This window comes from Humulus lupulus, chromosome 8 (assembly GCF_963169125.1).
Source record: "Humulus lupulus chromosome 8, drHumLupu1.1, whole genome shotgun sequence".
Taxonomy (NCBI): Eukaryota; Viridiplantae; Streptophyta; class Magnoliopsida; order Rosales; family Cannabaceae; genus Humulus; species Humulus lupulus.
The window spans coordinates 3,542,385-3,664,280 of NC_084800.1; the positions used below are offsets into that span (position 1 = coordinate 3,542,385).

Consider the following 121,896-nt stretch of genomic DNA (forward strand, 5'->3'; position numbering starts at 1 on the left):
GATATATCGCCTGTACCAAATTTCCCAAATGGTCACCAATTCTGACTACTCAAACAAATATTTATCAACATTCTCGAACAAATCAGAATTATTACGACACACTGCACAAATTCACCAAACAGATTAAATAGAAACTTTCTCTTGAGAAAAACAACCAAATCAATCTGAAAATGTTATAAATAAGCGTATATTTTGTACGCTTATCACAGGTGCTAGGCGAATATCAAGCACGAGGGACCAAGATGGCTACTTACTTGGCCAAAGTGAAAGTCGAGCTGTCCGCATTTGAACGAGGCTCAATCAAGCAGATACCTCGAGAGCAGAACGCTAACGCAGACGCCCTCGCCAAGCTCGCTAATAGCCCGTGGAAAATTAGTACCGGTAGGGGAAACGGAAGCTTTGGGGTTAGTACCGGTAGAGTTCTTGGAGAAACCAAGTATAGAAAAGGTCAGGGCGGAGGTCGAGATGATCAACGCCAGACTGACCTGGATGACCCCCATCCTCGAGTATCTCACTGAAGGAAAGTTACCCGAGGGGCATAATGACGCACGGCGGATACTGTACCAGGCTCCAAGGTATACGATGGTAGACGGGGTGCTATACCGGCGTGGGCACTCCCTACCCCTCCTACGATGTGTTTTGCCAGGTGAAGCAAAGACCATCTTGCAAGAAGTGCACGAGGGTTTTTGCGGGGACCACACTGGGGGGCAAAGCTTGGCCCACTCTGTCGAAGGACTCAATCTCGTACATCAAGAAATGTGACAAGTGTCAGCGATTCGCCATTGTTGCCCGAGCTCCCCCAGTTGAGCTGAAGATGATCTCGCCCCCGTGGCCATTCGCGGACTGGGGAATCGACCTGGTTGGCGCCCTCCCTACTGGAAAGGGCGGGGTCCGCTATGCTGTGGTGGCTATAGACTACTTCACAAAGTGGGCTGAAGCAGAGCCTTTGGCAACAATCACTTCCAAGAAAGTCCTCGACTTCATGGTCAAAAGCATTATCTGCCGGTTCGGGCTGCCAAAGAAAATCGTATCCGACAATGGGACTCAGTTCGACAGTGACCTCTTCACCGAATTCTGTGAAAGGTACGGCATTGAAAAAAGTTTCTCCTCTGTGGCCTACCCCCAGGCTAATGGGTAGGTCGAAGCTGTCAATAAGACGCTAAATGCGAGCCTTAAGAAGAGGCTGGACGAAGCCAAGGGGGTCTGGCCAGAACAGCTCCTCCAGGTACTGTGGGCATATCGGACCTCACATCGGACTCCTACGGGTCATACTCCTTTCTCCTTGGCTTTTGGGAGTGAGGCAGTGCTTCTTGTCGAGATAAAGGTTTCTTCGCATAGAGTCCAGGCGTATGACCAAGACCGCAGCCACGAACTACTATGCGCGTCCCTCGACCTAATTGATGAAAAACAAAAAGATTCGCAGTTCCAGCTCGCGCATTACCAACAAAAAATCACTCGTTACTTCAACTCAAAGGTAAAAAACACGCCTTTAGCATTGGCGACCTGATCTTCAGAAGAGTCTTCTTAGCCGGTAAGGATCCCAAAGATGGAGTATTGGGACCAAACTGGGAAGGGCCATATCAAATAACCGAGGTCATAAAGGAAGGAACCTACAAGTTAGCTCGGCTTAATGGAGAAGCGGTCCCACAAACTTGGAACGCCATCCATTTGAAGAAATATTATCAGTAACACCCTTGTAAGGCTTATTCAGAAAGGCCATTTTTTGTTTATCAAGCAGTGAGAATTAAATCTTTTTTCATTATTGTGTCTAGTTGCGAATGTAATCTCAAGTAACCACGAAAGACCCTTTCCTAATTACTTGGGGGGCATATGGTGCCTGGATATAACCAGGTCGCCTTAAAGGCTTAGAAGTTGATTCAAATTGATTGATCGATGTTTTTCTTAAAAAACACGAGATATTGATAAAGGATTAACGCGAACTAAGTCATATCCTGGATATAACCAGGTCCTAAAACTTAGAAGTTGATTCAAATTGGTTGATCGGTGTTTTTCTTAAAAAACACAAGATATTAATCAAGGATTAACACGAACTAAGTTTTCAAATTAACGTCCTGGATATAACCAGGTCCTAAAACTTAGAAGTTGATTGAAATTGGTTTATCGGTGTTTTTCTTAAAAAGCACAAGATATTAATCAAGAATTAACACGAAGTAAGTTTTCAAATTAACGTCCTGAATATAACCAGGTCCTAAAACTTAGAAGTTGATTCAAATTGATTGATCGTTGTTTTTCTTAAAAAGCACGAGATATTAATAAAAAATTAACGCGAACTAAGTTTTTAAAAACAATGTCCGGGATGCAACCAGGACTTATCTTAGAAGTTGGCTCAAAATTGATTATGTTTTTTCCTAGAAAAGCATAAAATATCAATCGCAACACCAACAAAAACTAAAACTATTGCCAAAACGCATAAAGGTAAAATGATGCAAATCAATTAAAAGCAAAAAGTTGGTAAAACCAATTGTCTCGAGGTTAGAAAACCTCATACAAAGTTACAAAAAAAAATGTTTACAAAGGGTAAAAGGAAAAGAAGTCTTAGGCCCCGCCAGGCTGCTCCGATGAGGTCACCACCTCGCCCTCCTGCTCAGCGGCTGCGGAGTTCTCCCCGGTCTCGTGCTGAAGGCGAGCTTTGAATTTCTCCAAGAAGCTCTCCCACACATCCGCCCCCATGAAGGAGAATTCATCATCTGGGTTATAGACCCAGCAATGGTACAGCATAGCCTCCATGTAGGAGTTGGAGGCTGCCCTCTCCGTCGCCAGGGCGGCTTTGGCCTCCTCGGCCTCAGCTTTCGCGGCATCCAATGCGGCCCGAGCAGCCCTGGCCTCCTCGAGCTCAGTCCTCGCAACAGCTAGCGCGGCCTCGGTAGCCTCGGCCTCCTGCAGCTTAGGCCGGGACGCGTCCAGCTCGGCCTGCACGGTTGCCAGGGCATCCTTAGCCTCCTGCGCCTGTTTCTTGGCAGTCTCAAGGGCGGCCAGGACAGTCTGGTGTTCCCCCCTCATGTCATCGAGCCTGGCCCGAGATCAGGATATGCTCCGTTGGAGAGCCAGGGCACCCTACAAAAAGCCAAAAGATGATAAGGCAACTTCCTTAGATAAAAAATAATAAACATATGATGCATAGCGAGCAAGGAATACCAAAGGCGAGGTCAACTTACCGTGAGAGCCATCCCCAGTGAAGACTCCATCACATTCTCCGGGCTCCTTATCTCGATCGCCCTTAGGTCCCTCTCGGTGGCATTGTAGTAATGGTCTACGGTGTAGCTCGCCGTCTCGTAGACTGTTCCCTGAAAGATGTCGGGGATCTTCTCTAGAGCCTGGGGATTCACCGGGACACGCACCTCGGGAGTTGTGGCCGCCAGGGTCACTGGGGGCACCTCCCTATCTCGAGGTGGGTCAGGAACTCGCGGAGGAGGAGGAGGCATCCTCATAGCAGGAGGAGGCGGAGGCAGTTTCTCCGGAGCTGCCGAAGCCTGGTTTTTCCCCTTTGCAGGAGACTTAGAGGTGCTCCCAATGGCTTTCTTTGCCAGCCAGAGTTTTTTCACCATGGACCCAGAGGCCCCAGAAGAAGGGTTCCCTCCAGGGAACATGGCTCGCAGGTCGTTGCCCCCGGACTGAGACATCTCCTCTGGGAAAGCAAAGGCAAAGTATTAATATACAAGTAGAATCATTTATGCAAGACAACAAAAGTTAAAGGGAAGCCAGATCTCAAGTATATTGAAGGGGATCCTACCCTCCGAGCTAGAGGAGGAGTCTATGGTCACGACCATCGGCCCCAGAGCTGCAGCGGGGGAGTCTAGTTTAATGACCTCGCGAGCTGGAAGAGGCTCTGGGTTTGAATCTAGCTCAGGACAGGACTCTTCTACATATTGCCTAAGGCTCGGAGCTACTGTACCCTCCCGAAGGGAGGACCACGACCGAAGATTGGTCCCATACTCCTAAAAAAAGACCGACCTAAAAGCTATGGTGTTATCTACGACTACAGTGCCCCTAGGGCAGCTACTTTCGTAATCCAACACGAGCTGGTCGACACACTGGAGTAAGGTTATATCGCGGTCTGGGTCACTCCGATGACGTTGAACGGGCTGGTTGGGACTGAACCTAGCTAACCGAGGGTATGCGGTGGCCTTATCTAAGTCCCTAAACATGTAAGGATTACCTTGCCCAGAGGGGCCGACTGCTGCTCTGGACCGGGCCCTCTCCTCATCCGTTTGTTGGGCGACCTCCAGAGCCCGTTTCTGCCACATGAGGGGCACCTCGTCCTCTTCCTCTTCTCCCGCGGCCTCCTCCTCGGGGATGGGTGCTATCTCGCGAGCTGGGGGGAGGCCCCGCGGTCTCCTCAAGGCCAAAGTCTGGCCTGGGGAGATTAGTTTGCATGCCAGCATCGTCTCATCCGACACGAGCTGGCTGTAGTCCTTTTCGCTGGGGGGCAGCCTCGCCAATGTCTCGTATTGACCCCCGAGGGTCACAGATTTTTCCGTCCTCGCGAAAATGGCTGCATGATTCTCTCCAAGTCAGAAACTAATAAAGAAAGATAACCAATAATCATCTCACGAGCTAAGAGCAAAGGGTACTTATGAGGGCGGTTGAAGTAGTGATGTTCGCAATTGCGGAACCCCATCGACATGAAGAACTGGTCTTTGAAGTCGTTGGGGTGGCTGGGCAGCTCGATGACCGCAGCCGTGTTTGGAAAATGGGTCAAGTAGTAGAACCCGTCACCTTGCCCCCTCTGCTCCGGGCTGGCCTTGAGGCAGAAGAAGTATAGGATGTCCGCTGGAGTGGGGACCTCCCATTCCTGTCTCAGGAATAAGTACCTCAACCCCGCTAACAAATGGTACGAGTTAGGAGGGAGCTGGAAAAGGGCCAACCTCACGTAATTGAGGAAGTCGGCAAAATACTGGTCAAGCGGGAGGAAGGCCCCGGCCTTGAAGTGCTCGTCACTCCAGGTCGCGTATTCTTCATCGAGTGGCGTGCAGCTTCGCTCGTCTTCTAGGGGAGGTCGGGCGATTAGAGCGCCCCTCCCAATCTCGATGTTGTGGGAAAGGAATATCTTATTCACTTTCCCCTGATCGGTGATCTTCGAGACGATCCTCTCAGCCTCGAAGAAAGCGTCGGGTCTCACCTCGAGCTCCTGCTCCACGACCGGCCCGAAAACAGGGATGGGAGAGTCCGTCACCACCTCATTTCCTTTGGATTGTTGAGAAGACGAGTTGCCAGCTATCTTCTTAGGGGCATTCTTCTTGGGTCCCATCGGGTCGCCTAGCGAACAAAAGAAGAAATTTTAGAAAAGGCGACCTAAGTATAAGAAAGAATCTAACGCGAAGAGTTTCCTTTGCACGGGCTGAGGTAATCTCAGCCTGTGGAGAGTGAGACCACGCAGTTCTATGAACACGCGCCTGTGCTCCCAACGGATCCCCGATTACTCGGAATCCGTATGTCAGGAGGGTCAGGATAAAAGTTTTCCTTGGAAGGAAAGTTTCAGTAGGCAAACAGTGCAAAACCGCCTGTGAAGCGTGCCCCCTAAGCTACCCGGTTTTGCACCCAAAAGGCTAGATATTTCAAGCAGGCATACCGAAATTCCTACCCAGAAAATTTCCCCAGAAAGCGTACCCTATGAGCCATGTTCCTAAATGGTTTTTTCTACAATCGATGCCCTAAAATAAAAACCTACGCCTATCATACCCACAAAAAACCAACAGAATGTTGCATGCAGCTACAGGAACAATTCACCTAAGCTACAGTGAAGAGAAAACTTAAAGCATGCATAAGCAGAAAACTTACAAAGTGTTTTGTTGTGGGAGGGATGAAGGGGTCGTCTGGGTTGGAGCCTCGTCGGAATAGCTGGTGCCAAAGCCTCAAAGGAGCTCTCACGCCTGAACTTCTGGAACGCTGGGAACAGTAACCGGAAGAAAAAGAAGGCTTTTTGAGGCTGAGAAGGAAGAAGAAGATGGGAAAATTAGAAAATTTTCAAATGAACGGGTGGCCCATGCGTAAGGTGGCCACCCCTTTTATATACGTAAAAAGGCCAAGTGAGGAGGGCCGTTGAATTGCCCTGATGTGGGATACGAGGCTCTCTACTCGAGAGGCGAAGCGACGACCGAGTATAGGTTAGGCCATTTAATGCGGTTCTCGGAAGACGTACCGTCACCAACCACGATGCTCCACGTAGTCGACGCCTGCGTAATGGGCGGAATGTGAAGAGTCCATAAGGAAGCCTAAAAGCCCCCATTGTGGCCCCAGATGACGTCATATGCCACGAGCAGAGGCTTGGGGGGAAAATGTACGCCCTAATTTTCCATGGGCTATTAGCGAGCTGAGATATGGCATAATTATATCAGCCACGTGGATGCCACGAGGCCGGAGCTGCTGCTATCAGGTCCTACCTCTTTAGCTCGAGGTAGCCGAAAGTTTATTAAGATTACCAAGGAGCCGAATCGGAGGTATGACCGCAGGTTGAGAAGGCACCCAGCTCGAGGCACGAGCTTGAGTTGGAAGCCATGACCCTTTATAAAGTCAACCACGCAATGTAAACGTGCATATATCAGACATCACGTGTCTGATATATCCTTGAATTCTCGGACACGCAGCATAAACGTGCGTGTCGAGGCACCCACGACTGGGTCGGGCCGTGCGGCCCATTATCCCCCTTACCTATTGATTAAACCACACTTCATTTGTCAGGTTTTAGGAATTAATCATGAATGTCACAAAAGTGACATGATGGGAAAGGAGGTCACGGGATGACCCCCCCCCCCCCTTGCCAACCCCCCAGGTGTCCTCTCCTATAAATATGGAGACCCTGGGAGTTGCAAGGGGTTGGATTCAATTATGTAAAGAAATACCCTGTAAAGAATACAAAAAATATAGCAATAACAGTGGCAGGTGGAGTAGAATGATTTTAACCTTTGAACCACCTAAAAAAAGTATTCGTATCGTGAGTTCATTTTAAGATCATTCATCTGTTTCGGTTCATTATTTAGCACTAATCTCATTCTCTTATTTTCTTAATTACTTGTTGGCGAAGAACCGCGTCAACAGATTCAAATATTATAAATTATTATTATTATAATAATATTTAATACAATTAAGACTAGATATTTAATACTTATATTAATATAAATTTAAATATTATTATAACAATATATAATACATAATCTTAATTTTTATTTAAAATATTATCATATACGTTTAAAAAATTATATTATTATATAGAATAATATTATATTATTTAAAATTTATATGACAATAATACAAATTTAATAAATATAATTAAAAAAATCTATAAATAAAATTAAGCCAACAACATTGCATGTTGCTTTGTATCTAGCAAAAACATAGTGTTTTAACTATCATTTGCTATGTCCTTATATTTTGTTTTGTGTTTTCGTGTAGGACTTGGTCTTAGGCACAATTCACATTAATATTGATTTTCAATGTAGAATTTAATTAGAACTGTGTTTAGAGCGTGTTTAGACCGGTTCAAATATAATATAAATTGATGGAGAATAACTTCAATGAATAATATAGATTACAGAGCAAGTCTTTTGGACCTTTTCCTGTCTTGTGACTTTATGTAAAGTTACTTTCCTAGAACACGCCTCACCCCCAACTTTGTAGTAAGATACAATTGGTCCAGCAGTATAATTCTTATCCATTACAATAATTAATTTGAAAATTATATATGGTTCGAAAGAAAATTTACTAGAAAAACAGAATATATAATCTATTGCTGAAAAATTGTGCAGAAATCTAAATATCCTACTAAAGTATAATTTTTTCAATAATATATTCTTATTATTTTTAATTTCTCTCTGTTAAATTTTTGTTTTCGTTATTAATTTGCTTAATTGACTCACTCTAAATAGATACTAGCTTCAGGACTGCATGTTACACTTGGTTATTTTGAGATATTAACATTTTGATTTGAAAAATGCTTATCATTTCACTTGAAATAATATCACGAGCCAAAGGTAACACTAAAAATTAAAATCATTAGTTATTTGCTGAGTTAGACTAAGTGCTCATCACAAAACAAACATTTACAAAACCCAATCAAATTGGACAACTATAACTCTTGTTGCCGTCTCTTTATTTCTTTCCATTTTTTGGACAACTATAATAATGTTTGGCATCTACCTAAAACACTTAATTTTGTTTTTAAAATTTAAAAATTGTTTTCTGAAAATAATTGAAAGTGTTTTAACATTGTTTTTAAAAAATAATTTTTCAAAACAAAATTACAAAATACAGAAAATTTTAAGAACAACAAAAAATTGCTTTTAGTTGTTCTTAATTTTTTTGTCAATTTTTTTCTCACATAACATTTTTAATTATTATTATCTTACGTCACTTTCTCTATTATTAATATATCTCCTCATTTTCTCTAACATCACTTTCTCTCTAATTACTTTTTATCTCTTTATTTTCTCTCTTATTACTTATTATCTCATTATTTTCTATCTCATCACTTCTTATATCATTATTTTCTCTCTCCTCATTTTTTCTATCTAGTCATTTTCTCTCTTATTTTTTTTCTTGCATCAGTTTCTCTCTTCTCAATTTTTCTTCCTCAAAATTTATCTCCTTACCTTCTCTCTTCTTATTTTTCATTACTTTTTCTTTCACATTATTTTATCTCATTATTTATTACAAACTTTTAAAAAAAAATTCTCTTTCTAAATATATTTATTAATTTTTTATTTAAGATTTTTATTAAAAAAAATAAAACTAAAAAATTATTTTTAAAAAACATTAACCAAACACTTATTATTTTTTTAAAACCACAAAAATTATTTTATGTTCTCATTTCTGAAAACATAATTCCTGAAAACAAAAAACAATTAAAAATGAGCCTATAATTCTTTGTTGAGTAAATGGTTCTAAATTTAACCACACGTGGTCATGCGGAGCTTCCACTTTTATATTTTAGAAAATGGTGGTGTTTTAATCACCAATGCTAGTATTTTTCTTAACTATTATTGCATAGCTTTTTTTTTTTTTTGGAATATATGTTCGTGCTAATGTTCCTTTAAATTTTTGGAAAAAGCCCATCTCAAATGTCATGATCAAAAACAAATAACAATAACAATGCAGGGTCAATCCAACAAATACGTCAATAATTAATTTTTAATTCACAACATAACTTTGTCCGGAAGTCATATAAGTCAACGTAATTGCATATATAGTTGTTTTTAAAATTTGTCTCTGCTTTCTGACAAGAATTTTACTAGCAAATTCCTTATAACATGACAAAGTAAACCGTCCAATCTGTAGTAGAGAGGTATGGCTAAGAAAATAGCTAGCTAGGCTCATGTAAGTTCCCGTGAGAAACTAATCAAATTTGAAGATAGAAAAAAAAAAGGTCACATGTCTGTGTATCTTTCGGCTGTCTTTATAGGAGTCAACTCGAGTGGATGCCAATTAATAATAACTCTAATGCATACACTACATACGTATGGTTGCAATGCAAATCTTCCCTTCAAATCGCCAAATTATATAATCACTACTACAAATATAAGTTTTCTTAGAAGAAAAAAAAACGCAGTGAAAAGTTTGAAGATTGATCGATCGTGATCATAATTAAACAAAAGCTTAACAATTCATTTCAGCAATAAACAAAATACTTGGATTACAGAGTGGAGAAGAGCTAAGCGATATGCAGGGATGACATCAATATAGGTAATGCCTTAGATATAGCTAATTCAACTGATCACTCACTCACTCACTCACTACTTAGCTAGAGAAGAGAGAAAGAGAGGAAGAAGATTAATTATTAAACTCATCAGAATCAAAAGCCTCTTCCAACATATGTTTAGAGGAATCCATCAAAGCAGGACTTAATCTAAACATGAGAGTGCAGAACTCCATCTCATTGAGAGCTTGGTCACCATCCATATCGCCTTCTCTGACCATACACCTGATCTCGTCGTCGCTCATGCCTTGCAAGCCAAGCAACGCCGCGTTCTTCTTCAAGCTCTCGAAGGTGATCAAACCCTTCTCCTGGTCCATCAGCAAGTGGAATCCATTGCACAGCTCCTTCATGAAACCCTCCTGCCCTAACTTGTCCACCATCGCCGGAAAGAAGTCTTCGAACACAACGCTACCACCATTTCGCGAGCAGGCCATGCTGATCAAACAAAAATTACTAGCTAGCTAGCTACGTACCAACTGATGATGAGGAAATAATGGTTGTTTAATTCAAGTTTCTACTTTTCTCGAGCACTACTACTACTACTTGTTCCACAAGATTGACACACATATATATAGTGGATGGGGGAGAGGTTTGTTTGTTACGTGCCTTTGATATGATTGCAAAGCTTTAATTATTTGATGAGGCCATTATTTTTAGGCCATACTAAGAGATAGTATTCTACTTTCCTCGAAGTTGCATAAGAAGGTCCCAGCAATATTTGGCAACAGTAGCTGAACCTGCGCGGCAATTTAATTATTACGAAATCTGTTCATATATATCTATATATAGCCATTTCAGCCTTTGTCTTTTGAGGATATTTTATTTTATTTCAGATATAGTTTTGCATTATTGGTACTAGACGTGAAAGTAAGTGGCAAAAGTTAAAGCAGATTTAGATGACCAATGTAGCCCAATATGTCATGTGTTGTGTGCCATGGAAATTAGACCTAAGTAACTAAAATTTGCGGCAGAATATCACTAATAAGTAAGTTTATATAAGGCACGTAGTGGACCCAACTGGACCAACTACACTTTACTGAGTACTTTGTTCCAAAAAAAGTATACTAAAAATGGCTGTAAAACACCAAAGATTATAGGCAATGTGTTTTGTTAGTAAATTAGTAATAAGAAATAAATGGTTTTATATGGGTAAAAAGAAAATTTATTATGTATTGAGGCAGAGCTAACAGACATAAGAATTTTCGTTGGCATAAGAGAAATATATAAAATATCAATACGATGGAACGATCAATTAAACCTATTTTGTCATATCTTGAGGCCATAAGCTGGAAAATCCATCTAGGATGCTTTATTTTTGAAATATATATTTTTAAATATAGAAGGAAAGAAAGAGGAGGTTTCCCCTACTCAAAAACAAACTGAAGTATGTTAAAAAAGAACAAAAGAAAGTAGTCATGTCTTGGTGACGAGCTTTATAAAAGTACAAAATCTGCAGCCTTTATGTTGCTATTCAAAAATAATCACATCATATATTTTATGGATTAAATACTATTTTTAATAACAAAAAAAAAAGATTTGTGATTAAAATGTCATACTTAATTATAAGTTGCTACTAATTTAGTTTTAGTCATAATTTATTATTTTTAGTGGTAAAGTTTGTTGTGATTAAAAATATATTTAGTGACAATAAATTATGATTTTTGTGACTAATATTTTTAGCCATGAACTTTTTAGTGATAACATAAATAAAAAAGAAATTCTTTAGTCACAAACTTTTTGTTTTTAGTCACAAAATTTATTGCGACTAAAATTAAATTTTTTTGTAGTATTGTATGTTGTTATCTAAGAACTTCGTTTTACTAGAAGCTCAGGCCGAAAAATCTCTAAACCAAATAAAACCAATAAACAACTTATGGACCCTTTTTTGTATTTGTCTTATAAGTTATAACATATATGTTAGCGCACCACTATTATTAGGTTTAGGTATATAATTTCCTATTTAGTTGACATAAACTAAAATTTGGAAAAGAGAACAAATTAATATTTTTTAAAACACACTAAAAAATTTCCTTAGATCAAACTTAACATATAAATTCATGCCGATTATGATAACTCAGCAATGATTCCCTGTTTCATAACTCAGCCAAAAAAAAAAAAACTTTAAATATCAGACAAAATAATGATCATATTGTATAGCTTTTTAATCAACAAAATAAAAATTTAGAATTAATAAAAAAGGGAATAAATTTAAGATATTATTTTGCTATGGTATTAACTACGTTTGGTTGGTAGGAAGGAAACAAATTAGGATCCAAGGGAAAAATAAGAGGGAAAGAAAAATTTTAAGATGAAAAAGAAAGTGTGTTTTTATCATAATTGTTATTTACAATTACATTTCTACCCTTTCGATTGTTATTTTAAAATTAAATACTTAATTAGTATATTAGTAATTAAGCTTTTTAGAGCATCAGCGACACTGGTGCAAACAGCGTTGCCTTATATTCATGTGGATTCCAAAATCAACATAATACTAAATATTCAACTTTATTTTTTGGCAACGTTGTCCACTGTTAGCAACATTACTTTGTTTTTTTTTTTTTTTTTGTTAAGTTTGTACTAATTAAATAAAATATAATATTTGACATTTCTCTCATGATTAACAACATTGTCTGCCCTAGAAATGCTGTTATTAGTTTGAGAACAAAAATTCCACTCATAATTTTTAAGTAGGACCCACCTTTTTTTTCCACACAATTTTTCTTTCTATCATCTTTTCTCTCCTACCAAACATACATTTTTTTCTTCTTCTTCAAATTTTTCTTTCCTCCTCTTATTATATTTGGTCATTTGCGCTAGCTATTTGAATAAAATACTTTGGATCGATCATCTCTTTGGGCTAATGCCGTACGGTAGAAGCCTGGAATAAAGAAATGGGCATTCATTGACCGAATTTAGTAATTTGTACACATAACATAGCAGATTGGAATAATTAATTATGAATTATGTGAGAACAAAAGACCTTCTTCGATCCCAAAATGGTTGGTTGTCTCACAACTTTTGTGGCCACTTAGTACGTAAAGACCTATGCTTACGATGTTTCCATGAAGGTAGCTGTGTGTGTTTCCACAAAAGTGTCGATTAAGTACTTCCATTTCCAAATTTCAATACCATTCTTTTTACTTATAATATACATTTTGCTCAACTAATACAAACCCTAGTGTGGAGTGTGGTCCACTCAAAGTTTTAACATATAATATATGCATATATGTACCTATGTAAAATTTGGCTTACTCCACTCCATTCGTCATGAATTTTGTTTAATCATTTTCTAGATTTTACTAGTTTTTGTTTTTGGGGATTTTTTCCGCTGCAGCCCCTATTTTTTTTTATATATTTTGTAACACTTAGGTCCCAAAAGTTAATTTTGTATAAGTTAGATCCCCAATATATTCAAATCATATCATTTTGGTCCCTATCTAAATGATATTTTTATTTTTTTTTTCTTTCTTTTAAAATACATAAAAATATACAAAATAAATGGTGAATCATTTTTAAAATATTTGGACATTTAATTTATGACAATAACAAACATGACATGAGAAAAAAATATTTTCATGGCATTTTTAAAAATATTTAATATTTTTATAAATTAAATTAATGTTTCATTAAAAAAATATTTGTACCTACATTGCTCTTTTATAATTAATATTAATAATTATCTTATCTCGATTATCTTAATATTATCAATTTTTATTATGTTTATGCTTGTTTATTTCATATATATATATATTTTTAAAAACTTGATAGTGTACATAAAGTTATTTATGTGTGTATATATATACTAGATACAAACAAAGTGCAATACATATTTGTTTAGTTTTATTTATAAAATTTATTAATTATATTTATTAAATTTTTATCATTGTAATATAAATTTCAAATAAATAAACAATATTATATATAAAAGAATGACATAAACATATTAAATAAAAAATTAAACCTTATGATTTTTTTCAAATATATATAATATAATAACTTTTTTAAACATAAATGATAATTTTTAAAGTATTAAATATTATTATAGTAATAATATTTTAATTCATATTAATATACTTAGTAAAAAATTAAGATTATATATTATTATCATAATAATATTTTATAACATTTGAATTTGAATTAATATAATTATTATATATGTATTCTTATATTAAATATTATTATAATAATAATATTTGAACTTATATTAATATAATTGATAATACATATATTTAAGTTAGTTTTAATGGTATATTCTGTTTAATATTTAGAATATTTCGTTAAAGTTAACAAAACAAATCGTTAAAACTAAAAAAAATTGTTATCCACACACCTTTTATATAGAAGATATATATGATTAGTTATACGTTGCATTATAGAAAAAATTTACAAAATAAAAATAAATATGTACGTGATAAATATTGATAATCTCGTAATAATTCAGTTATTAATATTAAAAAATACAAGTAAGGATTTTTTTAATAAAAAATTATTTTAATTTGTAAAACTATTAAATATTTTTTTAAATGTCATAAAAATATATTTTTTTCAATGTCATGTTTGGTATTGTCATAAATTAAGTGGTACAATTTTTTGAATATTGATTCATCATTTTTTATATTTTATTTATGTATTTTGAAAGAAAAAAGAAATAAAAATACCTAAATGATACGATTTGAAAAGGTTTGAGACCTGACTAATTCAAATTCAACTTTCGGGTCATAAATGTTACAAAGTATAAAGAATAAGAAAAAAAAAGAAGTGATTTTGTTTTTACCTAAATGATAATACCATTCATATTGGTTTAGGTAAGGAAAAGAGAATGAAGTTGTATGAACCAATCACTACTACAAAATTGGGCTTTCTCGACACCAATCACGACAGTCAAATTGCTTAGCGGGATTCTACGCCAACAGTTAAAAACTATAGGCATAGAGACCAACGCCGACAGCTAATAACTGTCACCGTTGCTTTTGACTGTCGCTATTGACCCCAACGCCGACAATTAATTCGAGACTAATGCTGACAGTTAAAATGTGTCGCTATTGACCCCAACGCCGACAGTTAATTCGAGACCAGTGCCGACAGTTAAAATGTGTCGCTATTGATCCCAACGCCGACAGTTAATTTGAAACCAATGTCGTTAGTTAAAATGTGTCGCTATTGACCCCAACGCCGACAGTAAAAAATTATCGTTATTGACCTCAATGCCGACAGTTAATAAAAGCCCAATACCGACAGTTATAAAATGTCGTCGTAATTCAAATAAAAAACCGAAAAATATAATTAATGAATAATTTAATTTTAAAAATAAACTAAAATTTTTAAAATATATATTTATGAAAATTATATATTTATTAAAAACTTTTAAAACTATTTTTTTTGTTTCTAAATTTTTTATATTATTAACTTTTGTATTTATAATAATTTTTATATTAAAATTAAAATTTAATTTTATAATGAGATAATAGATGGATTTATGCCTCAAATTATGTATTATTTCTTGGAATGATTAATAAGTTACATTAAAATTTAGAAATGGAGAATAAATTAAATTTAAAAAGTTTTACTTTTGTTAAATTGTATTATTAATTATTGTGAAATAAATAATAAGAAATCTTTAAATTTGATAAATGAGATTTATAAAGAATTAAAGATTTATATTTTAAATCATGAGAATTAAAATAAAAGAAATTTTGATCATCCCATTGGTATATTATTATTGGAAATAAATATCAAGATGCTTTTAATTTAAATAGAAAATAAATTATGTTAATTAAAAAAGAATTTATATATTAAAAATCAGATTGTTTTTTGTAATTAAATAAATAAGAAAAGTTTAAAATAAAAAGAAAAATCTGAAACTTAAACTTTCCCTTTGCCTATTTTCCCTCTACTCCCCGTTCCCATTCTGTAACGACCCAAAATCACTAATATGGCTTAAGGGCCTTGATTAGTGTCCCGGGAGGGCATAATTGGCTTATGTGTGAATTTATTGATTTAATGCATGATTATGTGATAAACATGCTTGTATGATTATATAAATATAAATGTGATTAAATGTTATACCTGTGAGAACCACATTATTATGTGGGTAAATCTCCAGAGCACGACTCGAGGAGATCCTAGGGCTAGATAGCAGGGAAAAGTCATAACGGGGCTTAACATGTGACTTTGGATAAGTCAAGGGTATTTTAGGTATCGGGTAGTTATTTAGACTATCGGGTTATGAAAATAAATATACGAAGATATATTTGAGGTTAGGAAGTCTAAGCGGGAATATTGGGGGATTTTACCGTTTTTCCCTCGGGGACGTTTCCGGCACCCCGAGCCTTGGGATTAGCTTAATAGCCTAAGGATAGACTTGGGAAGACTTTAGAAAACACTAAACAGAAATTAAACCGACTATTTCTTGATCTTCTCTCTCTTTTCTCTCTCAAGGAAGAAAAACCATGAAATTTTAAGGGAAATCAGCTGAAGCTTGGGGAAATTGAAGGGATGAATTAGAGGTTTAGCTCAAGAACCAATCAAGAACTAAAACAGAGCTAAGGTAAGTGTAATGCCCCGGATTCCTAATATGGTTTAATGGCTGGTTTAGTAGGTCGGGAGGGCCATAACTGTTTAATTATGTCATTAAATGTATTTATGCATGTTTATGAGAATTATATTATAATATGATGTTAAATGCATGCATGTGGGTCCACATTTGTTTACAGAGGTGTTTTGGTAATTTGGCCGTTGAGGGTATAATTGTATACCTGTTTGCATGTTAATGATATATTGTGAGACCACATTATAATGTGGATTGGTTCGAGTATTTCAGCATGAGACGATCCTTAAACATGATTTATCGGTTTGGTTATAACAAGTTTAAGCTCGGGGCTCGGGGTGAGTCTCGGGGGTGATTTTAATGATTAGAGCGTTACTGGTGATTTTAGGGTAATGAGATACGAATTATTGGCATTCGAGAATATTGAGATTAGCGGGAATTGAGAAGCGTTAATTATGATTAACGGGATAGGTGGAAAGTACCAATTTTACCCTTGAAATGGCTTTAGGGGATTTAAATGACTTAAGGGTATTTTAGTCATTTGGAAGGATTTATATTATCCTTTAGTTGGCTGTAGAAGGTTATAGGTTAAAACAGAACAAAAACAGGGGTTCTCTTCTCCAACCCGTACACCATCTTTCTTCATCTCTCCTTTGAAGTTTTTGAGCTCTAAGTGGGGTTTCAAGCTAGGAAATCCAAGGGCTGGGTTTGTGGACTTGGTTCAACCATTGAAGGAGGTTCAACCACGAATTTGAGGTGAGTTTAGCCATAGGTTTCTGGTTTGCACTCTGTTTTCCTTTAGTTTTTCAGCTTATGAATTCTTGTTGGAAGTTTGGATTTAGGGAGGTTTTGATTGAAGTTTGGCTTGGGTTTTGATGAGGGTGAGTTGTAGATGGAGTTTATGGGTTAGATTGGGTGTTAGCTTGGTGTTTTGGATTGGTTTGAAGGGCTGGTTTCATGGGAGAATGGAGGGGAGGTCGAGCTGGTGCGTGCTGATTTATGGGCTGATTTGCGAAATGAGCCGGGCCTGGCTATGGTGTGCCGCGGCCTAAGTGGGCTTCAGAGGTGGAAATGCCTCTATCAGGAGGGTGAGCCGCGGCATGGCTCTGGTGAGCCGCGGCCCATCAGGGCAATTTTGGCCAGAAACATGTTTTTAGCTTGGGGATTCAAACCTTAGGCGTCGGGGTTGGACCTAGTACCCGGTTGAGTGGTGTTTGATGTCTCGGAGGCTGGGTTTTGGTTTGGGAACCCTCAGTTGTCATTTTTATTGATGAATCCTATATTTTGGTTATGACCAGGTGACCGTCAAGGAATTTAAAGGTTGATCGTTCTCAGGGGTCGGTCATATAATAATTCTCACTCGAACCAGAGGTAAGAAAACAGTGTATGAATATAGTTGCACCCTGTATTGGTATATGACATGCATGGTTTGTTATTGAAGCATGTTGGTTGATATATGTGGACGTGGATTGCATATTAAATGCTAGCGAATGTTGATTACTTGTTTATGGCCCTGATTAGTCCCAGGTCGAGATACATGCATTGAATAGCTCTATGGCATTAATGTTGGACCGACTCTAAGGTCGAAGAACTTATAAGTGCTTGTCTGGTCTAAGACCAGATGATCATAGCCAAGGTATATGACCCCGGTGACTGTTTGTCACATGGCTAGGGGACGCTGTCCATAGTTACAACTCTAGAGTCGGGAGGAAGGTTATGTTGGTGACCCATCACCATGCACCTGTCCTGATTAAACTTATGAAAGAATTACTTATCAGTTAAGCCCTGGTGACCCTATCGACACATGGCTAGAGGAAGTTGTACCCATCTTTTGTGACTTTGGCTATTGTCACCTATCTGTAATGGACTGATAGTCCTGAATGGTTATTATGATCATTGTTGATATTATGTCATGCTTTATTGTGTTTTCTTGCTGGGCCTTGGCTCATGGGTGCTATGTGGTGCAGGTAAAGGGAGAGAAGCTCACCCAACCCTGAGTGGAGAGCTTGGGCGATGTTGTGTACATATTGGGCCGCTTGACCACCACGGTCAGGGAGTTCTCAGAGGGACTAGGGGTTTACCCTATTTTTGCTGCTTAGGCCGGCGGGGATTGTAAATTTGAAACAGTAGCGACCATCTTGTATTTTGAACAGCTTGTAAACATTTTGAAAGGCTCATGAGCAGTTTATTTACTTAATGAAATGTGTCCTTTCCTTTTTACTGGTTTTTCACCTTAACCTGATAATTACACTTAGATCACGTTTTTAACCAAAGGACTCGGGTAGCGAGTCAAATTTCCGGTTCACTGTTCACCGTAACTGTTATGGGGTAACCAGGGCGTTACAGTAAGCAATGATTTTTCATTTCTGTGGTTAGAAATTTCGAGTAATGGCTGAGTTTTAAATATTTATGGTTTTGGCATTTAAGGTTGAATTTGAGGCTGGAATCTTTGAAGTTAGGTCAGGGAACTCTTGGAGAAGTGGTTCTGCAGCTGAGGTAAGCTTTAATCCAAGGTTTAATGGTTGAATTCTAGTATCTCCATGGCTGGTTTTGAGTTCTTCAGTTAGGAAGTTTCAGTGTTTGAAATGGGTTTTCTATGGGTTTTTAGTCTAGTTTTCAGCTAGGTTGTGTTGTTGGGATCTTGTGGGAAGTTTTGGATAATTGAGTTGTGGATTTGGGGTGATTTTGAGTGAGTTTGCATGAGGTTTGGGAGTTAAAAATGGTGGTTTTGGCTGGGTTCGAAGGGGTCGGGCCGCGGCATAGTTCTTGGTGAGCCGCAACCCTCCGAAGCTGATGGATGCTGAGAAAGGAGGGCTGGTCGCGGCATGGCCTAAGTAATGCCACGGCCCTTACCTGTTTTTAGGCATTGAGTGGTCTCTGATTGGGGCCATGCCGTTGTAATGCCCCAAATTTCCTAATAAGGTTTAGGACCTTGATTAGGAGGCCGGGAGGGCCATAATTGATTTATTATAGTATTTAATGATTATATGCATGTTTACGTGAATTATATTATTATATGATGGTGAATGCATGCATATGGGCTCATATGTTAATTATGAGGGTAATTTGGCCACTGTGGGCGTAATTGTATATTTTGGGTGCATGGTGGTTGTAATGTCCCAAATTTCCTAATAAGGTTTAGGACCTTGATTAGGAGGCCGGGAGGGCCATAAATGATTTATTATGATATTTAATGATTATATGCATGTTTATATGAATTATATTATTATATGATGGTGAATGCATGCATATGGGCTCATATTTATAATGCAAGGGCATTTTGGTAATTTGGCCACAGTGGACGTAAATGTATATTTTGGGTGCATGGTTGAGATTAATTAATATAGCCACATTATAGGGTGGATTGGTTCGAGCTTTTCGACATGAGATGATCATAAGATGTAAGTGTTCGGTCTAGTCATAACGGGTATAAGTTCGGGGCTCGGGGTGAGTCTCGGGGTCACTTTGATGATTAGAACATTACCGGGAATTAAAGGGTAATGGGATGTGATTTATTGGTATTTGAGAATGTTGGAGTTAGCGGGAATTGGAGAGCGTTAATTATAATTAACGGTATAGGTTGGAAATGACGGATTTACCCTTGGGAGTGTTTAGAAGCTTTTAAATTGGCCTAGGGGCATTATGGTCTTTTGACCTTATGGATTTATATCATCCCATGAAGTTTAGAAGGCTGTAGAAACAGAGCCAAAACAGAGACATCAACCGCCTCTCTCTCCACACCCGTACACCATTTCTCTTCTTTCTCCTTTTGGAATTTTTGAGAGCCAATTGAAGAACAAGCTAGAAAAAATCAAGGTTTGGGCTTAGGGACTTGATTCAGCCATTGAAGGGGTTTGAAAACCGAGCTTGAGGTAAGGAATTAAGTCTGAGTTTTGAGCTATACCCTGTTTCTTTCTATTAAGTTTCAGCTTGTGATTTTGATGTGTTAGTTAGGAATTGATGGGAGTTTAATTGATGTTTAACTTGGGTTTTGATATGGGTGAGTTATGGGTGATGTTTGGAGGTTTAAATGGGTGTTTGGAAGAGGTTTTGAGTTGGTTTGAGGGGCTGGTTCCAGGGGAAAAACGCAGGGGAGTTTGCTGGTGCGTTGCTGGTTTTTGGGCTGAACAGGGTAATGTGCCGCGGCCTGTGATGGCTTAAAAGGTGAAAATGGCTCTGTCAGGAGGGTGAGCCGCGGCATGGCTCTGGTGAGCCGCGGCCCATCAAGGCAGATTTGGCCAAAAATGGATTTTTGGCCTAGGGATGCTTACCATAGGCCTCGGGGTTGATCCTAGTACCCGGTTAAGTGTGAATTGATGTCCCGGAGGCTAGATATTGGTTTGGGAACCTATGTTGGTCATTTTTATTAATGGAATCCTATGTGTTTGGTTATGACTAGGTGACCGCTAAAGGACTAAAAGCTGATCGTTCTCAAAGGTCGTTTCTTTTATTAATTCTCGCTCGAACCCAAGGTAAGAAAACTGCACCCTGTGTATATGTGACATGCATGGCAATTATGGGTGCAAGTTGGTTGATTATTGAGCATGACATGCATGGCTATTATGATGCATGTTGGTTGGCTATTGAGTATGACATGCATGGCTATGATTGATGCATGTTGGATGTCTAAATGTAAACATTGTTAGCATAATGAATGTTTGGCAAGTTTTCCCATTTGCATATGATTATGTTATACCCAGATTTCGAGCCATAGCAAATATGACCTCGAAAGCTGAGTTCGCATTAAATGGTCTCGTGAGGGTTAGGGTATGCTCTACGATTGTAAATCGGAGCCTGCAAAGAATGTACTGACCTCGAAATGAACTCGATCTCGAAAGATAGCTCTGAGAGCCCCTCATCTTCAGGAACAACTTCGGAGCAGGGATCTCGAGCTCGATAGGCTATCTCGAAAGCAATGTTAGCTCGGGAAATGTCAGTGGCTCGCACAATGACGTGAAACCTTAGATGCTGAAGCCTTGGAGATACGCTATGATCACTTTGAATATCTACAAGTATTGTAGATATAGGATGTAATCCTCATTTATTGATGTAAATCCCCAAGAATCGTGGGATATTATTTAGTCAGTTATGCGTTTCCTGATCTTTGGGGAATTTTTCCTTTTATATCTGATTGTTGGCATTTAAAGCCATTTATTTTTATTCACAAAAGAGTAACTACCCAAAATATGTGGGATAGTATTCTGCATCCTTCTCTATAAATAGAGAAGTCATGCACCATTGAAAATGACCGAATTTCTGATTCTTGAGAGAAAACTCTGGAGAATTCATGCTAAAGAATTGTTCAGAGATAATCTCGAGATTAATAACAGAGACTCGTGGACTAGGCAGATTTAACTGCTGAACCACGTAAAAACCGTGTGTCTGATTCGTTTGTTTGTGTTAGCTATTGTCTTTAATTGTTTACGTGCTCTCTTCTTTTATCTATTGACGAAAAACGGCGTCAACAGTTTGGTGCTTTCATTGAGAGCCTCAAGCATCCGTCCCAGAGAGATTCATGGCTGCAAACAATCAGAACACTCCTGAAGAAAATTACCCAAGGCGTCCTGGAAAACAACCGATGGAGAACCCGGACGCTGAAGAAAGGAGTGGGTCCTCCGATTCCCAGGGACCACCTCCACAACCAAGGGATGAGGACATGTATTATAACCCTGAGCGTTATGTCCCTATTGTAGAATTGGAGAATCGGCAGCTGAAACATCTGCTGGCAGATGCCAACAAACGCAACGAGGAGTTGACTAGGATAGCCGCGGAAGCGCAGGTGGCTCAACCCCCGCTTCCGCGCGAAGACCAAGTCCCTCCTCCAAGGGACGTGCACGTTCCTCCCCGGAGGCCCCGTGGGCGTCCACGAAAAAATGCTACCACAAGGAGGCCAGCGCAACCTCCAGCACCAACAGAGCCATCTGCTCCTTCTAGGCCTCAGAGGAGTACCCGAGCTCGGGTCCCGCCTAATCCACCTGTGGAAGTGCCTGCAGGAACTGAGAACAACCGAGCTCCTGCCGAGGCTCGGAATCAGGTTCCTGGTAGTGCACCAAACGCAACTGGCCCATCTCGGGCAAATTCTGGACCCTCCAGGCCGAGGCAAGGACGGCAACCACCGTCACCTATACGGTTTCCTCCGTCTCCCATAAGATATCCTTCACCTCCCCGCAGGAACGCTCAACCTGATCGAGATCAGGATCAAGGGCGTATAGGGGAAAGACAAGGAAACAGGGAGACGTTCCAGGGGCGGAAAGGCGCGCCATCCGAGAGAACTCAGACGTCCCAATCTCGCACTGCAGAGACGAGGCGACGTAGAAAGGATCCACCACGAAATGACCGATCGATGAGTTTCACCAGTGATGAGTCCGGAGAAACTAGGTCTGTCAGTAAACACGACCGGGGTCGTAAAAATACTGGAAATCACAAGAGCCATCCCGACCTGCGCAATCACCTGAATCAGAGCAGGGGAAAGGGAGATCAGACAAACCCGGATCTTAGGAATCATCTGAATGGGCGTAGAGATCCCTCACGGAGACGCGAGCCTGGGATCGCGATTAATGACTATCAATTCCAAACACCGCCTAAGGACCCAGTACAAGAAAGGATCGATCAGCTCGAAAAAGCCTTTAGGCTTTTGAAGAATGAACGAGGGAACGGTCGATATGAGGACTCTGATGAGGAGCTCGAGCCATTTGCTCCCAATATTTCTAACACTCAGTTCCCCCAAGGGTTCCGGATTCCTCACGTCCCAGCGTTTGAAGGAAAAACCGACCCATGCAGCCATCTGAGTACATTCAACACTATCATGAGAGCTAGTAACGTGGGTTACGAGCTCAGATGTATGTTGTTTCCGACATCATTGGCCGGGCCTGCCAAGAGTTGGTTCGAGAAGTACAAGAGACATTCTATAACTTCGTGGGATCAATTGTCTAGAGACTTCAAGAAGCAGTTCCGAGCTATGGTGGGAGTCAGACCCGAAGCATCCACTTTGACTAACGTCCGACAACAACCGGGCGAAACACTAAAGAGCTACCTGACAAGATTTAATCTAGAGGTCGCCCGAGCTCGAGACGTGGATGACAGTGGGCATTTGATGGCCATTCGAGCTGGTGTTTTGCCCGGGAGTGCCCTTTGGGATGACATGCAAGGGAAACCGGTGAGGTCGATAACCGAGTTTAACAGACGGGCGCAGAGATTTGTCAATGTAGAGGAGGCGAGGTCAACACTCAAGGCGACCTCGCAGACCGAAACTACAACGATAAACATTAACTCCGCCTCAACCTCGGTTGACCCAGCAGCTACACAGCCTACCTCGGAGAATCCCTCCAAGAGGAAAAAGAGCGAGGGAAATACTCCCGAGGTTGATGGAGGAAAGAAGAAAATAGGAGAAAGGTATTTCTCCGTATATAAAGTGCACACCGAGCTCAACGAGTCTCGGGAAAACATATACCTGGCTAATGAAAACCAGGTCCCCTTCAGGCATCCGGACCCTATGAGGAATCAAAAATCCAAGAGGGATTCCAGCAAATACTGTCGATTTCATAGGGACACTGGCCATACAACTGATGAGTGCCGACAGCTGAAGGACGAGATCGAAGGGTTGATCTCGAGAGGTTATTTCCGGCAGTACGTCAAAAACCAGAATACTGGACAGGCCACTGCTAGCCAGAGAGTAGCCGCGCTTCCGGCAGCACAGAATAATAACTCCCGATCTCGGGATGAGGACAGGCCTCCGCCGATAGATGGAGAGGACGTAATAACCATCTCGGGAGGTCCTCATCTCGCAGGAGGGGGCAGAAATGCTCAAAAACGATATGTGAATGAGCTGAAGACAGGGGACGGGTCTCCATATGAACCCGAACCAAGGGCACCAAAAATCCAAAGGGTTGAGACTCAGCCTATAACCTTCACCGAGGAGGATGCCTCCCACGTCCAGTTCCCTCATCATGATCCACTCGTCATCACCCTACAGCTTGCCAACAAAAGAGTGCGCCGAGTTCTCATAGACAATGGGATCTCAGTTAACATTCTTTATAAAGCAACCCTAGAAAAAATGGGACTCTCCCTTCGCGACCTGAAGGCTCGTGCAACCACTTTGTACGGCTTTTCTGGAGAAGGAACCGCCTGTATGGGGTCCATTGAACTCCCTGTGACCTTGGGAGACTATCCAGTCTCGGTAACCAAGATGATGGAGTTCGTGGTGGTAGAGTTACCATCTGCCTACAATGTACTGCTCGGGAGACCCGCCCTGGTCGGGCTGGGGGCAGTTTCATCTGTAAGACATCTAGCCCTAAATTTCCCAACTCCAAGCGGGGTCGGAACATTGAAAGGAGATCAATTGGCAGGAAGGGAGTGCTACAGCATTTCCTTAAGAGGAAGGAAACAAACAAGCGCGCAAGCACTCGTCGTCATACAGAATAAAGATGGGACAGTTTTAAAAATTGATGAGGAGATCGATCCAAGGATTGAGGAGAAGGTCGACCTCCAACCTTTGGAAGAGCTCGAAGAGGTTCAGCTCGAGGAGGCTGATCCCTCAAAGAAAGTGAAGGTCGGGAAACACCTCCAAGACGAATCAAAATAGCAATTAATTTGCTTTCTGAAGAAGAACCAGGATGTCTTCGCGTGGTCCCACTCTGACATGCTGGGAATAAGCCCTAATGTAGCGAGCCACGCATTGAATATAGACAAAAGCTTTCCCCCGAAGCAGCAAAAGCGAAGGCAGCTGGATGAAGACAGAAAGAAAGCACTAAAGGAGGAGGTGGACAGGCTGAAAGCAAATAATTTTATAAGGGACGCTTTTTACCCTGATTGGGTGGCCAATCCAGTGTTGGTCCCGAAACCCAATGGGACATGGAGGACGTGCATTGACTACTCGGACCTCAACAAGGCCTGCCCGAAAGACTGTTTTCCCCTGCCGAGAATTGATCAGCTCGTGGATGCCACGGCGGGGCATGGTCTGATGTCGTTCATGGATGCCTATTCTGGATATAACCAGATTCCCATGCATGCCCCCGACCAAGAGCATACGAGCTTCATTACAGATAAAGGGCTCTACTGCTACAATGTCATGCCATTCGGACTCAAGAATGCCGGAGCCACGTACCAGCGGCTCGTAAACATGATGTTCTCAGAGCAAATAGGGAACAACATGGAAGTTTATGTTGACGACATGCTTGTAAAGTCTCAACTTAACAAGAACCATGTTGATGACCTCGAAGAGTGCTTTGGCGTGCTCAGAAAGTACAACATGAAGTTGAATCCTCAGGAGTGCACTTTTGGGGTGTCTTCAGGAAAATTTCTGGGTTTCATTGTCAATTCTCGTGGAATCGAGGCTAATCCCGACAAGATAAAGGCCCTCATTGATATGCCTTCGCCTCGGAAGCATAAAGATGTTCAAAGCCTGACTGGCAGGATGGCAGCTCTGAGCAGGTTCATCTCGAAGTCAACAGACCGCGGTCTCCCATTCTTCAACTTATTGAAAGGAAGTAAGAAGTTCGAATGGACAGATGAGTGCGAGCTAGCCTTTCAGGAGCTCAAAAAGCACCTAGCCGAACCGCCCATCCTATCAAAGCCTGAGACGGGAGAAGTACTGTTCCTGTACCTCTCAACTACCGAACACGCGATAAGCGCGGTGCTCGTCCGAGAGGAAGAGAGAATACAGAAACCCGTCTACTACATCAGTAAAAGATTACTGGGGGCAGAGTCAAGGTATCCACTAATGGAGAAGCTCGCCCTCAGTCTGATCCACTCATCTCGAAAGCTCCGCCCTTACTTTCAGGCACATCCTATCCATGTATTAACAGATCAACCACTAAGACAAGTCTTGTCTAAACCAGAGGCGTCTGGTCAACTCCTAAAGTGGGCTGTTGAACTCGGACAATTCGAGATCACCTACCATCCGAGGACGACCATCAAGGCACAAGCGTTGGCAGATTTCATAGTGGAGTGCACCGGCATCGCTGATGACGAGGTAATAACCACGGCCCACGAGCTGTGGAAACTTTACGTCGACGGGTCGTCAAATGAAAATGGAGCGGGGGCAGGAGTTATTTTGATCACTCCTGCAGGGAGAAAATTTCACTCTGCATTAAGGTTCGGCTTTAAAGCATCTAATAATGAAGCTGAGTACGAGGCTTTACTGGCGGGACTACGAATAGCAAAGGAACTCAAGGCCAGAGCTATACATTGCTACAGCGACTCTCAGCTCGTAGTTAATCAAATCTTGGGAGAGTACCAGGCTCGTGGCACAAAAATGGCAGCTTATCTGGAGAAGGCAAAGTGCGCATTGGAGTTTTTTGAGTTTTATGCAATCGAACAGGTTCCCCGAGAACAAAACTCAAACGCAGATGCCTTAGCTCGCCTCGCCACCTCCGCCGAAAATGAGGAGCTGAATGTTGTACCCGTAGAGCACTTGTCAGCACCCAGCATTACTGAGCCAGACAAGGAAGATATGTGCATGATCGAGACAGAACCGACCTGGATGAGCCCGATCGTTGAATACCTCGAAAATGGAATTCTTCCAAAAGATCGAAGTCAGGCTCGGAAACTAATGTATCAACTTCCTCGTTACACCATCCTGGATGGAAGACTATACAGAAGAGGGTATTCCATGCCATTGCTCAGATGCGTGACTCCTCCCGAGGCAAAGAAGATTATTGAAGAAATTCATGAAGGGTTCTGCGGAGATCATACCGGGGGGCACAGCCTATCCAAGAAGATTATACGCCAAGGATATTTCTGGCCAACCATTAAAATGGATTCTTTCGAGTTCGTGAAAAAGTGCGACAAGTGCCAGAGATTTGCCACGATACCCCGAGCTCCACCTTCCGAGCTAACCATGTTGACGTCCCCATGGCCTTTTGCGGTATGGGGCATCGACCTCATAGGCTCACTCCCAACTGGCAAAGGAGGAGTAAAGTATGCTGTGGTCGCGGTTGATTACTTCACAAAATGGACAGAGGCTGAACCACTAGCGACCATAACTTCAAAGAAGATCCTAGATTTCGTGGTAAAGAACATCGTATGCCGATATGGAGTGCCAAGAAAGATTGTGTCTGACAACGGAACCCAGTTTGACTGCGACTTATTTACCAACTTTTGTAACAAAAACGGTATAATCAAGAGCTTTTCGTCAGTGGCTCACCCTCAGGCGAACGGTCAGGTCGAAGCCGTTAATAAAACTCTCAAGAGTTCCTTGAAGAAAAAGTTGGAAGAAGCGAAGGGACGATGGCCTGAGGAATTACCCCAAGTCCTTTTGGGATATAGAACTACAGCTCGGACATCAACTGGACATACCCCATTTTCTCTAGCATACGGCTGCGAGGCAATGTTGCCCATTGAGGTCGAAATTCCAACGATTCGAACTCAGATTTACGACCAAAGTTCCAATCATACTCAGCTCAAAGAAACCCTAGACTTGATCGAAGAAAAAAGGGAGGAGGCTCAGCTGAGAAATGCTGCTTACCAGCAACGAACAACAAGATATTTCAATAAAAAGGTTCGAAGTCGAAAGTTCGGAGTAGGAGATCTGGTATTGAGACGCGTATTCTTAGCAACCCGAGATTCAGCAGCAGGAGTACTCGGGCCAAACTGGGAAGGACCATACCAGATAGAATCAGTCATCCGCCCTGGCGTATACAAACTTGCGAGATTAGATGGGAGCCTCATACCACGAGCATGGAATGGCGAACACCTTAGACCATATTATCAATAGTATAGGAAGCGTCGCCCGTAACCATGATTTTCTGTACTTAGTTTGTTTTTGAATTTCAAATAAAGGGTCTACTTTGTTTCACATGTAATTTATTTTTATTTTTGCAATCTCTCTTAATTTAATAACCTATGGTCACACTCATAGGATATTAAGGGGGCATCATTGGTATACATACCTCCAGCTTAAAAATTAAAAAAATAAAAAAAAATAAAAAAAACAAAAAAGTATTTGGATATAACCAAATACGCGAGCTTAGATAGTTCGGACTTAACTGAGTGAGCTTAGATAGTTCGGACTTAACCGAGTTATCAAAAACATTAAGTATTTGGAAATAACCAAGTACACGGGCTTAGATAGTTCGGACATTACCGAACTACCAAAAACCAAAAACCAAAAACGTTTGGAGTTAACCAGATGTGCAAGCATAACAGGTTTGGAACAAACCAGCCAAATTATCGATCAATGATAAATGGGAGCCTAAACCCATCACAAAATATGTTGAGATCGAGGCTGGAACATCTTAAAATAGTTTCGAACTCATAACCTCGGAGCTAAGATACTAAGGATGAGGAAAAGTGACTAAAAGATTAACCAAATCATTCATATTACATGCCATATAAGTACTTTTCAGTTCATGGTTGAAGTAATGTCCGACCTTGATAAATAACGAGGTTGGAAACGGATAATTCGAATAAACTATGCATGAATGCATCGAATTTCGAGCCTAAATCCAAACTATGTTTGTATGCATAAATAAACATAACCGGTCCATCAATTATAAAAATATGCAAAATATTTCGAGCCAAGAAATGTAAGCATATAAAAGAATAATAAAGGGAATTGTGTCAGCCCTGTGGGCATAAGTTAAAATAATTACAGAAATAATGGGACGCAGCCCCGAAAACTGATCTCCCCGAGGTTAGATTCAAAGAAGAGGAGTCTCCTTGGCCTTCTCAGCATCAGTGGCACCGGACCCCTCAGGACGAATAGCATGACTATCCTCCTGAGCTCCCTCCAAAACGGTACTCGGAGCAGCTTTATCCTTCTCGAGCTGCTCAGCCTCTTCCTTCTCGAGCCGAGCATTCCATCGTTCGAGGAAGGACGCCTCGAGGGGACCCAAAAAACTGGTGTCCAGTTCTTCGTTATAGGCCCACATCCGGTACATGGCTGAATCGACCGCCGTTTCCTTCTTTTCTTTGAACTCGGCAGTAAGGCGGGTTTTGATATCCTCCATGAGGTCGAGGGTGACGGCCTTGTCTTCCTCGAGCTTCTTATTGGTCTCCCGAAGCTGGATGTTATCTCTCTTTTGCTCCTCGAGTTCATTTTTCAGCTTCCCAAGCTCCTTGGCCATTTCCTCACGCTCCTTAACCACTGCCTCGAGCTTAATGTTCGCCGCCTTCAGGTCATCATTCGCTCTAAGGTGGAGGTCCCTCTCCTCTTGGGCAAGGGTCCTGCTCGAATGGACCTCGTTATTCAGCTCGTAATTGAGTTGGGCAGTGAAAGCAAGAGCCTGAAAAAAGGAAGAAACCATCATTAGCCTCGAGACAGTATGAATGTAAGCAAAGGGAATATAGGATACTTACCGCGGCAGTGTGCTCGATACTCTTCTCGTACAGGACAGTGCGGTCCTGAGTGCTAGTTAGACACTGCCACTGAGGAGCCTCGAAATTGCCGTAGCTCTGGCCAATCCGGGACATTACATCCGAGATCAGCGTAGACCCGTGAGGACCGGCGGCATTATCCACCACATACGAATCCATATGGGTGGAAATGGTTAGCTTCTGAGCTCGGGAAGCAGAAGGTCTTTTGACGAGCTGGGTAGAAGGCATTTGACCCGCCACAGGAGGTTGGGATTCGACCACGGCAGCGATACCAGTCTGCGAGGCCGGCGCCACCACAGAGATGACGGCCTGCGAGGGTGTTATCGTCGTGGGGGCGTTAGTCTGGCCAGTCGAAGCAGCAGCAGAGCTCGAAGCCGGTGGGGGAGGAGGAGGCGTTTTCCTAGATCTCTTGGAGCTTTTCCCAGGCTGACTGGTTGTCAGTCCCCTTGCCCTGGGGCGCTTGCTCCTCTTGGCACCCGCATTGTCGATGAGGGCGTCGAGGTCGGAGTCCATGTTGCCTGCACAAGTCATCACAGTGAGTCAGTAAAAGAAATACAAGTTACTTCAACAATATATAGAGTGGTGAAAGAAAAAACCTAACTGGAACTTTCCCCCGAGCTTGAGCTTGGGGACCATGAAATTCCCCCGTCTTCAGAAGAGGCGGGGGGAGGGCCTTCCCTATAAGTTGGTGATAACCTCGAAAGGTCCCTATAATCATTGGTCCCATACTGCACAGCTATCCCATTCCACATCTCGTCCGTGGTATACATAGTGTCGTATTTCCCGGGCCCACTATCAAACCTATGGACACAGTCATCTACCCAACTCCATATGTAGAAGTGGTATCTATCCTGTGGGCACGAGACTAGTCTATTGGGCCTGTGTTTTAATAAAGTGGGAGACCACATTCGCGAAGTGGGAAGGGTTTTACCTCCATCGGAGTCCGAACCCGAGGCTTCATCATTTGCCTCGTTCCCTGACCGCGGACTTCTCGAGCGAATTGGGAGAGATGCTTTCCTTTCCCTCCTCGGAGGAAGGATGCCTGTGGGCAGAGGCACTTCCTCCCAGCGTTCATATTTGTTACTGGACCAGTCAGAGGTTGACTGGCCCTGTCCCAACAAGCCACAAGCTCGAAGCTTGTCCTCATGTAGCAGAAATGAGAGAGACCTCCTGCCATAAGGGAGTCGGAGCAGGCTCTCTCTATGCTCCTTCATTGTCTCGTCGGGGGTGGGACGCTGAAAGTTAGCTGAAAGGCGAGATACACTTCAACTAAACATGGATTCAAGGGCTAAAGATTTGAGCTCAAAAATAGAAAGTAACGAGAATACTTACGAATTCGCCTAAACGAACGATGTCGAGACGGGAACAGACCGTCTGTCCAGAAAAAGGCCCTCTTGAAGTCAGGGGGATGGTTCGGAAGGTCTTCAAAGATTTTTGTCTCTTTGGGGTAGCTCGAAAGATAGTAGAAACCATCTCCTCCCCGAGCTCGGGAGGGATTACTTTTCAAGCAAAAGAGATATAAAATCTCTTGGGGTGAAGGTCCTGTCCACCCCTGCTCATGAAACAAGGACCTCAGGGCAGACAGCACCCTGTATGAATTGGTATTGAGTTGGAATGGAGCCAACCCAACGAAATCGATAAAGTCCCTGAAAAAGGACTTCAGGGGCAGCAAAGCTCCTGCCTTTAGGTGTTCCTGGCTCCAGGCCGCGTATTTCACACTGGAATCGCGGCCCCCAGGAGTGAAGCAGCTCCGTTCATGCCTTGTCGGAGCTCGACACTTCAGTGTGTCTAGCGAGCTAAGGCCATGAATGGCCAGGATGTCAGTTATCTGGTCGGAGGTGGTAACCGAGCTCTGGTAGAATTCGGCTTCAAACATCTCCCTCCTAGGTTGCGAAGACGAAGGCTCCGCCATTAGGGAAAACTGGAGTTCCCCCGGGTGGTATGCTACCGTGACTTTTAACGCGGGGTCGAGGGGAACTGGCCTAGGTCCGGGGTTCGGCTCCGGATAGATGGCTTCTCGGAGAACCCTTCTCTTCTTTTCGATGACCTCGTCTATCTGGCGACGATAGTGGGCTCGAATGTCTTCTTGCTCCCGTGCGATCTCGTATTCTTTCATCCGACGCTGGTTCCGGGCAAAGATCGATTCCGGGCTCGGAGATTTGGGCTCGTAAGGAATTGCTCGTAGTGACCCCCACCGTCTTTCCGGATTCTGTGACATCTAACGAGAAAGAAAAAATGGTGAGGGCCATGCATGCAAGGATCACGAGCTCGACAGAATGAGCTCGGAGATTTAAGGACAAGAAACTAAGAATTTAGACCCTCACTAAGGGGTCAGAGCGCGTGTTCCACAGGGAAGAAAAAGAACGTGGATGATTTTTTGAAAATCCCGAAGTTCAAGGGAAAGAAAGGTGGCGGTTAGCCAGGAAAGGGCTTTTTCGGGTTTCGTGTAATTGTCAAGAATACGGGTTTTTACCCGAAAACTTGGTGTACAAGAAACATAGCCTAAAAATTTTCAAAACCCAGAAAGTTGAATCAAAACCCAGAAAGTTGAAACCACATTCAAACGTTGAATCTGGATATAAACCAGAGACGAACTTCCAGAGTGAAAATCCAGAAAGCCTAAAAACCTATCGGTTCAAACCCTCCTATCGCATCATGCTAAGAACACATACTAACATACACAGCAAACACAGTATAAAAAGAACAACAAAAATGGCGTACTTACACAGTGATGGGGAGTGCAGCGAAATCGTCGAGTGGAGAAGAGGTTGCAGGAAAGAACTCACTGACTCGTACAAACCAGGATTCTTTTGTTTCTTCGGCCTAGAAAACATGCAATGAGCATAAACTGTGGTAAGAAGTTTAGGGAGTGTTTTTCTTTTTTCTGGTCTGAGATGAGCAAATGTGAAGAAGACGAAGAGGGGGTCTTGTATAAATAGGTGGGAAAACCGAATTAATCAGGAGCGTTGATTAAAATCCTCAACAGATCGAATGGAGGGGAGTCGATGATAAGATGGCGCCGAAAAGCTGTCAGACGAACGATCGTGGGCATGATCCCAAGGTACTCAAGTACCTAAAGTGAGCAATACCCATCTGGCACGTGTCCGTTTAGAAGCTTTTAAATTGGCCTAGGGGCATTATGTTCTTTTGACCTTATGGATTTATATCATCCCATGAAGTTTAGAAGGCTGTAGAAACAGAGCCAAAACAGAGACATCAACCGCCTCTCTCTCCACACCCGTACACCATTTCTCTTCTTTCTCCTTTTGGAATTTTTGAGAGCCAATTGAAGAACAAGCTAGAAAAAATCAAGGTTTGGGCTTAGGGACTTGATTCAGCCATTGAAGGGGTTTGAAAACCGAGCTTGAGGTAAGGAATTAAGTCTGAGTTTTGAGCTATACCCTGTTTCTTTCTATTAAGTTTCAGCTTGTGATTTTGATGTGTTAGTTAGGAATTGATGGGAGTTTAATTGATGTTTAACTTGGGTTTTGATATGGGTGAGTTATGGGTGATGTTTGGAGGTTTAAATGGGTGTTTGGAAGAGGTTTTGAGTTGGTTTGAGGGGCTGGTTCCAGGGGAAAAACGCAGGGGAGTTTGCTGGTGCGTTGCTGGTTTTTGGGCTGAACAGGGTAATGTGCCGCGGCCTGTGATGGCTTAAAAGGTGAAAATGGCTCTGTCAGGAGGGTGAGCCGCGGCATGGCTCTGGTGAGCCGCGGCCCATCAAGGCAGATTTGGCCAAAAATGGATTTTTGGCCTAGGGATGCTTACCATAGGCCTCGGGGTTGATCCTAGTACCCGGTTAAGTGTGAATTGATGTCCCGGAGGCTAGATATTGGTTTGGGAACCTATGTTGGTCATTTTTATTAATGGAATCCTATGTGTTTGGTTATGACTAGGTGACCGCTAAAGGACTAAAAGCTGATCGTTCTCAAAGGTCGTTTCTTTTATTAATTCTCGCTCGAACCCAAGGTAAGAAAACTGCACCCTGTGTATATGTGACATGCATGGCAATTATGGGTGCAAGTTGGTTGATTATTGAGCATGACATGCATGGCTATTATGATGCATGTTGGTTGGCTATTGAGTATGACATGCATGGCTATGATTGATGCATGTTGGATGTCTAAATGTAAACATTGTTAGCATAATGAATGTTTGGCAAGTTTTCCCATTTGCATATGATTATGTTATACCCAGATTTCGAGCCATAGCAAATATGACCTCGAAAGCTGAGTTCGCATTAAATGGTCTCGTGAGGGTTAGGGTATGCTCTACGATTGTAAATCGGAGCCTGCAAAGAATGTACTGACCTCGAAATGAACTCGATCTCGAAAGATAGCTCTGAGAGCCCCTCATCTTCAGGAACAACTTCGGAGCAGGGATCTCGAGCTCGATAGGCTATCTCGAAAGCAATGTTAGCTCGGGAAATGTCAGTGGCTCGCACAATGACGTGAAACCTTAGATGCTGAAGCCTTGGAGATACGCTATGATCACTTTGAATATCTACAAGTATTGTAGATATAGGATGTAATCCTCATTTATTGATGTAAATCCCCAAGAATCGTGGGATATTATTTAGTCAGTTATGCGTTTCCTGATCTTTGGGGAATTTTTCCTTTTATATCTGATTGTTGGCATTTAAAGCCATTTATTTTTATTCACAAAAGAGTAACTACCCAAAATATGTGGGATAGTATTCTGCATCCTTCTCTATAAATAGAGAAGTCATGCACCATTGAAAAGGACCGAATTTCTGATTCTTGAGAGAAAACTCTGGAGAATTCACGCTAAAGAATTGTTCAGAGATAATCTCGAGATTAATAACAGAGACTCGTGGACTAGGCAGATTTAACTGCTGAACCACGTAAAAACCGTGTGTCTGATTCGTTTGTTTGTGTTAGCTATTGTCTTTAATTGTTTACGTGCTCTCTTCTTTTATCTGTTGACGAAAAACGGCGTCAACAGTCAGTTATGCGTTTCCTGATCTTTGGGGAATTTTTCCTTTTATATCTGATTGTTGGCATTTAAAGCCATTTATTTTTATTCACAAAAGAGTAACTACCCAAAATATGTGGGATAGTATTCTGCATCCTTCTCTATAAATAGAGAAGTCATGCACCATTGAAAAGGACCGAATTTCTGATTCTTGAGAGAAAACTCTGGAGAATTCATGCTAAAGAATTGTTCAGAGATAATCTCGAGATTAATAACAGAGACTCGTGGACTAGGCAGATTTAACTGCTGAACCACGTAAAAACCGTGTGTCTGATTCGTTTGTTTGTGTTAGCTATTGTCTTTAATTGTTTACGTGCTCTCTTCTTTTATCTGTTGACGAAAAACGGCGTCAACAGATTATTATTGAGGCGTGCTGGATGATTAAGTGTGATGCATGTGATGCACGAGAAACATGTGGTTAGGGCATGCCATGAGTGATGAATATGGGATTGGCCAGAGCTTGAGTCTATGAGTTTGTGCATGATCATGATTATGCTAGAAATTGTTTAGTAAGCATGTTGAATGCCCTATTCTTGGATAACTGGCATATGATACATATTGATAGCATTGCTTACTTGTGTATGGTACTGACTAATTAGTCAGATCGACAAAAGTGTTAGTATCAGCTGTGAAGCTGTGACTTATTTGTCAGGTTCGGCAGTGATACTGGACACAGGTCAGGTAGCGCTGGCTTATTTGTCAGAACGGCCTTAGCGTGAATCACGCAAGCCAACAGAGATTAGATCTAATCGACTACTAGCATTGAATGACTCAAGGAGCATTAATGCCTGACCGACCCTGAGGGTCGATGAATAAAGAGAGCTTGGAGGCTAGTGGCTTACTTAACAGCCACTCTCCCGCTAGAATCATGTGATGTTCACCCATTGGTTTGAAAGCTTTATGATCAGTGTGATTATAATGATAATCATTTGATAATGTTTATGAAAAGTGTTATGTTTTCTTGCTGGGCTTCGGCTCACGGGTGCTATGTGGTGCAGGTAAAGGCAAGAGGAAGCTGGACCATCCTTGAGTTGGAGAGCTTAGGTGATGACGTGTACATATGCAGCTGCTCGTCCGTCACGGCCGAGGTTTAAAGTGGAACTAGGGTTGAACCCTGTTTTGCCGCTTAGAACGGCATGTTGTAAATATTTTATGTAATAAACTCTGAAATTTGTATTTTCGGGATCCCAATGTATATATTAAACGTTCTAGTGAAACGTTACATCTTATCCAAAAGGTTTAATCCCTAAACCGCTAATCATACTTAGTTCACGATTTTGGCCAAATGACTCGGTTAGCGAGTTTAGCACTGTTTACAAGGCACACCGTAACGGTCCCTGGAGTTTGGGGCGTTACAATTGTGATTAATTAATATAGCCACATTATAAGGTGGATTGGTTCGAGCTAATTGACATGAGACGATCATGAGATGTAAGAGTTCGGTCTAGTCATAACGGGTTTAAGTTCGGGGCTTGGGGTGAGTCTCGGGGTGAATTTAATGATTAGAGCATTACCGAGAATTAAAGGGTAATGGGACATGATTTATTGGTATTTAGGAATATTGAGAATAGCGGGAATTGGAGAGCGTTAATTATAATTAACGAGATAGGCGGGAAATGACGGTTTTACCCTTGGAAGCTTTTAAAGGGGTTTATTTGGCTTAAGGGCATTATGGTCTTTTGACCCTAAGGATTTATATCAGCTTTAAGGTTTTAGAAAGCTGTGGAAATACAAAATAAAACAGAGCCAACCTCATCCTCTCTTCCTCTCTCTCCCGTACAAGCTTCTCCCTTCACTTTTCTTTGAATTTTGAGAGCCCAAATCAAGGAGTTGAGCTAGGAGATCAAAGGTGGGAGTTAGGGAACTTGATTCATACATTGGAGGGGATTCAAAACCGTGTTTGAGGTGAGTTCCAGATATGAATTTAATGGTGATACTCTATTTTTTTCTTTAGATTTTCAGTTTTGATTTCTTGTTGGATGTTTGGATTTAAAGGGGTTTTGATTGATGGTTGGATTGGGTTTTGATGAGGGTAAGTTATGGGTGATGTTTGGAGGTTTAAATGAGTATTTGGAAGAGGTTTTGAGTTGATTTGAAGGGTTGGTTCCAAGGGAAAACGTAGGGGAGAGTTGGCTGGTGCGTGCTGGTTTCTTGGCTGGTTTGCGAAATGAGCCGCGGCTTGTTTATGGTGTGTCGCGGCCTATGTTGGCTTTAAAGGTGAAAATGGCTCTGTCAGGAGGATGAGCCGCGGCCCATCAGGGCAGATTTGACCAAAATTGTGTTTTTAGCCTAGGGATGCTTACCATAGGCCTCGGGGTTGAACCTAGTACCCGGTTAAGTGGGGATTGATGTCCCAGAGGCTAGATATGGGTTTGGGAACTTATGTTGACCATTTTTATTTATGATACCTTATATTTGGTTATGACTAGGTGACCGGTAAAGGACTAAAAATTGATCGTTCTCAAGGGTCGTTCTTTTAATTGTTCTAGCTAGACTTTGAGGTAAGAAAACTGCACCCTGTGTATATGTGACATGCATGGCTATTATTGATGCATGTTGGTTGATTATTGAATATGGCATGCATGGCTATTATGATGCATGTTGGTTGATTATTGAGTATGACATGCATGGCTATTCTTGATGCATGTTGGCTGATTATTATGTATGACATGCATGGCTGTAATTGGTGCATGTTGGATTGCTGGATATTTTGCATGTGATAATTATTGAGGCATGCTGGATGATTAAGTATGATGCATGTGATGCACGGGAAACATATGATTAGAGCATGCCATGAATGATGAGTATGATATTGGTCAGAGCTTGAGTCTTTGGGTTTGTGCATGATCATGATTATGCTAGCAACTGTTTAGTAAGCATGATGAATGCCCTATTCTTGGATAACTGGCATATGATACATATTGATAACATTGCTTACTTGTGCATGGTACCGACTAATTAGTCAGATTTGGCAAAGGGGCTAGTATCAACTGTGAAGCTGTGACTCATTAGTCAGGTTCAGCAGTGGTACTAGGCACTGGTCACGTTGCACTGACTCATCAGTCAGAATTGGCAAAGGTGTTAGTATCAGCTGTGAAGCTGTGACTTATTATTTAGGTTCGGCAGTGATACTGGACACTGGTCACATAGCGCTGACTCATTAGTCAGAACGGCCATAGCGTGGATCACGCAAGCCAACAGAGATTAGATCTAATCGACCATCAACATTGAATGACTCAAAGAGCATTAATGCCAGACCGACCGTGAGGGTCGATGAATGAAATAAGAGCTTGGAGGCTAGTGGCTTACCTAGCAGCCACTCTTCACTTGAATCATGTGATGTTCACTCATTGGTTTGAAAGCTTTACGCTAAGTGTGATTATAATGCTTATGTATAGTGTTATGTTTTCTTGCTGGGCTTCGGCTCACGGGTGCTATGTGGTGCAGGTAAAGGCAAGAGGAAGCTGGACCATCCTTGAGTTGAAGAGCTTAGGTGATGATGTGTACATATGCAGCTGCTCATCCGCCACGGCCGAGGTTTAAAGTGGAACTAGGGTTGAACCCTGTTTTGCCGCTTAGAACGGCCTGTTGTAAATATTTTTCTGTAATAGACTCTGAAACTTTATTTTCGGGATCCCAATGTATATACTAAACGTTCTAGTGAAACGTTACGTCTTAACCAAAATGTTTAATCCCTAAACCGCTAATCGCACTTAGTTCACGTTTTTGGCCAAATGACTCGGTTAGCGAGTTTAGCACTGTTTACAAGGCACACAGTAACGGTCCCAGGAGTTGGGGCGTTACAGTCGTGGCATGGTTGGCTAATGCTGCGGCCCTTAAGGGATTTTGGGATTTTGAGATTCTAGGCTTGGGAATTTAACCTAGGGTGCTCGGGATTGAATCTTTTACCATGTTTGGTGAAATTCAATGTTCCGGAGACTAGAACTTTCTCTAGAAGCTCATTTAAGATTGTTGATGGTATCCTTTATCTTGGTTGTGACTAGGTGCTAAGCTAGGGCTCGGGGATCGGATCGCGCTCAAGGAGCATCGCTCGTAACTAGTTAACTTGGAAGCCAAAGGTAAGAAAACTGCACCTGGTTGAATATATGTGATGGGACTAAGAGTTCCTTATTGAGTATGCTTGAATAGATGGTATTATGCCATGCAAGCTAATTAGTGAACCAACGGCTTAAGGGTGTCAAGGGTTACACTAGCGCACAGGGTGCGGCTTGGCCACTAGTAGCCAAGGACAGCTTAATATGCACTGAGCTCGGTTTAAGCGGGCCGGAGTCAGTGGGGTAAACAGGGGGTGCGGCCTAAGTTGTCGGCCCTGATTATTATGAGATATGAATGTTATAAGTGTTTGTTTGCATCCATGATTCTGAGTTTATGTTGAGTGGTCAATGTGGATTATGTGATGAGAGTACATGCTTAGTGTGTTTGCTATCTGTTATTACTGTTTATGTTGCACATGTTTTCTTGCTGGGCCTTGGCTCACGGGTGCTACGTGGTGTAGGTAAAGGCAAGGGCAAGCTTGATCAACCTTGATTGGAGAGCTCTGCGAGCGGAATGTACATGGCCAGCTGTTCAGCCACCACAGTTGAGGTTTAGGCAGGGACGCGAGACCCAAAAATTGTCTATTTTGCCTTAGTATGGCTAATATTTGTTTATGTACTTTTGGAAGTCTGTAAACCTACCTTTAACTCTGTTTCTTTTGGGATCCCGTGTATATAACAGTTTAGTTTTATAAAATGAAACTTTTGAGACCAAAACCTTTTTAACCCTAGCTCATACATGTTTACTGACACGTTTTTAAATTAATGACTTGATTAGCAAGTCTTGCACCTTTATAAGTACACAGTGTAGCGGTCTTGGCTATCCAGGGCGTTACACATTCTCTCATTATTCATTATTAAAAAAAAATTGTGAAAGCCAAGGCCCATTTCACAAACCCTACCATATATCTTCTCTATCTCATTCTACCAGAAGCAGCCACATAAAGCCAAGGCTCTTCTCTCATTTTTTTTTTGAAGTTCATCTATCACTGAGACGTTGGCAGAAGTCTGGTGGGGCTCGATCGGCACAGGCGGGGCTTGATCGGCGCAGCTACAGAGGGACAAGACTTAGGGACTCAGGGTTGTACTCGGGGTTACCTCTACTTGCTTCCTCCCGACGCCGAGGTTTTTGCTGCTGCTACCGACTGCTTGCTTCCTGAGGTTTGGTTTTGATTGCGTATCTATGGCTTCCTCAATCGATATTATTGGTTTTGGATTAGTATTAATAAACGTTTGGTTGAAAAATATGCTAGTTTGGTTGTATGCAAATGGTGTCAAACCTAGCCAAAATGTAATATGTTGTCTCCTTCAACTAACAATACTTTAATCTTTCTTCGGATTTGTCTTAGATAAATCAGAGTAATATGTGTATATAAGGTTTTGTTGAGAAAAAAAAAAGGAAAAGGAGGTAAGGGATATTTTCTTATTGTTCAAATTGAATATACAAAAATTAACCCCACTTGTTCTGTCATTTTTTTATTTGTAGGGAACTCAAATAGCAGAATGAAGGTTTGTCTCTAAGGAAGGACATTGGAATTCTTTATATGATAAGTTGATATATTATAAGAACTACCTGAATCACTTGACAAAAGAGGTATACAATTTATTAACTCTTTATATACTTGTGCTTTTAGTCATTTCCTTAATTCCTTGTGCGGATGGCTACAATGCGTGCGAACCAGCAATTGTACTATCCTCTAGCCGCTCAAGATGACTTTTGCACCGACAATCAATGTGGCGACAGGCTTCGTCGGGGGCTCCGAGCTTCATGTAAACAGGCTTCGCAGCGACGACTTTGATTGGGGCAAGGTATATTTGTTTTTTTCTTGAGTTTTCTAGGATGTTTTATTTAGTGCAAACAATTTGAGAAATATAAGGGTCATGTGGATTGTAAATGGACTTTCTATCTTTTTAATTTTCAATAGGCATGTAAATGGGGCAGGTCTGCCTCGCCCCGCCCCGCAAACACTTTGCCCCTCCCCGCCCATCCCCATTTAACTTAAAGAAATATTAAATTCTAATTTTAGAATTCTCCCTAAGCTTAAATTTTTTTTTATTGGAATCATTATTTTTTACACTTCATATCAACTACATTCTCAAATATTTTATTTTGTTTTTTATTTTAAAATTTACCAAAATAAATACAAGAATAAGGATGAATTATATAAAACATATTTTTCAATATTTACAATTCTTTTATAGAGTAGTTGTGGAATAAAAAATTATATAAATCTTACACCTAAAGTCTATTTAGAATTAATGATATTCTAAACCACATATAAAATGTCAATTTTACATATTATGCATGTATATAAGTAGGATGAGAGAATTTAATTAAAGTATAGAAAAAAAAATTTGGAGCAGGCCCCGCCTCGCTTGAATTCATACTCCACTTCGCCCCGAATTCCGCCCCATTTTTATCGGGGCAAAAATTCCCCGTCGAGGCCTTGCCCCACCTCATCGCCCCATTTTGCCATGCTTAATTTTCAAGATTGGTAGAAAATATAGATTAATTTAAAAATAATGGTTTTAACGAGGAACACAAGAAAAAAAAACAATGTAATATTTCAAAATATTATAACTAAGTCCATCTATATGCAAATATTGTGTTATATTTGGTACAAAAGCTCAATAAGTAACATATTTAGCATAATTTTTATAATTGTGCTCCAATGCACAATTATAAAAGTTGGTTCAAAAATGAATGACTCATTAATACTCATTTAATATTTATTTAAAATATGAGGAAAAAAAATAATATTATTTCTTATTTTATTATTATCTCACCAATTTTTTTAAAAATGAAGTAGAAAATCTACATTTACATTTAATGCTATACTAAAAATAATAAAAATGATATATATAAAATTATATAAAAAAACAATTAATTAAGGGTTTATACCTTTTTGGACCCTGTGTTTTTTTCCATTACCTGTTTGGACCCTGTGTTTTGACAAATTACTTTTTGGACCCTATGTTTTGTAAAATGGTTAAAATAGAACCCTAAACCTGATTTTGGTCAATGTTTTTTCAACTAAAATCACAAATAATTTACCAAACTAACAATTCAAAACAAAAATAAAATCATTTTGCTTAAAAACTGTGTTGTTATATTCAATTTTTTCTTCATCAAAATTGAGTTTAGGGTTCTATTTTAACTATTTTACAAAATATAGGGTCCAAAAAGTAATTTGTCAAAACACAGGGTCTAAACAGGTAATGGGAAAAAACAGAGGGTCTGAAAAGGTATAAACCTATTAATTAATGATGATCTAAATATACATAATGTTATATGTGCCAAATTTGACACAATTTTTGACATACTATTTGAGCAAATTTTTTTTTTAAATGTGCTAAATTTTAGTATTTTATTACCAATTTGGCACTCTAATGCTTTAATAAACTATTAATAAAGTTACTCTAAGCTCCGAATAGTTATGGATAAATTTATCGATCATTCCCAATTTGATTACCGAGAGATCGATCGTGAAATAGATATAGTGAAAATTACATATTATATGGGAATTTTAATAGATTGTGCAAAAATATGGCTTTTTTTGAAGAAAAGTTAATCTATGGTTTTTTTTGTTTTAATTTCACTTTTATGGGTTTAGTTTCCCATATTTTTGTATAAAAGTTTGTTTATGCCATATTTTCACTCTTAATCAAGTTTTATGGATTTGAAAGGGTGTGTTTGTAATTTGATTATTTTTTTAGCTTATTTGATTATTATTTTTTATATTAATTTTATATAACTATTTTTATATTAAATTTTTCCATGGTTGTTTTGCAAATTTTTTTTGTTTTGTAATATGAATTGTGTTTATTATTATTTTTATTTATTGTAAACATTTTTTTTCCTTTTTTTTTAGGTTGTACGTTTTTTTTAAAACCTGGGTAAGGTAACCAGTTACTTAATTAATTTTTCAAAGTTATGTAAAAAAAATCCTACAGCTAGCTTAAATAACATTTATCTAGAGGGGTAACCAGTTACTTGTTTGTGTTTTTTCACATTTATGTAAAAAATAATCTTAGAGGTTAAATAACATGTATCAGGAGGGGTAACCAGTTACAGTGCGATTAGTAACTTACTGCCATAAGAGGGGTAACCAGTTACAGTGCGATTAGTAACTTACTGCCATAAGAGGGGTAACCAGTTATCATAAGAGGTTGACGAGTCACTCATATTAGAAATGAAAAAAATAAACATCACATTTGAAGGAAAAAAGAAAAAGAGTAAGTATGATTTAGTAACCTAGGTAACCAGTTACCATATAGAACTCATAAATATACACACATCAGAATGTGAAGGTAACCAGTTACCTCCTAAAATATACAAACAACGTGAAGGTAACCAGTTACCACAGATCTCAAGACAAAAAAAATCAGATATGACCACGAACCAACCTCCTCCCTCGCCTCCGACCACCACCAGAAACCCCCATCCCCTACGCGCAAAACCCTACACACAAAAAACGTGTTAGCATCTGTTGACGCGGTTCTTCGCCAACAGGAAATTAAGAAAATAAGAGGAATGGATTAGTGCTTATGTTGAACCGAAATAGATGAATGATCTTTTGGAAATGGGCTGGTGACACAATTACGTTTTTAGGTGGTTCAAATGTTAAAATCCTTCTACTCCACTAGTCAATATTATTGCTATATGCTTGGTATTCTTTACAGGGTATTTCTTACACAATTGAATACAACCCTTTGTAACTCCTAGGGTCTCCATATTTATAGGAGAAGGCACCTGAGATTTGGTAAGGAGGTCATCCCGTGACCTTCTTACCTATCATGTCAACTCTGTGACATTCATGATTAATTCCTAAAACCTGACACATAAGTGTGGTCTAATCAATAGGTAAGGGGATAATGGGCCGCACGACCCAACCCAGTCGTGGGTATCTGAATACGCACGTTCATGCTGCGTGTCCGAGAAGTCAAGGATATATCAGACACGTGATGTCTGATATATGCACGTTTACCTTGCGTGGTTGACTTTATAAAAGGTCGCAGCCTCCAACCCTAGCTCTCGCCACGAGCTGGATGCTTCCCTCGATATGTGGCTGTCAAAGTCCAAACTCAGTCTAATCTTGGCGAACCCTTAGGCTATCTCGAGCTGAGGAGGTAGGAACCTTCTACGACAGCTCCGGTCTTGGGGATGTCCACGTGGTAGACATGATTAGGCCGTATCTCAGCTCGCTAACAGCCCGTGGGAAAACCAGGGCGTACAGCATCCTTTAAATTTGTAACTTTATTCTGGCCTGTCCTTGCATTTATATGTCATTACTTTGTAAAACTAAGCAACATACCATATGCATAAAAAGCATCACATTCACATGATTATCATATTACGCTCCATAATTTTTTATTTAAGAGTGAAAAAATAGTATTTGCATACATACCCTTACCGCTCGCCAATGATCCAAACATTCCCGGTGCACGTACTTTGATGTGCCCTTGCACTTACAAGGAGCTATAAAGTCCCTACCTGAGAAATAAATACAAACACTAATTACAGCCTAAATAGCTTTACTCCACCTATCATCCCTAAAAGAAAGATAGAAAAAAGGACTAAATCCTTTTCTCCACCCTAGGAGCCTCAATTCAACTATTACATAAAAAACAATTTTTTGTTCAAAAGTCACATGAACTGGTTCAGCTTAGTTGTTTCCACAGCCAAAGCAGACCCAATAAATTGGCTTAGTTGACTAATTCTTCATCAGCACTATCCAAACAAACCAGCAGCACCAATTAAAATTGTATACTGCACTTTCCCTTAAATCTTCATCAGCTATTCTTTCAAGAACACCAAAATGAGAAAGGGAGAGACTTAAAACAAATTGAATAGAAGAAGAGGACAAAGAAAGAATATTTGGCAGCAAAAAGAAAAATCACTGTCTGTTTCAAGACAAATTCGGCACTGGATTTGTTCGCCAGGGCCTGCCTCGAGGTCAATCTTGTTGGGATCAGTGATCGGAGAAGGTGGGATGAGAGGCGAGTCGTCGAAGTGGTCCGCCATAAAAGTGCGATGAAGGAGAAGATTAAAAGTAACAGAGAATTGAAAGAAATGGGCTCTCTTTGCCTGAGAACGGTGAAGTGGAATGGGATTCTGAAAGCGTCAACGTATTTCAATTTCTTTTTTCGTACCAAACGCCATATTGTTAAAGAGAAGATGGACTTGGCTGAAGGAGTTTTGGATATGTTAATTACTATAGTACCATTCTTTTTGCTCATTTGTTTTGATTAATTTTGATATCCAATATGGGATTAATTTTCCCATAAATTAAGTTTTTCTTAATTAAATTTTCCCATACAAATTAAAGAAAGTTTAACTCTCATATTTTTGCACATTGATGGCTAAAAAGCCATATTTTTTAAAAATCCCCATAAATATATGTAAATTACTCTTTTGAATATATAGTTTTAAAAATATTATAATATTCAAGCACTTTTTTTTAAAAATGTCATCTTTCATGCTTTCTCTAGTTAGTAAATTTTTAATAAGTATATTTGTGCTTCCTTTTTGTTTTTTTGTTTTTGAAGGTGGAATAGGAAATTCTCATAGGTTCCATCGATGTTAACCATATTTTCATTTAAAAAAAAAAAAAAAAAAGAAGGAGAAAATAGGGGTATAATTTTAGGCCAGGTCCACAATAAAATTTGGGCATATGGGTCAATACTTGGTAGCTACAAATCCATTTTTGAGTATTATGGATTGGGATGTGTAGGCTAGGCTGCACTCAATATTCCACACACACACACACATATTTATATAATATTATATCTAAGCTTTGAGTAGTTAAGATGTCAAATATATGAGAATCAACAGCCATTTTCGAATTATATTATTAACTATTTCAAGCCCCACGTTCAAGAAATCTTAACATTAATCACAATTTTTGCATTTTTTTTATTCTACTTCTGTGTATTATAATAATAATAATAATAATAATAATAATAATAATAATAATAATAATAATAATAATACAATCACCTATCTAATCTCAAGCATCATTCATTCACTCTAAAAAAAAATCAGGCATTTTGTTTCTTTATCACAAAGTATATCTACTTGTTTATTGATATAAATATATAATATGCCTTATTAGTCTTTCCATTTTATTATCTTGTTTTATTTTACATTATATATAAATATATTCTATTAGCGTATTAATTGCCATTAAATCAGAATCAAATAATGTGTGTTTTCATAAGTTTAAGACCTCTTTTTTTAAACAATATTCTTTCCTTCTTTTTTTTTTGGAAAAAATCATGGGAAAAGATTTGCAATTTTATTGCTTTTTCGAATTAAGCTTTGTTTAATAAAAATTTGAAATGCTAAGATTTCCTTCCACCACATTCCATTCAGGCCATAACTACAATTAGGTTAAAAAAAAAACTTATGATCACACTTACTCACACATAGATATTTATATATTTGTCAAGAATTTATGATAGCTCTTAAAAGTAAATCTAATTTAAGTATATCTAAGATAAGCATATAAAATGTGTGGATATTATTAATTAGCCTAATTAAAATATGTGGTTTGTATTTCATATGAGCTAGCATAAATACTCATGTCTTTGAGCCTAAAGGCATCGATAATGTAAAATAAATAAGATAAAAAGTCTTATATATATAAAAGTTTGTAGCTTTGTGATTGAGAGTTTTATATAATATTCTCTATTAAATAGAGTCTTATGTCGTGTTTTTAATTTTGTGTGAATTTCTCTTTGAGATATAAAATTTAGGATTATATATTCTAAATTTTATTCAACAATTGGTATTAGAGCCATGGTGTTTGTTAAACAAGTTTGTTCTATGACTCTCGTACCAATTGTTGAAGAAAATTTAGAATATATAATCCTAAATTTTATATCTCAAAGAAGAAATTCACACAAAATTAGAGACACGATACAAGACTCTATTTAATAGAGAATATTATATAAAACTCTCAATCACACACAAGGGCTACAAACTTTTTTTTTATATATATATATATAAGACCTTTTGTCTTATTTATTTTACGGATGTTTTTTAAGGCTCAAAGACATGTGTATTTATCCAAGCCCATATAAAATACAAACCACATATTTCAATTAGTCTAATTAATAATGTCCACACATTTTATATGCTTGTCTTAAATATACTTAAATTAGATTTACTTTTAAGAGTTATCAGTTATTCTTAACATATATATATATATATATATATATATATATGTATAAACATTCATTTCCACCCTATTAGATTTTTTTTTTCTACTTTTCCCACAATCTAGTTTGACATAAACTATTATTTGTTTAATAGTTTCATAATTCTATGGGTATTGATTTCCCAACAAAGTGTTTCTTTTACACATGCATTATCCATTCATTTATTTTATTTTTACGAAAAATCATTTAAACCAAAAATCAATATAGTATTGCGAGTAAAAAACTGAAAGAAATATCAATGCTAAAACTCACATAAAACATAAAACAAATACAAGATACTATGTGTTTTTTTACCATTCAAAAGAAATTTAAATAAAACTAAATAAATAGATACAAACTAGCCAACTTCACTTGAACTTTAATATTTTCTTGTTTAGATCATGCTCCAATTTTTCATGAATCCACATTTTATTTGTCAAGATGAATATCACTATAAATGACTCAATAATGAGTAATGATATTAACCTTATTAGTTTTATTATTATAAGAGTATGCTAGCTTACTCCTAAATATCGATATTAGTAGAATTGCACGAAGACATGAATACATTGCAAGAGCAACTATCTCAACTGAGGTACATATTGTGACACTTCATGTTGATGAAAATTTATTATCAAATATGTTATTTTAACAAATTAATTTCATATTCTTATCAAAAATTATAAAATAATACAAATTTATTTCTGAATACATCTCTAAAATATTTAACGTATAACTTATTTGTTAATTAGTTTATTTTTTTTAATAAATTTTTTATACATATTTTAATTTAAATTCTACAAATTAAAAAAAAATGTTACTTGGTTAGAAGAGATTTCACCACGTAACGACTTGTGACTTAAAGATTCAAATCAATAAATATTTGTTCATTTGTCAAATAAAATTATTTATGTTTATATTTTTTCTTATTTTGAGTTAACAAATAATATTTAAAAATTGTGATTAAGTTTTATATTTTTATAAAGTACTGTTTTTTTAATTAAGAGTGTCAAATATATATTTTTATTTTTTTAATGATATATTATTAATGTGGAAACAAAAAACTTATGAATGAGTGTAATTATAATTTTGTTTAGAATGTGTGTGGATTTAAAAAAATATACTTAGAAACGAGTATGAAGAAAATTATGGGACTTACTCGTGAGAAAGAAAGAGCAATATTACTTTTTAGTGTTGATAGAAGTGAAAGGAGGAGTGGTTTAAGTAAATTGATAATTATAAAATAAGATATTATGGCAAAATGACTTGCTTTTTAAAGTTATTTTACATTATAATTTAGTTTTAATAATTTTTTGTAAAATGAATTTTCATAATTTAATCAATTAGTCGAAAATTTAGATAGGTGAGCAAAAATTTCAAACAGCTGGTTGAAAATTTTAAATAACTAATCAAAAAATTTAGACAACTAATTAAATTTTAGATAAAAATTATTTTTGTAAAACATTATCAGAATCAGAATAAGATAGAATAAAAAATCACTTTAAAAAAAATCATTTTCACAGATTTCTTATTAAAATATGACAACCTGATCTATGTGTTTACTAACTGACTAATCTTGAAAAAAAAAAAGAATAAAAATAGCATAGCCATAAAGGCTCTCTTGTCATAGCTGGTATGGTACGTACAGGCAGCCGCCTCAAAAGTCGGAGGAGATAAATAACAGAAATATGTCTGCAACTTCGTTAAGATCAATAATATTATAATTTATAATATACCAACTACGACAATTTAGGCAGTTCGAAAGAACATCAACCACTACAATACAATTTATATATGAAATTATTATTATGGCGCATCTAGCTATTATTTTTAGTAGTATTTTATGTTAGAGATTTCAAAAAGAACCCCAGTAGGACTTTTTTATATTTCGGTTCCGTAAATAATTGTTGGCGTGATTTTTTTATGATTGTGTATATTGTAGTTATTTAGAGTATTCTGTAAATTTTTTAGAAAATACTGAATAATTTACAATACCGAAAACTAGGTTCAAATATGTTATTTTCCACGCACATAAAAAAATTAGTCACGCGTGCAAAAATCTGTTTTTAAACTAGTTTTTGGCACAGTTAATTATTCCGAATTTTCTGAAAATTTGCAAGATTCTCTAAATAACTACAATATACACGGTCATAAAAAAATGCACTGAAAACTATTCACAGATTGAGAACACAAAAAAATCTCACAGGTCGGGCTCTTTTTGAAGCCCCTACCATATAAATTTCTTTATTTTTATTATATTTGCATACTTATTCAAAACCATTTTTAATACAAAATTAATATCTACTTATTAGATTCTCCCACGCACACTCCCATGGCCGGGCCACTTAACACTAATCATTTTCTTTTAATACAAAAGTAAAATAATGGATAATCACAACTTATTACTTACTCTTATCAACTTAATTAACTTCTTTTGCATTTTTCCTCTTTACTGTTCACTCTCCAAATTTTGTATTTATATAGATAAAAAATAGTATTTGTATAATATAAATAATCTTAGATGTAACTTCCTTGTAAAATAACCACTAATTAGGTTATAGTTATTAGGATGAGAAATATCAGAGAATAATACATCAACATATATATAGTTGTATATTAGCTAAGATATATATAAGAAAGGATAAGAAGAAGAATATTCACTTTTTTTTTTTAAGAGAAAATCACCAAAACTCCCCTTATTTGGTGGTAAGAGAGATAAGGGGAAAAAAGAAATAATACTATAAATTTTAATAAATTATTAATTAGAGAATGACATTTTATCATTTTGAATTTTGATGACAATTTTCTCCTATTTTTTTCTTCAAAAGATAAGTCTTACATACAATCACTCCTTTTCAAAAATCCATTATTAAGTCTCAAATCTATCTCATTCCTTCAAGTTCTATCTTTTACCAAACACACTTTTTTGTGTTATTATTGAATTAAATAAATGACATTAAAAGACAAATTAAAATGTGAATAAAAAGTAAACTTGATTAACATTAAAATTAAAATGACGTCATTCTAAATAAATTTAAATATATATTTATTTATTAGGTTTGAAAATTACCAGCTGGTGTAATTTAATACATCAATACATTATAAAAAGTTCTACTTCAACATTGAAAAACTACAAAATTTATATATATTCTATATAAAAAATGTGTAGATAATGAAAATTTTTAGTAATTAAAAATAGATATGTATTAATTATATTAATATAAATTTAAATATTATAAAATATCATTATTATAATAATATTTAATATAAACTACATAGTTAATAATTATATTAATATAAATTCAAATTATCAAAAATTATAAAATATCATTATTATAATAATATATAATAGAATACAAGATATTTAATAATAATAATAATATTAATATAAATTTAAATATTATAAAATATTATTATGATAACAATATATAATCTTATTTTTTTACTCATTATACTAATATGAATTCAAATATTATTATAATAATATATAATACATAAGCTTACTTTTATTAATTTTTTTAAATATTATCATATTATATATTTTATAAAAAATCATAAAAAATATTTTAGTTTAATTTTTTATTTAATATGTTTATATCATTCTTTTAAATATAATATTATTTATTTATTTAAAATTCAAATGATAATGATAATGATACAAATTTAATAAAAATAATTAATAAATTCTATAAACCAAACTAAGCTAACAATTATGATGATGTAGCAACATAGTGACTTAGTATAGTAAGTCACCAACAGGTAAATATTTTTTTCTACATTAATTTCGAATTAGTTATTTTTGTTGCCATAATTAATGGTGTTTCCAACCAATGAGAAACATTAGTTATATTTAGAAAATTTACATGCATTTGAAAAATGAAAAATTTACAATATTATATTTTCATAATAAATACACATTCTTCATTAGGTAACCCTTCCAAAAATTTGAAAAAATCAAAATTTAATTTTAGAAATATTAATTAATAACTATAAATATGGATCATTGATCTTAATGTAATAGTTCATATTAAAGTAACCAGTAATAACTTGTAAAAGTGCACATATATATATATATATCTATTCTATATAATAAGTGTGTAGATAACGGAAATTCTTGGTTTTAACGGTTTTTTATTTTTTAATGTTAACTTTAACGGAATATTCTTATATTTAACAGAATATTCTTATATTTAACGGTAGTTTGTAAACACTTAAACTTAAATAAAATAAAATAAATAATTAAAAAAATAAAAGTATGATATTTTTGAGATATTTTACAATGATATTTATTTAAAAATAATAAATAATAAAACAAATTAAAATATGAAGTTTTTTAGATATTTTACAATGATAATTATTTAAAAATAATAAATAATTAAACAAATTAAAATATGATATTTTTTTAGATATTTTACAATAGTAATTATTTAAAAATAATAAAATCATACGTTTTATAGCTTAAATAAAATTTAATTAAACTTAAACTTAAACTCATTTATTAGAATAATATCATATTAAACATATAATATAATCTATTGTGAATTAGCAACATATTATTTTTTTAAAACTAGCAAGAAACTTATTAAATTTAAAATACACGTATAATATTTAATATTACATTAAACATATAATATATAATCTCTTGTTTTCACCTTTAAATTCAAAAGTTAGAACAAACATAAACTTAAACAAAAATAAATAAATTATTTAATTAAAATATGATATTTATTTAAAATTTATATGATATTAATATAAATTTAATAAAAATAATTAATAAATTCTATAAATAAAACTAAACAAACGTACATATTGCACGCAGTTTGTACCTAGTATATATATATATATATATAAAAGAATTTTACTGTGAATTTTGCTATGTTGTTTTATGTTTATTACTGTTAGCTCGGATTTTCTATTTCTTTCTTAGATATTTTTTCTTATGTGGGATTTGATTGTAACAATCTTTGATAATTTTTTATACCTATTATAAGTTGACAATTTGGTTTTATGTATTAATTATAGTTTTGACTTATTTGCCGCTGATCTTATATTATTGACTTTTGTTGTTGTTTGCTTACTTTTTGGAGTAGTGAATTATCATTTGTGACTTATGGAAAAAAATTATAGTGGGCTTTTCGGTATATTGTTGAATGAATATTGTTGTCTGTGTTTGTGTTTCCTTCACACGACGATGTACCCTCAATGAATCATGTTGTTTAGTCTTTTTTGGAACCTAGAGCCTAATTTATGGGTAATTGTAACACCAAAATTTTTCTAATATGGTTTACTGTATAGATTAGGGGGTCGAGAGGCAATAATTGAATTAATTGAGTGCTTATATGTTATGAGCATGTTGTTATGTGAATTATATTATGATATAATTATGCTTGCAAGTTTAGGTATATTAAATATGCATGTGGACCTGTTTCTTATTAGAAATGTATTTTCGTAATTTTTACCCTTTAATAGTATAATTGTAAATATGTGTGATATATGATTACAACCACGTTATTATGTGGATATATTTGAGTTACCCGACACGAGGCGATCCTAAGGAGTCAATTAGCAGAAAAGTCACAACGAGGTAAAATACACAGCTCGGAGTGAGCTTGGGGGTATTTCGGTAATTTGGAAAATTACCGGAAATCATAGAGTAATGGGAATTAATTAATGAATATTGGATTGTTAGATTATTTGGGATCGTATAAGATAATTTGAGGTTAGTGAGAATTATGCCAAATGACTAAATTGCCCTTGAGGGTAACTTTTAAGGTAAAAATGGGCAAGGGGCATAGTGGTCATTTGACCACTTAGGTTATCAATAGCCAACAGCTGGGCACTTAGGCTCACTCACGTTCAAACACTCCTCTTGAGCTTTGGGAGCAATTTTTCTTTTGAAGAGCACTTAAGGCAATTTAAGGCTTAATTAAGCTAGAATTTTGGGAAATTTGGAGCCATTTCTTGAGGAATTGCAGCTATGGTTTGGGGATACAAGCTTCTAAGGTCATCATCACATCAAGGAATTCAAATTTAGAGGTGAGGCCCTTGTTTTTCTTGGTATTCTTGAAGTTTGCTGAATTTGATTTCTAAATTGTATGTTTATTGGTGTTTGGGATGTGTGGAGTAAAAGATTTTGTTGGCTAGGTCTAGTGTAGTGTTTCTGTGGCTGGAATTTTGTTAAAAACACTTAGATGGGTCAGATTTGAGGCATGAAATTGGCTGGAAATTGTAGAGTTTGCGAAGTGGGGAAGAACACCATATTCTGGGTAGATTTTTAGTTTCTAACGACCTAGCACTACCGCGCTAATGTCCTAGAAAATGGGAAATTGGAATCCAATTTGGGGGCTCGAGTGGAGGGTCGCAACCGTGCCAATGGCCCAGAAGCCCCAATATTTTTGTGGGCGCGATCACAACAAGGGCAAGCGCGACCGCGCCTAGGGCCCCAAAATGCAAGTTTTATGGATTTTAAGGTCTAGGCTCGATGGCTCGGCAATTTGATTTGGGAGCCCACTTAGGGGCTCTGGGGACATTTTTAATGCCCCGTTAACTAGGAACAATGGTTTTAAGATTTAGAGTTTGGTTTGGAACTCGGGTTCTAGGGTTAAGTCATGATGAATGTATACTTGTGTTGTGACTAGGGTTTCCGCCAGGTTTGGGTCAGGATCAACGCTCGGGGTCGTTCCACTATCTGCATGAGGATCGAGGTAATAAAACTGTACCGATGCGTGAGATGCATGATTGGGGCTTAACCCATTTGTTAAGTGTAAACGTGATTAGGGCTCGGGCCTAGTTAATGAGCAAGATTATAATTGTGCTGGCGTGTATCTGCTTTAGTATACTGTAATGCATATCTGTGTTCATGTTGAATGTACTATATGGATGGTTGTTTTGACTGGGAAGCTGGGTTTATAAGTTAAGAATCTGTCTATTGCATTTGATTAAGGCTCGGTCTACTAGTCGAGGGTATATTTGGTTAAAAAGGGCTCGGGTTATAAGCTGAGGGAGTAAAAGGCTCGACTTATGAGTTGAGGGTTTGCATGACTCGGCTTATAAGCCGTGGTCGGCATTATGTGAGCTGCGCGCTGGCCACTATGGCTAGGCCACTCTGAGAGTGATTATGCACTTGACTGGCTCGAATGCCATATGAATTAGTGGGAGTGCAACACGCACTTGTGTGACCCTATGGTCACTTACTTGTACAATATGTATGCTTGGTTCTAGTTATTACTGTTAAGCATGTTGTTATGCTCTGTGAACTATCTGAATCTGTTAATATGTTTTCTTCCTGAGTCTTTTGGCTCACGGGTGCTTTGTGGTGTAGGTAAGGGTAAGGAGAAGCTTGGCCAACCATGAGTTGGAGAGTGATAGCGGTGATGTGTACAGATGCAGTCTACTCGATTGCCATGACCGAGATATCGTAGAAGAACTAGGGTTGAACCCTGTTTTGCCGCTTAGGTCGACTTATTTTTTAATTCTTGAGTTGTAAATTTTTTTTAAACTTGTATTCTGGGATCCCAAGTAAAGACTAAAGTTTCTTTTAATGGAAATGTTTACTTCTTGACCAAAATTTTGAATATCTGAACCCTTAGTGGCTTAATCACATGTTTTAGTCCAAATGACTCGTTTAGCGAGTCCAGCACTAATTTTAAACACACGTGGTGACGAACCCTAATCAGTAGGGCGTTACAGTGTTGTTCCCATCACTATCAGAGAACATGCACTGTAGGTTATCAACGAGACATCTTCCGAGAACTTGGACGGGGAGTTGCCTTCCAGATGGTTACATCGACCCAACGAAACTCCTCGGGTTGTGATCAACTTATTAAATCTCGATGACCCTTATTCATGGAAGGAGAACCCTCTTGCCAGGTTATAGCCAGAGGGGCACTCAGGACCATAGATACGTGCCTGACACATCTAGTGGCTATAGAAATCATGTTGTTGTTTCCATACAAGCAGCAAATGGTATGTCCCAAGACACTGCCTGATGTGGGGATACGTGCAGCTACCCCCTGACAAGTATCAAAAATCAGTTTTCCCAATAAAACAACGAGCTTGATATCCTTGTATTGTGCCCGCAGAATAACAAATAGGTCCCACAAGCCAATTTTATGAGAAGGAAATCATAATTTATGTGTAACTAATCCTATTATGGGAGGATTATTGCAATCAGCTCTAATTAATAAGCTTAGCCCCCAATTGCTTATAAATAGGACTAGAGTATCACTTGTAAACGAATTCCAATTTTTAGTGCATGCAAAGACACTACTTAAATTCTCATAGAACTTGAGCTTTGCAAGTTATTTTTTATCCTTAATACAATTGACTCGTGGACTATGACTAATTAATATCTTGAACCACGTAAAATTCTATATTTGATTTTCATTTTCTTTTAAATTTCATACTTTTATTTGTAGTTAACGAAAAACTCAATCAACAAATACCTTATAATGTATTTCATGTACGTAGGTTTCTCGTAAATGAAGTATTTATATGTTTCTTCATAAATGAAGTATATATATATGTATACATAGGTAGATTCATGAATATATCGACACTTGAAATAATGATAGATATGTATTGGATCCCTTAAAATGAGAATATGTACCTGAACAATAAGTCCCATTATTTAAAAAACATAAACAAAAATATAATGACAAAAGGGTCCCCAAGCCCCTCAAATAATTTTCTGAATTAATGGGTCACGAGGGGTTGAAGTCCACATGGGGTGGGTCTTACCCTTACGGGTCCAACTTGGTCTTCTTTTCCACTTATTCAATATCAAGTGGTTAATATTTTCAAAAATTAAAAAAAAAAATTAAAATCTCAAAGTGGTTAACACCAATTTCAAACCATAAATTTCGAACTTTGTTTTTCATTTCATTTTATTATATCTTTGTTTATATGAGTGTGACCACTAGTAGCAGTTAATTCCATATTAATTAAAAAAAGAGAGAAGAATAAGAGCCAATTGATTGCTAAGAAAAATAAATAAAACACTAATTGCCATTATCTCTTTGTTTGTTTTATTAGCAATTGATTAGAATCCTGAATTCAAATATGTCCTCCAACATTTTTTTTATTATTATTTTTGTGGTTTAAAAAAAACAATGATTTGAGTTGTTGAATAAACAAAGGGAGAGAGTGATATTTATTGTTTAATCAACGTTAGTTTACTTTTAACCACTAAAACCTGTCTAAGTTAGATTATCAGTGAAATGCCCATTAATTAAGATTATATGGGGTGTCTGAAATTTGAGTTTGTAGGAGTAGAATTAAAAATAATTTAAATTAAGAGAATATAAAATTATAATATTTGAAGGAGTTAAAATTACTTTCAAATAAAACTAAAATAATGAAACTCATTTCTAAACACAAATTCTCAAATCATTAAAAATAAATTTATTAAACATAAATTATATTTGACATTTTCATTCCCACCAAACCAAATCTCCATACCAAACACCACCATATAGAACAGTGTAACACTAACATACAATATGCTATAAGTTTATTTCACAACTATCTAATTTTTTCCTGTGTGTAAAAAACCTCAAGTTGTTCTTTATGTTTTAGTCAAATTTGAGCTAAAATAGTTTTTTTTCTTAAAAAAATAAATAAATTTATGGAGCTACTTTTACTAACTTTATCTCATCTAGTTTACTATTTTAGTTAAAATCAATTAATTAAATATTTTTTATAATAAAAAAATAATAAAAAATATTATTATTTTTTATAAACCTATTGTAACTAAATGAAGGACAATACTGATATTTGAGAGATTTATTTAATTTTTTTTCTTTCGTAAACCTAATTTGTTCTAACAAATCGGTTAACATGTGTTTGTAAATTAAACATTTAAACTTTAAAAATAAAGAGTACGTGATGGCATTGTTTTGATGGTTATTTTTCATTTATTTATTTATGGTTGATGATATTTACACTCAAGAATATATATAATCACCTTATTTATTAAAAACAAATCAAATTAAATTATTTTTGAAACTTTTTCTCAACTCTTTTGATGTTTCTTAATTTCTTTTTTGTGTTAATTTCATTTTTATTGAACAAGTTTTCATTGAATTTGTTTTAATTTTTTATGTCTAAATATATAAAAATATATTTTATTTATATGTATTTTTTTTAAAAGAAGAAAAAAATAAAAAAAGTAAACCTAACTTAAAAAATATACATTTTATATTAGTTTTTAATAAAAAATAAAGTTTCTTAATAAAATTTTAGAGTGTTAATATAATATCTCTAATTTTTTTTTAAAAAGTACTATAATATTGGTTCAAACTTCAAACGTCATATTACTCTTTTACACAAAACCGTAAGTTAACAAAGTTTTTTTCCCTTTCCGATCTTCCAACTTGATCTTGATCTCTAATTTAGAAACATAATAACTGATTATTCAATAGAGCCAATTTTAGTGTTAGCAATATGAGATTAGAAAATATAAATTTTGCTCATGGCTTGGTGTCTGTCAAGAGTGAAAAATTACATTACAGGACTAGCTATCAAATAAAACTTCTAACCTTACAATTTACAACAATATATTATTATAGATATTCTAATATAACTAATTAACTTCAGATTTTTTTTTTTTTTTTTTTGTGAAATACAAGAAAATTTATTGAAATTAGGTGGTTGGATGAGACTAAAATAAATGTTATATAGACACAAAGGTTAAGCAGCCGACCATCACCCTTGGGTGGGGTAATGGGACATTGCTTGTCAAAGCCAAGATTGGAGGTTCAAACCCCCAAGTCCGACTAGTTGATAGTGGTATTGGTCCGTAAGATGGTGGGACTATTGTAGTTTTCGCTCTTCTTTGTGATGAAGTGTGCCACTTCTCCCTACGAGTAATCCTGATAAATTATCTCAGCTTGAAAATTGTAAAAAGAATAGGAGATTATTATTATTTTTTTGTACTAAAATGTATACATTACTTATAATATGCAATTGTATTAAAAAAAACTGTTAATCCTTCATTTATACATATATATATATAAATATTATTTTTTAGAGAATTAAATATATATATATTTATAACTGGCTTTGAAAGAGTATAAATGAATAAATAAATTATTTGAAGCTAATGGTCAAACCGTTTTCTATAGGATAAAGATGCAGCATATGATACACGTGTGGCAAATATTGAAGAATATAATTGCATAATATTGTACGCCCTGCGCGGTTGACAACTTTCCCAAAGAAAGTGAGAAAAAGAAACGAAAGCAGACGAAGAGTAAGTTACACAACTTCTTTATTTCCGTTTTAATCAACGGTTGGAAAATTCAAATTTGATCTTTTTTTTATTGAATATTATTTTGAGATTATAATATTTTTTTGGAAGCAATGGTGAACTGACATAATTTTCCATCTCAGATTGTCATTTCCACCTCATATGATAATTTTTTTATATTAAAATTGATATATTATTTTAAATAAATAAGTTCCTCTGTGAATTATTCCCTTTTTTTTTCCTAATGAAGAGTGAGCTGGACTGGGGATTAAAATTTTAAATAATTAACAAATAGAGACTGGGGAGTATATATATATACTACTTAATAAAAATATATTAGCAGACACAAAATTTAAAACTGAAATTATGCTCGCATGCTTTTTACTATTTAAACTTATAAACTCCAAAAGTAAATCACGAGGAGTGATTAATTGAGGGTAAAATTCAAATATGATTTTATTTTATCTTATAAAAATTATCACTTATAAAAAAGAAAGGAATCTACATTGGTAAATAATTGAATATATAGTCACGGATGAAACCACACTTGGATGAGTGTGACTTTAGCCACAAATTTTTTTACAAACGCAGATAAGTTACACCTAATTTTTTTTTGTATGATTATGTTTGTTGTAGTTAAGATAACTTTCTTTTGTATATTTTCATAAAATTTTGTATAATTTAAAATGCATAAAACAAAATTTCAGCAAATTAATTAGTTAATTTTTTTTTAAATAAATAAGAAAAATATTGTAATTACAACAAATAATACCATGTAAAAAATATTTCAATTTATTCATGTGTATAATACTAGAATGTGTCATACCAATAAGGTAAAAAAGCTCGCCTTACCCAAACATGTCCAAAATTATATAATTGATATAATTTTTTTATTATATTAATAATTTAATTTTACATATAAATTTTTGGTATAAAATATTAACAGAATAATTGATGCGACAAATTAACGAATATAATAGTGTTATATATATAGCCTTATATGTTCGCACAAAGAGAATATGTCGAGAACAAAAAGACATTAAATAAGAAGAGGTATTGGCCCCCAAAATTTTCAAAATAGATTTTTTACATGCTATTATTTTAAAAAGAATTTCCATATTTTTTTAAAAATCATAAATTTGCCCTCCTAAAAAAAATACTTATATTTTGGCCTCGAAATCAAATTCTCCCTCATTCCCCCGTTTGAAGTTTGAATCTTCCTTACCCAATCCCAAAATTAAAATAAATAACTAACAACACAAAACATAAGAGTTAGAGTCAATGGCTAATTAGTGAGTCAATTGGCATTCATCAATGTAGTGAATCACACACAAACGTTAGCACAAATAATGTACAAAACGTTAACAACATGATTCATAGGGTCAAAGATTACTTTTCTTTTCTAACCTAAATAATTAGTAATTATGAACTAGTTTATTAAACATTTATATATTTTTTTTTAAAAGAAGAAAACCGAAAAACTTGTCAAAATTTTGGACGCATATAAACTGTAAAGGGAGTTGTTTCTAATATCAAATCAAAGGTAGTCAATGACCTGTGGCTGTGTCCTATTTCTGCCTTGACCTAACCCATATCCCCTCGTCAACTTGCACTCTTTGGATATTATTGTTATTGGAGGATTCTCTCGTACACTCAAAAGCCGCGCGCTTTACGTTATAGATATTTAGAATTTTTTAAAAAAATTTAAATAATTTATCTGGTTGAAATAAAGTTAAAATATGTTATTCTTTACGTGTATAAAAAAAAATTTAAATATGCAACATATTATTTGAACATTATTTTTTACACTATAACATATTCAGAATTTTTTGAAAATTTGTAAGATACTCTAAATAATTATAATATACACGACCATAACGAAAATTTGCATCGAAAATACTTCTTGAGTAAAAAACTAGAGAAGAGTGCACCCGTGAATCTTTTTTGGGGTGCACTAGAGAACTACTCATTATTATTAATTTTACAGAAAAAGAAATATAGAAAAAATGGTAGTTTTGTGAAGTAAAAGTCTTTAGGGTGTGTATGAAAATGCACAATGTAATTGAATTTGGGTATAATTCTTAGCTCTCGTGAAAATTAAGCATAATTACACTATATAATTACTAATTAATATTAATTTTAAATAGTATTTAAGACCTAATATAATTTTTATATGTTATAATAACAAACTGATTTGTCAAGTCAAACATGATAATAATAAGAATTTGTAAACAATTATCACTTTACATCCAAATAGAATATAATGTAATTAATACGAGTTGTTTTCAAATAGGCACTAATGCACACAGAGAACCACTAGTTCGGTACCTAAAAGCTTTTCAAAGGTATCATGCTGGTCTTTCTTCTCGCCTTCCTTTATAGGCAGTCAGATTATTATTATACATGCAATTGCTTAAAGTAAACAAGCCCCAGCAGCAAGGGCCGCCATTGAAAGCTCTTCCCTTTTGATTTTCGCACCGTTTAACCTCGACCTCGATCTCTGTTTCTTCAACATTTCAATTTTCTTTTTCTTGCTCATGCTCGGCAACAATGACCGCGCTTAGCCAAACTCCTTGTCGTGTTTTAAGAATTTGGCTTGTCGTTTTCGTTGTCTCCTCATTTGCTCTGCTTTGCTCCGCCAAAGATACCATTTCTCAAGGCCAGTCTATACGTGACGGAGAGAGCTCCTCCGGGAACCTAGTGTCCGCCGGGGACATATTTGAACTGGGTTTTTTCAGCCCGGTGAATTCCACGTCACGGTTCGTCGGAATTTGGTACCGGAACGATACTGAGGTCACGGTGGTTTGGGTGGCGAACAGAGAAAAGGCTATCCCAGATAGGAAAGGAGTTCTCACACTCGAAGGCGATGGCAATTTGGTGATTTATGACGGGAGTAATAATTCAATATGGACGAGTGACAGTAACGTTTCTTCGGTTGTATCGAAAAACTTAACAGCGAAACTTTCTGATGATGGGAATCTTGCTCTCTCAAATAGCGAAACAGGTGCTATATCTTATTGGGAGAGCTTCAATGATCCAACGGACACTTATTTGCCTGGCATGAGAGTTGAAACGAGCGCTGCAAAAGGAAAGAACAGGGTCTTCACTTCATGGAAATCTATTAATGACCCTTCACCAGGGAACTTCACCATGGGGATTGACCCTCGTGGATCGCCACAGATTGTGATATGGGAGGGACCGAATCGACGGTGGAGAAGTGGGCATTGGAATATGCAGGGCTTCCTTGGTGTACCAAACATGACAGCTAATTTGTTATATGGGTTTAGGCTAACCAATAAAGATAATGGTACGCAGTTCTTCACTTATGTTACTTCAGATAAAAACAATAAGTTGAGGTTTCGGGTCGAGTGGAATGGATTCGAAAAGCAATATATGTGGAGACGGGCCGATAACAAGTGGGATCTTTTGCAATCGCAACCTGCTGAGACCAATGACTGTGAGCATTACAATAAGTGTGGGGAATTCGGTGTTTGTAGCTCATGGGAATCGGTCAAGTGCCGGTGTATGGAGGGGTATCAACCTACTAATTGGGAAGAATGGAACAAGGGAAATTGGTCTAGTGGGTGTACGAGGAAAACACTATTGAAGTGTCAGGAAAGCATAAATGGAACAGAGGGGGATGGTGAAGAAGATGGCTTTGCTGCGCACAGATGGGTAAAGTTGCCAGACTTTGCTGATTTGGTTCGGCAATTTCCCCCTGCCGCGGCGGGTTGTAAGGATGAGTGTTTGAAGAATTGCTCTTGTATAGCTTATGCATTTGTTGATGGAATTGGGTGTCTGGTATGGACGGAAACCTTGTTGGATGTCCAACATTTTCAACGAGGTGGAGCTACGCTGAATATTCGTCTTGCTCATTCCGATCTAGGTACACTTTTTCATTCTATTTCTCATTCTTATGCTCTTAATAAGCCATGTTTACTTATCCATATTGTGTCATATTGAGAATCACCTTTTAGTATCAAGATATTGGCAAATCACACACAATTAGTTAAATTGAGGAGTAACTTCAGTTTTGATTCCTACTCATTTATTTCCAAATCCTTTCGTTGCCCACAATTCTTGTTGTGGATTATTAAACCTGTCCTTTAATATTGTAGCCAATACTTTTTTTCTTTCTATGCAACAATATTTTTTATGTTAAATCAGTAAAGTTTGTTGCTTTTAACTACTACTTACTCTTATTAACATAATATCATGGTTTGTGTCTTCGAAAGCAAAACAAACTCAAGTTTTTAGTCGAATAGTTTTTGAAAAGGAAGAAGATAATACAAAAGACAAAGGGATTAGTATATTTGATCAAAATTCCACTTGAGGCTGCTCAAGTGGTTGGGTGGTGAGTGTGAGTGTGAGTTGTGGGGGATTTCCCTCGGTTCATTTATAAAAAAGTATAGTATATCAAAAGTGCGAATGGTATGGTACGACTTATCTATCACATTAGGACTGCTTAACCATAAAAACTTGTCCTCCGTTGAATGTGAATGTGATCTAATCATGTAAGAAAAATCTGGTGCATCTTTTGCAAATATTGATTTTTTTTTTGCCTTACGAATGTACAGGTGAAAGGAGCAAAAAATCTACCACTTTGATAATTGTATTGACTGTTCTGGGAGCAGCTCTCTTAGGCTTTATATGGCTAGTGTGGAGGTTCAGATATAAACTGAAAGGTGAGCAGTGATTATTCCATTCACCTAATTTTATTCAGTTATGTTGTCTAGCACCATCATATATCTTAATATGAGCTTCTTACATGTTCCCCCCTCTTCTCATATTCAGTTTTGCCAACCTCTTCTACAATGCCCTGGTCGAGGAGCAGTGAAATACCACCATCTTCTGATGTGTTAAAGAGCAAAGAATATTCGACAGAACTTTCAGGATCAATTGACGTTCTGACAGATTGCCCTCAAGGCAGCGGGCCAGAATTACCATTGTTCAGTTTCAATTTTGTAGCAATCTCAACAAACAACTTTTCTGAAGAAAACAAGCTCGGACAAGGGGGATTTGGACATGTCTACAAGGTATTTATACGTTAGCATGTCTACAAATTCTGATTATAATTTGAAATGGTGCTAAATGTAATTATACAATCTTCTGTTACCAGGGTAAGCTTCCAGGGGGACATGAAATAGCTGTAAAGAGGCTTTCAAGAAAATCAGGACAAGGCGTGGAGGAGTTTAAGAACGAGATTATCCTTATTGCGAAACTACAACACAGAAATCTTGTTAGACTTTTGGGATGCTGCATTCAAGGAGAAGAAAAGATGTTGCTCTATGAATACATGCCTAACAAAAGCTTGGACTTCTTTCTTTTCAGTATGTCATTTTTCCCCAGATATTAGCTTTGTCTCTTAAAAAGAACTAGTACAAATTATTGCAATAAGATTTTTTCTTTTCCTTGGTACTTATTTCATTGTTCATATTTTCTTTTGTAAAAATGGCAGATCCAGAGAAGCAAGCCCTACTCAATTGGAATACTCGCTTTAACATAATCGAAGGGATTGCAAGGGGACTCCTTTATCTACATAGAGATTCAAGACTTCGAATAATTCATAGAGACTTAAAGGCTAGTAACATTTTGCTGGATGAAGAGATGATCCCCAAGATTTCAGATTTTGGCATGGCAAGAATATTTGGAGGGAACCAAAATGAAGCGAACACAAACCGAGTTGTTGGCACATAGTAAGTGTAACATCTGTACTCACTTCAACAAGATTAACTCTTGGTATTAAGTTCTAATGATCAATACTTCAAATTGCAGTGGTTATATGTCTCCTGAATACGCAATGGAGGGTCTCTTTTCGGTCAAGTCAGACGTATATAGTTTTGGGGTTTTGTTGTTAGAGATTGTGAGCGGACGAAGGAATGTTAGCTTTCGTAATACCGATTACTTGAGCCTTATTGGATATGTAAGTATATCACTATGTCATCTAGTTTTACTTGCCAAGAACAAGAAGCTAATATTGAATTATTGAATAAAATATATGTGCAATTGTTTCAGGCATGGCATCTGTGGAATGAAAGAAGACCAATGGAATTGCTTGATCCCTCTATTGCAGACACATGTTCCCGGAATAATGAAGTGCTAAGATGCATACAAGTAGGAGTATTATGTGTGCAAGATTCTCCTCTTCACAGACCGACCATGTCATCGGTGCTGTTAATGTTGGAGAGTGAAAATGCAAATCTTCCATTGCCAAGACAACCAACCTATACTTCAATGAGGGGCTATAACGATACAGATTTTTGCTCGGATGGCCCTGATTACGCATCCTTAAACGAGTTGACTGTTACAATGGTAGATGGGAGGTAGTGATTTAAAAATATTTGTTGAAATATAAAATGTAGTTCATATGTATATGCCGTTTTTGTTAAGAAAACTTATATTAGTGTGAGGTTTTCATTAGCTATTCATTAGGTCCTATCTGTGTTTCAGAACTGAAGAAAAAAAAGGGGTTGGAGATTGAGATTGAATTCTGAAACAGATTCATATGTATAGGGAACTGTTCTTTTCTTTTAAATTTTGATTGATAATTATCTGTATGTAGGAACAAGTTACAAAATCAAACTTGTAGATAACAAAGTTTTCAGCAGACTTGAGAAGCTGTGTTTGGAATTAATTTGGCTCCGTATTTGGTCCTTGTAGATATAAAACCCTGCTAAACTGCTACAGTATTTAGAACTGCAATCTATTGCAGGATCCAACCTAAAACTACTATATGTATTCTAATTCACATTTAAGAGCAAAATCCTCAAAGTCCAACAATACTTGAAACTTCTAAGCAAACAATCAAGAACACAAACTTAAACTAAGATTCCATGAGAAGTTTATGTGGTTTGCTCAATAAGACCTACATCCACTGAAATCCCAAGCCAGGAAGTTTTCTTACTGACCAAACATTAAAATTATACCCTCAGTTCTCTGTTATTCGAAGAGATTTCTTCTCGCACACAAGAGTAACAAATCCCACTATGACACAATACTAGGCTTTTTGTTAGTTAATTCTATTTTGGGTCTCACTTTGCCTCTTGTTGCTAACACCAAAAACTACTTACTTACTGCCTAATTGTTAGAATAAGGTTAAAATTCTCAATTCATCCATAACACGTGAAGAAATCAAGTCCTTTAAATACATGAAGATCTAAATGAATTTCAACCGTACAAATAAATCTCAAGAGAACACCATTAGGGGGTGTTTGGTATGTGGTAAAGTAAATGTGAGAATGAGAATCTAAAATCTTTTCTATGTTTGATTCAAATTTCAAGAGGGTAAAATTAATAATTTGTGTGAGCCCCACATGTATTTTAAAAGTAAAGTGAACCCTTTTGTACACAAGAGTTTAATATTAACTCTATTTAAAGGTCATTTATAATTTCCAAGTTAACTCAACTACTCAAAACAAATATTCCTTAATGTCAAGAACATCAAGAATAAGAAAAAATACAAAGTGCGGAAATATAAATATACTACCTACTTATGGCTTGTTTTTCTCAAGTATGTACATTAAAGAAAAAATCTCTCCCTAGATTTCTATTGATTTATATGATGGTCCTTTACTTATTTTTGTATAATTAGTCTCTGTAAGGTCACTGCCATCAACTGTTCATAAAATTAAATTACAGGACTAGCTATCAAATAAAACTTCTAACATTACAATTTACAACAATATATTATTATAGATATTCTAATACAATTAATTAACTTCAGTTTTTTTTTTTTGTGAAATACAAGAAAATTTATTGAAATTAGGTGGTTGGATGAGACTAAAATAAATGATATATAGACACAACGGTTAAGCAGCTGCCCACCACTCTTGGGTGGGGTAATGGGGCATTAGTCGTCAAAGCCAAAATTGGAAGTTCAAACCACCAAATCCGACTAATGTATATTATGTATACAAGTATTTCTCAGATTGTCATTTCCACCCTCATATGATAATTTTTTTATATTAAAATTTTAACTTAAAATTGATATATTATTTTAAATAAATAAGTTCCTCTGTGAATTATTCCCTTTTTTTTTCTAATTCAAATATGATTTCATTTTATTTTATAAAAATTATCACTTATAAAAAAGAAAGGGATCTACATTGGTAAATAATTGAATATATAATCACGGATGAAACCACACTTGGATGAGTGTGACGTTAGCTACAAATTTTTTTACAAAAATATATAAGTTACCACTTATTTTTTTTATATGATTGTGTTTTTATATATTTTCATGAAATTTTGTATAATTTATAATACATAAAACAAAATTTCTAAATGACTATGCGTAAAAAAAAAATTCAACCAAATTTTCAGCAAACTAATTATTTAAAATTTCTTGAAAACAAATTGGAGAGATAAATTAAATTACAACTTATTCATGTGTATAAAACTATTGTGCCATACCAATAATGTAAAAAAGCTCACCTTACCCCAAACATGTTCAAAATTATATAATTGATATAATTTTTTTATTATATTAATAATTTAATTTTACATATAAATTTTTGGTATAAAATATTAACAGAATAATTGATGCGACAAATTAACGAATATAATAGTGTTATATATATAGCCTTATATGTTCGCACAAAGAGAATGTGTCGAGAACAAAAGGACATTAAATAAGAAGAGGTATTGGCCCCCAAATTTTTCAAAATAGATTTTTTACATGCTATTATTTTAAAAAGAATTTCCATATTTTTTAGAAATCATAAATTTGCCCTCCTAAAAAAAATACTTATATTTTGGCCTCGAAATCAAATTCTCCCTCATTCCCCCGTTTGAAGTTTGAATCTTCCTTACCCAATGCCAAAATTAAAATAAATAACTAACAACACAAAACATAAGAGTTAGAGTCAATGGCTAATTAGTGAGTCAATTGTCATTCATTAATAGGGGTGTTCATTGGTCGGTTTGGACTAGTTGAGTAGATTTTTGACAAACTCAAACTTATAATTGGGTTGATACTTTTCAACTCGTAACCCACCTAATTAAAAAAAATTGAAGTTCAACCCGACTATTGGTTCCGAAACTTTTTTTTAATTTTTTTTCTAAAAGAAATCGTTTTTTACCAATTTTTTTTATTATTTTCTCTATTTTTTAATTTGTATTTGTAACTAAAATAATTGTTACTTTAAAATATATGATTTTTTTATAAAAAAAATTATTTGAATTTAGTTTTATATATGTATAATTAATAATTAAATAAATATCAAATTAAAAAAGCAGACAAATTCTTAATTGGGCGAGTTGCCAAAAATTTCAACCCGCCTAATATAGTAATTGGACGGTTTAAAATAAAGAATGGATTTTTTGAGTTGTATTTTTTGTCGATATTTTCAGGTTGATTTGTACGAGTTATTCAGATTTAGCGGATTGCAAATTTTGTTGCAGAGCCCTATTTGTTAATGTAGTCAATCACACACAAACGTTAGCACAAATAATGTACAAAACGTTAAGAACATGATTCATAGGGTCCAAGACTTCTTTTCTTTTCTAAGCTAAATAATTAGTATTTATGAACTAGTTTATTAAACATTTTTATTTTTTTTAGAAGAAGAAAACCGAAAAACTTGTTAAAATTTTGGACGCACATAAACTATAAAGGGAGAAGTTTCTGATATCAAATCAAAGGTAGTCAATGACCTGTGGCTGTCCTATTTCTGCCTTGACCTAACCCATATTCCCTCGTCAATTTGCACTCTTTGGATATTATTGTTATTGGAGGATTCTCTCGTACAACCGAAAGACACCGTGTACTACTGTGTAGTTATTTGAAAGAAACCGTGTACGTCGTAGGTATTTAAACTTTTTAAAAAAAATTCAGAAAAATCTAAATAATTTATAAATTTAAAAATAAAGTTCCAACATATTATTTTCTATGCATATAAAAAAAATAATCACGCATGCAATAGATTATTTGAATTTTATTTCTACACTATAAATTATTCGAAATTTCTTAAAAAATTACATGAAATTCTAAATAACTACAATATACACAATCATAAAAAAAAAATTGCGTCAAAAATACTTCTCAAGTAAAAAACTAGAGAAGAGTGCAATGTTAAATCCTTTTTGGGGTCCACCATAAAACTACTCATTATTATTAGTTTTACAAAAAAAGAAATATAGAAAAAATAGTAGTTTTGTGAAGTAAAATCTTTAGGGTGCGTTTAGAAATGCACCATGTAATTCAACTTGAGTATAATTCAGAATAATTATTTGATTTGATGTAATTAAGCAAATTTGTATATTGCACGTTGTTTGTGCAATATGCAATATGCAATATACAAACGTGCAATAGAAATATAGAAAAAACTTGTATATTGCACATTATTTGTGCAATATGCAAACGTGTTTGTTTAATTTTATTTATATAATTTATTAATTATTTTTATTAAATTTATATTAATGTCATATAAATTTTAAATAAATATTATATTTTAATTAAATAATTTATTTATTTTTGTTTAAGTTTATATGTTTGTTCTAACTTTTGAATTTGAGAGTAACAACGTTTAATGTAATATTAAATATTATAAGTGAATTTTAAATTTAAGTTTCTTGTCATTACACAATAATTATGTAATTGAAGATAATTAAGGGGTCTCAATTATACTTTCTAATTCTTACAGCTCTCGAAAAAATTAGGTATAATTACAATATATAATTATTAATTAATATTAATTTTAAATAATATTATTTTTATACGTAATAATAACAAACTGTTTGTCAAAGTCAAACATGATAATAATAAGAATTTATAAACAATTATCACTTTACATCCAAATATATTATTAAAAATAATGTAATTAATATGAGTTGTTTTCAAACAAGCACTAAGAGCAACTCCAAAACAATGCCCGTCAGTGATGGGGTAAAAGGTGGGGTAGGTTGATGATGTGGAAGGGTTTAATTTAGAAGAAAACTAGCAACGTTGCCATTGCTGGGCAACATTGCTTTCCTTTTTTTTTTTTTTTCTTTTTTTTGATTGGATAAACTTAATAAAAAAATGTTAATTTGACCATTTAAGCATTTTTTGAGCAACTCCTGTTGGAGTTGCTCTAAGGCCAACTACAATGCTGGTTGCTATATACGTAGCCGGTTGACTTTTTCTTACAGGCAACATATAAAAAAAATGGCTTGCCATTGTAGCCATACGTTGCCAATTAATAATCAAGGAGGCGTTGCCTCTGTGAGGCAACGGTGCCTTCTTTATATATATATTTTTTTTTAATTATACATATATATATTATGTAATAAATGTATCCGTTGGTAAAAAACGGTAATATATTACAAAAATTTCTTCTATAAATACTCATTTATTTCATTCAATTTTCACACCATTTCATACATTTTTCTTCCAAATTATCAATATCACAAAATTTATATTTTTACCAATGGATTCCCAAAATTCTCAAAATTTTCCAAATTCTCCAAATACCAACTCCCAAAATCTAAATTTTCAAAATTCATCATTTTCTCCATATACCAATCCCCAAAATCCAAATTTTCAATATTCTCATTTCAATCAAAATTTTCAAAATACTCCTTCTACTAATCTTCAAAATCCAAATTTTCAATATTATCAATTTAACCAAAGTTTTTCAAATTCTCAAAATTATCCCATGTCCTCTTACCCTTACCAAAATTTTGGCTCTATTGAGACACCCCAACAAGCTCCATTCTTCACACCAACAAATTCACTACCATATGCATTTCATATGCCTTCCCTACACCAACCCGAAATGGTTTCAAGAAATTATAGGCCAAGTATGGAAAAGTCTAGTATTGATTTGAATCGTGAAACATCATCAACATCTATCTCTGAAACCCAACCTGAACATAGTGATGAAGGGTTGGAAAATGTAGTTCTACACAATGAAGATGAATTAAGGCATAAATGTAAAGTCAGCTGGAGCAAGGAAGCCACTATACTTCTGATAAGTGGATGGCTTAATACATCTAAGGATGCCATTGTGGGGAATGACCAGACTTCTACACATTTCTGGGCTCGAATCGCATATTACTTCAACACTAACCAAAAAGGTGAGCAAGCAAGGACTGGAAGGCAATGCAAAGACCATTGGAACAAGATGAATCAAAAGGTGGCGCGATTCAATGGATGTTATAAACGAGTTCAATAAGCACATCACAGTGGTTGGTCTGATGAGCAAATTCTTGATAATGCACATCAATTGTACAAATCTGAAAATAACAACTCAAATTTTTTGCTTGTGGATTGTTGGAGATTGCTAAAGGATGAGCCGAAATGGAATACAATGTACCAAACAAAAGATGGTAAGAGAACAAAGGTGTCAGATATAGGGGCATTTACTTCTTCTTCCAATGCAGACATCAGTGATGATGAAGTACGTGAAGTGCGCCCTACTGGCCAAAAGGCAGCAAAGAGAAAATAGAAGGAAAAAAAAGACACACATGCTAGATTTATAGAGATTAGTGAACGGAAAGCATCTGCATTGGAGAAATTGGTGGCGATAAAAGAGAAAGAGGCAGAAGATAATAGGATGACAAAATACATGGATTATCTCATCATGGACACGTCGCATATGACTCATGAACAAAAGAAAGATCATGAAAACTTGTGTACTTTTATTAAGAATAATATCCTGAAGTTGTAATTGCTATGTATTTTATTTTATTTAAATAAATTATCCTTTATGTTAACGACTATATTTCAACGGCTACATTTCAACGGCTATATTTCAACGGCTACATTTCAACGGCTATATTTTAATGGCTACATTTTAACGGCTATATTTAAACGGCTACCATGTCTATAAATACCAAATTTCAATATTCCTTTTACTCAACTCTCCATTCAATCCTTCATTTTACTCTTTCATTCCCAAAAATCATATACTCTAAGTTCAACAATGGATTCGCCAAATTCTCCGAATCCATACGACAATATGAGTCTAGAGGATATCATAATTGCAGAGTGTACTGACGATCATGATGATCAATATTTCAAAGCGCTCATGGATGGGGGTAGCTCAACAAGACAAGGAAGAAAGAGAGCCCACATTGATAGAGGTCATGTAGAAGGACACCAACGTTTGTTCGATGACTACTTTTCTGATGAACCGGTGTATACAGAATATCAATTTCGAAGAAGATTTAGAATGCGTAGACATGTATTCCTACGCATAGTGCAAGCTCTAGAAAATCATTCAGAGTATTTCCATACGAGGTTTGATGCAGTCGGTAGAAGGGGGCTTTCGCCATTACAAAAGTGCACCGCTGCTATGCGAATGTTGGCATATGGAGCGCCTGCCGATTATGTTGATGAGTATGTTCGAATTGGTGAAACTACTGCTGTTGAATGTCTAGTCAATTTCGTTCGAGGAGTGAATGATATTTTTGGGACCGAATATTTAAGACGACCCAATGCTGGGGACATTCGTCGCTTACTTCAAATAGGGGAGGTGCGTGGTTTTCCAAGCATGTTGGTAAGCATTGATTGTATGCACTGGGAATGGAAAAATTGCCCAGTTGCATGGAAAGGAAAATTCACGCGAGGTGATTACGGCAGGCCAACAATCATGCTCGAAGCAGTTGCATCACAAGATCTCTGGATATGGCATGCATTTTTTGGTGTTCCGGGATCCAATAATGATCTGAACGTGTTAAAGCAATCTCCATTATTCACTGAAATCTTACAAGGGCAAGCTCCAAGAGTTGAGTTTACAATAAATGGCACACAATACAACAAGGGGTACTATCTAGCAGATGGTATCTATCCAGAGTGGGGTACATTTGTTAAAACTATCCCACTACCTCAAGGAGAGAAAAGAAAATTATTTGCTCAATGCCAAAAAACGGTACGTAAAGATGTTGAGCGAGCATTTGGAGTACTTCAATCTCGTTTTGCTATTGTACGAGGACCTGCACGTTTTTGGCAAAGAGATGTTCTCAAAGATATTATGTATGCATGTATCATATTGCACAATATTTTTGTCGAGGATGAAAGAGATGCATATGAGAGTTTGGTTGATTTTAATTATGATGACGGCCCTACAAACACCCTAACAGTTGAAGTATTGCATGGACCTATTTCCGACTTCCCGACAATGCTGCAAAGAAATGCTGAAATTCGTGATAGAAATATTCATCGCAATCTTCAAGCAGACTTGGTGGAACACATATTGTCAAAATTTGGAAATCATTTTAATTAGTTTTTTTTAATTATGTTAGATTGATTAATTACGATTATGTAATTTTATAAGTTTTTTTTTTAAAAATTTAGTCTAATTTAAATATCATGTACTATTTATTTATATTAATATATGAATTTAAAAAATTTAGTATGATAATATTTATAATTATAAAATGATATATTAAATAATAATATGTGGGGACCATGATTGACAATTTTTAGAGTAGCTTGCATTGGAGTATTTTTAAGAAATATGTTGCCAAAAGTGATGTGGATGAGAAAAAAAATAAAAAATTATATTTTTTTTAAGTTGATTTAGACATTTTAGACAATATTAGAGTAGTTTGCATTGGAGATACTCTAATGCATTAACAGACTGTACCTAAAAACTTTTCAAAGGTATTATGCTGGTCTATCTTCTCGCCTTCCTTTATAGGCAGTCAGATTATTATTATACATGCAATTGCTTAAAGTAAACAAGGCCCAGCAGCAAGGGCCGCCATTGAAAGCTCTTCCCTTTTGATTTTCGCACCGTTTAACCTCGACCTCGATCTTTATTTCTTCAACATTTCAATTTTCTTTTTCTTGCTCATGCTCGGCAACAATGACCACGCTTAGCCAAACTCCTTGTCGTGTTTTAAGAATTTGGCTTGTCGTTTTCGTTGTCTCCTCCTTTGCTCTGCTTTGCTCCGCCATAGATACCATTTCTCAAGGCCAGTCTATACGTGACGGAGAGAGCTCCTCCGGGAACCTAGTGTCCGCCGGGGACATATTTGAACTGGGCTTTTTCAGCCCGGTGAATTCCACGTCACGGTTCGTCGGAATTTGGTACTGGAACGATCCTGAGATCACGGTGGTTTGGGTGGCGAACAGAGAAAAGGCTATCCCAGATAGGAAAGGAATTCTCACACTCGAAAGCGATGGCAGTTTGGTGATTTATGACGGTAGTAATAATTCAATATGGACGAGTAACAGTAACGTGTCTTCGGTTGTGTCGAAAAACATAACAGCGAAACTTTCTGATGATGGGAATCTTGCTCTTTCAAATGGCGAAAGTAGTTCTTATTGGGAGAGCTTCAATGATCCAACGGACACTAATTTGCCTGGCATGAAAGTTGAAGTGAGCGCTGCAAAAGGAGTAAACAGGGTCTTCACTTCATGGAAATCTATTAATGACCCTTCACCAGGGAACTTCACTATGGGGGTTGACCCTCGTGGGTCGCCACAGATTGTGATATGGGAGGGACCAAATCGACGGTGGAGAAGTGGGCATTGGAATTGGCAGATCTTCCTTGGTGTACCAAACATGACAGCTAATTTGTTATATGGGTTTAGGCTAGGCAATGAAAATGGTACGCAGTTCTTCACTTATGTTACTTCAGAAAAAAACAATAAGTTGAGGTTTCGGGTCGAGTGGAATGGATTCGAAAAGCAATATATGTGGAGACAGGCCGATAACAAGTGGGATCTTTTGCAATCGCAACCTGCTGAGACCAATGACTGTGAGCATTACAATAAGTGTGGGGAATTTGGTGTTTGTAGCTCATGGGAATCGGTCAAGTGCCGGTGTATGGAGGGGTATCAACCTACTAGTCGGGAAGAATGGAACAAGGGAAATTGGTCTAGTGGGTGTACGAGGAAAACACCATTGAGGTGTCAGAAAAGCATAAATGGAACAGAGGGGGATGGTGAAGAAGATGAATTTACTGCGCAGAGATGGGTAAAGTTGCCAGACTTTGCTGATTTGGTTCGGCTACTTCCCCCTTCCGCGGCGGGTTGTAAGGATGAGTGTCTGACGAATTGCTCTTGTATAGCTTATGCATTTGTTGATGGAATTGGGTGTCTGGTATGGACGGAAACCTTGTTGGATGTCCAACATTTTCAACGAGGTGGAGCTACGCTGAATATTCGTCTTGCTCATTCCGATCTAGGTACACTTTTTCATTCTATTTCTCCTTCTTACGCTCTTCATAAGCCATGTTTACTTATCCATATTGTGTCATATTGAGAATCACCTTTTAGTATCAAGATATTGGTAAATCACACACAATTAGTTAAATTGAGGAGTAACTTAAGTTTTGATTCCTACTCATTTATTTCCAAATCCTTTCGTTGCCCACAATTCTTGTTGTGGATTATTAAACCTGCCCTTTAATATTGTAGCCAATACTTTTTTTCTTTCTATGCAACAATATTTTTTATGTTAAAATCAGTAAAGTTTGTTGCTTTTAACTACTACTTACTCTTATTAACATAATATCATGGTTTGTGTCTTCGAAAGCAAAACAAACTTGAGGCTGCTCAAGTGGTTGGGCGGTGAGTGTGAGTGTGAGTTGTGGGGGATTTCCCTCGTTTCATTTATAAAAAAGTATAGTATATCAAAAGTGCGAATGGTATGGTACGACTTATCTATCACATTAGGACTGCTTAACCATAAAAACTTGTCCTCCGTTGAATGTGAATGTGATCTAATCATGTAAGAAAAATCTGGCGCATCTTTTGCAAATATTGATTTTTTTTTGCCTTACGAATGTACAGGTGAAAGGAGCAAAAAATCTACCACTTTGATAATTGTATTGACTGTTCTGGGAGCAGCTCTCTTAGGCTTTATATGGCTAGTGTGGAGGTTCAGATATAAACTGAAAGGTGAGCAGTGATTATTCCATTCACCTAATTTTATTCAGTTATGTTGTCTAGCACCATCATATATCTTAATATGAGCTTCTTACATGTTCCCCCCTCTTCTTATATTCAGTTTTGCCAACCTCTTCTACAATGCCCTGGTCGAGGAGCAGTGAAATACCACCATCTTCTGATGTGTTAAAGAGCAAAGAATATTCGACAGAACTTTCAGGATCAATTGACGTTCTGACAGATTGCCCTCAAGGCAGCGGGCCAGAATTACCATTGTTCAGTTTCAATTTTGTAGCAATCTCAACAAACAACTTTTCTGAAGAAAACAAGCTCGGACAAGGGGGATTTGGACATGTCTACAAGGTATTTATACGTTAGCATGTCTACAAATTCTGATTATAATTTGAAATGGTGCTAAATGTAATTATACAATCTTCTGTTACCAGGGTAAGCTTCCAGGGGGACATGAAATAGCTGTAAAGAGACTTTCAAGAAAATCAGGACAAGGCGTGGAGGAGTTTAAGAACGAGATTATCCTTATTGCGAAACTACAACACAGAAATCTTGTTAGACTTTTGGGATGCTGCATTCAAGGAGAAGAAAAGATGTTGCTCTATGAATACATGCCTAACAAAAGCTTGGACTTCTTTCTTTTCAGTATGTCATTTTTCCCCAGATATTAGCTTTGTCTCTTAAAAAGAACTAGTACAAATTATTGCAATAAGATTTTTTCTTTTCCTTGGTACTTATTTCATTGTTCATATTTTCTTTTGTAAAAATGGCAGATCCAGAGAAGCAAGCCCTACTCAATTGGAATACTCGCTTTAACATAATCGAAGGGATTGCAAGGGGACTCCTTTATCTACATAGAGATTCAAGACTTCGAATAATTCATAGAGACTTAAAGGCTAGTAACATTTTGCTGGATGAAGAAATGATCCCCAAGATTTCAGATTTTGGCATGGCAAGAATATTTGGAGGGAACCAAAATGAAGCGAACACAAACCGAGTTGTTGGCACATAGTAAGTGTAACATCTGTACTCTCTTCAACAAGATTAACTCTCTGTATTAAGTTCTAATGATCAATACTTCAAATTGCAGCGGTTATATGTCTCCTGAATACGCAATGGAGGGTCTCTTTTCGGTCAAGTCAGACGTATATAGTTTTGGGGTTTTGTTGTTAGAGATTGTGAGTGGACGAAGGAATGTTAGCTTTCGTAATACCGATTACTTGAGCCTTATTGGATATGTAAGTATATCACTATGTCATCTAGTTTTACTTGCCAAGAACAAGAAGCTAATATTGAATTATTGAATAAAATATATGTGCAATTGTTTCAGGCATGGCATCTGTGGAATGAAAGAAGACCAATGGAATTGCTTGATCCCTCTATTGCAGACACATGTTCCCGGAATAATGAAGTGCTAAGATGCATACAAGTAGGAGTATTATGTGTGCAAGATTCTCCTCTTCACAGACCGACCATGTCATCGGTGGTGTTAATGTTGGAGAGTGAAAATGCAAATCTTCCATTGCCAAGAGAACCAACCTATACTTCATTGAGGGGCTCTAACGATACAGATTTTTGCTCGGATGGCCCTGAGTACGCATCCTTAAACGAGTTGACTGTTACAATGGTAGATGGGAGGTAGTGATTTAAAAATATTTCTTGAAATATAAAATGTAGTTCATATGTATATGCCGTTTTTGTTAAGAAAACTTATATTAGTGTGAGGTTTTCATTAGCTATTCATTAGGTCCTGTCTGTGTTTCAGAACTGAAGAAAAAAAAGGGGTTGGAGATTGAGATTGAATTCTGAAACAGATTCATATGTATAGGGAACTGTTCTTTTCTTTTAAATTTTGATTGATAATTATCTGTATGTAGGAACAAGTTACAAAATCAAACTTGTATATAAGAAAGTTTTCAGCAGGCTTGAGAAGCTGTGTTTGGAATTAATTTGGCTCCGTATTTGATCCTTGTAGATATAAAACCCTGCTAAACTGCAACAGTATTTAGAACTGCAATCTATTGTAGGATCTAACCTCAAACTACTATATGTATTCTAATTCACATTTAAGAGCAAAATCCTCGAAGGCGAACAATACTTGAAACTTCTAAGCAAACAATCAAGAACACAAACTTAAACTAAGATTACATGAGAAGTTTATGTGGTTTGCTCAATAAGACCTACATCCACTGAAATCCCAAGCCAGGAAGATTTCTTGCTGACCAAACATAAAATTATACCCTCAGTTCTCTGTTATTCGAAGAGTTTTCTTTTCGCATACAAGAGTAACAGATCCCACTATGACACAATACTTTGCCTCTTGTAGCTAACACCAAAAACTACTTACTGCCCAATTGTTAGAATAAGGTTAAAATTCTCAAATCATCCATGAACATGAAGAAATCAAGTCCTTTAAATACATGAAGATCTAAATGAATTTTAACCGTACATAATAAATCTCAAGACCATTAATGTCATGAACATCAAGAATAAGAACAAATACAATGAGCGGAAATATAAATATACCACCTACTTATGACTTGTTTTTCTCAAGTATGTACATTAGAGAAAAAAAAATCTCCCTAGATTTCTATTGATTTATATGATGGTCCTTTACTTATTTTTGTATAATTAGTCTCTGTAATGGTCACTGCCATCAACTGTTCATAACAGTAACAGAGTGCTTCTATGAAATCTATCTTAGTCGTAATTATATTGTTTTCTCTGATCATGGTATTTTGGTCATTTTGGATTCATGATATGAAATGTATAGAACAGATAAGGTATATTATTTAACTCACATTGTTCCAAAGTAATGAAGATTATTTAATTCAACGTTTTATATTAAGAAGTAAATTTCATAGATACATGCTTACGTCTTTGACCGAAATTTCATAGATACATGTTCATAATATTCTATTATAGGTATTGCATGGCAGCTGACCAATGTTATTAAATTCTCTCTATATTTATATATAAAATAATGCAAATATGTTTCTGCATTGTATCCTTATGTATTTTCTAGATTATGTAATGTTTTTCTCAAAAATCTGGTTACGCTAGCATCTCTAGTTTCTTCCAAAAATCATTTTTAAGAATTTATTTTTTAAATTAAAATAATTTTCATAATTTGTCAATTTTTTTCTTCATAAATATCCAAATAAAATAAATAAGTCAAAATTTTTTACTCATTTTATTTTATTTTATGCTTTTAGATATAACCAAACGGGATCTGTAGTGTGAATCAAGCATATTATGATTTACATATTCAAAGAAAGACTACTTGACATAGAAACTTCTATGATAATACGAAAAAATCAACACCAGATATGCCCCGCATGGTCAGACTCACCTGAAAAAGTACAGCTTCATCTCATGCTAAGTTTTTTCTGGCGCAGTTCTAAAATTCTGTTGAATAGCTTTGTGCCTTGAGTGGTATAGTAAATGACTTCAAAAGATACAGAGCGTAAACATTAAATATAGGTTTCTTTCTCTCTTGAAGCCAATGAGTCCAAAATATAGAGATTGCAGCCTCTGTTTACTTCTAGTATTCTACATGTTTCAATCTCGATATTGCTCTGAAATTTATAACATAAGTTCATCCCAATCATTATCTAAAGGACAAACTCTAGTCTCATCCAACCAAGTTTTAGAGTTAGGTTTCTTCAGTCCTAATAATTCAGCAAATCAATATGTGGGAATTTGGTACAAAGGAATTTCTCCACGTACTGTTGTATGGGTGGCCAACAGAGAAAATCCGGTTAGGCTTGCAGATGCAGCAAGGACAAGTCTTATGATTGGCAGAAATGGAAATCTAGGACTTGTTGATGCAAACAACAACTCTGTAATCTGGTCAACCGATGTTCATGTTCGATCAAATAGTTCAATTGTAGAACTTTCAGACAGGGGAAACTTGGTTCTCAAAGATGGTGCATCAGGAGAGCACTTATGGCAGAGTTTTGATCATCCTGCAGACACATTCTTACCTGGTTCGGTACTCGGATATAATGTGAAAACTGGAGAGAGTTATGTTCTGACTTCCTGGAAAAGTGATAATGATCCATCATCTGGGAGTTTCACTCTTGAAATCTCTAAACAATCACCACCGCAAATTTTCATTTGGATCAATGGATCAAAGCCTCACTGGAGAAGCGGGCCATGGGATAAATCCAAGTTCATAGGCATACCAGAAGCAGATACTTCATATCATAGTTCAACTAATCTCGAACAAGAACTTTATAAAGGAACAACCTTTCTGTATTTAAACTTGTACAATGACTCCATTATCACAAAGGTTTTTGTTACTTCCAAAGGAAATCTGAAATCTTTGATAAAAGTCAAGGGTAGTGACTCCTGGGAGACTGATTGGGAAGCACCAAGAAATCAATGTGACATATATGGGACCTGTGGACCTTTTGGTGTATGCAAAACATCAAGATCTCCCATATGCAGGTGTTTAGAAGGGTTTGTACCAAAATCAGATAAAGAGTGGAGAAATGGAAATTGGACAGGAGGGTGCAAGAGGCGAACCGAATTGCATTGTGAGAAAAACACTAGTGGAAATGCTGTAAAGGGAGGAAAGAAAGATGAGTTTCTCAAGATTGGCTTGCTGAAACTTCCAGACTTGCATGAATACGTGATCGTTGATGATGATAAAGGTTGCTATAAATGGTGCCTGAATAATTGTTCTTGCTTAGCTTATACATTTGTGAATGGAATAGGTTGTTTGGTGTGGTGGGAAGACCTTGTTGACATTCAGGAGCTTTCCTTTGGTGGATTTGATCTTTTTCTTCGTCTTTCTGACACAGAGCTAGGTGAGAATGATTCTTTTCTTGCACAGACTCTGTTAATAAGTACACTTCTCTTTTCGTTTGCATGCATATATTTGATGCAATTAACTTATTATTCAGTCAGAGGAAAGAAAACTAAGAGGATTATCATCAGCATTACAGCTATTTCTGGAAGTGCTCTTCTCCTTGCTTCAGTTTTCGCATTACACCGACAGAGAGCAAACAAGAAGAGTTACACCATGAGAGGATGCTTCAAAAATCCATGTAACATTTGAATTTTATTTTTTTATTTTGAGGTGTTCTTTTCTATCTCAAACTTGATACTAATAGTTCAACTATTCATAGCAGGGAAGGATAAAATCTCAAAAGTTTTTGATTTCAATGAGAATGGTAACACTCCTATGCATACTCGTAGTGCCGAACTATATGATGATTCGCTTGAGGCCGAGCTTCATATTTTTAATTTGGATGGAATTTTGACTGCTACGAACCACTTCAGCTTGACAAACAAACTTGGGGAGGGAGGGTTTGGTTCTGTTTACAAGGTGATTGCTTATCTTAATGTGATTTATTAGACTTTCACTACACTTTGTCCCTAATAAGTCTTTTTTTTAGTTGATTTATTTTTAATTGAAGTCCATCCCCAACTATGAGATGAAAGTAAGATTGGACTGAAAATTTAAGGTCTATTTGCACTTCTGCAGGGAAAACTAGAAGATGGAAAGGAAATAGCAGTCAAAAGACTATCTAGAAGCTCGGGACAAGGCATTGAAGAGCTTAAGAATGAGGCTGTTTTAATCTCCAAACTTCAGCACAGAAATCTAGTCAAGCTCTTGGGTTACTGCATTCAAAACGAAGAGAAATTACTCGTTTATGAGTTCATGCCCAATAGAAGTTTGGATACTTTTATCTTCGGTTGGTTCACATATCTACTTCATACTAAGCAACCTCCTCTGTTTTTCACTCTGCTCTTTTAGTTCTGTTTTTCACAATGCTTCGAAATGTGTTTTTGTTTATATTAAAAAAAGGATGATGTTCACTTCATGGTACTCTCTTAAATTATTACCCAAATTTGATTATAGACAGTTGCCTCAAAACTATTTGCATAATATAAATGAATAGACAAAACTGCTTGCTTGATTTCATCAGTTCTATGTGATTTGAAAACATATACAGTAACTGCATCAGTAATGGTAAAATTTTGTGTGCTTGTATTGCGCAGATCCAACTAGAAGTGCACAGCTCGATTGGCCTACACGCTTCAACATTATTCATGGAGTTTCTAGAGGTCTTGTGTATCTCCATCGTGACTCCAATTTAAGGGTAATACATCGAGATTTGAAGGTCAGCAATATTCTCTTGGATGAGAATATGAATCCGAAAATATCTGATTTTGGGTTGGCAAGAATTTTTGAAGGAACATTGGATCGAGTAAACACTGTTAGGGTTGTTGGAACATTGTAAGGATTATTCTCAGTTATTCTAATATTCACTTTGTGCTATTGTGCTTATTTCATGTTTGTCTTAATGCAGAGGCTATATGTCACCAGAATATGCCATTGCTGGTATATTTTCGGAGAAATCTGATGTATTTAGCTTTGGTGTTATGCTATTAGAGATAGTCAATGGAAGGAAGAACACTAGCTTCGATTACTATGAGCAACAACCAAGCCTTATTGCTTATGTGAGTTCATACTAACATTATTTTCTCTTAATTTGATATTTTGGGTCATTTTCTAATTTAAGCTTGAGTGTGTGAAATGTACTTAGGCATGGCAATTGTGGAGTGAGAGCAAGGGACTAGACTTGGTTGATGGTGCATTAGTTGGCTCACTTAATGCATCAGAAGCAATGAGGTGCATACATGTTGGGCTTTTATGTGTACAAGATCACGCTGCAGATAGGCCAACCATGGTAGATGTCGTTTTCATGCTCACCAATGAAACCGATCGTCCCCAACCCAAACAGCCTATCTTTACTTTCCAACGTGAACATCAACCCCAAAACAAAACTAAATCCTCTCTCAATGACGCCACTGTATCATTACTTGAAGGCAGATAAAGTGACTACTGTATTTATTTTTATTTCAAGGGTATTTTGGCAAAATAATCTATTTTTATACTTATTATGTACTTTAGCTTAGTTTTGATAATTCTTTACAAAATGACATCTCACAATTCAGATAGTTGGTCGAAAAATTTAGACAATTGATCAAAAAATTTAGGCGGTCAAACAATTTAAGATATCAAATTTTTAGACATAAATTATTTTGCAAAAAATTATTAAAACTAAAACAGAATGTAAAATCATTTAATTAATAAAAAGATCATTTTCACAAATTTACTTATTGCAATCAATATACACTTAAACTCACTTGTTTCTTTTTAATTTATGTAAATTCAAAGACCTTGTTAAAAATAAAAAATCAAGGATCACTTTATTCATTCAGGGGCATGTGCTCATTTTATAGAAATTAAAAAAATTATATTGCAAATCTATGACAAAAATTCAAAAGGTGAAAATGTTACTAATTTCGGACTACACACTAAGAATAATATCATATAGCACACGTATCCTATATTAATCTTTTGTTTGAACTTATTCATGCATTGTGCTCTTCTATTTTCATTGGAGTATGGACTTTCGCTTTAGGTTTTCTTTTTCTTCAAAAAAGTTACGATTTTTTATTTTTAAAATTGTGTTATTAGGAACGAGAATATAAAACAGATTTTGTAGTTTTAAAAAAACAATAAGTGTTTGATTAATGTTTTCTAAAAATAATTTTTTAGTTTTATTTAAAAAACCTTAAATAAAAATTAATTAATATATTTACAAAGAGAAAAATATTTTAAAATGTAATAAATAATGAGATAAAGTAATGTAAAAGAAAAAAATGATGAAAAATAAGGAGAGAAATTTTTAGGAAGAAAAATTGAGAAGAGGGAAATTGATGCAAGAAAAAAAAAAGAGAAAAAATAGCGAGATAGAAAAAATAAGGAGAGAGAAAATAAAGATATAGTAAGTGATGAAAGAGAAAATAAAAAGATAATCAATGATGAGAGAAAAAATAAGTAGATCAAAAGTGATGAGACACAAATGAATGAGAGAAAAAAATTGGTTTTTTTTGTTAAAAATAACTAAAAACAACTTTTTGTTGTTCTCAAATTTTTTTATATTTTGTAAATTTGTTTTTAAAAATTATTTTATGAAAACAATGTCAAATATTCTACTTTTGTTTTTAAAAAATAATTTTTAAGTTTAAAAAATAAAATCTAATATTTTAATTACGAACCAAATACTGTATATAGTTAGTAACATATTCATTTTAAAATTATTTGTACTAAGACGAAGATATATCTATTTAAATCATATTCAAACTTCCACCTATTTTCGTGGAAACTACATTCAGTCAGTATATCAAATTAGTAATACCTATTCAGTTTTATAATTATTTCAATCAATATAAAATTCAATTGAGGTCTTTAAACTCTATAATATTGTCATTTCTTTTTCTTAATGTTTCTAAAGGCTCCCAAGGGCAAAATTTGTATTTTCCACCTATCTCGTTAATCATAATTAACGCTCTCCAATTCCCGCTATTCTCAATATTCCCAAATACCAATAACTCATATCCTGTTACCTTTTTATTCCCGGCAACGTTTTAATTATTAAAATCACTCCGAGACTTATCCCGAGCCCCGAACTTAAACCTGTTATGACTAAATCGCTAATTAATATTCCATGACTGTAACGCCCTAAACTCCAGGGATTGTTACAGTGTGCCTTGTAAACAGTGCTAAACTCGCTAATCGAGTCATTTGGCCAAAATCGTGTAACTAAGTATGATTAGCAGTTTAGGAATTAAATTTTTTGGTTAAGATATAATGTTTCATTAGAACGTTTATTATATACATTGAGATCCCAAAAAAATAATTTAAAGGTTTATTATAAGAAAATATTTACAACCAGCCGATCTAAGCAGCAAAACAGGGTTTAACCCTAGTTCTTCTTCAAATCTCGGCCGTGGTGGTCGAGCAGCTGCATATGTACACATCGTCACCTAAGCTCTCCAACTCAAGGATGGTCCAGCTTTCTTTTGCCTTTACCTGCACTACATAGCACCCGTGAGCCGAAGCCCAGCAAGAAAACACAATATTGCATGAATATAATATCAACAATGATCATAATAATCATCCAGGACTCTCAGTCCAAAATAGAGGAGTGACAACTCAAAAAGTCACTAAGGTGGGTTCCGTTCCCATTAGCCATGTGACAATAGGGTCACACAGGCTTTACAAATAAGTGATCATTTCACTAGCTTATCAAGATAGGCACTCGGTGAACTAGTCATCAATATAACCTACCGCATGACCATATAGTCACAACCATGGGATTCCGCTCCCTAGCCATGTGAAAAGCAGTCACCTAGGCCTGAGGCCCTGGCTCTGAGTAACTAGTCCTAGACTAGTCAAGCGCTTATAAGTTTCATCGACCTTAGGGTTGGTCCAGCATTAATGCTCCTAGAGTCATTCAACGCTGATATCGATTAGATCTAATCTTTTATCGGCCCTGCGTTCATGATGCTTATGCCATTTCTGACTCTCAGGTCAGTAATACGCGACCAATGCCGACCCTGACTAGTCAGTGCCATACACAAGTAAGCAAGCTTTGCTAAGCATTTAATATGCAATCAATGTCCACATTTAATAACCAACATGCATCAACAACAATCACACATGTCATATACACAGGGTGCAGTTTTCTTACCTCTGATTCGAGCGAGAATGAATAAAAGAACAACCCTTGAGAACGATCAACCTTTAAGCCCTTTAGCGGTCACCTAGTCACAATCAAATATGGGATACCATCAATAAATTGAATAACAAAGGTTCCTGAACCAAGATCTAGCCTCCGGGACATCGAATCCCACTAATCCGGGTAGTAGGAACGATCCCAAGGCCTAAAACTAAGTCCCCATTATCAAAACACCCAATTGGCCTCAAAACCACTCATGAGCTGCGACCCCCAATGTTGCTTATTTTATTACACGCAAGTGCACGTATCATACAAGTAGTAACTCACACAGGTGAGGTCGAACCCAAGGGAATTGCAGTTAAGTACTAACCAAATTGGATCTATATTTCTATTTGGCAACAATAAAATTTGGTGTTAAAATAATAATGCAGAAAACACAACAAGCAAAACAACAAATAAAAAAGGGTTTAACAATGGATGTGAAATTAGGAATATGATTTCAATTGCTTTGATTACCCAATTGTTAATTCTAGTCAACTATTCTTCTTCCTCCTATGTGATGACAGATTATAAAATCACCTAAACTCTTTTCAGATCATGAAGGTATTAATTGCATGTCAACTACTGCATCTCTGAGATAGTACAACAAACAATTCACATTAAGCAATAATCTAAAAGTCACACAAGCTATGCAAATACTTTCGTTTCACATCAAAACCTATGTTTATTCATTTAGAGCATTCCTAATATTCGCTTTTCAGATTTCATATTAGGATCATGAATTATGCTTAAGGTGATCAATCTCAAACATGTATTAAGCACAAAGATGAACAAATCACATAAACAAGGAAGAAAGAACAATCAAATAGCATTAATCCATGCAATAATCTCAGTCAATATCCATCAAATCCCTAAATAGGAGTTTAGCTCATAATCTCAGTATTCATATCCATAATCAAACTAAACATAGACAATAACATAGAAAATTAAAGAAAAATAAAATGAAACTAGATTGGGAATTGTCACAAATCGCCCACGCTCGCTCCAAGCTTCTTCTTCTTCTTTTTCGACCTGGTTTCTGTCTCCCTTCTTCAAAAATCGCGACCCCCTCCTTAAAAATGAAGACCTCATTATATATTTCTCCCAAAATGATGAAATTGCCCTTAAAATTCTGAGGTGTACAAACGTCAGCGCCGCGACTCCAATTCCTGCGCCGCGGCTCTACTCTGAAATTGCGACTTCTCGGGTTTCTAGAAATAGCTCACCGCGGCTGTAACACACATTAGTGCCGCGACCCTAATACAATTTAAGCAAAAACTTGAATAACCCTTCAGTTTAGCATAGTTTCTCCACAATCCACTCCAAATGCCCAAAACATATGCTTAAACCTGAAATCAAGCAAAACAAGCATAAATCCGCTCCAAAAACACATAAACCATTAAAAAGACAATGATAAAGACACTTAAAAAGGAGGCTAAAATTAGCCTAACAAACTCCCCCAAACTTGCTTCTTACTCGTCCTCGAGTAAGGAAATGACACATTAAACTAAAACAAACAGACATGACAAGTTAAGCCTCCAGTCTTTTTTAAATTACGCTGTCATCGCTCACAAAACTTCAACTGTTGATCAACCAGAATTTCAATTCAAAAACTCCAACAATTAATCTGAATGCCTCAATTGGAAATTAGATTATACCTTGCAAATAACAAATAAATAACTAGATAACACCATACATGCCCCACTCATTCCAACAATCCACTAACCAAAATTCAATACGCTTGCAGACTTACCTTTCTCCACTAATGTCAACAACACATGTTATGGAATCAAAAGGACTTCAAAGGTTCATAACATTTTGGCTTAGGTAAAGGTAGATTAAAAGACATTTAGGCTTCATTAAACCATAAGCACATAAAAAACCAATCAAACAACCCACCTTGCCTTCAATTACCATCCCCTAATTCACCCACTTCTTATCGATTGAGAACTCATACTCAATGCTCCAACATCACTTTATTTAATTATTCACCACTCACTTTTTTTTAACAAGAAAAATAACAAAATTTAGTGATGTTGCAAGTACTTTTACATTTTACACTTGTCTCAATCGAAAAATTACATCGTTCATCCACTCACACCAATACATTTTTTTTTAAAACAATTACAATTCGTTCCCCCAAACTTATTTCTAAGCTTATGGCATAATTCACAGGACAGGGAAAAATAATAATTGGTACATATTTGGCTTAATGAAGTGGTTATACAATCAATCATACAAGTTAAGGCACAAATAGGGAAACTATGGATAATAATGATAAGGGTAAGCTTGAAAGGCCCAAACGTTCCAAAAGAATGCCTAAATCATATTCCAAAACACATGTCATTAATGATTTCGTCTCAAAAGGCAAGCAATGCAAGTTCTATCCTATTCATCAATTCATACCTCATACCCAAGTAACACATGTATAACACAATCCACTTATTCACATTTGCAACATATACTAAAATTTCCAAAAGGCATCAAAATTAATCCAAAGAGTAATCAAATCAAGTACACGGTTAACCACAATTTCCATTTGACAAGTGATAACAACGGCATTTATTCATATCATCGGCTTAACTTTTGACACACACAACAACGAAAATAACAAAACAGAAAAGTAAGTCCCTCCCCCAAACTTTATTTCACATTGTCCCCAATGTGAACATGACAACCGAAGAGAGAGAAACTTACCTGACAACCCCTCAAAATGGGTTGGGTGGCGATGGTTGATCATATGGAGTGAAACGCGGTGGTATGGCAAAGTAATTCTCATCTTCTTCATCCAAAGACCACCGAGATACCAAATTATTCAGCTGTTGAATATGGTTCGCATCATAAGCACTCCGTTGCCCCATATAAGTTTGCATATGCATGTTTTGCTGAATAAGGTAATTCAACTGAGCATGAGTGTATTGCATAGCAGGATCCATGTGACCACCTAAAACTTCGGGTTCGTCCTCACCATCATCGGTCCTTTGTCGGCGGCGACCTCTTCCTCTCGGAACTTGCGGGGCATCATAGGGATGCGGAGAAATGAGGTGATTCACCATGGCCAACCCGACTGGCTTTTGCGGAGGCACCTTCATGTCAGTTAAGTATTGAGGTGCGCCATACGTAACGCATAGTTCAGTAATGAAATTTCCATGTCCCAACCCGCCAGTAGTGGTACCCTGAATTATATGATTGATACTTTCCCGAATATACCTCCCAATGTTTAGGTTGTACCCTTTTAAAATAGCATATGTCACCTTGAGCCGGTCAATCGGGATGTCAGACAGATGATTGTTGGGAATCAATCGGGCACTCACAAAATAGCACCAAGCACGAGCCACTTGGTTAAGTTCATAGCGATACATACAATTTGGCTCACCATCCTTCAAATGAATTCTTGCTCCAGGAAAACCCAATGTTTCCGCAATGTCAACATAATCTAGATTATCAGTCCCCAGTACCCACAACTCTTCTTCTTCCATGGGAAAGTCAGGTTCCTTATACAACTGATTAAATGATGCAAGAGTAACTGGTATCTTCTTGCCCCGCACCATGACATCATTATTTTCTCTTTCTGGCCAATTAGCAAGGAATTCATATGTCATCGTGTGATTAGCCTTGCCATTACAGTCAAAAAATTGGTCCCACTGTCGTCGAGCAATCTCAGCTCGAATAGGCTCATACAGTGGCTGGTTTTCCAAGGGTTCTGGACTAAATTCCACACCCATTTCTTCAAGTATAGGTTTTCTTGACAACACCACAAATCGTTCTTAAGCCTCTTTGCTTACAAATCTTGAGGTGTCATAATCCGCCCTTGTGGAGACACGAGGAGGGTGAGACGATGAAGCACCTGAAGCATTTACAGGACCTTTCTTTGGACCCATTGAGTAAAATAACTCCCAAAATACAAACTTGTAGGATCACTAGAATTTTTGGCAGCACCTCCCCTTGTTTTTAGCACTTCCCAAAATCAGAAATTTTTTTCCACAAACGACAATTTACCAATCCAATTTTTCACAATATCCAAAATATCCAAAATGCACCACTTAATCCATAATAAAACCCAATTAACACTAGATTTTTCAATAACCAAAGGAGTCTCATTAAATTGAAAAGATGAGAGGCAAGATCACTTACATTAATGAGAAACCCATTGATAATCCACCATTGTTGTCCAAAGCTTGGAGAAATAAAAAAAAAATTGAGGAAGAGAATGGGATTTTCGGATTAGGGTTAAAATGAGTGGGCAAAAAGGTATTCTTGAGGAAATTAAGTAAAAAAAAATAAAAAATAAAAATAAAGAAAATGAAGGAATAAGTGATTTTTATGAAATGGGGTGAAGAAATTATGAAAAATGAGTGAAATATTGATGGTTATAGTGGTTGAAGGGTGATTTGGGTGGAGGAGAGGCGGAGAAGATGATGAGAGGCGGATGGGTTATTTTGGAGGGTCTAAAAAAAAATAGGGCAATTTTTAGGTTATAAGTGGTCGCCCGTGTTAGCGCCGCTGCGCAACCCTCTAGCGCCGCGATGCTAATGTATATTTCTCACTCCAGGAGCCGCGACGCAGGAACAGGGGCCGCGGCGGTAACCCGACCTTCAATTTTTTGTACTCTCTGTCAGGAGCCTCGCCACGGCGCTATTTCCCTAGGCGCCGCGGCCCTAATTGATAATTTTTTTTGTCTTCTTTTCACGTTTTTCATGGTTTTCTCTCTCTCTCTTTTTTTTTTTTTTTTTTTTTTTCAGATTTACACAGAATAAAATAAAAATAAGAAATAAAAACACTTAAAAATACTAATTGTTCCAAACCAAAGATTAAAATTCAAAACAAAATACAATTTGGGATGCCTCCCAATGGCGCTGTCGTTAACGTCATATAGCCGGATGCTGATTTCCTCTTTACTGCGGCGCCAAGAGGATGGTGGACTTAGCTTGATCAAACTGACCACCCAAGTAGAGCTTCAACCGCTGACCATTTACTTTAAACTTGCCAGTCTTTTCACTTGTTACTTCGACAGAGCCATAAGGAAACACTTGTAATACTGTGAAAGGACCAGACCATCTCGATTTCAGCTTGCCCGGAAAAAGTTTCAATCTTGAATTAAAGAGTAATACCTGATGACCTGGTTGAAATTCCTTCCTGAAAAGGTTCTGGTCATGCCACTTCTTAGTCCTCTCCTTGTAAATCTTGGCGTTCTCATAGGCTTCGTTTCTAAACTCCTCCAACTCGTTCAATTGCAAAAGCCTCTTCTCACCAGCTGCTACCAAGTCCATGTTCAAGGTCTTCATGGCCCAAAATGCTCTATGCTCAAGTTCCACTAGAAGATGACACACTTTCCCAAAGACCAACCTATATGGTGACATACTAATAGGTGTTTTGAAAGCTGTCCTGTATGCCCACAAGGCGTCATCGAGCTTCTTAGACCAGTCTTTCCTCGAACATTGTACCGTCTTCTCCAAGATTAACTTAATTTCCCGGTTGGAAATCTCAGCTTGTCCATTACTCTGCGAGTGATAAGGTAATGTTGTTCTATGTCTAACTCCATATCTCGCAAGTAACACTTCAAATTGCTTGTTACAAAAATGACTCCCTTCATCACTAATAATAGCTCTAGGAGTACCAAACCGGGTAAAAATGTACTTCAGGAGAAAAGTAAGAACTGTTTTACCATCATTAGCATGAGTTGCAGCTGCTTCCACCCACTTAGAAACGTAGTCCACAGCTAGCAAAATAAACAGATTGTTGTACGATGACGGAAAAGGACCCATGAAGTCAATACCCCACACATCAAACAGTTCCACTTCTAAAATACCAGTCAAAGGCATCTCGTTCCTTCTTGAAATATTACCAGTCCTCTGACAACGATCACATGCCTTGACAAACTCATGAGCATCCTTAAAGAGAGTTGGCCAAAAGAAACCACTTTGTAGAACCTTTGCAGCAGTCCTTGTCCCATAAAAGTGACCTCCACACTGCAAACTATGATAATGATTCATGATAGAGTACATCTACTCTTCAGGCACACATCTTCTGATTATCTGATCGACGCAGTGCTTGTAGAGGATTGGCTCTTCCCAATAATAGTGCTTTACCTCGGAAAAGAATTTCTTCAATTGTTGTCTTGTTATGTCAGGAGGTGTGATGTTTGCAGCTAGAAAGTTGACATAATCAACAAACCATGGGACCATCAAACTTTCCTTTAGAGCAAACAACTGCTCATCAGGGAACTCATCATTTATCTGGACTTCCTTCATATTCTGATTCTCTTTTAACTCCAATCTTGACAAATGATCTGCTACTAGGTTCTCGGTACCCTTCTTGTCTCTGATTTCTAGATCAAACTCCTGGAGGAGAAGGACCCATCGAATTAGTCTTGGCTTGGCATCCTTCTTGGTCATAGGGTATTTGATCGCCGAATGGTCTGTGTACACAATAACCTTATTCCCGATTAAATATGGCCTGAACTTGTCACAAGCGAAGACTATGGCCAACATCTCCTTTTCAGTAGTAGCATAGTTCAACTGAGCATCATTCAAGGTCCTACTAGCATAGTAGATGGTGCGAAAAACCTTGTCAACTCATTGACCCAACACGGCCCCGACAGCATAGTCACTTGCATCACACATCAACTCGAACGGAAGCTCCCAATTCGGTGCAATGACTATAGGTGCTGAAATCAATTTTTTCTTAAGAGTTTGAAAAGCCTCCATACACTCCTTTCCAAAACTCGAAGGGCACTCCATTAGCAAGAAAATTAGACAATGGCTTGGAGATTTTTGAGAAATCCTTTATAAACCTTCTGTAGTAACCGGCGTGACCCAAAAAGCTACGAATCCCCTTTATCAAAACTGAAGGGGGAAAATTCTCAATAGTGGACACCTTGACTTTGTCTACCTCAATGCCTTCCTTTGAGATCTTGTGTCCCAAAACAATCCCCTCTCTAACCATGAAATGACACTTCTCCTAATTAAGCACCAAATTGGATTCTTCACATCGAATCAATACCAGCTCCAAGTTCCTCAAACAATGGTCAAACGACGAGCCAAACACTGAGAAATCATCCATGAAAATTTCTATACAATTCTCAACCAAGTCAGAAAAAATAACCATCATACACCATTGGAAAGTTGCTGGTGCATTACATAGCCCAAATGGCATTCTTCGGAAAGCAAATGTGCCAGGAGGACATGTAAATGTCGTTTTCTCTTGGTCCTCTGATGCAATGGTTATTTGATGATACCCGGAGTAACCATCAAAAAAAAAATAATACTCCTGACCCGCCAATCTGTCTAACATCTGATCAATGAATGGAAAGGGAAAATGGTCTTTCCTTGTTGCCTTATTGAGCTTGTGGTAGTCAATGCATATTCTCCAACCAGTAATAGTTCTTGTTGGAATTAATTCGTTCTTTTCATTCTTCACTACCGTCATTCCCCCCTTTTTAGGTACTGCCTGAACCGAACTCACCCACTTACTGTCAGAAATTGGGTAAGCCACCCCTGCATCTAACCACTTCACCACTTCCTTTCTCACAATTTCCTTCATTGGCAGATTGAGTCTTCTTTGGGCATCTATGGTTGGTTTGACTCCATCCTCCATTAAAATCCGGTGCATAACAGTAGAGGGGCTGATCCCCTTGATGTCTGCCAAAGTCCACCCAATGGCCTTCATGTGCACTCTCAAAATTCTCAAAAAAATTTCAGTCTCCACATCATAAAGTGAAGCCGAAACTATAACTGGAAGTGTCTTGTTTTCACCCAAAAACTCATACCTTAGATGGTCAGGAAGCACCTTCAGTTCTAACTCCGAGGGCTTCTCAACTGAGGGCAATGACCTTTCTGGCACTGCCCCAAGCTCTTCAAAGTATTTCCTTTTTAATGGCCCATAAGAATTAAGCCATTTTGCGTACTCCATAGCTTCCTTTCCATTTTGATCACTAACCTCATCTTCAACCAAGCTCAACTAAAGAGGATCATTTATCATTTCTCTCTCTTCCACTAAGTTACCTATTACATCAATCGAAAAGCAATTGTCACTAGCTTCAGGATAAGTCATGGCCTTGAGCACATTGAATACAACTTCTTCCCCTTGCACTCTTAACTTCAACTCACCCTTCTGAACATCTATAAGTGCTTGGCCTGTTGCCAAGAAGGGCCTCCCAAGGATAATGGGAACATTGCTATCCTCTTCCATGTCAAGAACTATGAAATCGGCAGGAAAAATAAACTTGTCCACTTTGACAAGGACATCTTCAATTACCCCTCTTGGATGTGCCAACGAACGATGAGCTAGTTGCAAAGTTACAGTTGTGGGCTTGGCTTCTTTAAGTTGCAATCTCTTGAAAACTGACAATGGCATCAGGTTGATACTAGCCCCTAAATCACAAAGAGCATTTATTCCCTCAATTCTCCCAATAGTGCACGGTATTGTGAAACTCCCAGGATCTCTTAGTTTAGGAGAGAGCTTCTTTTGTAGTATAGCACTACACTCTTCCGTCAATGCCACAGTTTCAAAGTCCTCCATCTTCCTCTTCTTGGACAAGATGTCCTTCATGAACTTGACATAGCTCGGCATTTGCTCTAAGGCCTCCGCAAATGGAATGTTGATGTGCAGTTTCTTGAATACTTCCAAGAATTTGGTAAACTGCTTGTCCATGTTGTTCTTGCGAAGCCTTTGGGGGTAGGGAATCTTTATGTAATGCTCAATACTAATTGGTGGCGAAGCTTCTTTTGTTGGTATACCTTCAGTAGCCTTCTTCTCATTGTGCTTCTTTTCCTCTTGTGCCGGTGCCTGTGCCTGTTGATCCTGACCCACTTCTTCAACTAGCTGCTTCTCACTTGGTCCCTCATAATTCTTCCCACTTCTTAATGTGATTGCCTTGAAATTCTCTTTCGGATTGACTTCAGTGGTGCTAGGCAAGTTACCTTGGGCACGATTAGCCATGAGAGTAGCCAATTGTCCCATTTGGGTCTCCAGATTTCTAATAGAAGACCGAGTTTCAGCCATGAATTGGTTTAACACATCTGACTGAGCATTAGAATTTCCCCCAAAATTTTGTTGTTGTTGATGATGAGTGGGCGGTTGAGGTTGTTGTTGCGGCCTAAATCTCGGCTGAAAGAACCCCTGTGGCTGTTGTTGGGATGACTGTTGTTGGTTTGAAGATTGGCCTTACTGATCATTCTTCCAAGAAAAATTTGGATGATTCCTCCACCCTTGGTTGAAGGAATTGGAATAAGGGTTATTGTTGCTCTGTCGAGGAAAATTCCCAATAGCTTGAGCTTGCTCCATAGGCATGTTGTTTACATCAGCATACTGACACTGTTCATAGGCATGTGGGCCCCCACATACTTCACACAGAGTCGGGGCCTGTTGCACTTGAGCTGTTATTATATTGCCTTGCAATTGCTTAGTCAAGGCCTCAACTTGAGCAGTCAACTTCGAAATTGCATCCACCTCAAACAGACCGGCCACTTTCCTTGAAGTGCTTCTTTCACTTGGCCACTGCTGATTATTCATGGCCATTTCCTCCAACAAGTCATATGCCTTATTGGCGCTCTTTCTCATAAACGCACCACCAGCTGCTGCATCAATGAGTGTGCAAGTAGTACCACACAACCCATTATAAAAATTATGGACTAGCATCCATTTCTCTATTCCGTGATGCGATCACTTTCTTATCAAATCTTTGAATCTCTCCCAAGCTTCATAAAGAGACTCATTATCCAACTGATGAAAATTATTAATCTCTCCTCTCAACTTAGCTGCTTTAGCTGGAGGGAAGAACTTGGAGATGAACTTCAGCGCTAGATCATCCCATGTATTGATTGAGTTAGGTGGCAAAGATACCAACCAACTCTTAGCTCGCTCCCTCAGAGAAAATGGGAATAATCTAAGTCTGATAGCATCATCACTAACTCCATTCATCTTAAATGTCTGACAGAGCTCCATGAAGTTAGAGAGATGCATGTTTGGGTCTTTAGTGGGTAGTCCCCCAAACTGGACTGTGGATTGAACCATCTGAAGTATGGTTGGCTTTATCTCAAAATTGTTTGCATCTACGGCAGGTGGTCTTATACAAGACTGGACCCCTGTCATTGTTGGCAACACATGGTCCCTCAAGCTACGGTCGGGTGGATTCTGACCATTGGCCTGGTCTTCTACGGCACCCCATTATTACCGTTGTTGGCCATAACTTCCTCTTGCTCAATCCTTTGTACAACTCTTTCCAACCTTTTGTTTTTTCTGTTTTGCCGAAAAGTCTTCTCTATCTCAGGATCAACAGGCACTCTTGCAGCTGGTCCTTGACGTCGCATAAACCAATGGTACTTGAGATGAGATAAGAAGAATTTGACACAAACAAGTTAGCAAAAAGTGAAAAGAAAACCAAATTAGAATTTAATCCAATTAACGTAATATCAACTAAACAATTCCCCCGCAACGGCGCCAAAAACTTGTTGCCTATTTTATTACACGCAAGTGCACGTATCATACAAGTAGTAACTCACACAGGTGAGGTCGAACCCAAGGGAATTGCAGTTAAGTACTAACCAAATTGGATCTATATTTCTATTTGGCAACAATAAAATTTGGTGTTAAAATAATAATGCAGAAAACACAACAAGCAAAACAACAAATAAAAAGGGGTTTAACAATGGATGTGAAATTAGGAATATGATTTCAATTGCTTTGATTACCCAATTGTTAATTCTAGTCAACTATTCTTCTTCCTCCTATGTGATGATAGATTATAAAATCACCTAAACTCTTTTCAGATCATGAAGGTACTAAATTGCATGTCAACTACTGCATCTCTGAGATAGTACAACAAACAATTCGCATTAAGCAATAATCTAAAAGTCACACAAGCTATGCAAATACTTTCGTTTCACATCAAAACCTATGTTTATTCATTTAGAGCATTCCTAATATTCGCTTTTCAGATTTCATATTAGGATCATGAATCATGCTTAAGGTGATCAATCTCAAACATGTATTAAGCACAAAGATGAACAAATCACATAAACAAGGAAGAAAGAACAATCAAATAGCATTAATCCATGCAATAATCTCAGTCAATATCCATCAAATCCCTAAATAGGAGTTTAGCTCATAATCTCAGTATTCATATCCATAATCAAACTAAACATAGACAATAACATAGAAAATTAAAGAAAAATAAAATGAAACTAGATTGGGAATTGTCGCAGATCGCCCACGCTCGCTCCAAGCTTCTTCTTCTTCTTTTTCGACCTTGTTTCTGTCTCCCTTCTTCAAAAATCGCGACCCCCTCCTTAAAAATGAAGACCTCATTCTATATTTCTCCCAAAATGACGAAATTGCCCTTAAAATTCTAAGGCGTACGGACGTCAGCGCCGCGACTCCAATTACTGCGCTGCGGCTCTACTCTGAAATTGCGACTTCTCGGGTTTCTGGAAAATGGCTCGCCGTGGCTGTAACACACATTAGCACCGCGACGCTAATTCTTGCGCCGCGACTCTAATACAATTTCAGCAAAAACTTGAATAACCCTTCAGTTTAGCATATTTTCTCCACAATCCACTCCAAATGCCCAAAACATATGCTTAAACCTGAAATCAAGCAAAACAAGCATAAATCCGCTCCAAAAACACATAAACCATTAAAAAGACAATGATAAAGACACTTAAAAAGGAGGCTAAAATTAGCCTAACACCCAACCACATTAGGAGCAAGCGCCGCGACGCCCACTACTCAGTGCCGCGACCCCAAGCATACCCAAAACCTCACCTCCTACTTCTTCGAGCTTGGGCCGCGGCGCCCAAGAACAGGGCCGCAGCCCCCACTTGGAAACCTACCATAACCTCGTTTTCCCCCATTTTAAACCTTCCAAAAACATACCTAAACATCCCCAAATCCAAAAATCAAAGTTCCCAAACTTCCCAATGATCCAAAATCACCAAATCCCGAGGCTCAAACGAACCAAAAACTCATCGACTCACAAAATCCAAATTCAAAGCTTAAAAACTCTAAAACTCAAAACTTAAAACTTAGATTACCTTTGATTGGGTTGTTTCTCATTAAATCCTTCGGTCAGGAAGCTTCTAATCTTTCCTAGGATTGCTATGCCTCAATCCTCGCTTGATTCCAACTTCTAGAACTCAAGGTTTCTTTGAAATTGCCACGAACGTCACAAAGGTTAACGGGAGAGAGAAAAAGTGTTTTCAATGTACGGTTTCTATCTGCCAGACTACTTCAAGCTTAAGTAACCTCAAATAAAACCTAATGCTCGGGGTCCCAAAAACACCCCGGGAACATAATAGTCAAAACCCCCAGAATTTCCTCCTGATCTCAATAACTTCAAATTTATCATCAAATAACCATTCTCATTATTAGGGCTGTGCAGAAACGATCCGATTCGATCAAATAACAAACCGACCGATCCAATGTCAACCGACCGCTAAAAATTGGATATCCAATCATGATTGGATTGGATCGGATGACATTTTTAAAAATCCAATATTGGATCGGTCGGTTCTTGGATGACATGTAAATCTAATGGATCCAACCGACTGATCCAATCCAATAATGATCCAATACCATCCAATTAATATTCAGATAAAAAATATATTATATATTTTTTTTAAAGTTAAAATATCATTGGATTTATGTTGGGTTTGTAATGTTTGGAACTAATATATTAGTCGTTTATGTGAAAAATCAGGTTTAACTCTTCTAAGGATCGGATTGGATGGATCCAATCAATCCAATTAATATTGGATCAAACATATTGGATGGATCCAATCCGATCTAATAAATATTGGATCAAAAATATTGGATGGATCCGATCCATACAGGGATTCATATCCATTGGATGGAACCGATCCAATCCAATGACTTATTGGATCGGTTCGGTTCGGTTGAGCGTATAGTATTGGATTGGATCGGTTGGAGAAATCCATCATCCAATGTATAATTGGATTGGATCTGGATGGGTCCAAAAACATTGGATATGGTCCAATGAACAGCCCTACTCATTATCCAATATCCCAATAATTGACTCCGTTATGACAAAACCGCTAATTTACAATATAAGACCGTCTCATGCCGAATAGCTCGAATATATATCCATAAAAATGGGATCTCATCCATAACTCACAATATGCACCAAAATACACAAATATGCCCTCAACGGGCCAAATTATCAAAATCTCCTAATAATCAAATGTGGACCCAATTGCATGCATTTAACATCATATTATAATATAATTTACATAAACACGCACATAATCATTTAATGGCATAATTAAATAATTATGGCCCTCCCGGCCTACTAATCCAGCCATTAAACCGCATTAGGGATTTCGGGGCATTACAAACGTGGTGCATCAACATTTATGATTCCAACCATAGCGTGCTTAGTCCGACTCTGTTGGAGGAAGTGATCAAGCCTTGGTGCTTATTGCTGCCTTCGTTGTTGTGGTGTTCTGGCATGTTTGACGACCATGACGACCTCCATAGATATCCTGAGCAGATAGCATATAGTTAGTTTTGTATATTGTTTTCTATCAAACAATATTTTTTTGAAAAAGTATTAAATAAAAAATTACTTAATTCACATAATGTGTCTGCCTCGACAAAATTCGATGGGTCAAACGAACTACCTCGATAGCTAAAAAATAATACTAACCAAATATGTCTCGTTAGACCTCGATTGACCTCGATAGAGTCATAATAATAAATGCATATATTTAGATCAAAACCAACAAAGTATTAGAAGAAGTACTGAATATAATAAATACAACAAAATCAAATAATTACATAACACAAATTTTTAAAGCCTAGTCTTACATGAATTCCTATTGTGCCCACTACCACCACATCTGCTACACTTACGTGGCTTGACGATCTTTTCCCCGCGTGAAGCATAGCGGTTTGTCTTTCGCCTACCCACTTTCTGCTTCCTGGGCCTTCCTATAGGGAGTTTCTCAAATGTCACACCCTTCTCCAAAGGCAGAACTTGATTTTCAGCATCCCTGAAAATCCAATCCTTATTTTCCAATTCCCAAATACAATTGAATGCAACAAATATGGAAACATGCGAATCTGTATCAAAAAAACAAAAAAATAGGTAAAAAATTAAAACTATAGCATCAAACAGCAAAAAATCGATTCATATCGAGGTCAAACTATCAAACTATCGAGGTCAACCCATCGAGGCCCATCGAGTCCCATCGAGTCCCATCGAGTTCCATCGAGGCATACACTACATAAATAAAGTTCTATGCCTCTATCGAGGTCCATCGAGTCTCATCGAGGAAGCCATTAACCCCCCAAATGTGAGGGTTTTATCGAGGTCCATTGAGGACCATCGAGTCTTATCGAGGTAGTCATTTTCCCTAATATGTGAGGGTTTTATCGAGGACCATCGAGTCTCATCGAGACATATCGAGGTAGACAAATAATATAAACATATGAAGGTTTATTGAGGTCCATCGAGGACCATCGAGTCCTATCGAGGCAGACAAAAAACTAAGAAAGGAACGAAAATCCATTCTCACAGTGAGAAATTACAATTAAACATGAAGGCATACACAAATCTGTTCGAAATAGCAAAAGCAATGTTGATAAACAAATTTCCTCACTACATATAACAAATATATACTTACCCATACGATTTTTATCCGAAATCCAAAATGAAGTTCTTGTCTTGAAATGATTCACAACTTGCCCCTAAAATCCAAGCTCGAAAATTCGTATAGATTAAGCTGTCTTATTTTTTTTTTTGTACGAGAGCCTGAGAGAGAGAGGGAAAACGTGAGAGATAGAGAGGGAAAAGACAATGAGAGAAAAAGAGTGGGAAATTTATGATAGGGGCACTTTCGGGAATCCAAATAATACTAGAATAAAAATTTAATATTTTTTTAGCTTGGTATCATTTTGTTATATTGTACTTAATGCATTAAAAGTCGAATTTCCCATTTGGATTCATGATATGAAATGAATAGAACAGATATGGTATATTATTTAATTCATTCACATTGTTCCAAAGTAATGAAGATTATTTAATTCAACGTTTTATATTAAGAAGTAATTTTCGGACTTCCGTCGAAATTTCATAGATACATGCTTAGGTATTTGACCGAAATTTCATAGATACATGTTCATAATATTCTATTATAGGTATTGCATGGCAGTTGACCAATGTTATTAAATTCCAAAATAATGCAAATATGTTTCTGCATTGTATCCTTATGTATTTTCTAGATTATGTAATGTTTTTCTCAAAAATCTGGTTGCGCTAGCATCTCTAGTTTCTTCCAAAAATCACTTTTTTTAATTAAAATAATTTTCATAATTTATCAATTTTTTTTCTTCATAAATGTCCAAATAAACTAAATAAGTCAAATTTTTTTACTTATTTTATTTTATGCTTTTAGATATAACCAAACAGGATTTGTAGTGTGAATCAAGCATATTATGATTTACATATTCAAAGAAAGACTACTTGACATAGAAACTTCTATGATAATACGAAAAAATCAACACCAGATATGCCCCGCATGGTCGGACTCACCTGAAAAAGCACAGCTTCATCTCATGCTAAGTTTTTTCTGGCGCAGTTCTAAAATTCTGTTGAATAGCTTTGTGCCTTGAGTGGTATAGTAAATGACTTCAAAAGATACAGAGCGTAAACATTAAATATAGGTTTCTTTCTCTCTTGAAGCCAATGAGTCCAAAATATAGAGATTGCAGCCTCTGTTTACTTCTAGTATTCTACATGTTTCAATCTCGATATTGCTCTGAAATTTATAACATAAGTTCATCCCAATCATTATATCAAGGAAAAACTCTAGTCTCATCCAGCCAAGTTTTGGAGTTAGGCTTCTTCAGTCCTAATAATTCAGCAAATCAATATGTGGGAATTTGGTACAAAGGAATTTCTCCACGTACTGTTGTATGGGTGGCCAACAGAGAAAATCCGGTTAGGCTTGCAGATGCAGCAAGGACAAGTCTTATGATTGGCAGAAATGGAAATCTAGGACTTGTTGATGCAAACAACAACTCTGTAATCTGGTCAACCGATGTTCATGTTCGATCAAATAGTTCAATTGTAGAACTTTCAGACAGGGGAAACTTGGTTCTCAAAGATGGTGCATCAGGAGAGCACTTATGGCAGAGTTTTGATCATCCTGCAGACACATTCTTACCTGGTTCGGTACTCGGATATAATGTGAAAACTGGAGAGAGTTATGTTCTGACTTCCTGGAAAAGTGATAATGATCCATCATCTGGGAGTTTCACTCTTGAAATCTCTAAACAATCACCACCGCAAATTTTCATTTGGATCAATGGATCAAAGCCTCACTGGAGAAGCGGGCCATGGGATAAATCCAAGTTCATAGGCATACCAGAATCAGATACTTCATATCATAGTTCAACTAATCTCGAACAGGAACTTTATAAAGGAACAACCTTTCTGTATTTAAACTTGTACGATGACTCCGTTCTCACAAAGGTTTTTGTTACTTCCAAAGGAAATCTGAGAACTTTGATAAAAGTCAACGGTAGTGACTCCTGGGAGACTGATTGGGAAGCACCAAGAAATCAATGTGACATATATGGGACCTGTGGACCTTTTGGTGTATGCAAAACATCAAGATCTCCCATATGCAGGTGTTTAGAAGGGTTTGTACCAAAATCAGATAAAGAGTGGAGAAATGGAAATTGGACAGGAGGGTGCAAGAGGCGAACCGAATTGCATTGTGAGAAAAACACTAGTGGAAATGCTGTAAAGGGAGGAAAGAAAGATGAGTTTCTCAAGATTGGCTTGCTGAAACTTCCAGACTTGCATGAATACGTGATCGTTGATGATGATAAAGGTTGCTATAAATGGTGCCTGAATAATTGTTCTTGCTTAGCTTATACATTTGTGAATGGAATAGGTTGTTTGGTGTGGTGGGAAGACCTTGTTGACATTCAGGAGCTTTCCTTTGGTGGATTTGATCTTTTTCTTCGTCTTTCTGACACAGAGCTAGGTGAGAATGATTCTTTTCTTGCACAGACTCTGTTAATAAGTACACTTCTCTTTTCGTTTGCATGCATATATTTGATGCAATTAACTTATTATTCAGTCAGAGGAAAGAAAACTAAGAGGATTATCATCAGCATTACAGCTATTTCTGGAAGTGCTCTTCTCCTTGCTTCAGTTTTCGCATTACACCGACAGAGAGCAAACAAGAAGAGTTACACCATGAGAGGATGCTTCAAAAATCCATGTAACATTTGAATTTTATTTTTTTATTTTGAGGTGTTCTTTTCTATCTCAAACTTGATACTAATAGTTCAACTTTCCATAGCAGGGAAGGTTAAAGTCCCAAAAGTTTTTGATTTCAATGAGAATGGTAACACTCCTATGCATACTCGTAGTGCCGAACTATATGATGATTCGCTTGAGGCCGAGCTTCATATTTTTAATTTGGATGGAATTTTGACCGCTACGAACCACTTCAGCTTGACAAACAAACTTGGGGAGGGAGGGTTTGGTTCTGTTTACAAGGTGATTGCTTATCTTAATGTGATTTATTAGACTTTCACTACACTTTGTCCCTAAAAAGTCTTTTTTTTAGTTGATTTATTTTTAATTGAAGTCCATCCCCAACTATGAGATGAAAGTAAGACTGGACTGAAAATTTAAGGTCTATTTGCACTTCTGCAGGGAAAACTACAAGATGGAAAGGAAATAGCAGTCAAAAGACTATCTAGAAGCTCGGGACAAGGCATTGAAGAGCTTAAGAATGAGGCTGTTTTAATCTCCAAACTTCAGCACAGAAATCTAGTCAAGCTCTTGGGTTGCTGCATTCAAAACGAAGAGAAATTACTCGTTTATGAGTTCATGCCCAATAGAAGTTTGGATACTTTTATCTTCGGTTGGTTCACATATCTACTTCAAACTAAGCAACCTCCTCTGTTTTTCACTCTGCTCTTTTAGTTCTGTTTTTCACAATGCTTCGAAATGTGTTTTTGTTTATATAAAAAAGGGATGATGTTCACTTCATGGTACTCTCTTCAATTATTACCCAAATTTGATTTTAGACAGTTACCTCAAAACTATTTGCATAATATAAATGAATAGACAAAACTGCTTGCTTGATTTCATCAGTTCTATGTGATTTGAAAACATATACAGTAACTGCATCAGTAATGGTAAAATTTTGTGTGCTTGTATTGCGCAGATCCAACTAGAAGTGCACAGCTCGATTGGCCTACACGCTTCAACATTATTCATGGAGTTTCTAGAGGTCTTGTGTATCTCCATCGTGACTCCAATTTAAGGGTAATACATCGAGATTTGAAGGTCAGCAATATTCTCTTGGATGAGAATATGAATCCGAAAATATCTGATTTTGGATTGGCTAGAATCTTTGAAGGAACATTGGATCGAGTAAACACTCTCAGGGTTGTTGGAACATTGTAAGGATTATTCTCATTTATTCTAATATTCACTCTGTGCTATTGTGCTTATTTCATGTCTGTCTTAATGCAGAGGCTATATGTCACCAGAATATGCCATTGCTGGTATATTTTCGGAGAAATCTGATGTATTTAGCTTTGGTGTTATGCTATTAGAGATAGTCAATGGAAGGAAGAACACTAGCTTCGATTACTATGAGCAACAACCAAGCCTTATTGCTTATGTGAGTTCATACTAACATTATTTTCTCTTAATTTGATATTTTGGGTCATTTTCTAATTTAAGCTTGAGTGTGTGAAATGTACTTAGGCATGGCAATTGTGGAGTGAGAGCAAGGGACTAGACTTGGTTGATGGTGCATTAGTTGGCTCACTTAATGCATCAGAAGCAATGAGGTGCATACATGTTGGGCTTTTATGTGTACAAGATCACGCTGCAGATAGGCCAACCATGGTAGATGTCGTTTTCATGCTCACCAATGAAACCGATCGTCCTCAACCCAAACAGCCTATCTTTACTTTCCAACGTGAACATCAACCCCAAAACAAAACTAAATCTTCTCTCAATGACGCCACTGTATCATTACTTGAAGGCAGATAAAGTGACTACTGTACTTATATTAGGGTTTCTTGTCAAAATGTAACCTAGTTTTGATAATTTGATCATCAAAAGAGTATTACAATTTAGACAATTTGTCGAAAATTTTAGAGAGTTGATCGAAAAATTTAATTAAAAAAATGTCATTTTCGCCAATTTACTTATTTCAATCAATATACACTTAAACTTGCCTCTTTAAACTTAATAGTGTTGTTCCTTTTTTATTTATGTAAATTCAATGACTTACTTGTTAAAAGAAAATCAAGGATCACTTTATTCATTCAAGGACATGTGCTCATTTTATAGAAATTTTAAAAATTATATTGTAAATCTATGACAAAAATTCAAAAGTAAAAATGTTACTAATTTCGGACTACACACTAAGAATAATATCATATACCATACGTATCCTATATTACTCTTTTGTTTGAACTTATTTGTGCATTGTTCTCTTCTATTTTCATTAGAGTATGGACTTTCGCTTTAGATTTTCTTTTTATGACTTTTTTTTTTCTTAAAAAAAGTTATGGCTTGTTTGAAACAGTTTTTTGTTTTTGTTTTTAAATTGTGTTTTCAGAAATGATAACAGAAAACAGTTTTTGTAATTTTAAAAAAATAACAGGTGTTTGGTTAATGTTTTCTAAAAATATTTTTGTAGTTTTATTAAAAAAAAATTTAAATAAAAAATTAATAAATATATTTACAAAAAGAATTTTTTTTTAAAATGTAATAAATAATGAGATAAAGTAATATGAAAGAAAAAATGATGAAAAATAAGGAGAGAAATTTTAAGAAAGAAAAATTGAGAAGAGAGAAATTGATGAAAGAAAAAAAATAAGATCAAAAGTGATGAGAAAAAAAAATGGCGAGATAGAAAAAATAAAGATATAGGAAGTGATGTGAGAGAAAATAAAAATATAATAAATGATAAGAGAGAATATAAGAAGATAAAAAATGATAAGAGAGAAATGCCAAACACTCTAAAACAAACCTTTTGTTGTTCTCAAATTTTTTTGTTTTTTGTAACTTTGTTTTTAAAAACAATGCCAAACACCCTTTATTTTCAGAAAAAAAAATTTAGGTTTTAAAAACAAAAAATAATTTTTTAGTTAAGTAGTCAAACACACTCTTTGTTTTTTGTAACTTTATTTTTAAAATTTATTTTTTGAAAACAATGTAAAACACCCTATTTGTTTAATAAAATCATTTTTAGGTTTTAAAAATAAAAAAACAATATTTTAGTTAAATAGCAAACACCTGTTAATGTTTTGTATATAGTTAGTAACATATCCATTTTAAAATTATTTGTACCAAGACGAAGATATATCTATGTAAATCATATTCAAACTTCCACCTATTTTCGTGGAAACTACATTCAGTCAGTATATCAAATTAGTAATACCTATTCAGTTTTATAATTATTTCAATCAATATAAAATTGAATTGAGGTCTTTAAACTCTATAATATTGTCATTTCTTTTTCTTAATGTTTCTACATGGAAGTTTCTTTTAGCTCCAACTTCATAACTCTCCATATAAACCACACCAAGAAGGATGTGAAAGTTACATAACGCCTAATTTGATTCTTTTTTTTCTTTCAAAGAGTTAATTTATGTAAAATGAACAAACTAACAGCTTTTTTTTTCTTCTTCCAATAAGGAAAATTACACACTATATACACCATAGTATAGTGTAATTAACATATATGCCAAAATTCCTATGCATTCCCAAACTATGTTATTTTGTAAAAAATAGACTCTATTGCCCATCTCATTATTAAGTCCCAAATTTTCTCTTAAGGCCATACCACCACCCACCACCACCACGACCTCCCAACAATGAAATAACATCACATCTCAATGATGTCGACGCCGTCACCTCCACCACCATAGAAGCACTCCATCCACTATCTTCATTTTGTTTTAAGTTTTAATGATTAAAAATTCAACCAAAAACTTAAACCCAAGAAAATATCGACGTAAGACACTAATTTATAGATTTCAAACACTTATATATACGATTTTGAGTTTTATTTATATTTTTATTTTAAATCTAGAACACTGAAATATTGCAGAAAAATGATGTCTAATGCAGTTGCGATGCTATTGTGATGATCCATTGAAAACTTGGTTTTTGAGAAAAAAAATACCTAACCATGCATAACAATGCTGATGCAATGATGTCTTGAAAACACAATTTTTAGGCAAAAAAATAAATAAAAAGCCTAACGATGCTTTTATTAGGTACTTTTTAATAAAGAATTATTGAAATGTTTGAAGAAATAAGTTAAAAAATACTTTTTCATTAGATTCTTCATAATAAAGAATTATTAAAATATTAGAATAAATAAGTAATATTTTATTGTTCTTATTATTATTTTTTTAATTAATATTTATTATTTTATTTTATTTAAATGAATAAATAGTATTTAAATGATGTAAAGAAAAATATTAAAAATTAATGTATGAAATAATGTAAAAAATAGTGTAAAATAAAATAAAATAAAATAGGATTTTAATAATATAGTTTGAAAGACGGAGAGTAAAGAAGCTAATGCGAGTGGTCTAAAAAGAATTATGATATTAAACATAGTTCCTTATACCATTTTTCTTTTGCTGTGGATTTCATATTTTTTTAATGAAATTTTTTATTTTTCTGACACTTTTGTTTTCATTTTTATAATGGATTACTTAAGGACTAATATTGTTATGTAGAAGTTACGTAGTCTAGGAGAACTATAAAAATTATGGTCAACAGAAAACAGCGGAGTCCTTATAGCAATTATGAAATGATAAAGATTAACATTACATACGGGCGTAGTTGGTACGAGGTAAAATCAACGTGAGAATAATAATTTTTTTTTTAATGTTTGGTTCATATTTTAAAAGGTAAAATTAATAATTTGTGTGAATCCTACGTATATTTTAAGAATAAAGTGAATTATTTTGTACACAAGAGTTTAATATTATATTCATGCTAAATCATTTCACACTTTCTAAGACAACTAAACTACTCAAAATAAATATCCCTACACGCTATTTCATTTTTTTTTACCAAACGGATGGAAAATAACTGATGCTAACTGATTTTTTTACAATAAAATATTTTTTTTAGAGTGTTGTTATTTGATATTTAAGATGTAACACTTTAATAATTATTAAATTGAGAATTTACTCATTTAGTACCTTATATTTTTGCAAAGTATTATTTTGGTACCTTTTGTTTTTAATAATACTCATATGGTACCCTGTATTTTAAAATTATACATATTTGATACCCTAGACTCAGATTTGATAAATAAAATTTTGTCAATATGATCAAACTGTCATCAGTTATATGTAATTAAGTAATTAAATTTAAATTTGGAACTTACAAAATTGACAGCAGTTTGATTGAATTGGTAAAATATTATTAATTAAATTTGAATTTATGATATTAAATATGTACGATTTTAAAATATAAGGTACCATATAAGTATTATTAAAAACAGAATATATCAAAATGATACTTTGTAAAAATACATGGTACTAAATATTTACCTCTCCTATTAAATTAAATTAAGTAGGACTTAATATTAAATTTGACTCGCTAGATGGTAGATACGAGTATGACGACACGTCAACATAAAAGGGGCAATGTCCCGCGTCTTTTTATTGGAGCTAAGTCTGAAAATAATAACGCATGTGGAAAACAAGTGGAGTGAGCTTCCCTTTGAGAAGAGAAAACCTATGGTGGTGATAGTTTTATAGTAGACTTGTCTATATATGTCATTTTATCTTGATTCTCGTTCTAAACCACAAGATTGATGATGCTTACAATTACAAGAGAAAATAAAAAAGTTGAAGCAATTTATAAGAGCCGACTCAACTTTATATGTAATATAAATAAATATCATATAAATTTTAGAATATGCAAACGTGTTGTAATATTGATTAAAATAATCCGTTCGCCAGAAATTGTAGCATGTCAATATTGAATATTAAAATAAAGTTTAGAATATTGTAGCATGTCAATATTAAAATAAAAAAGTTAAAGCAATTTATAAGAGCTGACTCAGCTTTATATGTAATATAAATAAATATCATATAAAGTTTAGAATATGCAAATGTGTTGTAATATTGATTAAAATAATCCGTTCGCCAGAAATTGTAGCATGTCAATATTGAATATATTTCTGTTATCTTTCTTCTGGTTTCAATCCCAATATTGCTATGCAAATTATTATAACATAACATCATCCCAGGCCTTATCTCAAACACAAACTCTAGTCTCCTCTAACCAAATTTTTGAGTTAGGCTTCTTCAATCCAACTAATTCTTCAAATCACTATGTGGGCATCTGGTACAAGGGAACTTCACCCCTTGCTGTTGTATGGGTGGCTAACAGAGAGAATCCGCTAAAAAACGCAGACCATGCTACGGCAAGTCTAACGATTGGCAATAATGGAAATCTGGAGCTTGTGAGTGGTAAGAACAAGTCTGTGACCTGGTCAACTAATATTCATGTTCGATCAAATAGTTCAATAGCAGCTCTTTCAGATGATGGTAACTTGGTTTTGAAAGATGGCATATCAGGAGAAAGCTTGTGGCAGAGCTTCCAACATCCAGGGAACACATTCTTAGCTGGAGCAACGTTAGGTTATAATCTCAAAACTGGAGAGAATTATGTGTTGACCTCTTGGAAGAGTGACAGTGATCCATCACCTGGTAATTTCACCATGGGAATCTCGACACAGGCACCGCCACAAGCTTTCATTTGGATCAATGAAACAACGCCTCACTGGAGAAGTGGGCCGTGGGACAAATCCAAGTTCATTGGTGTACCTGAGATGGGTAATTTATATTCAAGTTCAATTAATCTTCAAAGTGACTTTGACAAGGGAACAACTTTTTTGTATTTCACTATGTTCAACAAATCCATTCTCGCAAATATGTTTGTTTCATCGCAAGGTCTTTTGAAAAATATCTTCAAAGACAATGCCGACGACACTTGGAATACTGTCTGGGAGGGACCAAAAAGTCGATGCGACTTATATGGAACTTGCGGGGCTTTTGGGGTATGCAAAACATTTGAATCTCCAATTTGCAAGTGTTTAAATGGGTTTGTACCAAAATCATACCAAGAGTGGACGAGTGAAAATTGGAGCGGAGGGTGCAAGAGAAGAACCAACTTACACTGCGAGAAAAACAATAGTAGCCAATCTTCAAATGGAGGAAAACCCGATGGATTTTACAAGATGAGTATGCTAAAACTACCAGACTTGTATACGTATGTGAACATTAATGAAGCCAGTAATTGCTACACATGGTGCCTGAATAATTGTTCTTGCGTAGCTTATGCTTATGTGAATGGAATAGGCTGTTTGGTTTGGTCAGAAGGTCTTATTGACATTCAGGGCTTTTCCTATGGAGGGAAGGATCTTTTTATTCGCCTTGCACAAATCGAACATGGTGAGAAATTTTTTGCTCTTAGTTAAGGAAGTTTATTAAGTACCATCTCTTTTTTCTCAATTCCAACACATATATGATCCATTATATTCATTTCTTATTTAGTTGGAGGACAGAAAACCAGGAAGATTGTCATCATCCTCACAGTTATTTCTGGTTGTGCCCTTCTTGTTGCTGTTGTTTTCATATTTCAAAGATGGAGAACTAACCACACAAGTAAGAAAATGATAAAACTTCTATCAAATGTAAATTTTCACTTTATAGTTTCTTGTATTTCTATCAAAATTTATCTGACCTCAATATTGCACCAAATTTTAAAGCTGGAATAGCAGGGCCCATTAAGGAGATCCTAAAGAAATTTGGTTTGGCTAAGATAGGTGAGGCTCTAGTACCCAATCTTCAAAGTGCCAAACAACAAGATCCATCCGAGTTAAGTGTTTTGGAATTGGATAGCGTTTTAGCTGCTACAAACCATTTCAACATCACAAACAAACTCGGGCAAGGAGGGTTCGGTTCTGTTTACAAGGTAATTACTTTGCGTTTTTAAAAAAAAATAGTGTTACTCACTGCACTGTGTTTTGAAAAAAAAGAGTAAATAATGTCAGAACACCACATAAAAAAATGAGAGGTTTATCTACTTGCAGGGAAAATTACCAGATGGAAGGGAAATAGCAGTCAAAAGATTGTCAAGTAGCTCGGGCCAAGGCATAGAAGAGCTTAAGAATGAGATGATTTTGATCTCTAAACTTCAACACAGAAATCTTGTCAAGCTCTTAGGTTGCTGCATTGAAGAAGAAGAGAAGTTACTAATTTATGAGTTTATGCCCAACAGAAGCTTGGACACTTTTATCTTCGGTTGGTTTCCACATGTTCTCTTAATTTGCTCCCTATCCAAATTGAGTTCACATATTAACTATCATGCAGGATACACCAACTTGTTTGCATCCCTCAATCTTTATTTTGTTTCATTCATCTGTTTTTTGAAAGTAAATTAGGTTATTCATCCTCTAAAACATAAGATATATATTAACATTTATGATCAATTATGTAGATCCAAGTAAAAGTGCACAGATCAGTTGGGCTACACGCTTTAAAATTATTCATGGAGTTGCTAGAGGCCTTGTATATCTTCATCGTGATTCGTCTTTAAGGGTGATACATCGAGATTTGAAAGTTAGCAATATTCTCTTAGACGAAAATATGAACCCAAAAATTTCCGACTTCGGACTAGCACGGATTTTTCAAGGGACAATGGATCAAGTAAACACTCGAAGGGTAGTCGGAACATTGTAAGTAGGATATTAAATATGCTTTGTTATAACGAAAGCAATGTTATTTCTTTACTAGAAGCATATGGTTTTCAAGAACTAATGGAACATTTGCTTGGTTCAATCAACTAATGCAGAGGCTACATGTCTCCAGAATATGCCATGGGTGGGATATTTTCTGAAAAATCTGATGTATTTAGCTTTGGTGTACTGCTATTAGAGATAATCAGTGGGAAGAAGAATTCCAACTTCTACTGCTATGAGCAAGACCTAAGCCTTATTGCTTATGTGAGTTCATACTAGTTTCTCCTAATTTGAATCATACTTGGTTCGTTTTTCAAACGGTCATCTTGATGGGTCAGACATGTTTGTTTTGTAGGCATGGCGACTGTGGAATGAAAGTAGAGGACTAGACTTGGTTGATGAAGCAGTGGCGGAGTCATACTCTGCACCAGAAGCAATAAGGTGCATACATATTGGTTTGTTATGTGTACAAGATCACGCCGCTGATAGACCAACCATGCTGGATGTGGTTTCCATGTTGATCAACGAAACATATCGTCCTCAACCTAAACAACCCTTCTTTACTTGCCAGCGTCAGCCACAAACCGGAATTAGCTCCGCGAATGAAGCCACCGTATCATTATTTGAAGGCCGATGAGTCACTCCTTCGTTTAAGTAAGTTTTGCAAATTCATGCTTTTATCTATAAACTCTGACAGTTGACAACAAAGTTACTGTGTCAGCTGAATAGTATTTGATACTAAAGCTAGAACGGTAAAGAAATCTCAATCTATTTGGACAGAGTGCACATGTCAATATAAATATATAGGTGTACACATTTTTGTTACGTTATTCTTATTTTAAAGTAATTGTTCGACCTTATCTAATCTCTTCAATATATATATATATATATATATATAAAATTCTCTGAAAATATTATTACCATTTCTTAGACTTGCTCCATCAAGTGTGAGAAATTGAACGGCAGGGTGCCTCAGTGAACACACACGAAAAATATATATGAAGTTGACTGAGACAGAGTCCTCTATCAGTCTAGACCATAGTAAATTATACTATTATATAACATTCAATGCTCCAAGGGAAGGCGATAGTTTTTTTTTTTTTTTTTTACTTTTTTATTCTATCCCCCAAAGTCTAACTCCTATGCTCATTATATATAAAAAATAAATAACAATATAACAAGTGGGACAATTGTTATGATGTGGAGAGAATTATCAAGAAATTGCTTGCTAAATTCAACTTCTTAAGAGAAAAAAGAAAAGAAAAGGGAATATTATGTTGTTACTTTTTTTTGAAAAAAACATTGGGATCATTGTCTTTACTTATATCCCTAGGTTCTGGCCAAAAGAATGGAAATGATAAAGCTTTCATAGGTTTATTCTTTCGAGTTATACTATTCTGTATTTTTTTCATCTAAATCTCGCTCCGTAATTTATAACTTAATTTCATCCCAAACATTATCTCAAGGCCACACCCTGGTCTCTTCCAACCAAATTTTCGAGTTAAATAACTCAAATTTAACACAAAATTTAACGAGCCCGAGCTGTGTTATATACCAACAAAAATCATGAGACTCTATCTAAAAATCAATTGGTTATTAGTTATTAGTAGAATTACCATATTATTATACTCAGCATCAACTGAATAGCATTTAATACTGAATCGAACGGTGAAGAAATCTCAGTCTATTATGTACATAGTAGGCATGCCAATATTTGTTACCTTAGTTTAAAGTCTTAGAAATCGAACGGCTGTGGTGCCTCGGTGAGCACAAAGATAAGGAAGTCCGGAAAAAAAAAAGGAAATATGAGAAGTTGACTGAGACTGAGTCCTAAGTCTAGACAATGGTAAATTATACTGTTATATAACATTCAATGTGCTAAGGGAAGGCGATAGTTTTTATTTTATCCCCCAAAGTCTAACTTCTATGCTCATTGTACGTATAATAAATAAATAAAATTATAACAACTGGGACAACTATTATGATATGAAGAGAATTAACAAGAAATTGTTTGCTAAATTTAACTTCTTAAGAGAAAAAAGGAAAGAAAAGAAGGGAATATTATGTTGTTGGTATAGGGATTGCTAAAACTTTTTTTTTTTTTAAACAAAAACATTGTAATCTTTGTCTTTACTTATATCCTCAGGTTCTAGCCAAATGAATGCAAATGATAAAGATTTCATTGCTTTATTCTGCCGAGTTATACTATTCTACATTTTTTCATCTAATTCCTGCTACGCAATTTATAACATAACTTCATCTCATGCATTATCCCAGGGCCAAACTCTGGTCTCCTCCAACCAAATTTTCGAGCTAGGCTTCTTTAGTCCCAATAGCTCTGCAAATACGTACGTGGGAATCTGGTATAAGAAATTCTCACCCTTTACAGTTGTGTGGGTGGCAAACAGAGACAACCCCGTTACAGTTGCAGACTCTCCATCAAGTCTAACGATTGGTAGCAATGGAAATCTAGAGCTCTTGGATAGAAACCGCAACTCTGTTTGGTCTACCAATGTCAAAATCCGATCCAATAATAGCTCAGTGGCAATTCTTTCTGATTACGGAAGTTTAATACTCAAAGATGATACACAGAGCTTATGGAAGAGCTTTGAGCATCCTGGGGACACATTCTTACCAGGAGCAGAGTTGGGTCGTAATGTCAAAACTGGGGAGAGTTTTGTGTTGACTTCGTGGAATAGCAATAGTGACCCTTCAGTTGGAGATTTCACTTTTGGAGTTTCCAAAACGAAACCACCAGAAGTTGCCATTTGGATAAACGAATCGAAGGTACTATGGAGAAGTGGACCATGGGCTAAAACTAAGTTCACGGGTATACCAGATATGGATACAAGTTATGGAAGTCTTTTCAATATCGTAGAAGATGCAGAAGAAGGAACGATACGTCTCCAATATAATTGGGACTACAACAACTCCGATATGATAGTGGGAAATTTATTCATCACATCTACAGGTGTTCTAACCCTTGAGTATAAAAAAATACACGAAGGCGGCGATTGGAATACGGACTGGGTGGCACCAGCAACTTGGTGCGATATCTATGGAACTTGTGGGCCTTTCGGGGTATGCAACGACTCGGAGTCTCCCATTTATAAGTGTTTGAAAGGTTTTGAACCAAAATCATTTGAAGAGTGGAGCAAAGGAAATTGGACTGGAGGGTGCCTGAGACGGAACCAATTAAGTTGTGACAAAAACACCACTGGTTTAGCCTCACAGAGAGGTAAAAACCATGGATTTTGGAAGATAGATAATGTGAAACTTCCCGATTTATATGAATATGAGATCGACTATTCTGACAAGGAGAGCTGTCAAAAATGGTGCCTGAATAATTGCTCTTGCATAGCTTATGCATATGTAGAAGGAATAGGGTGTTTAGTCTGGTACAAAGGCCTGATTGACATTAGTCCCTATGATGCAGAAGACCTTTTCCTTCGCCTTGCTGACGCAGAAATAGGTGAGAGAGAACATGCCTTGGAAAATGTAGGAGATATATCAACCTGTATAGATTAGAAGAACAATACAACTAGGCAAAACATATACTGTTAATCGAAATTAGAACACCAGAATCAATGAAATCAAAAATTAAGAGAAATAAAAGGGCCAAAACAGAAAGCAATCGACACAGTGATTTTATACTGGTTCAAGATCAAAGATCAATGTGATCTTTGACTCTACATCCAGTTGAATACTATCCCTTTATTAATCAAGAACTCAGAAGTACAAAATTACAACAGTTAAGAAGTATATCACCAGACAATGAGAGATTCAATGGTGAGTAAACTCAGAACTACTCAACAGCAACTTATCACCATAACACATCCGTTCATAGTGTTATGCCAGCTTCTTCTCTCCTTCTGTCGTGCATATACTTCTCTTTCTCTCTTTGTAGTTTCTAGTTCTCTTTCTCACTTTCTCTCTCTGTTCTCTTCTTGCTCTGTTTTTCTGTGTGTGTTTTTCTGATGAGCCGAGACCCCTCATATATATATGCCTCTTAAAAGAATAGGCAAAAGCCTCACAAACTAACTTAACTGACTTAACAGAGTTAGTTAAAGACTATTGGATTTGAATGAATACCAATACCACAAATTCCACCTTATTCTTTCAAAACTCAACAGTAAGAGGCAGGGATAGTATTCCAGCCTTGGTATTATTTTCCAAGGCTAAGCAAGTTTAAACAGTACCTAAACTTGCTTACTGAGAGTACCTTGGTACCAACATCTGCAGGATTTTCTTCAGTCCTTACTTTGCTCAGTTCAATGACACCTTCTTCTATCTTTTCTCTTATCCAGAATAGTCTAATGTCTATGTGTTTGCTTTTCTCATGATATACCGGATTTTTGCATAGATGAATTGAAGATTGACTGTCCGAGAAGACTGTAACCTTTCCTTTTAGAACTTTCAATTCAGACAGTATCCCTTTTAGCCAAATTGCTTCCTTGAATGATTCTGTGGTGGCTATAAACTCTGATTCAGTAGTTGAAAGTGAAACTACTGATTGTTGTTGTACCTTCCAGCTTATGCAATTCTTATTAGTTAGAAACATGTAAGATGTGGTCGATTTTCTGGTATCCTTGTTGGCTGCATAATCTGCATCTACAAAACCCTGTAATTCCATTTCATCTTCAACTCTCTTGTAAATCAAACCATGATTCCAGGTGCCTTTCAAGTATCTAATGAGCCATTTTAGAGCCTTCCAATGTTCTTGACTTGGGTTTGACATGTACCTACTTAGTACACTCAATGCATGAGCAATGTCAGGCCTTGTACTGACCATAATATACATGACACACCCCAAGGCAGTAGAGTATGGCACCTTACTCATTTCCTTCATTTCTTCATCACTTGAGGGACATTGGTCTTTAGTTAGCTCAAATTGGCCTCCTAAAGGAATGGAGGTACTTTTAGCATCTTGTAAGTGAAACTTTTGAACAACCTTCTGTATGTAGCTCGACTGTCTTAAGTACATCCTTCCTTCATCCCGATTTCTCACAACTTCAATGCCAAGAATCTTTTGTACTTGCCCCAGCTCCTTCATTTCAAATTCCTTTTTCAGCTTCACCTTGATGTTGTTGATTATGGTTTTATCTCTGCTTAAGATAAGCATATCATCAACATATAATAATAAGTAAACTGCAATAGAGGAGTTTAGACCTTTGTAGTATAGACAGTGATCAAACTGAGATCTAGTGAACCCGATATCTTGCATGTAGGTGTCAAATCGTTTGTTCCACTGTCTTGGTGATTGCTTAAGACCATATAACGATTTTTTCAGTTTGCATACTAACTCCTCATTGTTGTGTTCCACCTTAAATCCTGGGGGCTGTTTCATATAAATGTCTTCTTCTATGAATCCATTTAAGAAGGCTGTCTTCACATCTAGTTGCTCCACTTCTAAGTCTTGTTGAACAGCTAGGGACAGCATTAGTCTTATTGTCTTATACTTAACAACTGGTGAAAAAATTTCTGTGTAGTCTGTCCCTTCTACTTGAGTGAACCCCTTTGCCACCAACCGTGCCTTATACCTTACTGAGTCTTCATTTGTTGTTCCCTCTTTAATTTTGTAAATCCACTTACAATCTATCACCTTTTGCTTGGCTGGTCTAGATACAAGATCCCATGTTTTATTTTTATTTAGAGCCTCCATTTCTTCCTTCATAGCCATCAGCCACTTGTCCTTGTCTCTTCCTGAAATAGCTTCTTCAAAGCTGTTTGGTTCAGGGATTTCAGACTGCTGAACAACAGACAAGGCATATGCAATCAAATCAGCTTCTGCATATCGTGATGGAGGATTAATTTCCCTTCTTATTCTGTCCCTTGCTAGTTGATAATCTACCAAATTTTCTTGTGTCTCATCACTGTCTTGATCATTCTTTTCAGGTTGTCTTTGAGCTTCATCATCCCTATCTTCTTGCTGAGTTTGGTCAATATCAGTTTTGACTGTTTGTTGTGTGCTTTTGATACCTGAAATGTTAGAAAGCACACTGCCTTTCTCGGCTGTTAAGTAGGGAAAATCATATTCATTAAATACAACATTCCTAGCAATTATGATTTTGAGCCTACCCTTTTGATTAACACAAATTCTATAGCCTTTTGTGCCTATTTGATAACCAAGGAAAATTCCTTTAATTGATCTAGGCTCAAGTTTATCTTTAGATTGATGTACATATGCTGTACATCCAAATACTTTTAAATGTTTAAGACTAGGTTGTCTACCATACCACATTTCAAAAGGTGATTTCAAGTTTATGGATCTGTTTGGGCTTCGGTTTATCAAATAACAGGCTGTTGCTAAGGCTTCTCCCCAATAAACTTTTCCTAATCCTGAACTGAGTAACAAGCATCTGACTTTATTCAATAGGGTCCTATTCATTCGTTCAGCAACCCCATTCTGCTCAGGTGTATTAACAATAGTCCTATGTCTTGTTATGCCACTTTCTTTACATAAAACATCAAACTCGTGATTAACAAACTCTAAACCATTATCTGTTCTAAGAGTTTTTATTTTTAAATCGGTTTGGTTTTCAATCTGAGTTTTCCAAGTTTTAAAGTGATCTAAACACTCATTTTTAGTTCTCAATAGGCAAGTCCACACACACCTACTATAGTCATCAACTATAGAGAGAAAATAGTGTTTACCTGTATTTGTTGGAATCTTGTAGGGTCCCCATAAATCTGCATGAATGTACTCTAAGATCCTCTTTGTGGTATGTCGGGCTTGAGTAAACTTGATCTTGTGTTGCTTGCCAAGTATGCATACTTCACAGAATGGGAGAGCACAAGTTTTTAGTTGTTCAATGATCCCTTGTCTGTGTAGTTCTCTTAGTCCTTGTTCACTTATATGCCCGAGCCTTTGATGCCACAAAAACATTTCATTTTCTTGTCCTTTTACAGTTCCAGCTTCAGCAGTGGGAACTGTTTCACCATCCAGTACATAAAGGCCATTTATTTTCTTGCCTTTCATTATGAGTAGGGAGCCCTTAGTTATCTTGAGAACACCATTTGTTGATTTTTAGGAGTAGCCTTCATCTTCAAGAGTCCCTAGGGAGATCAGATTTCTTCTCAAATCTGGAATGTGTCTCACATCTGACAGGATCTTAACTTCTCCATTAAACTGTTTGACAGCAACTTTGCCAATACCTGTGACCCTGCAAGAGACATCATTTCCCATTAGTACTTTGCCACCATTAACATTTTTATAATCAAAAAATGATTCTCGATTTGGACACATGTGATATGTGCATCCAGAATCGAGTATCCACTCCCTGTTATGTGCAGTTTCTGAGATGGTAAATGCATCTCCATCAGTTGACCAGTCATCATTGTTCTCCTCGGCTACTGCAGCTGTGTTTCCAGCTGCCTTAGGATCACTTCTTGGCTTCTGATCTTGTTTAGGATGATTAGAATGATGTGATCTGAAGCTTGCTTGTTGTTCTTTGTACTTATTACAGAATCTTTGAATGTGTCCTGTTTTGCCACAGAAATAGCACTTTCTGTCTCCTCTTCCCCGAGATTTAGACCTTGAATGTGAGTGATGTTGCTGGTTTCTTGAGGAACTTCTTCTTGGAGTTCTTCCTCTGGCCATGTACACTTCCTCTTTCTTTGATTCCCTTTCCAGTTGCAACTCAAACTCTTTTGACTTAAGAGCACATAGAACATCTTTTAAGGCAATCACATCCCTGCCATATTTGATAGCAGCCTTAACTTCTTGATAGGCAATCGGTAATGATCTCAGGAGTATTATGGCTTGGCTTTCTTCATCTACAACATGCTTAATATTGGCAAGACCTACAATAAGCTCATTAAACTTGTCAATATTTTCATCTAAAGACATAGTAGATATCATTCGAAAACCATATAACCTTTCGAGCAAGTTTATCTTGCTGGAAATTGAAGGTTTCATATACAGTTCCTCCAATTTATCCCATATTTCTTTTGCTGTCTTTTCACCAGTTAGCTTCCTTCTGACTGTGTTTGACAGATGCATTATTATCGTGTAGTAAGCCATCTCCTCCATTTCTGCTATTTCTTCTGGTTTCTTTTCAGCCAACAATTTGGTATCACCTAACACCTTGGCTACCTTCTGGTGAACTAGAATGCCTTTAAGACTCTCCCTCCAAAGAGAAAAGTCACCTGTTCCATCAAACTTTTCCAGTTCGAACTTAGCCATTGTTGCAGTGTGTTCTTTAACAGCTTCTTGATCAATTTCTTGTTTGTTCTTGCAGCGGAAATATCAGTTTCTTGAATTGTTCTTCTTGATCAGACCTGGCTCTTGGTACCACTTGTAGGAGATATATCAACCTGTATAGATTAGAAGAACAATACAACTAGGCAAAACATATACTGTTAATCGAAATTAGAACACCAGAATCAATGAAATCAAAAATTAAGAGAAATAAAAGGGCCAAAACAGAAAGCAATCGACACAGTGATTTTATACTGGTTCAAGATCAAAGATCAATGTGATCTTTGACTCTACATCCAGTTGAATACTATCCCTTTATTAATCAAGAACTCAGAAGTACAAAATTACAACAGTTAAGAAGTATATCACCAGACAATGAGAGATTCAATGGTGAGTAAACTCAGAACTACTCAACAGCAACTTATCACCATAACACATCCGTTCATAGTGTTATGCCAGCTTCTTCTCTCCTTCTGTCGTGCATATACTTCTCTTTCTCTCTTTGTAGTTTCTAGTTCTCTTTCTCACTTTCTCTCTCTGTTCTCTTCTTGCTCTGTTTTTCTGTGTGTGTTTTTCTGATGAGCCGAGACCCCTCATATATATATGCCTCTTAAAAGAATAGGCAAAAGCCTCACAAACTAACTTAACTGACTTAACAGAGTTAGTTAAAGACTGTTGGATTTGAATGAATACTAATACCACAGAAAATTCTGAAATTGCAAGTGTTTTTTCCTCTTCTCCATAGCTAATTTCATGAGTTGAATGATTGTTTAGATGGAGGAGCAGGACATAAAGTTAAGAAGATTATCATCTGCCTTGCAACTCTTTCTTCTGTAGGGACAATAATAGTCATAGTATTATGTTTGCAGAGACGGAGAGAAAGAAAAAAGGGTAAGAAAAGTATTAGAAGGACAAATATTGAACTGTATTTCTCTCTCTTAACACAAACACGGGCATGCACTGGATTTGCCTCATCACGCAAATACAATACAAATGGCCAAACACTTACACTAACGGTAGTTTAGCATTGGCTTGAAATTATTCCAGTTGCTACAATACTGACACTAAAAATAATGCTTAAAAAAATCAGGAAACACTATGGAGACCACAGAGCACATTGACTTGATGCAGTCAAGTGACAATTCTAGAGATACCCTTCAATTCTCAAAAGAACATGATCCCTCCGAGCTTCCTAGTTTCGACTTTGGCACCATTTTACATGTGACAAACAACTTCAGCTCAACAAACAACTTCTATGTACATCATCACTGAATTACATATTTGTTACAGAAAAAGAGAAAAGGAATATTCTTCCATCATTACACCACTATAACCAAAAAGTGCAATAACAGAAAGGTGAAATTATACTAACAAATTATAACAGAATGAATGAGACCACTATGACAGCTATGCACAAAATAACAGTCTATGAATATTTTATTTTCTAACAGGAGTTGTTAGAGGTCTTTTATATCTCCATCGTGACTCTTCTTTAAGAGTGATACACAGAGATTTAAAGGCCAGCAACATTCTTTTAGATGAGAAAATGAACCCAAAGATATCAGACTTTGGATAGGCTCGCATTTTCGAAGGAACACTAGATCTCGCAAATACTCAAAGGGTTGTTGGAACTTTGTAAGCATCTTAATCTGTTCGTATGTTTTCATTGTGTTACTGTTTTCTTAGTGCTAGAAGAGCTATATATGCAAATGATTACGTAGCATTAATTAATTGTGTAATGTTTCAAATAAGTACAGAGGCTACATGTCTCCTGAATATGCCATGGGTGGAGTCTTTTCAGAAAAATCAGATGTCTTTAGCTTTGGCGTATTGATCTTGGAAATAGTGAGCGGCAAGAAGAACTCTAACTTCCATTATTATGAGAAACCTCTTAGCCTTATTGCTCATGTGAGTTCAAATTATAATTTTCTCTTCGACTCGATGTGTACATATATATATTTTAAGTTGGTTACGACTAATATGAGTTTATTCAGGCATGGCAATTATGGAGTGATAACAGAGGATTAGAGTTTGTGGATGATGCATTGGGTGGCTCACGTAGTGCATCAGAAGCAATAAGATGCGTACATGTTGGGCTGTTGTGCGTACAAGATCTTACCACAGACAGACCAAGCATGGCTGATAAGCGTACAAAATATACGCTTTTTGATAACATTTTCAGATTGATTTGGTTGTTTTTCTCAACATAAGTTTCTATTTAATCTGTTTGGTGAACTTGTGCAGTTTGTCGTTATAATTCTGATTTGTTCGAGAATTTGGATTAATGTTGGTTTTAGCAGCCGAAAATTGGCCAATATGTGGAAATATGGTACAGGCGATATATCGCCTGTCTTGGGCGATATATCGGCATAAGGACGAATTCTAAGTTTTGGCTTTGCAGAAACGACATCAGAAACTTGCGTTTTTATCGAGAACATTCGTCAGGCGATATATCGCCTGTCTTGGGCGATATATCGGCACGAGGGCATTTTTGGAAATTTTCATGGAAATTCGTAGGTTTTTGGATTTTTATAAAAAGAAGATCTGAAAGGAAAAAAGAAGGAAGCATTCTGACGGCAAAGGAAAAGAAACAGAGAAGAATCCGCGTTTATTTCGTTTGTGTTTATTTTATGCTTTTGAATTTTAGATTGGATGATGAAGTTTAATATTATGAACTAAATTCGTATTTAGAGTATTTTAATGTAGTCACTGGATATTCTATTCGTTTTTAATGCAATTTCTATGAATCTTTGAATTTATGGTTATCTATTGTTCTTATGTTTAATGCTTGTAATTGATTGGCCATCTGTTGCATGATTATTGGTTTTAATTCAATATCTGAAAAGTGAGAATTGGAATAGCTTTAGACAATAGACATAGATTTCAATTTAGAACGAAAGTATCAAATTGGTTTGTGTAGCAATTAGGTTTTTGTTCTTAATGCGGTTTATGTGTAGAGTTTATCACAGACATGTAGAAAATTCGCAGGTAAACTGAATATTTTATATCTTGAGAGAGAATAGAATTGTCATTAGTAAACTTGCTATAACCATAGATCACAGAAACATATTAGTTGTATTATTGATTGAATAGAATTGAAGGTTGATGAAATTAGAATACTCTAATATTTCGCTCATATTAAATTTCGTTAATTAAATTGTGTTTTCTTAGTTTATTGATCATTGTTAATTGTCATTAAAATTTCATTAGTCAAATAGAAATAAAAGTTTGCTATTGGTAATTATTAGATCAATTCCCTGACGGAACGATAATATATTTCCACTACTATTACTTGTTTATTCGATTGCGTATACTTGCGCAGTGGTAAAAATTCGCAACAAGTTTTTGGCGCCGTTGCCGGGGACTATTTAATCAGTATCAAATATAATTGATTCTTGATTCTAATTTGGTTTGTATATATTTT

The 121,896-nt window shown here is 36.2% G+C and overlaps 10 protein-coding genes, 1 long non-coding RNA gene and 1 other non-coding gene across 18 annotated transcripts; 10 read left to right on the plus strand and 2 right to left on the minus strand.

Moving 5' to 3' along the window:
- Window positions 1-9,597: 9,597 nt before the first annotated feature.
- LOC133793441 (calcium-binding protein KRP1-like) lies at window positions 9,598-10,285 on the minus strand. Its single transcript, XM_062230803.1, has one exon. The coding sequence runs from the start codon at window positions 10,141-10,143 to the stop codon at window positions 9,784-9,786; it is 360 nt and encodes a 119-aa protein (XP_062086787.1). The 5' UTR covers window positions 10,144-10,285; the 3' UTR covers window positions 9,598-9,783.
- Window positions 10,286-60,387: 50,102 nt separating this feature from the next.
- LOC133794197 (G-type lectin S-receptor-like serine/threonine-protein kinase B120) lies at window positions 60,388-64,704 on the plus strand. Its single transcript, XM_062231404.1, has 7 exons — window positions 60,388-61,956; window positions 62,648-62,755; window positions 62,865-63,106; window positions 63,190-63,400; window positions 63,529-63,766; window positions 63,846-63,993; window positions 64,086-64,704. The coding sequence occupies exons 1-7, from the start codon at window positions 60,621-60,623 to the stop codon at window positions 64,395-64,397; spliced, it is 2,595 nt and encodes an 864-aa protein (XP_062087388.1). The 5' UTR covers window positions 60,388-60,620; the 3' UTR covers window positions 64,398-64,704.
- Window positions 64,705-69,826: 5,122 nt separating this feature from the next.
- On the plus strand, window positions 69,827-70,498 carry LOC133793669 (glutathione S-transferase T3-like). The gene is made up of 2 exons (XM_062230970.1): window positions 69,827-70,149; window positions 70,237-70,498. Exons 1-2 carry the CDS (start codon window positions 69,827-69,829, stop codon window positions 70,496-70,498), a joined length of 585 nt encoding a protein of 194 aa, XP_062086954.1.
- A 477-nt stretch (window positions 70,499-70,975) lies between these two features.
- On the plus strand, window positions 70,976-72,277 carry LOC133793670 (uncharacterized). The gene has a single exon (XM_062230971.1). The coding sequence runs from the start codon at window positions 70,976-70,978 to the stop codon at window positions 72,275-72,277; it is 1,302 nt and encodes a 433-aa protein (XP_062086955.1).
- Window positions 72,278-72,637: 360 nt separating this feature from the next.
- Window positions 72,638-76,872, plus strand: LOC133794198 (G-type lectin S-receptor-like serine/threonine-protein kinase B120). Its single transcript, XM_062231405.1, has 7 exons — window positions 72,638-74,189; window positions 74,797-74,904; window positions 75,014-75,255; window positions 75,339-75,549; window positions 75,678-75,915; window positions 75,995-76,142; window positions 76,235-76,872. The coding sequence occupies exons 1-7, from the start codon at window positions 72,863-72,865 to the stop codon at window positions 76,544-76,546; spliced, it is 2,586 nt and encodes an 861-aa protein (XP_062087389.1). The 5' UTR covers window positions 72,638-72,862; the 3' UTR covers window positions 76,547-76,872.
- A 1,232-nt stretch (window positions 76,873-78,104) lies between these two features.
- LOC133794199 (G-type lectin S-receptor-like serine/threonine-protein kinase At1g61480) lies at window positions 78,105-81,826 on the plus strand. 3 transcript variants are annotated; one of them, XR_009875135.1, is made up of 7 exons: window positions 78,105-79,718; window positions 79,815-79,958; window positions 80,040-80,239; window positions 80,399-80,609; window positions 80,917-81,038; window positions 81,228-81,378; window positions 81,465-81,641. XR_009875135.1 is itself a non-coding variant. In XM_062231406.1 (7 exons), exons 1-7 carry the CDS (start codon window positions 78,410-78,412, stop codon window positions 81,753-81,755), a joined length of 2,544 nt encoding a protein of 847 aa, XP_062087390.1. In that variant the 5' UTR covers window positions 78,108-78,409; the 3' UTR covers window positions 81,756-81,826. The 3 variants fall into 3 exon arrangements, 2 of the variants coding, with proteins under 2 accessions (XP_062087390.1, XP_062087391.1); XM_062231406.1 differs by having other exon boundaries at window positions 78,108-79,718; window positions 80,917-81,154; window positions 81,465-81,826; XM_062231407.1 differs by having other exon boundaries at window positions 78,109-79,718; window positions 80,043-80,239; window positions 80,917-81,154; window positions 81,465-81,826.
- Window positions 81,827-90,493: 8,667 nt separating this feature from the next.
- LOC133793673 (uncharacterized) lies at window positions 90,494-93,491 on the minus strand. The gene is made up of 5 exons (XM_062230973.1): window positions 92,492-93,491; window positions 91,961-92,431; window positions 91,491-91,558; window positions 91,282-91,448; window positions 90,494-91,025 (listed from the first exon to the last, which is right to left on the minus strand). Exons 1-5 carry the CDS (start codon window positions 93,489-93,491, stop codon window positions 90,494-90,496), a joined length of 2,238 nt encoding a protein of 745 aa, XP_062086957.1.
- A 646-nt stretch (window positions 93,492-94,137) lies between these two features.
- LOC133799008 (small nucleolar RNA R71) lies at window positions 94,138-94,244 on the plus strand. The gene has a single exon (XR_009876218.1). It is a non-coding gene; the product is annotated as a small nucleolar RNA R71 (small nucleolar RNA).
- Window positions 94,245-100,012: 5,768 nt separating this feature from the next.
- Window positions 100,013-103,738, plus strand: LOC133794200 (G-type lectin S-receptor-like serine/threonine-protein kinase At1g61480). 3 transcript variants are annotated; one of them, XR_009875136.1, is made up of 7 exons: window positions 100,013-101,500; window positions 101,597-101,740; window positions 101,822-102,021; window positions 102,181-102,391; window positions 102,698-102,819; window positions 103,009-103,159; window positions 103,246-103,461. XR_009875136.1 is itself a non-coding variant. In XM_062231408.1 (7 exons), the coding sequence occupies exons 1-7, from the start codon at window positions 100,192-100,194 to the stop codon at window positions 103,534-103,536; spliced, it is 2,544 nt and encodes an 847-aa protein (XP_062087392.1). In that variant the 5' UTR covers window positions 100,017-100,191; the 3' UTR covers window positions 103,537-103,738. The 3 variants fall into 3 exon arrangements, 2 of the variants coding, with proteins under 2 accessions (XP_062087392.1, XP_062087393.1); XM_062231408.1 differs by having other exon boundaries at window positions 100,017-101,500; window positions 102,698-102,935; window positions 103,246-103,738; XM_062231409.1 differs by having other exon boundaries at window positions 100,019-101,500; window positions 101,825-102,021; window positions 102,698-102,935; window positions 103,246-103,738.
- Window positions 103,739-107,588: 3,850 nt separating this feature from the next.
- On the plus strand, window positions 107,589-113,102 carry LOC133794202 (G-type lectin S-receptor-like serine/threonine-protein kinase At1g61480). 3 transcript variants are annotated; one of them, XM_062231410.1, is made up of 8 exons: window positions 107,607-108,983; window positions 109,086-109,196; window positions 109,301-109,506; window positions 109,625-109,835; window positions 110,032-110,269; window positions 110,386-110,536; window positions 110,628-110,926; window positions 112,550-113,102. In XM_062231410.1, the coding sequence occupies exons 1-7, from the start codon at window positions 107,687-107,689 to the stop codon at window positions 110,907-110,909; spliced, it is 2,496 nt and encodes an 831-aa protein (XP_062087394.1). In that variant the 5' UTR covers window positions 107,607-107,686; the 3' UTR covers window positions 110,910-110,926; window positions 112,550-113,102. The 3 variants fall into 3 exon arrangements, with proteins under 3 accessions (XP_062087396.1, XP_062087394.1, XP_062087395.1); XM_062231412.1 differs by lacking the exon at window positions 112,550-113,102 and having other exon boundaries at window positions 107,589-108,983; window positions 110,611-110,879; XM_062231411.1 differs by lacking the exon at window positions 112,550-113,102 and having other exon boundaries at window positions 110,628-111,132.
- LOC133793675 (G-type lectin S-receptor-like serine/threonine-protein kinase At1g61480) lies at window positions 112,430-113,800 on the plus strand. The gene has a single exon (XM_062230974.1). It carries the CDS (start codon window positions 112,430-112,432, stop codon window positions 113,798-113,800), a length of 1,371 nt encoding a protein of 456 aa, XP_062086958.1.
- Window positions 113,801-119,938: 6,138 nt separating this feature from the next.
- Window positions 119,939-120,585, plus strand: LOC133794206 (uncharacterized). The gene is made up of 3 exons (XR_009875138.1): window positions 119,939-120,107; window positions 120,230-120,380; window positions 120,467-120,585. It is a non-coding gene; the product is annotated as an uncharacterized LOC133794206 (long non-coding RNA).
- Window positions 120,586-121,896: the final 1,311 nt, after the last annotated feature.

Bases quoted from the DNA above. Each gene is read 5' to 3' on its own strand.
- LOC133793441 (XM_062230803.1), bottom strand. From the start codon at position 10,143: ATGGCCTGCTCGCGAAATGGTGGTAGCGTTGTGTTCGAAGACTTCTTT.
- LOC133794197 (XM_062231404.1), top strand. From the start codon at position 60,621: ATGACCGCGCTTAGCCAAACTCCTTGTCGTGTTTTAAGAATTTGGCTT. The intron at 63,401-63,528 runs GTATGTCATTTT...TAAAAATGGCAG, and splicing joins CTTGGACTTCTTTCTTTTCA to ATCCAGAGAAGCAAGCCCTA. The intron at 63,994-64,085 runs GTAAGTATATCA...CAATTGTTTCAG, and splicing joins ACTTGAGCCTTATTGGATAT to GCATGGCATCTGTGGAATGA.
- LOC133793669 (XM_062230970.1), top strand. From the start codon at position 69,827: ATGGTTTCAAGAAATTATAGGCCAAGTATGGAAAAGTCTAGTATTGAT. The intron at 70,150-70,236 runs GCAATGCAAAGA...AGCACATCACAG, and splicing joins GAGCAAGCAAGGACTGGAAG to TGGTTGGTCTGATGAGCAAA.
- LOC133793670 (XM_062230971.1), top strand. From the start codon at position 70,976: ATGGATTCGCCAAATTCTCCGAATCCATACGACAATATGAGTCTAGAG.
- LOC133794198 (XM_062231405.1), top strand. From the start codon at position 72,863: ATGACCACGCTTAGCCAAACTCCTTGTCGTGTTTTAAGAATTTGGCTT. The intron at 75,550-75,677 runs GTATGTCATTTT...TAAAAATGGCAG, and splicing joins CTTGGACTTCTTTCTTTTCA to ATCCAGAGAAGCAAGCCCTA. The intron at 76,143-76,234 runs GTAAGTATATCA...CAATTGTTTCAG, and splicing joins ACTTGAGCCTTATTGGATAT to GCATGGCATCTGTGGAATGA.
- LOC133794199 (XM_062231406.1), top strand. From the start codon at position 78,410: ATGAGTCCAAAATATAGAGATTGCAGCCTCTGTTTACTTCTAGTATTC. The intron at 79,719-79,814 runs GTGAGAATGATT...CTTATTATTCAG, and splicing joins TCTTTCTGACACAGAGCTAG to TCAGAGGAAAGAAAACTAAG. The intron at 79,959-80,039 runs GTAACATTTGAA...AACTATTCATAG, and splicing joins AGGATGCTTCAAAAATCCAT to CAGGGAAGGATAAAATCTCA.
- LOC133793673 (XM_062230973.1), bottom strand. From the start codon at position 93,491: ATGGCTGAAACTCGGTCTTCTATTAGAAATCTGGAGACCCAAATGGGA. The intron at 92,432-92,491 runs GTAACTTAGTGG...GCTTGGTTGAAG, and splicing joins CTTTTCGATTGATGTAATAG to ATGAGGTTAGTGATCAAAAT. The intron at 91,559-91,960 runs GTAAGTGGGTGA...AGAATTGTATAG, and splicing joins GGCTTACCCAATTTCTGACA to AAATTTTCATGGATGATTTC.
- LOC133794200 (XM_062231408.1), top strand. From the start codon at position 100,192: ATGAGTCCAAAATATAGAGATTGCAGCCTCTGTTTACTTCTAGTATTC. The intron at 102,936-103,008 runs GTAAGGATTATT...GTCTTAATGCAG, and splicing joins CTCAGGGTTGTTGGAACATT to AGGCTATATGTCACCAGAAT. The intron at 103,160-103,245 runs GTGAGTTCATAC...AAATGTACTTAG, and splicing joins AACCAAGCCTTATTGCTTAT to GCATGGCAATTGTGGAGTGA.
- LOC133794202 (XM_062231410.1), top strand. From the start codon at position 107,687: ATGTCAATATTGAATATATTTCTGTTATCTTTCTTCTGGTTTCAATCC. The intron at 109,197-109,300 runs GTAAGAAAATGA...CAAATTTTAAAG, and splicing joins ATGGAGAACTAACCACACAA to CTGGAATAGCAGGGCCCATT. The intron at 110,537-110,627 runs GTGAGTTCATAC...TTTGTTTTGTAG, and splicing joins ACCTAAGCCTTATTGCTTAT to GCATGGCGACTGTGGAATGA.
- LOC133793675 (XM_062230974.1), top strand. From the start codon at position 112,430: ATGAATGCAAATGATAAAGATTTCATTGCTTTATTCTGCCGAGTTATA.